The sequence below is a fragment of the Hippopotamus amphibius genome, chromosome 16, assembly GCF_030028045.1.
Source record: "Hippopotamus amphibius kiboko isolate mHipAmp2 chromosome 16, mHipAmp2.hap2, whole genome shotgun sequence".
Lineage (NCBI taxonomy): Eukaryota > Metazoa > Chordata > Mammalia > Artiodactyla > Hippopotamidae > Hippopotamus > Hippopotamus amphibius.
Window position 1 is genome coordinate 63,392,929 of NC_080201.1, and position 127,720 is coordinate 63,520,648.

The 127,720-nt window shown below is 44.7% G+C and overlaps 6 protein-coding genes across 6 annotated transcripts; 4 read left to right on the forward strand and 2 right to left on the reverse strand.

The window, feature by feature from the left end:
• The first annotated feature begins 10,899 nt into the window (after positions 1-10,899).
• Positions 10,900-38,029, forward strand: LOC130838447 (leukocyte immunoglobulin-like receptor subfamily B member 3). Its single transcript, XM_057711526.1, has 15 exons — positions 10,900-10,937; positions 11,289-11,605; positions 11,752-12,054; positions 12,280-12,576; positions 12,796-13,098; positions 18,027-18,305; positions 19,116-19,415; positions 20,415-20,714; positions 30,438-30,722; positions 32,397-32,702; positions 34,250-34,549; positions 35,149-35,199; positions 37,180-37,284; positions 37,737-37,789; positions 37,886-38,029. The coding sequence occupies exons 1-15, from the start codon at positions 10,900-10,902 to the stop codon at positions 38,027-38,029; spliced, it is 3,381 nt and encodes a 1,126-aa protein (XP_057567509.1).
• Positions 38,030-48,500: 10,471 nt separating this feature from the next.
• Positions 48,501-59,017, forward strand: FCAR (Fc alpha receptor). The gene is made up of 5 exons (XM_057710922.1): positions 48,501-48,534; positions 49,875-49,910; positions 53,813-54,097; positions 55,953-56,240; positions 58,740-59,017. Exons 1-5 carry the CDS (start codon positions 48,501-48,503, stop codon positions 59,015-59,017), a joined length of 921 nt encoding a protein of 306 aa, XP_057566905.1.
• A 5,288-nt stretch (positions 59,018-64,305) lies between these two features.
• On the reverse strand, positions 64,306-65,901 carry LOC130838769 (nuclear receptor-binding factor 2-like). The gene is given in 2 exon segments (XM_057712274.1): positions 64,306-65,663; positions 65,666-65,901. Coding segments are annotated over 2 exon segments (870 nt in total). The 5' UTR covers positions 65,780-65,901; the 3' UTR covers positions 64,306-64,907.
• A 742-nt stretch (positions 65,902-66,643) lies between these two features.
• Positions 66,644-71,224, forward strand: NCR1 (natural cytotoxicity triggering receptor 1). The gene is given in 7 exon segments (XM_057712275.1): positions 66,644-66,677; positions 66,760-66,795; positions 66,970-67,254; positions 69,261-69,539; positions 69,808-69,866; positions 70,868-70,907; positions 71,034-71,224. Coding segments are annotated over 7 exon segments (924 nt in total).
• Positions 71,225-83,089: 11,865 nt separating this feature from the next.
• On the reverse strand, positions 83,090-99,288 carry NLRP7 (NLR family pyrin domain containing 7). The gene is made up of 7 exons (XM_057712272.1): positions 97,712-99,288; positions 96,210-96,380; positions 93,241-93,411; positions 90,511-90,681; positions 90,034-90,204; positions 88,311-88,478; positions 83,090-83,393 (listed from the first exon to the last, which is right to left on the reverse strand). Exons 1-7 carry the CDS (start codon positions 99,286-99,288, stop codon positions 83,090-83,092), a joined length of 2,733 nt encoding a protein of 910 aa, XP_057568255.1.
• Positions 99,289-117,346: 18,058 nt separating this feature from the next.
• On the forward strand, positions 117,347-123,069 carry LOC130838768 (leukocyte immunoglobulin-like receptor subfamily A member 5). Its single transcript, XM_057712273.1, has 8 exons — positions 117,347-117,432; positions 117,538-117,573; positions 117,756-118,040; positions 118,292-118,591; positions 118,874-118,918; positions 120,956-121,087; positions 121,955-122,007; positions 122,096-123,069. The coding sequence occupies exons 1-8, from the start codon at positions 117,399-117,401 to the stop codon at positions 122,234-122,236; spliced, it is 1,026 nt and encodes a 341-aa protein (XP_057568256.1). The 5' UTR covers positions 117,347-117,398; the 3' UTR covers positions 122,237-123,069.
• The last annotated feature ends 4,651 nt before the right edge of the window (positions 123,070-127,720 follow it).

The window sequence follows — 127,720 nt, forward strand, 5'->3', positions numbered from 1 at the left end:
GTAGCCCCCACTGTCCGCAACTAGAGAAAGCCTGTGCGCAGCAACGAAGACCCAACACAGCCAATTAATTGATTAATTAATTAATTTTAAAAAAAAGAAAAAGTAGGCATATGTGTAGTGGCCAATAGCTCCTCTCATGTAATATTAATACCACACCAGAAGTTAAAACCTACTTAGATAAAATTAGACAACTGGCCACTTGGCTGCAACAAGTATCTTCACAAGAACTTGGATTCCATCTCTTAGGAAATATCTTCTCACAGATCCCATTGGGAATAAGGTCTATATTTGAGAGATCGTTTAAACAGGGTATTGTTGTTTTCTGCTTGCTAAGATGTATAGTCCTTCTTGTCATAACTCTGAACTTGCCATCTGTTTTTATCCTTAAGCTCAAAACCCTAACCATACAATGATCATTCAACATAAGCCTAGACCCAAAGCCTTGGCCTCATCCTGGGAGTCATGAATATTTGCAATCGAATGCCAAGCAGGTTTATTTCTCAAAACTTATGATAGCGAGATTAATGCCAAGTGTCAGCCCACCGTTAAATTCCCATGCGAGCTGTTGGCCCTAACTATCATGATGGCTCTGGTCTCTCTCCTGCCTCCTCTCGCTGGTGTCTGTCACACTCTGGAAGACAATACTCTAATCAGATTACCTCGGAGCACGGCCAGAGGTGGAAATCTGGGCGATTGTTGGATATGTCACACGATCCCTCAGACCATCCATGGACACTGCTGTGTGGTATATCTGAAAGTTTTCAAGAGACTAAATACTATACGTTCTCATCACAGGGGAAAAGGCTATTTTTTTTTGTAGCTAATTGAGATGACAGATATTAACTAAACATGTTGTAATCATTTTATAGTATATGTAAGTCAAGTCATTGTTCTGTACACCTTGAACTTTGGGCTGTTTGTTGATTGTATCTCAATAAAACTGGATATACAGATATATAAATATCAGTGATAGATAGATGATAGGTAGGTAGGTAGGTAAATAGATAGATAGATAGATAGATAGATAGATAGATAGATAGATAGATAATAGATGATAGATAGACAGGTGGTATAGATAATAGATAGGTGATAGGTAGGTAGGTAGGAGATAGATAGATAGATGAACCTGAAGAGGTTGATGATTTTAGCAGGCTACTTCCTCTCTTGTTTTCACTTCACTACATGGAAATATACCACATGTATGAGGGTGAGTCAAAAATTATCCACACTCCAGGTCTATTAAAATTTCTGTTGGCCGCACTGTCTTATCAGCACTTTTCATTCAAGGCTACTGTCTCCCCAGTCGTTGCTGTGCAGGTGTGAATGTGTTACATGTAACTGCAGTGTGAGCAAAAATGGATGCCCCGCCTGTGATTTGCATGAAAGAAGAGCAGCGTGCAGTGATTTGTTTTTTGTGCTCTGAGGGTGAACCTGATGCCGTTATTTATTGAAGACTTTGTGGGCACTATGGAGAAAGTGTTTTATCACGAAGAAGGTCACCTATAGTCCTGATCTTGCTCCATCAGACTTTCACCTGTTTGGTCCCCTGAAAGCAGCCTTACAAAGACAAAGATTCACTTCTGATGAAGTGAAGACAGCAGTGCATGTGTGGCTGGCCTCTCAGCCTAAAACATTTTTTAATTAGGGAATAGGAAACCTTGTTGACAGGTGGACAAAATGTACTGCAGAGCAAAGAAATTATGTTGAAAAGTAATGTATTTGTCTTTTCTAAAAGTTAATTAAAATAAATTCTACACAGCAGAAAAAGATGGCGGTGAAGTAGAGAGACGTGGAGTGCATCCCTCTCCACAGATGCATTGGGAATGCACGGAAGGACGCAGTCATTCCCACAGAGGACCAGCTGAACACCAGCAGATGGCCTCGGACACCAGAAAGGGCTGCAGGGAACCTGACATAGCCGGTAGGGAGGCATCTACGAGGGCTCAAAGAGGGTGAAGCGGCGGAGCTGTGGCAGACGGGAGGGAGTGAGAAACATACGGAGGGTCCGCAGCGCAGCTCAGCGTTCCCGGACCGAGACATCGATCCGCGGCTGAACGGAGGGTCCAGGAGCGGGAGCGTGGGAACCGGAGAGCTGGTTCAGGGGGAGAAACATTGCTGCCGGTAGGGTGACGGACCGAGAGGACAGGAGGGAGGAGGTCCGCGGAGAGGAGTGCCGATCCCTGAGAGCTGCCCGGCCATGATGGCGGCTGGAGGCTGCAGGCTCCCGGGCGGGGGGGAGGAGCCGCGCGCATAGCCTCTCCCTCTCTTTCAGTGCCTCTGCAACAGGCAGCGGAGAGACACCCTGCGGGGCCACATAAGGCGCTCAGGGATAACAAGCACCCTCAGGCGCTCGGGCGGGGCTAGATTAAAACTCCTTGCAACGCCAGCAGCAGGGAGGCTGCCGAGAGAAAAAAAAAAAAAAAAAAACCCCGAGAGAGGCCCAACTCTAAGACTTTCTGTGTACGCCTGAGCCACCAGCGCCCTCTGCAACAGGCACCTCCAAGCCTGACTGAAGCAACAGTGCGCCACTGCTCACTCACTCCCAGGAGAAGGAGCCACTATTGCACCCTCTCCCTCCCCACACACCGAGGCTTACAGAAGAACAATAAAGGAACCTCTGCTGGTCACAGAATAACGCAAAAAAAAAAAAAAAAACCCAAGGCAAGGAGAAGGACACTTACAGCTGAGATGCTAAGGAAACAGAAATAGTAGTATCAATACCTATTGAACTGGTCCATTCGGGTATCAGTTCTGGATTTTTTTTTTTTTTTCCTTTCTCTTTTTTTTTTTTTTTTTTTTTTTTTTGATTTATTAAATATGATCTTAGCCCTAAGGGATCTACAAGTTTTACAACATAATTTTTTAAGGATATTTTTTACTCTTTTTTTTTTTTTTTTGCCTTTTAAAATACTTCTATATCTAGCTAAGTTTTTGGTAGTACGGACAAAATATCTTTCATACTTTCCTTTCATCCCTATCTTTTATACACTTCTATTCCTTTCTTTTTCTTTGCATATTTCCAACCACATTACGCTCTTCTGTTCCCCTTTCTTCCAGCCATTTTAAGTGTATTTTATCTTAACATACTTATAAGCAACACTATCGGTCTGCTCAGACTCCTTGCTCTATTCTCCAGATGATGCACTGCCTTGGTATTAATATTAGGCTTTTGTCTTTATCTTAGTTCTTAGTACAGTTGTCTAATTACATTCTGAGAATCTCCATTCTCTCTGGTGGTACTCCAGCTCATTTCTATATTTGATCCTAGCTTACAAAATCTCCCTGGATTGATGTTTGTATGTGTAGGGTGTTATTTGTTGTTTGTTTGCTTTTGCTTTTGTCTCTGATTTGTTCTGTTTCAGTTGTCAATTTCTGCTGGGTTTCTCTCTGAATATCTGATAGCACACTGGGGTTCTGTCAGGTCTTTCTAGAGCCTTATGTCCTAACGGATTCAATAATTGTGTGTCTTATACATGTATGTGTTTCCTAGACTGAATATTCGTCTAATCCAATACTTGGACATTAGTCTGAGGCTCGGACAGTCTTCTATAAACACCTCTATCACCAGGACAAGCAACCCCAAAAGCTTGGACAACCATGAGGAAACAAAGAAACACCATGCAGGCAAAGGAGCAGGAAAAAAACCCACAAGACCAAATAAATGAGGAGGAAATAGGAAAAATGCCTGAAAAAGAATTTAGAGTAATGATAGTAAAAATGATACAAAATCTCGATAACAAATTAGAGAAAGTACAAGAAACAGTTCATAAGAACTCAGAAAAACAAACAGCAATGGATAACAAAATAACTGAAATTAAAAATACTCTAGATGCTCTAACCAGCAGAATGACTGAGGCAGAAGAACGAATAAGTGAGTTGGAAGATAGAATGGGAGAAATAAACGCCACAGAGCAGGAAAAAGATAAAAAAAATAAAAAGACTAGAAGACAGCCTCAGAGACCTCAGTGATAACCTTAAACGTACCAACATTCGAATTATAGGCATCCCAGAAGAAGAAGAAAACAAGAAAGGGTCTGAGAAAATATTTGAAGAGGTTCTAGTGGAAAACTTCCCCAACATGGGAAAGGAAATAATGAACCAAGTCCAAGAAGCACAGAGAGTCCCATACAGAATAAACCCAAGGAGAAATACACCAAGACACATATTAATCAAACTAACGACAATTCAACACAAAGAAAAAATATTAAAAGCAGCAAGAGAAAAGCAACAAACAACATATAAGGGAAAACCCATCAGGATAACAGCTGACCTTTCTACAGAAACTCTGCAGGCCAGAAGGGAATGGCAGGATATACTGAAAGTCCTGAAAGAGAGAAACCTACAGCCAAGAATACTCTACCCAGCAAGAATCTCATTCAGATTTGAGGGAGAAATCAAAAGCTTTCCAGACAAGCAACAGTTAAGAGAATTCAGCACCACCAAACCAGCCTTACAACAAGTGCTAAAGGAACTTCTCTAAGTAGGAAACACAAGAAAAGGAAAACACCTACAAATACAAACCCAAAACAATTAAGAAAATGGTAATTGGAACACACATGTCAATAATCACTTTAAATGTAAATGGATAAAATGCTCCAACCAAAAGACACAGACTGGCTGAATGGATACAAAAACAAGACCCTTCTATATGCTGCCTACAAGAAACCCACTTCAGACCAAGGGATACATATAGACTGAAAGTGAAGGGATGGAAAAAGATATTCCATGCAAATGGAAGTCAAAAGAAAGCTGGAGTAGCAATACTCATATCAGACAAATTAGACTTGAAAGTAAAGACTATTAAAAGAGACAAGGAAGGGCACTACATAATGATCAAGGGATCCATCCAAGAAGAACATATCACAATGGTAAATATCTATGCCCCCAATATAGGAGCACCTCAATACATAAGGCAAATGCTAACAGCTATAAAAGGGGACATCGACAGTAACACAATTATAGTGGGAGACTTGAACACCCCACTTACATCAATGGACAGATCATCCAAACAGAAAATAAATAAAGACACACAAGCTTTAAATGACACATTAGACCATCTCGACTTAATTGATATTTATAGGACATTCCATCCAAAAACGACAGACTACACTTTCTTCTCAAGTGCACACGGAACATTTTCCAGGATAGATCACATCTTGGGTCACAAATCAAACCTCAGCAAATTCAAGAAAATTGAAATCATATCAAGCATCTTCTCAGACCACAACGCCATGAGACTAGATATCAATTACAGGAAAAAAACTGCAAAAAATACAAACACATGGAGGCTAAACAATTCACTATTAAACAACCAAGGAATCACTAAAGAAATCAAAGAGGAAATCAAAAAGTATCTAGAAACAAATGACAACGAAAACACAACAACCCAAAACCTATGGGACGCAGCAAAAGCAGTTCTAAGAGGGAATTTTATAGCAATACAGTCCTACCTTAAGAAACAAGAAAATGATCGAATAAACAACCTAAACTTACACCTCAAACAACTAGAGAAAGAAGAACAAAGAAACCCCAAAGTGAGCAGAAGGAAAGAAATCGTAAAGATCAGAGCAGAAATAAATGAAAAAGAAAGGAAAGAAACCATAAGAAAAATAAATAAAACTAAAAGCTGGTTCTTTGAGAAGATTAACAAAATTGATAAACCATTAGCCAGACTCATCAAGAAAAAAAGGGAGAAGATGCAAATCAACAGAATTAGAAATGAAAAAGGAGAAGTCACAACGGACACCTCAGAAATACAAAACATCATGAGAGACTACTACAAGCAACTATATGCCAATAAATTGGATAACCTGGAAGAAATGGATACATTCTTAGAAAAATACAATCTTCCAAGACTGAACCAGGAAGAAATAGAAACCATGAACAGACCAATCACAAGTACAGAAATTGAGGCAGTGATTAAAAATCTCCCAACACACAAAAGCCCAGGACCAGATGGATTCACAGGCGAATTCTATCAAACATTTCAAGAAGAGTTAACACCTATCCTTCTCAAACTCTTCCAAAATATTGCAGAAGGCGGAGCACTCCCAAACTCATTCTATGAGGCTACCATCACCCTGATACCAAAACCAGGCAAAGATGTCACAAAAAAAGAAAACTACAGACCAATATCACTGATGAATATAGATGCAAAAATCCTCAACAAAATACTAGCTAACAGACTCCAACAGCACATTAAAAAAATCATACACCACGATCAAGTGGGGTTTATCCCTGGGATGCAAGGATTCTTCAATATACGCAAATCAATCAACGTGATACATCATATCAACAAATTGAAGGATAAAAACCATATGATCATTTCAATAGATGCAGAAAAAGCTTTTGACAAAGTTCAACATCCATTTATGATAAAAGCTCTCCAGAAAATGGGCATAGAAGGAAATTACCTCAACATCATAAAAGCCATATATGACAAACCAAAAGCCAACATCATTCTCAATGGAGAAAAACTGGAAGAATTCCCTCTAAGAACAGGAACAAGACAAGGGTGTCCACTCTCACCACTGTTATTCAACATAGTTTTGGAAGTGTTAGCCACAGCAATCAGAGAAGAAAAAGAAATTAAAGGAATCCAAATTGGAAAAGAAGAAGTAAAATTATCACTCTTTGCAGATGACATGATACTATATATAGAAAACCCTAAAGACTCTACCAGAAAACTGCTAGCACTCATTGATGAGTTTAGTAAAGTAGCAGGATACAAAATTAATGCACAGAAATCTCTTGCATTCCTATACACTAACAACGGAAGAGCAGAAAGAGAAATTAAGGAAACTCTCCCATTCACCATTGCAACCAAAAGAATCAAATACCTAGGAATAAACCTGCCTAAGGAGGCAAAAGATCTGTATGCAGAAAACTTTAAGACATTGATGAAAAAAATCAAAGATGACATAAACAGATGGAGGGACATACTATGTTCCTGGATTGGAAGAATCAACATCGTGAAAATGACTGTACTACCCAAAGCAATTTACAGATTTAATGCAATCCCGATCAGATTACCAATGGCATTTTTCACAGAACTAGAGCAAGAAATCTTACGATTTGTATGGAAACGCAAAAGACTCCGAATAGCCAAAGCAATCTTGAGAAGGAAAAATGGAGTTGGTGGAATCAGGCTTCCTGACTTCAAACTATACTACAAGGCCATAGTGATCAAGACAGTATGGTACTGGCACAAAAATAGAAAGGAAGATCAATGGAACAGAATAGAGAACTCAGAAGTAAGCCCAAACACATATGGGCACCTTATCTTTGACAAAGGAGGCACGAGTATACAATGGAAAAAAGACAGCCTCTTCAATAAGTGGTGCTGGGAAAATTGGACAGCAACATGTAAAAGAATGAAATTAGAACACTTCCTAACACCATACACACAAATAAACTCCAAATGGATTAAAGACCTACATGTAAGGCCAGACACTATCAAACTCCTAGAGGAAAACATAGGCAGAACACTCTTTGACATACATCAAAGCAACATCCTTTTTGACCCACCTCCTAGAATCATGGAAATAAAATCAAGAATAAACGAATGGGACCTCATGAAACTTAAAAGCTTTTGCACAGCAAAAGAAACCATAAACAAGACTAAAAGGCAACCCTCAGAATGGGAAAAAATAATTGCCTATGAAACAACGGACAAAGGATTAACCTCCAAAATATACAAGCAGCTCATGCAGCTTCATACCAAAAAAGCAAATAACCCAATCCACAAATGGGCAGAAGACCTAAATAGACATTTCTCCAAAGAAGACATACAGATGGCCAACAAACACATGAAAAGATGCTCAACATCACTTATCATCAGAGAAATGCAAGTCAAAGCCACAATGAGGTATCACCTCACACCAATCAGAATGGCCATCATCACAAAGTCTGGAAACAACAAATGTTGGAGAGGGTGTGGAGAAAAGGGAACTCTCCTGCACTGTTGGTGGGACTGTAAGTTGGTACAGCCACTATGGAAAACAATTTGGAGGTTCCTTAAAAATCTACAAATAGAACTACCATATGATCCAGTAATCCCACTCCTGGGCATATACCCAAAGAAAACCATAATCCCAAAAGAAACTTGTACCATAATGTTTATTGCAGCACTCTTTACAATAGCCAGGACATGGAAGCAACCTAAATGCCCATCAACAAATGAATGGATACAGAAGATGTGGCATATATATACAATGGAATATTACTCAGCTATAAAAAGGGATGAGATGGAGCTATATGTAATGAGGTGGATAGAACTACAGTCTGTCATACAGAGTGAAGTAAGTCAGAAAGAGAAAGACAAATATTGTATGCTAACTCACATATACGGAATCTAAAAATGGTACTGATGAACTCAGTGACAAGAACAGGGAAGCAGATACAGAGAATGGACTGGAGAACTCGAGGTATGGGAGGGGGCGGGGGGTGAAGGGGAAACTGAGAAGAAGCGGGAGAGTAGCACAGACATATATATACTACCAAGTGTAAAATAGTCAGTGGGAAGTTGTTGTATAACAAAGGGAGTCCAACTCAAGGATGGAAGATGCCTTAGAGGACTGGGGCAGGGAGGGTGGGGGGGAATCGAGGGGGGGGGCGTCAAGGAAGGGAGGGAATATGGGGATATGTGTATAAAAACAGTTGATTGAACCTGGTGTACCCCCAAAAAAATAAAATAAAATAATAAAAAATAAAATAAAATAAATTCTACAGCCAGAGTGTGGATAATTTTTGACTCACTCTGGTATATACCACAGTCCTCAATCAGAAGCTCTGATGAGGACCATTCTTGTCTGAATCCTGAAGAGTCTCCACAGTTTGAAGAGGAAAGCAACATGCAACCTCAAAGGATGCTTTGAAGAGATAGAAATGACTCAACAGCTTCATCTCAAGGTGATAGAGACACATCCTTCTTCTTACAGACACTGGCATGTCACTGTGAGAAGTAAAACCTGCACTCCAGGGCCAAGAGGAAGAGTTGTGCTTTCTCGTGAAAGCAGAAGTGTACTTTACAAGACTCCCCAGCCCTCCTCTCTCCTCCACCCCTTGGTTCACCAGATCTCTGAGGGCCTCACTGGTGTCTCCACCCAACCAAGGCAGGTAGTGAAGGTCACAGTCTATTCTTCAACTCTTACATCTTGTAGCCAATCACCTGCTAAAAGAATTCAGCCTCCAGAATCCCTCTGACCCCTGTTGTCCTCTCCATCCACATAATCCAGCCCACAGCCTACACCTGGACACACCTGGCCTGTGTGCTCACACCCACCACCCTCCTGGGTTCTGAGCTCCAGGCCACACTTCTGTCTCCAGTTCACCCTCCACATATCATTTCTCTAACCTCCATTTCAGAATCTGGTACATGCCCAAAATCCTTCCGTGGCCCTCGCTGTCTTCAGGGTAAACTCCAAACTCTTCTATCTGAACTCCAGGCTATTCATAACCCTCCAGATGCGACCCTCCAACCTCAGCTCTCACTTCTGCTTCCCTCCAGACCAGACTGCTGCAGTTACCCCACAAACACACACACTCACACATGCTCACACACACACTCACACACATTCTCACACTCACACACGCTCACACACACTCACACACGCTCACACACACTCACACTCACACACACACTCACACACATTCTCACACTCACACACGCTCACACACACGCTCACACACACACATTCTCACACTCACTCACACACTCTCACACACTCACACAGTCACACTCACACACACACAACACACACACACACTAAGAAAATGGGCCATGTAACACTTCTGTGCTCTCCCAGATCAGCTCTCCTGAAGACACTCGGACACAACAAGCTCCTCCTCCACTCCCAGTCCAAAAGTAGACACAAAGGTAAAGTCTGTATCATTTCTATCACCTGTTAATGTGTTTTGTCTCATCAAGGGGTGTGTCAGTTTAATGTGAAACATCCACATAAATCATTTAGAGTACTGGTTGACACACCAGTACTGGAGGAATTGGAGTTTAAGTATTACTTCTTTTTAAATTAAAAAAAATTTAATTTATACTCTCCGTTTGTTCTACAGCAGCAGCTAATATGACCTTCATAAAATTCTCTTACCACACAGTCCTTTGCTTACATATTCCATTTCTCTTAAATATAAAATCCTACACCCCTGCACTGTGGACAGCACCCTGCATGATCACCACCTCCCCCTCTCTCTTCCCTTCCAGTCACCAGGCTCTATGGAAAGTTCTTTCCTCTCTAGAATGTGCTCACTCCTACCCTAAGCGTCTCCACCTCCTCAAATAGCTATTCCCTCAGTTGTAGTCTAGACGTGGACCCCAGTTATTCTCATCTTTCTCCTTTTAAATAATAATTGAATATTAGCGTTTGATGCCCACATTCTGCAAACCTGAGTTCTCAAAATACATACAGAAAATGGTTTTACCTGGATCACGGGTGTATTTCTGCTGTGTGGAACCAATGCCTCGTGCATAGTAGCTACTCCATAATAATTTGTTTATGAACTGATCAAAGATAAGACGTAAACTCCATTTGTGGAAAAATAAGTTCTGAGTCTTATTTAGAAGCAGCCTATCAGGGGCCAACTCAGGATGAGAACCTGGATCCCGCCCTCCCTGAGCAGGAGTTCAGACCAGGCAGAAAGAGAATCAGATGAGACCTCAGACCTGGACTGAGATGCCTCCTGAGGGCCTGCAGTCCTCCTGAACCCTGCCTGGAGAAATCGGAGCCAGGCCCACGAAGGGGCCGTCCCCTTGCTGCGGGTCCACAGCTGTGGGAACCCAGAGGGGCAGCTGCAGCCCCTGACGTACCACATCCTGTACATCTGTCTATCCTCAGGGGCCCCGTGGTGTCCTCATCACAAAGAGGGAGCACTCAGAGCTGAGCCATGATTTCCATCCTCTCCGCTCTTCTGTGCCTCGGTCAGTTGTGGAGAGTAGGGCAGGGGACAGCAGGAGGGGGTGGGGACGCCCACCGCCACCCCCCCTGCCCCCACTCACGGGGAATCTCAGGGCTCAGGCAGCTGGAGTGGACTGGGGTCCTGATGGGAAGAGAATCAGCTCAGACATTCAGTTGCAAATCTCTCACAGGAACTCTCTTCCAGGGCCGAGTCTGGGCCAGAGGACCCCAAACCCTGCAGGTGAGTCCCTCCCGGGCTGCCGTGTCCCCACCTCTTACTTCAGCCCTGGGAACTCAGGGGGAAGCACTGGGATTCTAGGATGATGGTGGTAAAACCTAGAGGGGCCTTGAGTTGAGCTAGGAATGAGGGGTGGGGAGGTCTTTGGTCTCAGCCTCTGATTTCCTTCTAGGGACCCTCCCCAAACCCACCATCTGGGCTGAGCCAGGCTCTGTGATCCCCTGGGGGAGGCCTGTGACCATCTGGTGTCAGGGGACCTGGGGGGCCCAGGAGTTCCGTCTGGATAAAGAGGGAAGCTCAGCCCCCTGGGGCAGACAGAGCCCACTGGAGCCCGGGGAGAAAGCGAACTTCTCCATCCCACACATGACACAGCACTATGCAGGGAGATATCACTGTTACTATAACAGCTCCACTGCCTGGTCAGAGCTCAGTGACCCCCTGGAGCTGGTGGTGACAGGTGAGAGGACACTCAGGGGTCCCAGCCTCAGGCTCTGCCCTCAGGAAGGGCGTCTGCGCTCAGGGGTGTGTGCCTCTCACAGCCCAGCCCTGGGGGAGGGGAGGGGGTGTAAACCCCATTTAACAAGCGGCCTCCTTCTCTCCTAGGAGCCTACAGCAAACCCACCCTCTCAGCCCTGCCCAGCCCGGTGGTGACCTCAGGAGGAAACGTGACCCTCCAGTGTGGCTCATGGGAGGGACTGGACACTTTCATTCTGACTAAGGAAGGAGAACACAAGTCCTCCCAGACCCTGGACGCACAGCGACGCCCCGATGGGCAGACCCAGGCCCTGTTCCCTGTGGGCCCCGTGACCCCCACACACAGGTGGACGTTCAGATGCTACGGCTTTAACAGGGACACCCCCCAGGTGTGGTCGGAACCCAGTGAGCCCCTGGAGCTCCTGGTCCCAGGTGAGGAGGTCCCATCCTGGCCCCAGACATTGTTTCAGATACCAGACAACTACTGGGGTCTTTGCTCCCAGGGGAGCCCCATATGTGTGGGGGGGTGAAGGGGGGTGTGGGACTCAAAGACAGAGACACAGAGTGTGAGAGACAGTGACACCTGGGGACCAGGAAGGGAGAAGGGGGTTCATGGGAGGAGCCAGCCCTTACAACCCAGGGCTGGTCTCTCCCCAGGTGTGTCGGGGAAGCCCTCCCTCCTGACCCCACAGGGCCCTGTCCTGGCCTCTGGACAGAACCTGACCCTCCAGTGTCGCTCTGATGTCGGCTACGACAGATTCGCTCTGTCCAAGGAGATGGGACAGGACCTGCCCCAGCGCCCTGGCCAGCAACCTCAGGCTGGGCTCTCTCAGGCCAACTTCCCCCTGGGCCAGGTCAGCGGCCTCCATGGGGGCCGGTACAGATGCTACGGTGGACACAACCTCTCCTCCGAGTGGTCAGCCCCCAGTGACCCCCTGGACATCTTGGTGGCAGGTGAGGAGCCAGCGGGTCCGTCAAGGACCCAGACTCTGCACAGGCCTTGCGGGGGGAGCCCCAGGGGGTGATGCTGGGACCAGGGGGGAGGGGTCCCCAGAGAAGGAGACAGAGAGAGACAGGGGATGTGTGGGAAGTGAGGGTCCTCAGGGAGGCCCTGCTGAGTCTCAGCTGAGAACCAGGTAGGCCGGCAGCCCCTCACCCCCTTCCTCTCTCTAGGACGGTTCCCTGACACACCCTCCCTCTTGGTGCAGCCGGGCCCCATGGTGGCCTCAGGAGAGAATGTGACCCTGCTGTGTCAGACATGGAGTCCGATGGACACTTTCCTTCTGTCCAAGGAGGGGGCAGCCGATCCCCCACTACGTTTTAGAGCAAAGTACCAAGATGGGCAGTTCCAGGCCGAATTCTCCATGAGTCCTGTGACCTCAGCCCACAGTGGGACCTACAGGTGCTACAGTTCACTCAGCAGTGACCCCCACCTGCTGTCACAGCCCAGTGACCCCCTGGAGCTCCTGGTCTCAGGTGAGGGGCCCTGACCCTGTTCCTTCTGACTCAGTCAGCTCAGGCCTCTGCCCCCAGAAATGTCTGAGGCAGTAATGAACGAGGGGACATGGGGGCTCCACAGACGAGGACATTCAGTGGCCTCAACTCCAACCTTTCATCCCTGGATCCTGGGTCCTCAGCTGTTGAATCAGTGGGAACTCAAGATGTAGGAGAATAAGATTAGAGGGCCCTGAATCTGAGACTGAACACAGAACACATAGCACTCAACTATTTCTCTATTAATAGACCAATTTTCTCATTAATCCTGAACACTGGGGGCACGGCCAACTCTGTTCCAAAGTGACTCAAAAGCAGGTTCTGAATTCAAAGAACACAAGGAGGCTGAGAGAATCCAATGAGGAGGCCAGAGGGAGCCTGGCACACTCCAGGGGGGGATCAGTGAGGACCCGTGCAAACCCTGTAACATGAGAAGTGGGGGCACGGAGGACACGGAGCCCCGGAGAAGGGCTGTGTCCCCCCAACGCCTCACTCACACCCTCACTGTGTGACTCTCAGGAGCAGCTAACACCACCCGCCCATCACAAAACACGTCACATCCCACGAGTGGTGAGTAGGAGAAATCCTCAGATATGGGGCTGGGCTCTCAGGGTCACAGCCTGTCAAAGGGAGGCAGGTGCCCTGGGGGGACAGCCTGGATTCTGGGGTGATTCAGATCTGCCTGACCTCTGTGACCCCTCTGTGCACAATTCCTAGCCTCACCGCCCCCAGACCACACGGTGGAGAACCTCGTCCGGATGGGCGTGGCTGCCACGATCCTGCTGGGCCTCGGGATTCTGCTCTTTCAGGCTCGACACGGCCATGGAGGAACCCCAGGTGCAGCCAGGAGCTGAGCACACGAGGGAGCCGCGCACCGTCCAGAGTGGTGGAGCCTTGGCCGTGACCTCCTGGGCCCAGGACCTTCTGGAAGGGCATCTCAGCGTGTGTTGTGTGAACTGTCTGCCGAGACCACGGAGGGAGAGACAGGGTGTGGGTGCAGGAGCAGGTCTGGGAGTCCCTGGGGAGGGCTCTGCCTCTAGGAACCGTGGGGCTTTCCCTCCCCACCATGGAGGCCTCTCCCTGACGGCCCCGTCTGCTCTCAGCCCTGTGACACGAGGCACATCCCACATGGCGGGTCTGTGTCCTCACATTTATACATATTCATGTTCTGTTTCACTTACATGCAGTACATGTTTCTTTATTTTTAATCCCCACCTTTCCTGCTGTGTGTCATTGACCCTGATGTGTTCATCCCAGAACACAGACTTTGTTTTAATAACCGAATAAATGGGTGAAAACAGTCTCTCGTTTGGAACAGATAAATCCAAAACTATTCCCTAAAACTTCTCCTGGACCCATCAATCCATTCTCTCCTCATCAGACGATACCCAGTACAGTTTCTCCAGAAACATGAGCAGTTTGAATGAGCACAATGGTGTTTGAAGTGACAGCCAGTGGATCTATCACGGAAAAGATCTAAGTGCCCATTCACAGAAGACGGATAGAGAAGCTGTGGTACACAGACACGATGGAATACTGCTCAGCTGTAGAAAGACGAGATCTTCCCTGCGCAGCTACACGGCAAGATCATGACAGCATACTGCTACGTGAAATAAGTCAAGGGGGAGGACAAATATCGTCTGATTTTACGATTATAAAAACAAAAGAGATGAACAAACCAAAGCAAAGAAAAACAAACATCTAGATACGGAGACAGAGTCGTGGCTACCAGCGGGGATAGGCGGGCGGAGGGCCAAATGGGTAAAGGGGGTCAGCTGTGGGGACGGATGGGAACTAAATGTCTGGTGGTGAGCATGCTGCAGGGTATATAGAAGCAGAAATATAACAGTGTATGCGTGAAGCTTATATAATGTTATAAAACAACCAGAAACAAATTTTAAAGAGGATTAGTCTGCTGTTTTCTCAAGATGTATGTAGCATTGGGATGTGTGTGTGGTGTGTGTGTCTGTGTGTGTGTACATGGGTGTGTGTGTGTGCATGGGTGTGTGTGGTGTGTGTGTGTGTGGTGTGGGTTTGTGTGTGTGTGTGTGTGGTGTGGGTGTGTGTGCGGCGCTCATGGGTGCAGGGGAGGGGATGGGGTGGGTTTGGAGACAACCTAGCAGCCCCTCGCAGGGGTCTTGGTTCTCTGTTCTTGTGGCCACGCTGTAGGGGAAAATCCTAGCCAACGCTCTTGGGAAACAAGCCAGGTAACCTGGCATTTCTCGAAGACCTTGTCAGCCCCTCCTCTGCCCCAGAACCAGGTGCCAGAACCCTGGAATGCACCCCCTAAACTGCCGGTGGAAAGTGGTGTGCACAGGAGGGAGGAGATGGGGGACCCTGGCTCCCACCTCAGCCTTGCTCTAGTGCAGGGAACACCCTGTGCCTTTAGTCCTTTAAAGGAGAGGCTGGTCCAGTGGTGGGTGGGGTGGCCCCACACAGGACTGCAGCCCCTCCCTCACACCTGCACCCAGATCCCTGGGGGCATCCAAAGTCTAAGAGTCAGGACCCTGGCACCTAGGTTGGCTTCCCAGAGGCTGCACACGGAGGACGCCCCCTATGGCCGGGGCAGAAAACATTCCGTCAGGGCAGGGGGAGCCCCCGCTCCCTCAGAGACGCCCCCCAGCCCCAGCAAGGGGCTGGGGCATCACCGCCCCTCCTCAGATCCAGTCGCGTTCGTGAACAACTGTGCTCCGCGGACGTCTGCCCTTGGCATCCTGCACGAGCTGCTTGGAGCACGTTGTGCAGGTTTGGAGGTGGCGGGCGTGGACGTGTCCCCCACTCAGCCATTCTGGAGCTTGCAAGTTTCCACTTCACACATTTTTGTGTTCATCTGAATACATAACAACGCTGCCCACCTCCTCTGGCAAAACAAATCAAAACCAAAAAAAAAAACCCACACAATAATCATCTTTACATACATTTTCTCTGTGTACACGTGTGGTCCTTGGATTGGAAAGGGAGAAAGAGAGAGACAGAGAGTGTGTGTGTGTGTGTGTGTGTGTGTGTGTGTGTGTGTGTGTGTATGCAAAGTTTCCACTCAGAGTCAAGAAATAATTTCAAATAAAGAAGAAGAGCCAGAATATGCGTGTCTGCTACTAAGAATGCAGAATCGAAGTCTCTATTCTCAGCCCTTTGATTTGCAACCAAAAACATGAGGTGGATACATGTGATTTCTCTTCTGCAAAGAGTTACGCTGGGCCTTCCCTGGTGGTCCAGTGGTTCAGAACCCATCTTGCAATGCAGGGGACTCCAGTTCGATCTCTGGTCAGGGAACTAAGATCCCACGTGCTGTGGGGCAACTAAGCCTGAGCACCCCAACTCCTGAGCCTGCACGCCTCAACTGGAGAGAAGCCCTCGCACCGCCATGGAAGATCCCGCGTGCTGCAACTAAGACCCGATGTAGCCAATAAACAAATGAATAAATAAATATTTTTTAAAAGTTGTTCTTAAAAAAAACAGTTAAGGTTAACGATATTTGTCACTGGCTTGGGAAAGAAATAGTGCATGGTATAAACTGAATCATAGTTACTACTTTCCAAAGGCAGCAAGATCCATTCGTAAGATTACAGCGTTTAAGGAAACAAAATATGACGCTCACGACATGAGGTGTGTACAGTAACGTGGCTCAGGTCAGACTCTCCATCTTTGGGGTAAGGAGAGGTTGGTCATCTTCCTGTGTGACATGAAGCTTGTTGACTGTACAAACGATACCACCTACCTACCACATCCTGTGAGCCTGTCAGCTTTGCTCAGCTCCTGCCTCCTGTCTGACAGAAGCAGCGTGATGTCCCCCAGATTCCTCAGCCTCCTGAGTCTAGGTGAGTCCTGAAAGGCAAGGGAGGAGAGGGTTATGGTGGAAATCTAGGCTTCCTCACACCACGGACCAGGTTCCACAGATGAGGATGCAAGGGCGCCTGCATTCCATCCAGACAAATCACCTCCGATGTGGTTTTCCTTCTAGGATTCTGCATGGGTCCAAGGATCTGGGCACATGTGGGTGAGTCTTCCCTGTCCCCTTATTTCTGTGCTGAGCAGAGTAACGCGGGCTAATGCAAATGTCACGGGGACCATGGTGAGACCCCTAGAAGGGCAACCTGGATCCCAGGTTCTTATATTGTCCTTGATACGCATCTACACACTCCCCAGAGGTCACCCCAGCTCTGTATTCACCTGAATGACACTGTGAAGTCCTGAAGCTGGGGTCTGGGGCAGGTGAGTGTAATTTCTGCAGTGAGAGGGGAACAAGATGCTGGAGCCCACAGAGCCCTTCCCAGACGAGGTGGCTATGGCATCTCCAGCCTGCCCTTGACAACAGGGTCCGCAGGGCATCCCACTAGACCTACCCCAGGAGAAGGAACTGGCCACCTGGACCTCGTGGCACATGCTGACATGGGAGAACTAACAAACGATCAAGGTTCATGTTTTCCCTTCCATTTTTTTTTTCATCGAGTAGCTCTTTCACTTATTTTCCATGCATAATTTTGATTTTGTGGGGTGTTTTCATTTTATGTTGCTTTTTGTTTTTGGGGGGTGTTTTTTGCCACACCATACAGCTTGTGGGATCTTAGTTGCCTAACCAGGGATGGAACCTGGGCCCTCGGCAGAGAAAGCACAGAGTCCTAGCCACTGGACTGCCAGGGAATTCCCAGTGTTTTGTGTTTTAAGAGAAAATTTTTCAACATTTTATCAGCACTCTAAGTGTGATTCTTGTTCTGAGAACATCTCTAGTGTCTGTGCTGGGCTGTTTTTGTCTCTGCCCTGCCCCCCACCAAGCGTCCTTGGGCATCAGGAGGTTCCAGTTTAGGGGAGAAGCCTTGGAAGGATGTAAGGAGGAAACACCCCCGAGGGCAGTAAGGAGAGGGGACAGCTCCTCATTTTCCCCTCAAAGGCTGTGCCTCCTTCTCTCCTAGGTGGACATGACAAGCCCTCCTTGTTAGCTTGGCCAAGCCCTGTGGTTCCCCTTGGAAAGCATGTGACTCTTCAGTGTCACTCCCATCCTCCGTTTGAGGTGTTCAAAGTGTTCAAAAGAAATGGGACCCGTTTCCGTGAACTCCAGAGACATCATGTCAACACCTTCACCCTTGGCCCTGTGACCACAGCGCACACCGGGTCCTACACGTGCTCCGGATCTTACGGCCACACCTCTGTGTGGTCAGCACACAGTGACCCCCTGCAGATTGTGGTCACAGGTAGGAGGACTCCCGCCCGGCCCATGACTGCCCTGCGTGCAGACCGTCCTACCCAAGGTCCACATCCCAGTGCCACCCAAGGTTTACTCAGGGTTCCGAGCCAAGACCTAACCACGGAAAGAGAACCCACTCTGAGGATTTACAGCCAGGGTGTTTCAGAGAGGGACGGGGTGCCCAGGTGAAGAAAGCAGGAGCCCACCGAGGGGTCAGCAGGAGCAGGAGGCTGCCGTCCCCTGCCAGGGGAGGAGGGACTGTCCCCTGATCCCAGCACCCGCAACTCAATAGGGAAGTTACAGCCCCACACTGAAGGGGCTGGATCTCAGGTAAGACAAGGTCACGCCGGGAGATGTCTCCAGAGGCACGGGGTGGGTCGCGAATTGGGAAATATTCCCTTTTTTCTCCACCTCCTTCACCAATTTCCTGCCAGTCCCCTCCCACGTTCTAGGAGATGGGTGTAAAGGGGGTCAGGAATGCATCCTGCACGCTCACCCCAGCCCCGCCACCACACATATCAGGGATGGGATGAAACTGAGAGTGGATCTAACAGCCAAAGAGCTTAGAATAAACACAAAGGAGGCTGGAGGCCTTGAGTGCAGAGAAGCAGAAAAGCAGGTCGAGGTGAGGCAGTGAGATCCAGGCTGTAAAAGTCATGAGCCAGAAGACTGAGAAGGGGGCTAGAGAACATGCAAGAAGACAGACGGGACGGGACATTGGCTTTGCTGGTAAGCGGGGAGATTTCCCTGCTGTAGATCTCAGGGGAAGAGCGGAGGCGGGGTGACTCACTGAAACTCACAACCTCTTTGCTCCCAGGTGTGTTCACAAAACCCTCCATCTCAGCCCACCCAGGCCCCCTGGTGCCTATGGGAGGGAATGTGACCCTGCGCTGTCACTCGCTGCTGCTGTTCGACAAGTTTATCCTGCACAAAAACAGCAGCACGTGGCATTCCCAGGATGATGGAGAGAAGCTTCCTGGGGGGCGTACCCAAGCTCATTTCCTCATGGGCCCCATGACTTCTGGGCATGCGGGGACCTACAGATGCTACGGCTCTCTCCACCACTCCCCCTATGAGTGGTCAGCCCCCAGTGACTCCGTGGACATCATGATCACAGGTGAGTGTGGCCAGACCAGTGCCTTCTTCTCTTTGTGTCATGGAAGTTCTGGTGTCCAGGACAACATCAGTACAGGGAGAGAAAGACAGACATACTGAGACACTGACAAACTCAGGAGAGGCAAGCAGGAGAGGGAGAGAAAGAGAGGGAAAGAGAGAGGGGAGGGGAGGCATGAACATGGAGGGGAAAAGAAGAAAGACAGTACTTGCCACAAGCTAAAGAGAAAACAGAGCCTGTGACAGAGTGAAAGAGCGAGAATGTGAAAGAGTGATGGAGAAAGATGCACCAGTACAGGGAGCCGGGCAGTTCCCCAGCTCAGGCACCGATGCCGGCTGCTTAGGGGTTGGTTTCGCACTCTAACACCATGCCCACTTCCTCTGCCACGAGAACACAGTGGTACCAGACATCCCTGCAGTCCAGAGCCTGGATGATCTGCATAGAGGTTGGGACCCTGAAGCTGCTCAGCATCGTGCTTTACCATGTCCTCCTGCACAGAGTGGTCCCTTCCCACCTTCACCACCACGTGGTCACTTCCAACACCTTGGGGTGGGCTGGGCAACGCTGCCCACTTCCTGCAGAAAGACGTTCTCAAAGATCCTGTGGAGACTCTGGCAGTTTCCACTCCACGATCGCTTTTTCTGGGTCGGGGAGCTCAAGGTCAATACCATGTTTTCTGATGGTCCCAGAAGTAGCTAGTTGGTTCCACTATTCAAGAGAACCCCATATCTCATTGATTTTAAGGGCAGTAAGCCATGGAGATTTAGCCAGAAAGCAATGGAGAATCAAGGAAGAGCAGAGTCAAAAAGAGACGGAGAGATAGACAGACAGACACACACACACACACACACACACACAAGTCCAGGTCATAGGGATAAGAGTGAGACAGAGAGAGGCACATACAGGGTGATCTCTGCAGAATGGGGAAAGAATCCTTCATTCTAGTCCAAAGACACTGTTAGTAAGCTTGTGCTCTAGGATCAAGCTCTCTTTTTCTCCTAGGAATATACAAGAAACCTTCTCTCTCAGCCGAGCTGGGTCCTGTGGTGAGGTCAGGAGAGAATGTGACCTTGCTCTGCAGCTCCAAGAGCGCCTTTGACCTGTACCATCTATCCAGGGAGGGGGCAGCCCAAGAACACTGGCTCGCTGGAGGACAGAGCCACAGCAGAGCACTCCAGGCAGACTTCCCTCTGGGTCCTGCCACCCCAGCCCACGGTGGGGTCTATAGGTGCTACGGCTCTTTCAATCACTCTCCCTACAGGTGGTCAGACCCGAGTGACCCGCTGTACCTTCCTGTCACAGGTGAGGAGCCTCCTCCTGTCCCATGCTTTACAATACACGAACTCATACATACACTACAGCACAGAGCTCTGTCTGCAGGGCTCCGTGCTGGTGATAGGGGAACCTTAGGGCTTCTGGAGAAATGGAGGCAATGAGAGACACAGAGAGGAAGACAGGATGGTAGGTGACACCTCAACCCTCCTCCACCTCCTGTACGGATGCCCATATTGGATCCTATCTATCCAGGAGAATGAAGAAAGGGGCCGGGGCAGAGCCAGGAGGAGGAGTGGCTGGACTCAGTTTGGGGAGATCAGAGGTCACATCTGTCCCTCTTATTTGTGTCCCCAAAGCCCCCCTGACATGCAGGTGATTTCCCAATTAAGGAGCACAGGTGCTCACCACCCGGGTGGAGAGAATGTCTCTTGCTCACAGCTGTCTTTCATCACCAGGCATATCCTGAGTGTCTCCTCCCACCATCACACCTCAGGGAGGGAGCGTCCACTCAACATATTCAGGTGGAGGGACCAGAAGGCCCCCATCAGTCCTTTGAGGAATGGCACAGTAAAGGGGCAGGCAGGGGGCCAACCTTCCAGAAGGAAAGGTCCTACTTCGGTGGGGTAAGGAAGGTTACTTGCTCACCCCTTCTCTGTCTTATTTTCCTAGGATCCACTACAAGTACTTGTCCTTCACCCACAGACCCAAGCACTACAGAAGGTAAGCAAAGAGGTCTCCTAACTTAGTTTGTAAATCCCTGGGGAGACAGAGGGCTCCTGTGTGAGTGTTTCCTCTGCCACCTCCCAGATCCGTGACCTTGGGTTACTCAGCTTCCCTTTCTAATACCCAAATTCCCCATCAGCATTTGAGCCCGTGGTCAGCACGAGAACCAGAGGGAGCATCGAGCCTCTCGTGCTCTGGGACTGAGAATTTCTAAATTGGATGAAGTGGGTCAGAGTGACCTGACCCCATGCTTAAGGGAGATCTGCAGGGATGGAGATGGTGGGGGAAGGGGAGGGTTTTAGGGAACACCTTAAATATGTATTGTCCATCTGTTAGTGTTTTACTAACTAAATATTCAACAGTTCAGAAATAAAAGGGTCATGTCTTCTTGAGGATTACATTCCGGGTGTATGTGGATGGAGGAGAAAAAGTATTGTGGATAAAAGAATTAAAATTCATTAAGATGAATGGATTCAAAGACATTAAGATGGAGTCACGTGATAGGGGAAGCTTAAGTGGATAATTGAGAGTAAGTGGTGGAGAAGATCCTACTGAGAGAGCGACATTTCGGGGAAAACCAGTCTTGAGAAGATGCGTAGAATGATCTTTCCAACAGATGGAACACTAAGCACAATGAATCCAAAGTGGCAAGGAACTTGGTGCATTCAAAGCACCAGTGTTGGGCACATACCCTAAGAACACCATAATTCAAACAGATACACGTGCCCCAATGTTCACTGTAGCACTGTTTACAACAGCCAGGACATGGAAGCAGCCTAAGTGTCCACCGACAGAGGAATGGATAAAGAAGATGTGGCACATATATACCATGGAATATTCCTCAGCCATAAGAAGGAACAAAACTGAGTCATTTGTAGTGGGTGGATGGACCTAGAGTCAGCCATACAGGGTGAAGTAAGTGAGAAAGGGAAAAATAAATACCGTATGCTAACGCACATACATGGACTCTAGGAAAATGGTACTGATGAACCCAGTGATGGGGCAGGAATAAAGACACAGATGTAGAGAATGGACCTGAGGACACAGGGAGGGAAGGGGAGGCTGGGACGTAGTGAGAGAGTAGCATATACTACTGCCAAATGTAAAATACGTGTAGATAGCCAGCGGGAAGCTGCTGCATACACAGGGAGATCAGCTTAGCGCTTTGTGACGACCTAGGGGGGTGGGATGTGGAGGTTGGGAGGGAGGTTCAAGAGGGAGGGGATATGGGGATATATGTATACATATAGCTGACTTACTTTATTGTACAGCAGAAACTAACACAACATTGTAAAGCAATTATACTCCAATAGAGATGTATTAAGACCAAAATAACAAACAAATAAAAAAACCAAAGCACCAGTGTGCCTGACATACAATGGGCGAGGTGAAGGTGAGAGAGGTATCTGGAGGCAAATCAGGTAAAGTTTGATAAACCATGACAAGGAGCTTGGATTTCATCCGGTCATTCCTGGGAGGGGGTATCAAGATTGTCTGAAGCAAGTTAAAACCTCAGGAACCTGGAACAGAGGCATGGCTTAATCCAGCCTCTGGCCAGTCCTTCTCAACAATCCGACCGTGCAGCTGTCATGTCCTGGTGGGAATGGGAGGCAAGGGCAGTCAGCTATGGTTGATGCAGGGGGTCCCCATTCATGCAAAAACATCATGCCTTGTCACATGGGGCGGCAGAGAAAAGCACACAGGTGCCTGGTGGACCTGAGTTCAGACCTCAGCTAGTCTTTCATTGCATCTTTTTTTATCCACTGTTAGCATCTCTCTTGGATGTTTTTGTACCTGCTGGGAAATGGAGACCGTAATCGGTCAGGTTGAGAGATCTTTTTAAGAGATGATGTTTGTTTGTTGATTTATTTATTTCGCTGCAGGGAGTCTTAGTTGGGGCACACAGGCTCTAGAGTTCGTGGGCTTAGTTGCCCCACAGCATGTGGGATCTCGGTTCCCCGACCAGGGATGGAACCCGCGTCCCCTGCACGGGAATGCGGAGTCTTACCCACTGGACTGCCAGGGGAGCCCCAGGTTGAGACATGTCGGGACAGTTTGGCACAGGACACTGTGAATCTGGCGTGTCCTGGCACAACACAGACAGCCAACACACAGGGCTTCTGTTGCTTGCTTATTGACAGAACAGCTTCCTCAGGGCCCCTCCAGCCAGCTCTACGTTCTCCTTGGAGTCTCCACAGCCTTCGTGCCTGTCGGCATTTTCCTCGCTGCTCTCGTTTGTCGCCGGTGTCCCACCAGAAATCATCGGCAGGAGGCGCGCGCAGCAGCAGCTGACCCAGGCAGAGGTGGGACTGCGGCACAGAGCTGCGCTCTCCTTTCCTGTGGGTGAAGCGGTGATCTTCGTGGTTGAGACCTTAATGGAACATCTTCCAGACGCCCATGGAACCCCGTCCTTTCCTTCAGCCTACGACCACCCTCTCCTCCCCTACATGCTCCTCAGGGCTGGGGAACCCGCTGGCCTGCAGGAGAGGAAGGTCCGTCACAGAAGATGTGGGGTGGGATCCACGGGTTTGTACAGGATCCAGAGACAGTCAGAGTATGCCTGGGCTGGCACGTGGGATGCTTCTTCAACTTAGTGGGGTAGACGGGCTGAGCCACCTCGGGCACACCACTGCCTTTTCTTAGAAGTCCCCCCATGAGCCTTAACTCCCTTCCGTCCACAGATGCTGCCATTGTGGAACCAGAGCCCAAAGAAGACCGAATGATGAATGGCGAGGTGAGTCCTCCCAGCCCAAACCCTCACCATAACCGGAGCCCCTCCCCATGTCCAATGCTCCTGCCTTCAGAGATCACGTCTCAGTCCATCATTCTCACCTTACTTTCCCCAGGATCCTGCAGCAGAAGACACACAGGATGTGATATATGCCCATGTGAACGGCTGCACCCGCTCAGAGGGAATATTCACTTCCATCCAGCTGAGTCCAACGTCCTCCTCTGCCGAGTCCACTATCTACATGGAATTCAGTGTAAACCAAGGCCATGCTGAGACCTGACCTGGCCCCAGGCTCTGAGCACGCAGAGTGTCACAAAGCAAGGACCTGGACCTCTTTTTAAAGGGGTTCCTCCATGGACACTCTTCCTCCTCCTCAAATCCAGCCAACCAGTTCTGAGGCTAACAATGGGGTCTCTAGGCTTGTAGGATCATCTTCAAAATCCCACAACCTCTTAGTAATCTCCCAGCTATTCTAGGACTCTGTTAGAACTATTCAACCATTTCGGGAGATCTTACTGTACTCACCCACACATACTGGATAGCTAATTATTTCATCCTACTTTTTCTGAAATTCCACAGAAGCAGATCAAGAAAATCTGCAGGTTGACTCTTCAAACTATTCCGTTAAAAAACAGAACAAACAAAAAAAAACTATTCAGAAAAAATTTACAAAGATGGAGTATAAAATGAACATATTTACAAAACAGAAACAAACTCACAGACTTAGAGAACAAACTATGGTTACTGGGGGGAAGGCTGGGGGGGAGGGATAGATTTGGAGTTCGGGATTGATATGTACACACTGCTATATTTAAAATGAAATGTCTTTCCGTGAATAAATAAAAATAAAATCAATGCAGGTTGGTAAAAAAAAAAAAGATGAAGTATGTCCTATGTTTGAGGTATCCAATGTGGTGGCCACTAGCCATATAAGGCTACTTAAATTAAAATTAGCTTGGCGTGGGACTTCCCTGGGGGTGCAGTGGTTAAGAATCTGCCTGCCAGTGCAGGGGACAGGGGTTCAATCCCTAGTCTGGGAAGATCCCACATGCCGTGGAGTGACTAAGCCCATGCACCACAACTACTGAGCCTGCGCTCTAGAGCCGGTAAGCCACAGCTACTGAAGCCCGCGTGCCTAGAGCCCGTGCTCCACAACAAGAAAAGCCACTGCAATAAGAAGTCCAGGGGAAAGACTGAAAGAATTCCCTCTAAGAACAGGAACAAGACAAGGGTGTCCACTCTCACCATTATTATTCAACATAGTTTTGGAAGTTTTAGCCACAGCAATCAGAGAAGAAAAAGAAATAAAAGGAATACAAATTGGAAAAGAAGAAGTAAAATTGTCACTCTTTGCAGATGACATGATATTATATATAGAAAACCCTAAAGACTCTACCAGAAAACTGCTAGCACTAATTGATGAGTTTAGTAAAGTAGCAGGATGCAAAATTAATGCACAGAAATCTCTTGCATTCCTATACACTAACAACGGAGGAGCAGAAAGAGAAATTAAGGAAACTCTCCCATTCACCATTGCAACCAAAAGAATAAAATACCTAGGAATAAACCTGCCTAAGGAGGCAAAAGATCTCTATGCAGAAAACTTTAAGACACTGATGAAAGAAATCAAAGATGACACAAACAAATGGAGGGACATACCATGTTCCTGGATTGGAAGAATCAACATCGTGAAAATGACTGTACTACCCAAAGCAATTTACACATTCAATGCAATCCCTATCAAATTACCAATGGCATTTTTCACAGAACTAGAGCAAGAAATCTTACGATTTGTATGGAAACGCAAAAGACCCCGAATAGCCAAAGCAATCTTGAGAAGGAAAAATGGAGTTGGTGGAATCAGGCTTCCTGACTTCAAACTATACTACAAGGCCATAGTGATCAAGACAGTATGGTACTGGCACAAAAATAGAAAGGAAGATCAATGGAATAGAATAGAGAACTCAGAAGTAAGCCCAAACACATATGGGCACCTTATCTTTGACAAAGGAGGCACGAATATACAATGGAAAAAAGACAGCCTCTTCAACAAGTGGTGCTGGGAAAATTGGACAGCAACATGTAAAAGAATGAAATTAGAACACTTCCTAACACCATACACACAAATAAACTCCAAATGGATTAAAGACCTACATGTAAGGCCAGACACGTTAAAACTCCTAGAGGAAAACATAGGCAGAGCACTCTATGACATCCATCAAAGCAAGATCCTTTTGGACCCACCTCCTAGAATCATGGAAATAAAATCAAGAATAAACAAATGGGACTTCATGAAACTTAAAAGCTTTTGGAACTATAAACAAGACTAGAAGGCAACCCTCAGAATGGGAAAAAATAGTTGCCTACGATTAACCTCCAAAATATACAAGCAGCTCATACAGCTTAATACCAAAAAAGCAAAGAACCCAATCCACAAATGGGCAGAAGACCTAAATAGACGTTTCTCCAAAGAAGACATACAGGTGGCCAACAAACACATGAAAAGATGCTCAACGTCACTAATCATCAGAGAAATGCAAGTCACAGACACAAAGAGGTATCACCTGACACCGATCAGAATGGCCATCATCACAAAATCTGGAAACAACAAATGTTGGAGAGGGTGTGGAGAAAAGGGAACTCTCCTGCACTGTTGGTGGGAATGTAAGTTGGCACAGCCACTATGGAAAACAATTTGGAGGTTCCTTAAAAAAGTACAAATAGAACTACCATATGATCCAGTAATCCCACTCCTGGGCATATACCCAAAGAAAACCATAATCCCAAAAGAAACTTGTACCATAATGTTTATTGCAGCACTATTTACAATAGCCAGGACATGGAAGCAACCGAAATGCCCATCAACAAATGAATGGATACAGAAGATGTGACATATATAAAATGGAATATTACTCAGCTATGAAAAGGGATGAGATGGAGCTATATGTAATGTGGTGGATCGACCTAGAGTCTGTCATACAGAGTGAAGTAAGTCAGAAAGAGAAAGACAAATATTGTGTGCTAACTCATATATACGGAATCTAAAAATGGTACTGATGAACTCAGTGACAAGAACAAGGACACAGATGCAGAGACTGGACTGGAGAACTCGAGGTTTGGGAGGGGGCGGGGGGTGAAGGGGAAGCTGAGATGAAGCGAGAGAGTAGCACAGACATGTATATACTACCAAGTGTAAAATAGATAGCCAGTGGGAAGTTGTTGTATAACAAAGGGAGTCCAACTCGAGGATGGAAGATGCCTTAGAGGATTGGGATGGGGAGGGTGGGGGGTACTCGAGGGAAGGTGGGGGGGGAGTCGAGGGAGGGAGGGAATATGGGGATATGTGTATAAAAACAGATGACTGAACTTGGTGTACCCCCAAAAAAATAATAAACAAATAAAATTAAAAAAAAAAAAGTCCATGCACTGCAACAAAGAGTAGCCCCCACTCACCACAACTAGAGAAAGCCCACACACAGCAACGAAGACCCAACGCAGCCAACAAACACATGAATAAGTTTACCTTAAACAATTAGATTAGAGTAAATAAGTAAATTTTAAAATTCAGTTCCTCGGCTATGCTAGCCAAAATCCAAGTGCTCAGCAGCCATACACATCTGCTCACTGCCACACAGAATACAGCAAATACACAACACTCTCATCACGGTGAAACACTAGCTGTTCTAGACTGATGATGCCAGTGAAGAGAAACTCCATGTTCTCACCGAGCTCAGCCCGACCGGAGAGACCTGCAGGTAGTGATGACATTTAACGCACATCACGAGATGACCGTGCCCACTGGAGGGTAAGTTACAAGCAGAATCTCCTCCTGAAAGGACTTCTCACCTCTTAACTCCATGAGAACTTCTGCCAGATATGTTTACGCCCAGACTCAAAGAATATCACCTCGTGCTTACACGTTTTCTTCGCACCCACTGCTTTCTGGAGAGAAACCACACATCTATTCTTAGTACACAATACACCCAGGAAGTTGGCTTTGGTGGAACTCTCCAATCTTACCTTTAATTCTTTTACTTTCTAATTGTATCAGTGTCTTCACAAAACAGCCCACAAACTGCTACATACAATAAACTCGATGGAGTTAATCTTTAAAAAATTGTGAATCACTGTGTTATACACCTGAAATTTATATAAGATTGTCAATGAACTATACCTCAATTTTTAAAAAAGAACAAAATCCTGCCATGAGAGAACATGGATGGACTTGGAGGATATTATGCTTAGTGAAGCATGTCAGACAGAGAAAGAGAAATACTGTATGTTTTCACTTATATGTGGAATCTAAAAATCAAAACAAATGAACAGACATAACAAAACAGAATCAGACTCACAAATACAGAGAACAACCTAGTGGTTACCAGAGGGGAGAGGGGGTGGGGGGCAGCAAAATAGGTGACAGGGATTAAGAAATACCAATGACCAGTTATAAAATACGTCACAGGGATATCATGTACAACACAGGGGATATCATCATATTTTATAATATTTTGTACGGTGTGTAATCTCTAAAAATACTGAATCACTATGTGATACACCTGTAACTAATATAACACTATAAGTCAACTATACGTCAGTTTTTAAAAATTGCTAGATGTTCAAAGAACTTGGAAATACAGACAGGGAAAAGATGATATAGTAAAAGGAAATCCATAAATTTTAAAAATCATGAAACTAGCATTTTTGATAAAGAAATTTTACTATAGGTATCATAAAGATGGGTGAGCATTAAAGATAAAATATAATGTTTGGGAAATTTTTTTTAATGTAGGAAATAAATTCTATGAAAATCATATCAAAAATGAACAAAGAAAATAATTCAGTGCATCAAAATAATAACAGATTAGATACTACAGAATAAATTTTTGGTGAACTTGAAAATGTAGTCATAGGTGGGTTGGGTCAGAGATTACGTTTCAAGTCTGGCCATTGTTAAACTATCTGAAGAGACAGCTCTAGACTGAAAATTTTCCAGGAAGCCCAATTTCTCTCTCAGCCGGGCCCCCACCCCCTGCACACACACTGCCTTTTTTTAAGGTAAGAAGAGCCTGTGTGAGTCACCTTTCCGTCCTGTGGTTGGCTTGTGAACGACATTACTTGGGCCACTATCATAACATCCTGTGAACCTCACAACCTGCTGGTTCACTGGCTCCTGTTCAGCAGAAGCAGCCCCATGCTGCCCACCCCCAGCAGCCTGGCATGTCTTGGTGAGTCCTGGAAGGGAAGGAAGGTGGGGAGCCCTCTGGTGGAAACACTGGGCTGGAAGACTGAATCCTCCACAGCACAGAGCCCTGCATCCACGGGGGCGAGGTCGACCTGATGGCTGGGTTCAACCTCAGCCGAGCACTGTCCTAGCCAACGAGGTTCCTAGGCCAGGTGGAAGCAGGAGTGGGAGGCCAGGTCATGTGTGAGAAGCATCCTCCATCACGAGCCTTTCTTTTCAGGCTTCTTCTTGATCCAGAGGATCTGGGCACAAGAGGGTGAGTCTTTCCCCAAACCCTCGGTTTCCATCCACCTCAAATAAGACTTTCCTGTAAGAGGAGGGGAGACAGCACAGAAGGTAGGGTGCTGGGTTGACAATGGGACGTCATAACCGTATGAGGGTGAGTCTCCTGGGAAGTAGAAAGTGGGAGCGCAGGAAAATCTAGCCCCGAATTCTGGTCCAGAAACCCTCCCCAGACACTCTTCCCCTCTGCTGAGCCAGGCTCTAGGGCACCTAGAGGAGACTGCGGTGCTCAGACCTGGCGTGTCTGGGAGGAACGGCTGCTATCTGTAGAGTGAGGGAAGGAAGCAGTGCCAGGAACAACAGACCTCGGAGGACAAGGCTATAACTCAAGTTCTCCAGCAGTTCCATGAGGGTAGGCGTTGCAGGGTAGCTGCTGCCATGCTTTCTGAAGACGGGGGAACCACGTGCCACGCTCCCGAGAGTCCCGGATGTTCTGTTGCAGGCTCCGTGTGTTTCTCCTGTGAGCTGACATCATGTCACTCACACAGGTTATTCTCCCATTTGTTGTCTACTTGGTCTGGTTTTATGCAACTAATTTTACATTATCAGTATCTAATATGAGTCCGTTAGTCGGCACTTGCTCAATATTCTCAGCAGACGTTTTTCTTGTAGGAGATGCCATGTCTCTGTGGTGTGGGACTCTCCATGTGGTATGGGTTCCCTGGTTGGGAAAGGAGCCTTTGAGACATGAGAGGGAGGAAGAGCCTCCAAGCACAGGGAGGGGAGGGGGCTCCCCATTTTCCTCTCTAAGCTGTGCATCCTTCTCCCCCAGGTGGTCAGGACAAGCCCTCCCTGTCTGCCTGGCCAAGCCCTGTGGTTCCTCAAGGACAGCATGTGACTCTTCGGTGTCACTCCCATCTCGAGTTTGACAGGTTCAGGCTGTACAAGGATGACAGATCCCGTGTCCCTGAGCTCCCGGACATAATATTCCAGAACAGCTTCCTCATGGGCCCTGTGACCTCAGCACATGCAGGGACCTACAGATGTCATGGCTATCACAGTCACTTCCCCTCTGCGTGGTCAGCACCCAGCGAGCCCCTGGAGATCCTGGTCACAGGTCAGAGAGCTCTTGTCCAGCGCAGCCACCCATTGTCCCAGTCTTCCTAATCCCAACTTTTTCTGGTGGGAGTGCAAGTCAGGGTCCAGTCACAACAGCAGAAAATGCTTCAAGTATTTTATATTTTATTTATTTATTTCTTTATTTATGGCTGTGTTGGGTCTTCATTGCTGCATGTGGGCTTTCTCTAGTTGCGGCGAGCAGGGGCTATTCTCCGTTGTGATGCGTGGGCTTCTCAGTGCTGTGGCTTCTCTTGTTGCAGAGCACAGGCTCTAGACACATGCACAGGCTTCAGTAGTTGCGGCGTGTGCACTCAGTAGTTGTGGTTCGTGGGCTCTAGGGTGCAGGCTCAGTAGTTGTGGCGCATGGGCTTAGTCGCTCCATGGCCTGTGGGATCTTCCCGGACCAGGGCTCAAACCCGTGTCCCCTGCACGGGCAGGCGGATTCTTAACCACTGCACCACCAGTGAAGTCCTGCTCCAAGTATTTTAGATAAATGGATATTTAACACAGGAAATTGGGTGCTGCAGTGGGCAGTATAATGGGGCCCCTTGATGTCCACATCACAGCTACGAATGTGTTATGTTACATTCCAAGGAAAACAAAATTGAATATGGAATTAAGGTTGGTCAGCAGGTGACCTTGAGATGGGGAGGTTATCCTGGATCATCCAGGTGGGCTCAGGTCACCACAAGGGCCCGTATGGGAGAAATAAGGAAGCAGGAGAGTGCACGTCAGAGTAAAGGAGCATGAGAAGGACTCCGCCAGGCTTCACTGGCTTTGAAGACAGAGGACAGGGTCATGAAACAAGGAATTCGAGCTGCCTCTCAAAGTTGGAAAAGGCACAGGAACTGATTCCCCCCTAGAGCTCCAGAAGGAACACAGCCCTGCCGACACCTTGATTTTAAGCCAGCGACGCCTGTGTCAGACCTCTGACTCCAGAACGACAACTTGATAACGTTGTGTTCTTTTCAGCCACCATGTTTGTGGCAGCAATAGGGAACCAGTACAGGTATCCAGGTGAAGGACGAGTTAGGATCCAAACAGGGGAAGTGAGGCTCCCCAGCAATGGGTGAGGGCAGGATGCTGGAGTCACCACGAGGCTGGAGTGACATAGGGAGGGCTCAGTGCTCATGGTGCCAGTCTCAGGGGTGCCCTATGGAAGCTGGGACCATGGAGAAGGCACAGGCATGGCCGGAGATGAGCCCCAGCCCACCCCCACATCCACAGGCGCAAGCTGGGTGGACACTGAGATGTGCTGTAGTCCCTGCCTTACTGCTTAATTTTTACCTCTACCAGGGATTCCAATCTGTCAAAAAGAGCATGAACCTGGCTGATAAGAAAGCCTGGAAATGCAGCCTGCGGTGGTCACTCTCCCACCCCCACCACAGGAAGCAGGAAAGGGGTCTGCGCGAGTCACATACAACAGCAAACAGTGCCGAGGACCAGCACAGTGGGAATGGAATCCGGTGCCGCTAGAGACAGAGAAAGAGAGAAAAGGGAGGGAGGAGGTGGAGGGGGACACAGACAGAGGGGACACTGGGACAGAAAAGGACCCGGAGACACAGAGAGGAAGGAGAGACACAGGCGCGGGGGAACCTCACTCATTCCAGGTCCCGTGGAATGGAGTGAGCAAGGGTGGCTCCTTCTAAACTCACAACACCTGTGTTCTCAGGGTTCCACAGAAAACCTTCCCTCTCGGCTCTGCCGGGTCCCCTGGTGCCATCAGGGGAGAACATAACCCTGCAGTGTGGCTCTGAGACCGTGTTCGACAGCTTCATTCTGGTTCTGCTCGGAGAGGGGGTAACCATGGATCCCTTGCACCTTGCTGGGCAGCTCCACGATGGGGGCTCCCAGGCCAACTTCTCCATGGGCCCTATGACTCCTGCCCGTGCAGGGACCTACAGATGCTTCTGTTCTCTCAGCGACTCCCACTATGCGTGGTCAGCCCCCAGTGACCCTCTGGACATGGTGATCACAGGTGAGGATGTCTCGACCTGGGATACAAACTGGATGTCCCAGGACTTGGAAGCCCCAGGGGGTGGTGAGGGAGATGAGTGCAGGATTCTTACGGAGAGAAACAGGCTTGCCGAGAGTCACGACAAGAGAGGCAGTGAAGAGGAGAAACAAGTCCAGACCACTTGTTATAACATAAAAGACAGACACAGGGGTAAAGACAGAGGAACTCAGAAATGGAGATAAAGAGTGAGATGAGACACAGGCAGATATGCAGGTACCACACAAGGGGTGCCTTTCCACTCTGACTTTGTTCAGAGACCAGAAGCAGTTTAGAAGCTTAGTTTCCATTTTAACTCTACACTCTCTTCTCTACTAAAAGAACCCACTGACATACTGTATATCTGACCCAAGTTTCATGACCAGGCTGGCCTGTCTTAGGCTGATTCCCTAGGGGCCCTGTGTCCTCATCCCCTGTGTCACCCACAGATGCTGTGTTTATTCTGGCTTCATTCCATGTTTTGGAGCCCCAGCATGCCCCAGGATTCCAGGGTCCCTGGTGACGGAGCCAAACACCAGCTCCTATATGTTGTGTTTCATGGGTCCTCATACTGTATTCTCAGGCCTATGTTGCAAGTTCACTCCAAATGGTATGGATTATGGAGCTCAAGGCCCACAGAGATGGAATCAGAGAGAAAACAGAGTCAATGAAAAGCAGAGACACAGAAACAGACACACACACTCACCCAGAATAAGCTGGAAGGAATGGGGGGCAGTGGGAGAGAAAAAAGAAAGAAAGGTAGAGAGAAAGAAAAAGGGATAGAGATTAAAGAGAAAGATGGGAGGGGCAGAGAAGCCCTAAAAATCAAAGACCTGGGGTGGGGGGAGGAGGCACAAAGACAAAGATGGTGACGTGGGTGTGCATGACAGAGATTCCAAAAGAGGACTAGAGAGACAGAGAAGCAGAGAAAGTCATGGAGGTGGAGATGGAGATGGAGATGGAGATAGACAGATGGATGGAATGATGAATGGATATATAGATAGATGACAGAATAGATAGATGATAGATAGATGGATGGATGGATGGATAGTAGGTAGGTAGGTAATGCCAAAAGATAGGGACAAGATAGAGAATGAGAGACAGATATATATGTATGTATGTATGTATGTATGTATATAATTTCTCGGCCACGTGGGATCTTAGTTCCCTGACCAGGGATCAAACCCGCACCCCCTGCATTGGAAGTGCAGAGTCTTAACCACTGGACCACCAGGGAAGTCCTAGAGAATGAGAGGCTCGGAATGAAAGAAAAAAGACAGATCAAACCAACCAATCCAAGGAGAGGCAGAGAGAGTTAAAAAAAAAAAAGTACAAAAAGGAAAAAAAATTAAGAGGGAGGCAATGTGAGAGACAGAGAGAGAGAAAGAGAAAGTGGGGAGGTGGTGAGAGCAAGAGAGCGAGAGCAAGAGAGAGAGTTCAGAGGAACCAAAGAGTGACTTCTCAGTTTAGAGGTGAAGGACAGTGTGAGTAGGGAAGAGCTTCTCTAACTAAACTGCCTCTCCTTCCTCCAGGTCTATACAAGAAACCCTCTCTCTCAGCCCAGGGGGGGCCCATGGTGAGGTCAGGACAGAACGTGACCTTGTTCTGCAGCTCTGAGAGTGCCTTTGATGTGTTCCATCTGCTCAAGGAGGGGCAGAACCTTGGACGCTGGCTGGCTGGGGGGCAGAGCCACAGTGGAGCGCTCCAGGCAGAATTCCCTCTGGGTGCTGGGACCCCAGCCCACGGCGGGGTCTATAGGTGCTACGGCTCTTTCAATCACTCTCCCTACAGGTGGTCAGACTCAAGTGACCCACTGTACATTTCTGTCACAGGTGAGGACACCTCATCCTGTCCCAGGTCTTGTGATTTGGACTAAATATTAAGACCGTATCTGAGGGATGGCCTTGTGATAATGAGAGGATGCTTAGGAATTCTGGAGGGAAAGAAGCATAGATAATTAAAGAGAAAGAAAACTGAGGCTGCTCTTTTGAGATACTCCTCCATGTCTGGCACGGAGGCCACATGGGGAGGTCTACACATGGAGGCAAATGGAGAACAGGGTCAGGGCAGACCCAGGAGGAGGAGAGACTGGGCTCAGTTTGGGGAGACCAGAGGTTGCATTGGCCCCTCACTGTTACCCACTTCCCAGAAGCCCCTCCTCACCTCTCCCCCACAGAATGACTTCCCAGGGGCACAGATGTTATCAATGCAAAGTAAGAGACCTCCTCTTGGGTAGGGGCAACTTTCAACATCAACCTCTCCTGTTCCCTCTCTGTATCTTGAAGTCTCAGGGAGGCAGTCAAGTCCCCAGGAATTAGGGGAAGGGGATCCTAAGACTCTCAGGAACTCAGCATTAGATGACAAAGGCGCTTCCGTGAGGTAGAAGAAAGGCAGCCTCCTTCCCTCACCTCTCTCCTGTCCCTCTTTCTAGGAAACTCTTCAAGTAGTCAGCTTCTACACACGAAGCCAAGCTCCAACACTGGTGAGTAAAGGATTCCTCTTATCTCTTGTTTGTGGAACCCTGGGAGAGAGAAGATTTGGGATAGAGTATTGACTCAGCTTCTTTCTAGCTCTGTGACCTTGGGCTTGTCACCTTCCCTCTCTGATCCCCACATTCTACAATATCAGAAGGGGTTTGGGTCAGTGTGGGGCCCGGTGAGGACTCTTATTTTTTTTTAATTGAAGTATCATTGATTTACAATGTTGTGCCAATCTCTGCTGTACAGCAAGGCAATTCAGTTATACACATATAGACATTCTTTCCCAGTGAGGACTCCTCATCTCTAATTTTCTGCAGCTAAGATCTCCTCCAAGAGTGGCAGATGAGAATAAACGTGACCCCCTTCTCAGGAATCATGTCATGCTTATTCTGTCCCCATTGTTAACTGGAGATGAGAATTGTGAAGACGTGAGGAAGGGAAAAGAAGGCAGCAGCTGGGGGGGGCGGGTGGTGATGGGTCGGTTCTTAGAGAAGTTCTGTTTGCTAAGAAGTGAACTTTTTGTCTGTCAGGATGAAACCCTGATGTACTCAGTAGGCCAACAGGCTTGCAGTAAGAGAGAACTGAATGCATCCACATTTAGGACTCCTTCATTAACTTACTCATTTAAGAACTGTTCCATGTGCTGGATCTGCACTGTGTATTCATTTCCTATTTCTGCTACAACAAACTTCCACAAGCTTAGTAGCTTAAAACACCACAGTGTTTTGGGACTTCCCTGGTGGTCCAGTGGTTAAGATTTCAAGCTTCCAATGCAGGGGGCGTGTGTTTGATCCCTGGTCAGGGAACTAAGATCCCACATGCTGTGTGGCACAGCCACAAAAACCCAAAAAAACACCACAGTGCTTTAAATTATTTACAGTTCTATAGGTGAGACGTCTGAAATGGTCACACTGATCTAAAATCAAGATGCCAGCAGGGCTGCATTCCTTCTGGAGGCTCTAGGGAAGAATCCATTCCCTTGCCTTTTCCACCTTCTAGAGGCTTCTTCCATTTCCTTGCATCTCATGGTCTCTTCCTCCATCTTCGAAAACAACAATGGTTGGTCATGTCTACCTGACATCGAATCACTCTGACCCTCTTTCCTTCATCACATCTCTTTTTCCAGTTCTCTTCTCCTTCCCTCTTTCTCCTTTAAGAACTCTGTGATCACACTGGGATCGCCCAAATAATCCAGGATAATCTCCCTATTTTAAAGTCCGCTGATTAGCGACCTTAATCCCACCTGCAACTTTAATCCCTCCTTGTCATATAATAAAGCATCATCACAGGTTACGAGGATTAGGACAGGACGTTTTTTGGGGGGAGATGCATTCTTCTCTCTACTACTAATAGTAAACAAGGTGAATCTGGCCTCTGCTCTTGGGAGTTGATATCACAGTATGGTTATGTGGGAAAGCAGAAAATGAAGGCACAAATGGAAGAATGGATAAATAACCAACTGTGAGGCAACCTCGCGTGAAATTTTACATATGTGTTGATGCAGATGGATCCCTGGCAGATGAATACCAATATTCTTTTGAGTGAGTTCAGGTCTTGGACTCAGAGCGGGGAAACAGCACCACCTCCTGCCTCAACTTTCTCCCTAATTTCCAAAAGGACTGGTTTTGTTGGGTCAAGGAATGGACAACAAAAGATGTCCAGCAATAGCTGGTAGAGGGGTTTATCTTTTCCCTCTTCCTCACCAGCAAAGCATCGACCTAAATACACCTCATGAGACTACAGAAAGTAAATATATTGCATTCTGCAACGCTAGGCTCAAATGTCTTGTCGTTTGCTGGCCGTATGACATAAGACAGCTGCACTTGCTTTCATCTTTGTCTCACTTTCTTCTTTTACTGGAGAATTTACTTTGTTTGATTCAAGGGTATTGTGAAGGTAGAGATACTGCATTCATTTATCCTGCAATCAGTAAAGGAGAGCTGCTATGATTTGTTTCTTATTGGATTCACATCTTCCTCCAGGTACCTCCAAACACCTGCACGCTCTTGTTGGGCCCTCAGTGGCTGTCGTATTCCTTGCCATCCTTATTTTCTCCCTCATCTGTCACAGGTGCCCTGATAAAAAGAGTAAGTCTCAGAAAGAAGAGTCCCATCTGGAAAAGTGGGGAGGTGAGGGGAGGGTGTAGAGGTATGTGTTCTACATTTGCAGGCTGATACTGGTTCAAAGCAGGGGCCACAGAGCTTTCAAGAGAGAACATCAGTGCCCTTGCCCCTTCTCTCAGCTTGCATACCACTGCCTAATTCTCCACCGTATCCTCTTGCCCAGTGGAGCCATTGATACCTAGGGAAGGGATCCACATAAGGGAGAAAGTAGGGGAGAGAACTGATGGGATAGGAAAGGGGAGCTGACAATGGGATGGGTGTTTAAACTTCAAAGAGGTAAGATTTCTGACTCTACTTTGGGCAGATGAGTAATCCCAGATACACACTGTATCTCTCTGTGCACTGGTATCTGTATTTATAAAATGAGAATCCAGAAGTGCCCTCCCAAGTGTTTTGATGACTTCTATCATCTACAGATGCTTCTATAATGAACAGTGAGCCTGAGGTGGACAGAATGGTGAATAGGGAGGTAGGTTCTCTTCAGTACAATCTCTTAATGCAGTCTCGTTCCCCATAGTCCCCACAAATGTTTGCACTCCCTCACTCATCATTTCCCTTTATGCAGGACCCTGAAGCAGAACCAAAGGAGGTGACATACACAGAGTTGGACGGTTGGATTTTCATGCAGAAAAATATCACTCCCACCTCCCAGAGGCCCGACGAACCCTCAGCTGATACCAGTGTGTACATGGATCTTGCAGTGTGCTAAAACCAGGTCAAGGCTGGAATACTATCCCCTGAACACACACAGAAAGACCCTGAGGAGGTCTTCCATGGATGCCATAGCTCTTTCTCAAACTCAGCTTGGTAGCTCCATTGTAACAAGAGCTGGAATCTGAATACATAAATCTTCATCTCTAGGGTCATCTTTCTTCATCATAGGGTCATCTCTAAAACCACAGGACCCCTTGGAAACTTCCCCCAGCCATTCTGGGATGTTATCATGATGATTCAGTCACTTCCAATATTACCAACAAAATCACCTAAGTGTTCTAGAAATCCAACCAGAATTAGCCCACTTTCTCTGATATTCTACTGATAAGATCCTAGAAATCATGATATATTTAACCAATGAATTAATTCCTCCAACAGGTTTCTCTAGAGGCGCAGCATATCTAAGTCTCTAAGCAAATATTAGTGAAGAAAACTCATGTTCTTTTGGCTCTTGGTCTAGTGGGAGATGCCAACAGGTGAAACTATTGAATACTATCTATAGGAGAGAAGGGAATGCAGAGACTGCTCCTTGCATGAACTTGGCCACGTTTGCTTATGCCAATCTGTCCAAGCAACTTCTGCACAACACAAATCTGAGCATGGCTCTCTCTTGCTTACAAATGTCTATGGTCTTCGTTACCTACTGGAGAGAAACCAAGGTCATCTAGGTTTTATCCTATGTTATTTTTGAGTTTTATAGTCTTGTATTTTTACATTCAGGTCGATGATCCATTTTGAGTTAATTCTTGTTTTTTTAAGATTTATTTAGCTGTGCAGGGTCTTAGTTGAGGCATGCGGGATCTTTTAGTTGCGGCATGTGGAATCTTTAGTTGCGGCATGCAGGGTCTTTGGTTGTAGCATGCAAACTCTTAGTTGTGGCATGTGGGATCTAGTTCCCTGACCAGGGGTCAAACCCAGGCCCCCTGCACTGGGAGCACAGAGTCTTAAGCACTGTGACAGTCCCTTGAGTTAATTCTTGTGATAGGTGTAAGGTCTGTGTCTAGATTCATTTTTTTCACATATGGACATCCAGTTGTTCCAGCACCATTTGTTTAAGAGACTACCTTCGCTCCATTGTATTGCCTTTGCTCCTTTGTCAAAGATCAATTGACTGTATTTATGTGGATGCATTTCTTAGGATATCTATTCAGTTCCATTGATCTATTGGCCTATTCTTTTGTCAATACCATGCTGTCTTGATTACTGCAGCTTTGTAGTAATTCATGAAGTCAGGTCGTGTTAGTCCTCCAATTTTGTTCTTCAATATTACATTGGCTATTCTGGGTCTTTTGTCTCTCCACATAAACTTTAATATGACTTTATTGAGATCTATAAAATAACTTGCTGGGATTTTGATTGGGGTTACATTGAATCTGTAGATCAAATTGAAAGAACTGGCTTCTTGACACTATTGAGCCTTCCTATCCATGAACATGGACTATCTCTCCATTTATTTAGTTCTTCTTTGATTTCATTCATCAGGGTTTTATAGTCTTCCTCATATAGATCTCGTATATATTTTGTTGGATTTATACCTAAGTGTTTCACTTTGCCATTTATGCTAATATAAATGGCAAGGCTCACTCTTAACACTGGGCCTTAAGATGTGCTGTTTCCTCTGCTCTGGATGCTCTCTTTTCAATGTTTTGTTACCTGGAACATTTCAGTATTTTCAAAAAAGATTTCAATGTAGATATTGCCTCTTCAAAAAATCATTTTCTGACCTTGTGGTTTAGGTCAGCTTCTTCTTTGTTTCCCCATGGTTTCATGTATTGCCATTTCTATGCACCTATTACCCTACCTGTTCTCCACTGGTTGGTTACTCATCCCAGGACTGTGAGCTCCTTGAAGCAGGGTCAAGGCTGACATCTCTGACACCCAAATTTCTATACAAAGATGCAGCACTTAGGAGGCTTCAGGAAATACATGTCAAATGAATGAATGAGAATTCTCTGGCGACAGATAAAAATCCTGCAAGATGGATATGCTACCTACTGCACTAACAAGGCTCCTCGTTATAAGATGGATAAGTTCTTGGGATCTGGTTACAGCATGGTGACTATAGTTCACAATACGGTACTGCATACTTGAAATCTGCTAAGAGAGTTACCTTACATGTTCTCACCACACACAAAAAGTGATAACTATGTGAAATAATAGATATGTTAATTACCTCGGTTGTGGTGATCACTTCACAGTGTATACATACATCAAATCATCCTGCTGTACACCTTAAATGTATACCTTTTTCAGTCAATGATACCTCAACAAATCTGAAAAAATATTTTCTAAATAAAGAAAAAAGGAGCCAGAGGAGACATTTGTTGTCCATGCTATTCTCATCTCCACCAGCTATTTCCTACCTTTCTCTGCCCTGCTCTGTGCTATGATTGCAGGGGTGAAGAGTAGGAGTTGACCCCTACTGACCATTGACTTGGGCTCCCTTGCCCTCTGGCTTCTGCTGGACTCAGCCTATAGAGACCTCAGTGTAATTGTGCTGAGTCAATTTCATACTTCGTGCTCTCTTTAATTGCTAACATTTAGGTAATTTCACCCTAAAGTGTTATTATCTTCACACTATCAGAATCAACCATTATAACAACAAGAATTCTCCAGGACTGCTTGCCTGGGACAGAATCAATGGGTACCTTGGCTAAGACTCTGTAAATAATTTTGTTGTACAGATGGCCTAAACAACTCCATATTCTTATAGACTAAAATGTCAAACCTACCCTGAGGGATAAGAGAGATGTTTTACTAATGTTGATCATTTTTTCTCATTACAGAAAAGGGCACTCTTTTTTTGGTATAAAATTTGGAAAATAGAGACTAAAAAAATCACCAATAAACCTATAATCACATAATTATGCTAAACTTTTGTTTCTTTCTTTAATTTTGGTTTAAAATATCTTTGTGTATAGTTAGAGAAAATTTCACATATATACTTCTACGCAACCACCACCTATACCAAAATGTAGAGTGCTCTTAACACCCGAGAAGGATCCCTCAACTCTCTCTAAATCAATACTTCCCTCAAGGGTAACCACTATTCTAACTTCTGTTGCTATGTCATTACAAACAAGCAAACAAACAAATCTATCTATCTATCTATAATCTGTCATATCCCTTGCTTGCTATTATTGAATTTCATCTACATATATATAGTTTGTACTTTCACAACAGGCTTTTCTCATTCAGCATTATATGTTTGAAATTTAATCACACCTTTGTGTGTGAGGTTTTTTTCTTTTTCCTCCTCTGTAAGAATGCACTGTAAGAATATGTCATAATTGTGCATCTAGTTCTGGTGAGTCTCTAAAATGCTGATGTATTAATGTCATGTATCTTTTTGTCCCTCTAGAATCCTCCAGATAGATCTACCCATTCATACTGGAATCTGGGAGCCTACGCCAGGGCAGGCCTGGGCGTCCTCTGATGAGAGACACCTGGAAACCCTGATTGCCAGAAAGGGCCCAGCCAGCATTGCCAATATGGGATCTGGCTCTCACCACCTTTGCAGACACCACCTCGGAGTGCATCATAGGGCTCCATGTGCCCCATGCCTCAATCAGTATAGACAATTGTCCCCAAAGCTCAAGACAAGGAGCTCCAGTATGAATGGACAGCTCTATCTGGATGATTCTGGAAGAAACAAAGAGCGCGAGAAATTACAGCATCAGAGTTTGGGAGACTCACAACATCTACAGGTCCCGTGATATTTTAGATGCAGAGTTGGCACCAAGGTTAGCATTTCTAGTGGACAGCAGGGAGAATCATCAGTTCGTGTGCAGCCATGACCTTTAAGCACCTGCTCTGTGAAGTGTGTTTTACATCTATTTCCTTGCCGAATCTTTATATATAACTTATCAGAGATGCTTGTTATCTCCACCTTGCAGAACAGGGAAATTCAAAGAGATTAAATGTCTTGTCAAAGGCCACATGCACCCCAGTGTTCATTGCAGCACTATTCACAATAGCCAAGACATGGAAGCAGCCCAAATGTCCATCAACAGATGAGTAGATAAAGAAGATGTGGTACATATATACAATGGAATATTACTCAACCATAAAAAAGAATGAAATAATGCCATTTGCAGCAACATGGATGGACATACAGATTGCCATACTGAGTGAAGTAAGTCAGACAGGGAAAGACAAATATCATATGAATCACTTATATGTGGAATCTAAAAAAAAGGGGGGTACAAACAAACTTATTTACAAAACAGAAGTAGAGTCACAAATGTAGAAAACAAACTTATGGTTACCAGGGTGTAGGGGGGGATAAATTGGAAGATTGGGATTGACATATGCACACCACTATATATAAAATAGATAACTAATAAGGACCTATTGTCCAGCACAAGGAAGTCTACTCAATACTCTGTAATGGCCTCTATGGGAAAAGAATCTAAAAAAAAGTGGATATATGTATATGTATAATGGATTCACTTTGCTGTACACCTGAAACTAACACAACATTGTAAATCAATTACACTCCAATAAAAGTTTTTTTTAAAAAAAGGCCACACAACACCACAGGGTTGCTGACCATTTTGGGGCCCCAAGGAGAAGAGTCCTGATTCCATCTTCTCTCTGCTGAACACTCCCTATAAACAAATGTCACCCTGTGGAGTTAGGGGATTGGTCCAGACATGGGCTCTGAAAGAACCCCTGGGTTTAGCTCAAAAAATTTCCAGGAACACAGGTATTTTTGTTCAGCACATGTCATGGGAAAACCAAAGCTAAGCATGGGAAAGGAAGAAGTTGTTCAACCTCCTCTGTTGTCATCAGTTTGTAGAGGGACCTGAACAGGGATGCTGGGACCTGACAGACAACAATCAGTAAACAAGTCAATTCTATAGGGCCCGTTTCTGTATAATAGAAGTGTGCAGTAGTCAAGAAAAGAAAATAATGTATTAGGTCTTAGTGAGATCCGGAAGGAAAACAAAGGGAATCGCTTGATGGAGTTACCTGGAATTGCAGGTCAGAATTCCCCAGAGATCAGGGCATGGACCCAAGGGGGTCAGCAAGGACAGATGAGATTGTCCACAATCCCAGCCTATATGTGGCCTTTTGAGCACACACATTTTGGAAGCTAGAGTTAAGACAGGGTTTTGGTGGTCCAGTGGGTAAGGCTCTGCAGTCCCAAAGCAGGGTCCTGGGTTTGATCCCTAGTCAGGGAACTAGATCCCACACGCGTGCCACAACTAAAGAGTTCGCATGCCACAACTAAGAAGCCCACATGCCGCAATGAAGATCCCATGTGCTGCAACGAAGACCTAGCACAGCCAAAGTAAGTAAATAAATAAATACTTTTAAAAAAAAAAGAAAGGAAAGAAAAGTGAACATACTGTTTTAAAAAAAAAAAAGACAAGAGTTTTGCAGAAATAGACCCACAGACATAGAAAACACCTATGGTTACCAACGGGGAAAGGGGGGGAGGGATAAATTAGGAGTTTGGGATTAACATATACACACTATTTTATATAACACAGATAACCAGCAAGGATCTACTGTAGAGCACAGGGAACTATACTCAATATTTTATAATAAGCTATAAGGGAAAAGAATCTGAAAAAGAATCTGAATCACTTTGCTGTATACTTGAAACTAACACAACATTGTAAATGAACTATATATTTCAATTTTTAAAAAATCCTTCAAACAGATTAAGCAATGCATTGGGCAATTAAAAAAAAAAGACAAGAGATTTGGAGGGAAGTTAAATTTCCATGTGGCTTCTCTTACAGGCTTATGAGTAAGTATGACAAAGTAACTTCCTTCCCCAAACCACAATATCCTCATCCTTGGCACAGCAGCAAGAGGTTCCTTCAGGGAGCCGGGAAGAGAAACAAGAGTGGTTAGGTGGGTTTGATTCTGAGAGGGACTTGGTTGCTAAGACTCCAGGTAACATCAGATTAAAGGAATGCTTTGGGGATTTCTGCCTGGAAATATCCTCTAGAGACCTTCCCACTGGGCTGATCTACGTCCTGTGGCCCTAAGTGGGGTCCGTGTCCTGTAGAACCTTAGCACCTCAAGAGAGGGATGTGGGATGCTGTGGAGTGCACAGAGGTCCGTGATGTCTCAGAACAAGATCTGGTTCTTCAGCCTGTACCTGTCAGCAGATGCTACAGGCAGTGGTTCTCGGCTGGGGCAGTGTTGCCCACTAGGAGCCATTTGTCAGTGTCTGGAGACATTTTTGGTTGTCATGACTATGGGGGAGGCTGCTCCTGGCATCTAGTGAGTAGAGGTCAGGGATGCTGTTCAACATTCTCAATGCACAGGACAGCTCCTCACAACAGAGAATCACTGTCTAGCCCCCAAGTGTCTACAGTACTAGGACTAAGAGAAACCCTCGTCTAAGATGTAATGCTTGTGACTCTCTCAGTAGAACCAGCTGGTCAGTGTGACATGAACCCCTGGAACATGTAGCATATCCCTGAGATAGGCTCATTTTTTACAATGACAAAGCCATGTTTTATTAGACAGCAATATGGATGGATGGATGGATAGATAGATAGAGAGACAGATACACATGTATGCATACATATACATACATGTATATGTATATGTATGTATATTCTTAAATATGAGAGGAATACACACATGGAAACAAATATATACACCTATATATATCATATAGATAAAATATATATCTCAAGATCTATACATCTTAAGCCATACTTCCCTTTATTCTTTGATATAAAATAGTTCCCATATCAAAATATACCAAGAAAAGCATCTTTCAACATTTCTCAAAAATCTAAGTTTCAACTTGATTTTCAGAAAGATGCACCGTGCTCACCCCCAGGTGGAATGTACTCTCCAGCATATAACCAGCTGCCAACACGTACTCTAATTTGGGATAAATTACCTTTAAAAAATGCAGGAGAGGAAAGACCCTAACTGGCCATTCTCCTGTATCTCTGAGGTCAGCGGGTAGAGGAGCAGATCCTCTTCCTCCTCCTCAAAGCAAAGGCCTCTTCCCTTCTTAGATATTTGGGGAAATCCTGCACACAGGTGCACCAAGCACTGTGGTACTTCAGTGAGGCCTGTGGCTCTCACTGCAGTGCACAAGTCGGGTTCGATATGGTTACACTATATAAGGAGAATGGAACCTGCTAATCACTAGTGAATAACCAGTTTGGCAGCTTCAAGGCAAATTTTCCATTAGCTCCGAGACCCAGGAATATGCAGGGACCAACAGATACTCTGATTCTTATGGTCAGTCTCTCTAGAGATTCTTGGCCTCCTGTGACCCCCGGGGCTCAATGGTTTGTAATTCCTTGGGCCAGAGCATGACTATTATAAGCTCTGTCCTAATGGGATTCCTGAGCAGCAGAGATGGGAACGTGAAGGCTGTATTAGTCAGGGTTCTCCAGAGAAACAGAACCAGTAGGATATATGCAGATGTATATCTGGAGAGAGGGAGATTTATTACAATTGGCTCCTGTGATTACAGTGGCTGAAAAGCCCCAAGATGTGCAGTCAGCCAGCTGGAGACACAGAAGATCCAATGCGTAGCCCCAGTCCAAGCCCAAAAGCCTGAAAACCAGGAGATGGGGTAAGTTCCAATCTGAAAGCCATCAGGAAGATGCAGAGAATGGACTGGAGGTCACAGGGTTGGGGGGGCGGGGAGCGAAGGGGAAGCTGGGATGAAGTGAGAGAGTAGCATAGACATATATACACTACCAACTGTAAAATAGATAGCTAGTGGGAAGTTGCTGTGTAACAAAGGGAGATCAACTCAATGATGGGTGATACCTTAGAGGGCCAGGACAGGGAGGGTGGGAGGGAGTTTTGGGAGGGAGCGGATATGGGAATATATGTATAAATACAGCTGATTCACTTTGGTGTACCTCAAAAGCTGGTACAAGAGTGTAAAGCAATTATATTCCAATAAAGAGCTTAAAATAAAAAAAAGAAAGAAAGCCATCATGGTCAAGACCCCTGGTGAGTTGACATTTCAGTTCAAGTCCAAGGGCCAGGAAAGACTGGTGTCCCAGCTCAAAAAGGAAGTCAGGGAGAAGGAGTTTCCTCTTACTTGTAATAGGTCAGTCTTTTTGTTCTATTTATACAGAACAGCTCAAAGGAGCCTTCATCCACCTTGGGGAGGGCATTCTGCTTCACTTAGTCTACCAATCCCAAACACCTCCAAAGACACACTCAGAATCATGTTTAACCAAATATCTGGGCTTTAGGAGATGGGGTTGGCAATCTACAGCCTACAGGCCAAGTCTGGCCCCTACCTAGTTTAGGAAATAAAGTCTTATTGGCACAGCCACGCTCATTCAAATACTGTCGCGCTACAATGGCAAGGCTGCTTAGTTGTGACAGGGATTATACGGCCGCAAAGCATAAGATACTAACTCTCTGACTCGTTACAGAATAAGTTTGCTGATTCATGGACTAGATCTTGGGGTTGAGCCCCAGAGGTCCGAGGAAGCTTTTCAACATCCCAAAGTCTGGGACTAAAAACTTAGGGTTTCATCTTTATTCATCTGGACTCAAGAGAGAACAGAATCTAATGAAACTGAAATTAATGGGCCAAGATAGGTCTGACAGAGAGAACAAAGCAATATATGGGAAAGATTCTGGGCCCCTTTAACATTCCTCTTTCAAAAAGGAAGTAACAAAGGGAAAAACTCACCCCAGGGGTTGTGGTGAGCTAACACAATGTGTTCCTGCTTGTTAATAAATGTGACTCAGGCCAGTTCCTAGAAGTCAACCAATTAATGTTTCCTTCCTCCTAGAAAATCACTTTGTTTTTCAGCAATAATGATACTATTTTTAATCAGATCATTCTCCTACAATCCACAAATTTTTTCACAACGCCTTTAACTCATTTTAAATACCCAACCAAGAACACAGACATTGTTTTTCTCTCCACCCTAATCACATTCAAATGACAACAGAGAAAGAAAGAAAGAAAGCATAAATCATAAGAAAGAAAATTGGAATGTGGGCAATTTTCTGCAATCTACATCAGCAAATTTTCAGCTGACAAATATACATGGAAATTAATGAAGCATGATGAAAAAAGACACAACTTAAATTTGCATAAAAAGGGACTTCCCTAGCGGTCCAGTGGTTGAGACTTTGTCTCCCAAAGCAGGGGATGTGGACCAGGGAGCTAAGGTTCCTCATGCCTCGAGGCCAAAAAACCAAAACATAAGACAGAAGCAATATTGTAACAAATTCAATAAAGACTTCAAACATGGTCCACATAATAAAAAAATGGTTAAAAAAAAAAGAAAAATATTTGATTTGCTTTCCAAAAGACGGGAGAGGTTCAAGACTTTAAAAAATACTTGGTGTGCTGGAAGGCAAAGTTACCAGGGGCTGGGGATGGAGAAATGGGAAGATATTGGTCAAAGGGTACAAAATTTCAATGATAAGATAAATAATTTCTAAGGCTATAATGTATAGCATGTGGAGTATGATTAACAATACTGTATCCTATACTTACAACTTGCTGAGAGAGTATATCTAAATGTTCTCACCACAAAACAAAAAGAAACAAATGGCAATTATATGAGGTTGTGGAGGCATTACCTAATGCCACAGTGGACGTCATTCTGCAGCATAGAAGGATATTAAATCAACATATTGTGCACTTTAAACTTACAGAATGTTATGTCAGTTACATCTCAATAAAGTTGAAAACAAAAAGAGTGATGTCTTGCAATTAAAATGAGACAGCCAGTAGACGGTTTGATGTGAAATATTTGACTTCTCATACTTGAAGAACTAGTGATAGCCAGGTGTCTATAACCAAATTTATCTATCTCTCTATTTGTCTGTCTATCTACCTACCTACCTACCTATCTATCCAGTCTATACTCTCTATCTATCAATCCATCATCTATCATAGATTACAAGTTTAGATATAGATACAGATTTAGATATGAGTTTCTTTCTTCAGAGATGATGAATACCTCCTGAAAAAAAAACTTCGTCTGCGTGCTGGCACTGAGAAAATTCTCAGCGTGAGCATGCTGGCTGCCTGATCAAGCCCAATTCATGGATATACTTGGTCCACAAGTTCCCGGGAGGACATATGGACCCATGGCAGCCAAGTCCATGTGGCTTTTGACTGATGGATTGATGGAGAAGCATCTCTGCCTTTGTGGCACCCATCTAATAGTCTGTCCCAAGCTCTCCCATCTGGATGTGGGATCTTGTCCAAGGAAGAATTTGAGCCCCGGTAGACATTGGTTAAGGAAAATGTTCACTTCTCATCTGAAACACAAACAGGAAGATTAATCTCCTCTTAGACTTCATCCAAGAGCTTCCCAGTTCTCTGGGAAGAAACCATTCCTCTGGGGCAACAGATGTAGAAATTCTCTGATGAGGAACTCTGATCTCATACTTCCTGTGCATCTTATAGTCTTGTGAGAATCTGTCATCTGCTGATATGCACCAAAAGGCTAACTGGGCTGAGGCCGGCTGTTGTCAGAACCATGGCGCCCAGAGACACCACCCTCTTCTTCCTTGGTGAGTCCTCAGATGCAAGTGGGTTAGAGGGAAAGATGGGGGAATCCCGAAATAGTCAAGGTCTCTCTTAACATGAGAACTCAATGATTTTCGTGGCTGCCAAGAAGATTCTGATCTCCTTAGTGGAGAGATGGTCTTTGCCCAGGTATTTGTAACTGCGTCTGCCCAAGTCCATGCTAGCTTGTAACGCTCTGTGATCAAGTGGTCAAGTTGACTTTGTGGAGCTCACTCAACCCATGCCATGTTTTCTGGAGATCCACGATGGTTCAGGGTTCCTACAGACGAGAGCCCCAAGGGGCTGGAATCTGGAGGATAAAACTAAAAGATGAGCCTGGTTTGCTATGTTTGCTGTAGGAGGAAAAATATCACCTGTGGGACTTCCCCAGCGGTCCAGTTGTTAAGAATCTGCACTCCCACTGCAGGGGAAGTGGGTTTGATCCCTGGTCAGGGAACTAAGATCCCACATGCCGCATGGTGCAGCCAAAAAATTAAAAAAAAGAAAAGAAAATCATTAAAAAATGACATCTGTTTTCCATAGGAGGTTCCTTAAAAAACTAAAAATAGAACTACCATATGACCCAGCAATCCCACTACTGGGCATATACCCAAAGAAAACCATAATCCAAAAAGAAACATGTACCATAATGTTCATTGCAGCACTATTTACAATAGCCAGGACATAGAAGCAACCTAAATGCCCATCAACAAATGAATGGATAAAGAAGAGGTGGTACATATATACAATGGAATATTACTCAGCCATAAAAAAGAATGAAACTGAGTTATTTGTAATGAGGTGGATAGACCTAGAGTCTGTCATACAGAGTGAAGTAAGCCAGAAAGAGAAAAACACATACCGTATGCTAACTCATATATATGGAATCTAAAAAAAATGGTACTGATGAACCCAGTGACAGGGCAAGAATAAAGATGCAGATGTAGAGAACGGACTTGAGGACACAGGGGAGGGGGGGAGCAATGGGGAAGCTGGGACCAAATGAGAGAGTAGCATAGACATAGATACACTACCTAATGTAAAATAGATAGCTAGTGGGAAGCTGCTGCATAACACAGGGAGATCAACTTGATGATGGGTGATGCCTTAGAGGGCTGGGATAGGGAGGGTTGGAGGGAGTTTGGGGAGGGAGGGGATATGGGGATATATGTATAAATACAGCTGATTCACTTTGATGTACAAAAAAAACTGACACAACAGTGTAAAGCAATTATATTCCAATAAAGAGCTTAAAAAAATGACTTCTATATGTCATTATGTTGGGTGATTTATAATAACGATTGGAAATTGGTGGACTGAGTTTTCCTGAATGTCTCTCTTCCAGTGTTCTGTCTTGGCCAGAAGATTCAGGCACAGGATGGTAAGTGTTCCCCGAAGTCTCCTCCAGTCCCTCTATATCCTCATGGCAGCTCCAGGAGAGAAGAGCTGGAGAGATAGTTTAAAGCCCAAATGAATTCCAGTTGTATTGGCCATTCTAGTTGCCTGCTGTGTTCCCCTGCATGACGGCTACCTCACTTTGCTATCTTCGGAGCCCTCAAACTCATCATGCTCGGACCTGGATTTAGGCTTGGCCTCCGTTAGGCTGACTGTCCATCAAAGATGTACATTTTACTCAATATTCACAACTGCAGGGATGAGGAAGTCAGGAGTCATCTTCCATTGCCCAATATCCTTCCTATATCAAATGTACCTCTTTTCACAACCTAACTTTCCCCAGTCTATCCACTTTGCTTCATTTAAAGGGACACTGCCTTAGAGAACTTTTTGCAAGTAGCTTCAACTTTCAGAACCAATTTCTTTACCTATAAAAGAGAAATAAAACTAATAATGGGATCTACGTCACTGGATCACTGCGAGGATTAAATTGAAGCATGTGAAGTAAGTTATGCATATGGTAGGTGTGTTCCCTGTGCTGATGATGGTGAAGGGGATCATGGCAGGGAAGCTATCTGGACTCTACAAAGCCCCCAGTCTCTACTTTCCTTGATTCATTACTTTTTAATGCTAATTAATGATACAACATAAGGTTCTCTGAGAAGACATACTTATTTTATTTACTCTCCTATCTTCCACAATGAGTAATCCCAAGTTCTATCTACAATGGATATTTACATTATAAATAAAAGTGTGACTTTGGGCTAAAAAATAAAAAGTAAAGGGACACAGCTTTAGTGCAACCCAGTCCAACCCTCCTGTAGAATCTGCATATTCCTCTGTACTGGTACAGTACCAAGCACTAAGTAGAACTAAATTACTACTGTATATTCTGTCACCCCAATCACCTTGTCCTCCTAACGGGTATAATCCCATGTCCATCCATGTCTTCTTTTTTTTTTAATTAATTTATTTTTTGGCAGCATTGGGTCTTCACTGCTGCACGCGGGCCTTCTCTACCTGTGGTGAGCAGGGGCTACTCTTCCTTGTGGTGCTCAGGCTTCTCATTGTGGTGGCTTCTTTTGTTGCGGAGCAGGGGCTCTAGGCACGCGGGCTTCAGTAGTTGCAGCACATGAGCTTAGTAGTTGTGCATGCAGGCTCCAGGGTGAGTGGGCTTCAGTAGTTGTGGCTCTCAGGCTCTAGAGCACAGGCTCAGTAGTTGTGGCGCACGGGCTTAGTTGCTCTGCAGCATGTGGGATCTTCCTGGACCAGGGCTTGAACCCGTGTCCCCTGCATTGGCAGGCAGATTCTTAACCATTGTGCCACCAGGGAAGTCTCCATCCATGTCTTCCTTCTTCCAGTTCCTTCTAAAGACTGTAGCCTGGATTATTTGCATCTTTAAAATATGAATATATTTACCTCCCTCTTAAAAGTCCTCAGCAGTCAATCTTCAGAAAAACCTACCAAATTCCCCAGGTCTCTCAAGCTCTGCCCACCTGGGTTGGGACTACCCATCCAGCTCATCTTCCACTCTCCCTCTGACTCTGCTCTTCACCTGTGCTGACCTTAATTTAAGTTTCTCCTTCGCTCATTGCACGTTATTAACTCAGGGATTTCTCCCACTGTCCTATCTGCAATGCTCCAGACCTTCCTGTGCACATTGCCTAGGCAACTCTTACTCATCCTCACATATCAGCAGAGGTCTGTTATCAGACCTCCCTCAGGTCTGTTATCAGACCTACAAGTTCTACACCTTCAGAACTGCAAACCATATATCGTGACCTACAGTTGCATACTTGTGTGTTTTTTAATTAATATCTGACTTTTTTCTACATCAGCATTCCCTTAAGGGTAGGGGTCTGTTTATGTCAGAGTTTCTCAATCTCAGTACTATTGACATTTGAGACTGGATAATCCTTTGTTTTAGGGGCGGTCCTGTGAATTATAGGGTGTTTAGCAGTGTCCTTGGCCTCCACCCACTAGATGCCAATAGTATCTCCCACCACAATTGTGACAACCAAAGATGTCTCCAGACAGTGACAGATTGTCCCCTGCAAGACAATACTGTCTCCTGTTGAGAACCACTGGTTTAAGTCATGATGGTAGATAAGCACTGTGCCTGGGTTAATGGAAGCCAACTCTCCCTGTATTTCGGAATAACAAACACATGGAGGTATTGGTGAGTGAACGGTACTGAACATTGATGAAGTCCTGCAGGGTTTGTCTTGCTTCACAACAGTCCTGGAGGGGACGGCAAACTCCCTTCTTATCCCCCTTCACAGAGCTGCAGTTGAGCACACCACTCTCAGGTCTAAAATATATGATAGACCTTAACAAAGTGAACCAGCAGGTTTGGGGTGTCCCTCCCCCTGTTTGCTAGTTTCTGTGTAGGGGTTAAAGCCAAGGACAGAAGTCTCCAACATGCAAAATCACTCACTCGAAGCCACTCAGTATGAATGGATTGGTGCCAAGAAGCTAACCAGCACTTTCGTGTCCCCCAAACCTTTCCAAATCCCCTTCCAGCCTAAATCCCACATCCAAATCCCAGCCTTCTGGCCCTCTCTCACAGAACTAATCATTACATTCACCAGACACTTGTTGGCTGTCCCCTGCATTTTATTCTCCAACTTGCTTCAGGAGATAGAGCTCTCCCCAACTGCAGAGGAAAGAGCAGAGAATCTGGAGTGAGATATTCCCAATTTCCAAACCAGATTGCACCACTCTTCAATTTGTGGCCTTGAGCAACTGGCATGGCTTCTCCAAGTTTCAGCACCCTCACGTTAGAGTGAAAAGCAGAATTGCATGTTGATAAGGATTACCATGGCAACAAAACACCAAGCAAACTGCCTGGCAGATTGGCGGTTGCTAGGAGCTGCAGGGAGGGTAGGATTAACATGTATGGGGTCTCCTTTGCAGACAATGAAAATGGAACTAGATAGAGGTGATGATGGCACAACACTGTGAACATACTGAATGTCACTGTACTGTATACTTTAAAAATGGTTAATTTTATGTTATGTAAATTTCACTTCAATAAAAAATATGTATATAAAAAGTAAGGAATTCAGTTCCTCAAAAAAATCCTTCATGTACCTCAAAAGCTGGTACAAGAGTGTAAAGCAATTATATTCAAATAAAGGCTTAAAAAAAATCCTTCAGTTCCTCAAAAACTAAATATCCAATCCAGCAATTCCGCTTCTATATATATATAAAACGAAAGAAATTGAAAGCAGGGATTCTAACAAGATATTTGTACACCATTGTTCCTAGCAACATTACCCACAATAACCAAAAGGTAGAGACAACCAAAATACCCATTGACATGAATGGATAAATAAAATGTGGTCTATACATACAGTGGAATATTACTCGGCCATAAAAAGGAAGGATATTCTGACACATGCTACAATGTGGATGAATCGATGACATTACACTAAGTAAAATACACCAGACACAGAAAGACAAATATTATGCCATTCCACTGACACAAGGTACCTAGGATAGGGAAATTCACAGAGACAGAAAGTAGATTAGAAGTGACCAGGGCCTAAGGAAAGAGAGAGTGGAGAGTTATTGCTTAATGGTTATAGGGTTTTTGTTTGAAATCATGCAAAAGTCCTGAAAATAGCTGGTGGTGATGATTGCACAATATGGAGGGTGTAATTAAGGCCACTGAGCTGCACACTTAAAAATGGTTTAAATGCTAAATTTTATGTTTATATAACACGTTTTATCTTACCACAATTAGGAAACACACACAAAAAAATTTTTAAAGGAAGGAATTATAAATCTGTCACACCTTAATTTATTTGTTCCCCCTACAGCAAAAGAAAGAAGTATGGTTTCTCCTTGGCAGGCCACCTGAGTCTGGGCTCTATTTTCTTCTAGGGAATCTCTCCATTCCTACCCTATCTGCCACGCCCGGTTCTGTGATTCCCTGGAATGAGTATGTGAAGGTCCTGTGCCAGGGAACTCCTGGGTCTTATCTGTATCAACTGGAGATCCTGGGAAACTCCACATACAAAGTGGTGGAGGCTAAACTGAGAATTCAGGAGATGGCTGAGTTCGTCATTAACCGCATGGATACAAACACTGCAGGGCGTTATCGGTGCCAATACAAGAAACATTTCAGCCAGTCAGTGTATAGTGAAGCCCTGGAGCTGGTGGTGACAGGTGAGGCCAAATTCAGGGTCTCTGACCCTCAGGTCTTTTTCCTTTCTTATTTTTTCTAGAGATGCTACTTTTAGAACCGTTTCAGATTTCCAGGGAAATTGAGGAGATACAACAGAGAGTTCCCGTATAGCAGCACCCAGTTGCCAACATTTTCCTTTAGTATGATGCATCCCTTATGGTTAGTAAACTGGTATTGACACATTATAATGAGCCAAAGTTCACTGAGATATCTTTAGTGTTTACCTAACATCCTTCATCTCTTCCGGGATCCCATCCCACATTGTGTTCATTTGTCATGTCTCTTTAGGCTCCTCTTGGCTGTGGAAGTTTCTCAGACTTTCCTTGTCTTTGATGACCTTGACAGTTTTGAGGGGTGCTGCTCTGGTATTTTGCAGGATGCCCCACCATTGGAAACTGTCTGATGTTTTACTCAGGATAAGACAGGGGCTATGGGTCCCTGTGCAGAAGACCACCAAGACCCAGTGCCACTTTTAATCACAGCACATCAAGGGTACGTGCTATACCAGTGAACACGGCTGTGATGCTGAGCTGGGACACCTGGCTGAGATAGATAGTGTTTGTCAGGTTTCTCTGCTGTAACGTTAGTCCTCCTCCTGCCTTCCCGTTCCACATGGAAGGAATCACTCTGTGCAGCTCACCCCTAAGCAGTGTGGAGCTATGCTCCCGCTGCATGAGCCCAGCTCTCAGTTTTAAGCTCTGTCCCTAGGATGCCCTAACCCTGTGTTTCTAGAAGGTTATGCCCTGAATTTCCAGGTCCTTCTACCTATTCTTTTTACACAATGTCACCTCCTTCAGCCCCTGACATAGCTCCTCAGACTCTCTGGATACCATCTCCTCTTTTCCCCAACATATGGCTTGTGATATTGTGATTTATAATAAGAAATATACATATATATATATTTTGTCTTCATCCCCATTCCTAGCACAGAGCTCCTAAAACTCTTGGGGTTCCCTAAGCGCTGAGCAATAAACGTGCTTCATTTCCATAAGAAATCCCTTTTAACCACACCTGAGTTTACGTTAATGAGGTGACTTTTGGAAAGCACCTAAGGATGGGGGCTGGTTGCCAGGGGAACCAACCAAACGATTGGAGAGTTGGAACTTTCAGCCCATCCCCACCTGACCTCCAAGGAGGGCAGAAGGGCTGGAGGTTAAATCAATCACAGATGGCCAGTGATTTAACCTGTCTTGACTCTGTAATTAAGCCCTGTGCGTCTCTTCCATCTGGCTGCTCCTGATACGTGCTTTCATGATAAACCAGTGATCTAGTAAGCAAACTGGTTTCCCAAGTTCCGTCAGCCACTCTAGCAAATTAATTGAACCCAAGAACTGGGTCCTGGGAACTTCTGATTTATAGCCATTGAGTCAGAAGCACAGGTGACACCCTGGACTTTTGATTGGCGTCTAAAGTGGGGGAGTCTTGTAGGACTGAACCCTTAACCTGCAGGATCTGACGTGACTGCCAGGTAGTGAGTGTCAGACTTGAGTTGACCTGTGGGACGCCCAGCTGGTGTCTGAGAATTGCCCAGTGGTTTGGGGAGAAACCCACATGTTGGAATTGGGAACAGAATCGTGTGGTGCTTCTAGCTTTAGAGACTAGATTGTTCTCTCTCAAAGATGGCATCTCATCTGCTTGTTCGCTCAGCTCTATCTACAGCAATTTGGGACAGAATACGGGTTCTGTAGTAGTGAAATGGGATGTTACCACCTCCCATTCCTTTGCAGCAGGAAACGTCAGCTTATTCCCTTCTCTTAGCATGGACCCAACATGAATGGCAGGGACACAGGGGAAACACGCAAAATCTTGCTAACAGCTCACTCTCTTCTCTTTTAGGCTTGTATGACAAACCCTTCCTCTCCACTGATGGGGGCCTTGTGGTGATGACAGGGGCGAATGTTTCCCTCCGATGCCGTTCAGCACACATCTCATTGGATAGATTTTCACTGAGCAAGGAGGGAGGGGCCCCTCTGTCACAGCGCCAAAATGGGGGGCACTGGGGTGACTTCATTCTGGGTCCTGTGAATCTCAACTTCTCCGGGATCTACACATGCTACAGTTGGTACAGTGGCAGCCCTTATGTATGGTCAGCCCCCAGTAACGCCCTGGAGCTTGTGGTCACAGGTAAGTGCACCCCCACCCAGACTTATGTCCTCCTTCTCAGGGCTCAGGCTGGCTGTCCAGGGCCTTGGCATCAGGCAGGAATAAAAAGAGATGCACTGAGTCATTACTCAGAGGACCACGAAGAGAGAAGAAGCACTTCTCTATCCATTCCTCTGTCGATGGACAATTAGGTTGTGTCCATGTCTTAGCTATTGTAAACAGTGCTACAATGAACATTGGGGTGTGTGTATCCTTTCGGACCATGTTTTTCTCTGGACATATGTCCAGGAGCGGGATTGAAGGATCATGTGGTAGCTTATTTTTAGTTTTTTAAGGAACCTCCATACTGTTCTCCACAGTGGCTATACCAATTTACATTCCCACCAACAGTGTAGGAGGGTTCCCTTCTCTCCACTCCCTCTCCAGCAGAAGATGTGGTGTATATGTATATACACAATGGAATATTACTCAGCCATAAAAAAGAATGAAATAATGCCATTTGCAGCACATGGATGATAGGACACTCATGCTCAGTGAAGTAAGTCAGAATCTTAAAAAAAATGTTACAAATGAACCTATTTACAAAACAGAAACAGACTCACAAACTTAGCGAACAAACTTAAAGTTACTGGGGGGAGGGTGGAGAGGGAGGGATAGTTAGGGAGTTTGGGATTGACATGTACACACTAGTATATATAAAATAGATAACCAACAAGGACCTACTGTACAGCACAGGGAACTCTGCTCAATATTATGTAACCTAAATGGGAAAAGAAATTGAAAAAGAATAGATACACATGTATGTATAACTGAATCACTTTGCTGTACACCTAAAACTAACACAACATTGTTAATCAACTGTACTCTAATATAAAATAAATTTTTTTTTAAAAAGAGAGAGAAGAAGCACTTCTCACCCACATCACATTTAACTTTCACATCCTCTCCTCAAATTCTCCAGACAGTGTCCTTTGAAAACACGTGTCCTGTTAAGAAAAAAGAGGCCAATGTTCGGAATCACATTAAGAGGTGTTGTTGAGACAGTAGATACCAGACACAACCTTTGACTAATCCTCTTCCTTTTTCACATGCTTCGTTACAGCTGGGAATCCTGAAACTAACCTACAATACTAGAATCCTCTTGGAGTGGTTTACTGGTAACTTATGGCTCATGGGGAAGACTATAAAAAACTCTATCAAGGGACTACCCTGGTGTCCAGTGGTTAAGACTCTGTGCTTCCACTGCAGGGGACACGGGTTCAATCACTGGTTGGGGAACTAAGACCCCGAAAGCCACGTCACGTGGCCAAAAAAAGAAAAGTTTCATTTTTGTATTGTTTGCATACATCATGCTGTCCAGAGGGAGAAAACAAGAGTTATAGCAGAGGAAAGCAGCTGCTGATTGCTGAGCAAGGTGACCACATTTGTCTCACATTTGCCTTGTCCAGTCATTCCACAAGCTAAGCAAATATGATAGTCATGGCACTGTAAGATCAGGTAAACTGAATGGTCTTTTCAATTATTAGTGCAGGGGTAACAGGGCAACCGTGGACGAGGGGTGAATTTATTAGCCTTTTCCTTTAGAGTAGATAATCACTGTATCTTGTTTTAGAAATTATCTCCTATCCCAATGTCAAGATGATCCTCTCTTGTATTATATACCCAAACTTGAAATATTTTGCACTTTGCAATTAGGAATTTATTTGGAATTCCAAATCCACTCGGAGTTGATTTCTGTATTTTAACACGAGAGGGTTACTAGGATTTCTGAGCATTGTAATTTCACAGTATTTTATTACATCTTTGAGAGGAATAGGGGCCCATGAAGTCCATAAAACAAATGGAGAAATTTTTTTCAAAGGTTCAGTGAACAGAAATGTCTAGTGAAAGATCACACAATTGTGGAGATAAATTTCCCTAAGTTTTTTGTGTTCTGTTTTTTTGTGGTTTGTTTGGTTTGGTTTGGTTTTGGGGTTTTTTTCAGCTGCACGGCATGCAGGATCCTGGTTCCCTGAGCAGAGATCGAACCCATGTCCCTGACAGTGGGAGCACAGAGTCTTAACACTTGGACTGCCAGGGAAGTCCCAAATTTTCCCTAAGTTTATCTGAAATTTTTCTCCTAATTCCTTCCCAGATACCAACCATCCTGTACCCTTTGTCATGTGTGAGAAAGCAACACACATTCTTATGTGGGGTGAAGAAGGTGCAGAGGAGAGAATTTCAGGCTCTGGATCTATGAGGATGTTGCAGGAATATGATTAGACATTCAGTGAAACTGCCATGTGAGAAGGGAATGAAAAGTAAACACAACATCCTCATACCCACCTCCTCCCCCTTTGACAAGACCCCCTGGGAACCACAACCTTGGGCCCAGGCTTAAGATGAAGTATGGCGCTCATGAAGGAGGGGGTCCCAGTGAAACCACAAACAGGGAAATGAGCTCCCTTTCCAGGGCTCTTGGGTTGGGACAGAATAAAACACAACCAGCAATCATTTATCTCCTTCTAACCATGCCTCTAGATACCATCAACAAAGATTACACCACGGAGAATTTGATTCGAATGGGCGTGGCAGGGCTGGTCCTGGTGGTTCTCTTGGCCATTCTGGCTGAAAATTGGCTGGGCCATCAGGTTCCACACAAGGAAGACCAGCAAGATTTGCCGGAATTGAGCTGGAGTAGACAGAAAACTCAGGCAGAATGGAGCTTTGGACTAACTACTAAGGGCCACCAGGAGACACCAGGCTCTGAAGTAGAAGAGCCGGCACTTGAGTTCCGCAAAGCTACCTGGAGAACATAAGGGAGAATGAGGTACTAACAAGCATGGATCCCTTTTCAAACCAATCAAATGGTATTTTCTTACATGGATCTGATATATTTGCAGCCCACCCTGCTAGACATTGGTGATAAAATTCTCAGTATAATCTCCACTTAACTCTTTTCCTGTGATAAAAGGAATGCAAAGCATTCTCAATTCTCCTTGCTGTTTTTCACCCTTCCGCTATAGAAGTTCTGGCTCATAAATTCATTTTGTCTTGAATTTATCAGCAAAACCAAATACCATTACATCCTCCTATAGAAGACCTTAACACCTAGAAGTCCATTAATTATGAATATTAATAATTAATTATGAATACTGTCCACTCAACATAGCGTATATTCCGCGACATGTGTGCTTCTAGTTTTCCCTACAGAAACATTTGTGTGTTAATGTATGCGTTTCCGACTCTTAAGACGACTCTTCTGTTCTTATGAAACTAACCCACTTCAAAACGTCTCTGCCTCCAATGTAAAGTAAACGGACTTGTGCAAACAGCCAAAGAAACACCTCCTTTGGGTTATGTCAGCACTTTAAGCTACTTAGTCTATTGATTCATCTTTTCGTAGTATTCATCAAAAGGTCTAGAAAATATGAACTGTTTGGAAATATTTGTTGAGGTTACGAATAAATAAGTTGACCAAGGAAATGTTAGTGACTGAGACAGATAAACAACAGGGAACTGCCACAATTTCAGAGGAGGACTAATGAGAGTCTTTATATCAGATCTAAATAGACTGGAAAGATGAAATCGAGTTTTGTTCTGAGAGAAGCAAAAGATTAGCTTCACCTACACAGTTTTGTCTACAAGAGGGGTTCTGACAATGAAAGGGTCCTGCACTCCTAGGAAACTGCTTGATTTTCCTGTAGCGACGACAACGGCAAGTAGCCATAAGAATGGGTTTATAACCCATCGTCAATGACCACGCACCTTGGCCATTCAACTAATCAGACAGCTCCCTGCTTCTAAATGTCAGCCAATCAGAAACAGGTTCGCTCCATCAAACACGCTGGTGAGTGGCAGCCAATCAGAGACACTGTTACCTGGCCAGCATAACGCTCCCTTACTATAATAATAATAAATTCGGCTTTGCCTTTTTATTTCAGACACTGAATAGTGAGTGCATTAGCCTTTGAGCGATCATATACTGGGTTGATTTAGGTTAAGTATAAGGCTCTTGCTTAAGGGCAAGGTGTATGGTGGCTTATAATCGATGGCTTTCAGTTCATTTTTTTAAAAATTTTTATTGGAGTATAGTTAATTTACAATGTTGTGTTAGTTTCTGCTGTACAGCAAAGTGAATCAGTTATACATATAAGTATATCCAATCTTCTTCAGATTATTCTCCCATATATATGACTTTCAGTGCTGTGTTAGGCGTTATGCTGGTTGTTTCATTTATATGAGCGTACTGTAATGCGGTGAATTTTAATTCAATCAATCGCATGACAATCAGTCATGTTACATGAGCAAACAGAGGCTCAGAAATGATGTGATTTGTATAGTGATATAAATATATGGATACAGAGTTTCAGTTTGGGAAGATGAAACAACTCTAGAGATGGATGGTGGTGATGACTGCATGATGATGTAAATGTGCTAATGCTGCTGAACTGTACACTTAAAAATGGTTAAAATGAAACCCTGTACTCATTAAACAACAACTCCCCTTTGGGGGGTATAGCGTTTCAGTTTTTCAAGATGAGAAAGTTCTAGAAATTTGCCTCACAACAGTGTAAATGTACTTCACACTACTGAACCATACACTTAAAAATGGTAGACAGTAAGTTTCATGTATGTGGGGGTTTTTTACCATAATAAAAAGCTTTTAAAAACAATTAAAATGGTAAATTTTGTGTTATGTATGTTTTACTACAACTTTTAAAAAGTTCTTTGTGGTCTATAGAAACTGAAAGTACATTAGTGGTTGCCCAACACTGGGAAAGTGAGGAGGTATTGGACAGTGAGTGCTAGTGCTGTTAGAGGGGTTTTTTTTGGGGGGGGGGGTATTAAAAAGTTCTGAAATTAGATTGTGGTGATGGTTGAGCAACTCTGTGAATATAATAAAAACCACTGAATTCTACATTTTAAATGGTAAATTGTATAGTATGTACATTATATCTCAATTAAGTTGAGTTTTTTCAAATATCAAAAATGATTAAATTATTAATAACACCCTCAGTGGTTGAGTCATGACTTGAAATCCATCCTCTCCAACAGGGCTTATCGTGTGCATATGGGGATAGCCCTAGGAGTACAGGTGTAAGCTTAAGGTGAAAACTGAGGCCAGACTAAATAGATACAGAGGAGTACATGAGAAACCAGAGACAAACTTCGCAAGAATGGAGGGCATGACTGCCCTCAGGTGATCACCCAGCCCCCCTAATGAGCTGGATAAAACATGGCATTTATTTAACTTATGTGGGCTTCAGTTCCTTACCTGGAAACGGTGGCGTAAACGCTATCAACGTCATCGGGGTATCGTGAGAACTCAATGAATGAAGCTGCCAGCCACTCAGAACAGTGCCTACATGCAGGAACTGTGTTTCAAGTCTGGCTGGCAGATGCCTTGCCTCTGACGATGATTTTATCTTTAGATCTCCGCGCACTGCTGGAGTAAACCGTTCCACTCCGGGTGGCCCTGCTGGTGAGCTCCGCAGCAGAAATGCAGGAGGAAAGGGTCATTACTCGTGTGATGCAAGGGTAGCGCTCGCCCCCATTTCCATACCAGCTTCAAGAATTACTATAAGTAACCAAGAGTGTGTTATTGACCAAAAAATAGACCAATAGATCCATAGACTGGAATAGATAGCTCAGAAATAAACGCATATAAATACAGTCAGCTGATGTTTCATAAAGGAGCAAGAGCAACACAACGGAGCAAAGGCAGTCTCTTCAACAGACGGTGCTGCGCCCGCTGGGCATCCACACGCAAAAAAAAAGGAATCTAGACACAGACCTCGCACCCTTTACAAAAGTGAACTCAAAACGGGTCACAGATCTAAATGTAAAACGAAAACTATAAAACTCTTAGAAAAAAACCATAAATGATCGTGGGTATTGTGATGCCTTTTTAGACACCAAAGATACAGGGAAGAAGACACACAGATGGCCCACAGGCACGTTAAAAGATGCTCAACATCTTAATTATCAGAGAAATGCAAATCAAAACAACACTGAGATATCCCCTCACACCTTAAAAAAAAGAACAATGGACACATTTTGCATTTAAAATATATTACAGTAAGTGGTGCTGGGAAAATTGGACAGCTACATTTAAAAGAATAAAATTAGAACGCTTCCTAACACCATACACAAAAATAAACTCCAAATGGATTAAAGACCTACATGTAAGGCCAGACACGTTAAAACTCCTAGAGGAAAACATAGGCAGAACACTCTATGATGTACATCAAAGCAAGATCCTTTTTCACCCACCTCCTAGAATCATAGAAATAAAATCAAGAATAAACAAATGGGACCTCATAAAACTTAAAAGCTTTTGCACAGCGAAAGAAACCATAAACAAGACAAGAAGACAACCCTCAGAATGGGAGAAAATATTTGCCAATGAAGCAAAGGACAAAGGATTAATCTCCAAAATATACAAGCAGCTCATGCAGCTTAATACCAAAAAAGCAAATAACCCCATCCAAAAATGGGCAGAAGACATAAACAGACCTTTCTCCAAAGAAGACATACAGATGGCCAACAAACACATGAAAAGATGCTCAACATCACTAATCATTAGAGAAATGCAACTCAAAGCCACAATGAGGTATCACCTCACACCTGTCAGAATGGCCATCATCAAAAAATCTAGAAACAATAAATGCTGGAGAGGGTGTGTAGAAAAGGGAATCCTCCTGCACTGTTGGTGGGAATGTAAGCTGGTACAGCCACTATGGAAAACAGTTTGGAGTTTCCTTAAAAAACTAAAAATGAAACTACCATATGACCCAGCAATCCCACTCCTGGGCATATACCCTGAGAAAACCATAATCCAAAAAGAAACATGTACCACAATGTTCACTGCAGCACTATTTACAATAGCCAGGACATGGAAGCAACCTAAATGCCCATCAACAGATGAATGGAATGGGGATATATGTATAAATACAGCTGATTCACTTTGGTGTACCTCAAAAGCTGGTACAAGAGTGTAAAGCAATTATATTCCAATAAAGAGCTTAAAAGAAAATCATTATGTTGTACACCTGAAACTAATAGATAGAAGATAGAAAAGCACAGAAAGTAAAGGTGCATTTCAAATAAAAATAAGTAGGGCTCCATGCTACTATATGTGTAGGAGGATGAGTGTGCTGGGTGACAATGCAAATCATATTTTTTTCCTGTGGATTTCTTGTTCAAAAAAGTATAAAACCTTTGATCTAGAGTCTCTGAAAATCTTGTGCAAAGTTACACATGAGACTGGTTTGGTAACACAGGACCATGTACTTCATAACGTGTTCAATAAACAGTTCATTTAGTGGGAAAAAAAACAGATGAATGGATAAAGAAGATGTGTTACATATATACAATGCAATATTACTCAGCCATAAAAAGGAACAAAATTGAGTTATTTGTAGTGAGGTGAATGAACCTAGAGCCTGTCATACAGAGCGAAGTAAGTCAGAAAGAGAAAAACACATACCATATGCTAACTCATTTATATGAAATCTAAGAAAAATGGTACTGATGAACCCAGTGACAGGGCAAGAATAAAAATGCAGATGTAGAGAACGGACTGGAGGACATGGGGCGGGGGGAGTGGGGGGCAAAGGGGAAGCTGGGACGAAGTGAGAGAGTAGCATTGACATATATACACTGTCAAATGTAAAATAGATAGCTAGTGGGAAGCTGCTACATAACACAGGGAGATCAACTCAATGACGGGTGATGACTTAGAGGGCCGGGATAGGGAGGGTGGGAGGGAGTCGTGGGAGGGAGGGGATATGGAGACACATGTGCAAATACAGATGATTCACTTTGTTGTACAGCAAAAACTGATACAACAGTGTAAAGCAATTATATTCCAATAAAGAGTTTTTTTTAAATACAATTACTTTATTGATTTCTTACAATCAAATACTGCCAACTAGCATTACTTCCACTCATGCATCATTAAAAACAAAAGGATATTTCCTTGGTATTTTCAAATGATGCATTATACAATAAACAAAAAAAGTTAGAACTTAAAATGCACCCTGATCAATTATGTAAACTGGTAATTTTTTTAAAAAAAAAAGCATAACTAATAATTTGGTTCCTTTCTTCATAAAATGGAAATTTAAATATTTCTCCTGATAGTCTTGAGGTTATCATTATGTTACGAGTAGTGCAAAGTGTGGCACACAGTTTCTTCTAGAACGGTGTGTCTTACACACCTTATTAACAAACAGAGGAAATGTGCATAACGAGATGCGTACGGTCAATGCATGATAGGAGCATGCTTCAAACACAAGGCGGCCCCTCAGGCAACCATATTATTTAGGTTTTGCATTATCATTTATGGCATTACAGATTAATTACACATAACATACTTTACACATTTTAACCCTGAATAAGAAAAATAATTGTTGCTTGAAAAAAATTATTCCAGGTAGCCATTTGGTTTGTATCAGGAGAAAGTGAACCTCCAAGAGTTTAGTGTCTGCCAAGTCTGGAATCATTAGCTCGAGTCCGTAAATCTGATGCGTGACAAATTTCACAGTGACTGCTTCCGAGTCCGTCAATGCCTCTTCTCTGCAGTGTGCCAGATGCAGCATCTCCGGGATTACCCTTGCATGTGGTTTTCCCTTTTTGATTTTTGCTGGATTAACTGAATTACCATATTATTTCCTTTTTTCACCTCTTCTATGGCCTTCCATTTTAATTATTCATAAGTCCTTTCAGGATATCCTCAGAGAGCTCCATGAGGGGAAGTTCTGGAGATGGAAAATCCAAGGGAGGAAGATTGGGTATTGGAATATCCTTGGCTTTCCCAGTATTTGATGCAAACTTCTGCCAGGTTGAAGAGGCTGTAGCAGTTTCTGAATGTGGTGGCAAGCTCCATAACTCTGACTTTTCTACAAAATCAGCATCTACATCAAGCTCCTTTTCTACTGGGCCTTTTAGAAGTCTGGCCTTTTCAGCCTTTAACTGTTTATTTTCTCTCCTTAATCTTTCATTCTCAGCCACAAGGAATTCCACATGCCTCTTCAAATCTGCAATTTTGGTTGCCTGCTCCTCTATAATTGTTTTATCATCTTTTGGGGCTTTGCTTCCAATGCACAGCTCTGTTGGCTCGCTCTTCTGCTGAAGTAAAAACAGTAGTGTGTCTGGATCCCTGTCAAAGACCCCCTGAATTTCCGGCAAGTGCTTCTCTACGGAAGGGCTGTACTTCTGAGAGAGTAGGGGGCTCTGGCTGTCTGCATCCTCAGCAGAGGTTCTGTGAGATGCCTGAAGCTGGGCAGCGGCATCCTTGTCTGTGCTCCACTGGACTTTCAATCTTTCCTCCCGCTTTGCCCTCTTCCACCTCTCCTGGGTGAGGAGGAGCTGTTTCATGTGGCTATCCCTTTGCAGTTCCAGTGACAAATGAGCCTGCTCAGACTGTGTCAGCTTCATAGCTTCAGAAAGATAGGCTGCAATGCAGCCTTTTTGTGACAAGAAATAGCCTCTTCGTACTTTCCTGCAGCTAATAAACGATCTGCTCGTCTGCTCTGTTGATGAGCCAGGTTGAGGGGTCCTTCCATTACTTCCATAGACCCCGGGGTAAGCGGCGGCCTGAGGAAGGGGAACGACGGAGCCCGGGCACATGGATGGGAAAAGCTGGAGAGCGCGACGCAGCGGCAGCGACTGCGGCCCTACTCCGCGCCCCGGGAGCCAGCGGCGGGCACAGAGGGGGCGACAACCGTACCACTTCCTCCTCCGGCGCCGCGCCGCGGGCCCGCCCCCGGTGCCGCGGACACGCACCCCAATAAAGAGATTTTTAAAAATAAATAAAATATATTAAAGCACTGAATATTTTCTAGTAATGAACTATAGAAATGATCCCTGAAAATATAATCGTAAAGTACTTAATATTTTAATTTCTGCTTTATAACAGACTAATGGAATGTCATTATGTAACATATAAAATATATTTTTGCTTAAAAATTGTATTTTATTGAAATATTATAACAAGTATCATTCCATTCTGATGAAACCAATTAACATCCAAGCATATGAATGCTGTACACAGAGGGGCCAAAGTTAAATACCTATTTTTTCAACGATTCTAAGGTTTTTGCTCTGTATACTGCCCCGCTGCCTGCCCTGGGCATAATGTCCGTATTTCAAAATTTAGAAGTTGACCCAGAAATGAGTTTCATGTGGGGCAGGCAATTGTCAGAGGTTCCGGTTAGAAACTACAGATATGATCAGATGTGTCTTGGGGACCATGGCCTTTCCGTACACCCGATGGCCAGAGGTGGAGGGAGACCTTTGAATCTTCTCATAAAAAAAGTCAGTGTGAAAGTCCCGTGGCGACTGGTGCTGGGCTCCACTCACCACATCCTGTGCCTCTCCCTGGCCTGCTGGGCTCAGTCTCCCCCAGCTCTCCACAGCAGCCGGGCAGAACCTGAGCTATGCCTTCCACACTTGCTACCCTTCTCTTCCTTGGTGAGTTCTCGCATGGAAGAGAGATGGAATTCGGGGATCCAGTGTGGGCAGGGCAGCCTATCTCATGATTCCTGTTTTCCAGGGCTGTCTCTGAGCCAGAGGACCAGTACCCAGAAGCGTGAGTCTTTCCTTCAAAGCCCAGAGTCTGGGTTCAGACTAGGCATCTGCCTGAGAACAACTGGAAGAGAGAGCAGGGCTCTGGCTTGCTAGGAGGGCTTGAGGCCAGCAGCTGGGTGGAAAGCAGGGTGGGCAGGGGCTTCATCTGGAACTCCAGCCTATGATTCCTTTCCAGAGACCCTCTCGAAACCTGTCATCTGGGCCAAACCCAGTCTCATGATTCCAAAGGGAAAACCGGTGATCATCTGGTGTCAGGGAGCACGCGAGGCTGTTGAGTACCAACTGCACTTTGAGGGAGGCCTTTCTGCCTTCAAGAAACCGAAGTCACCTGGAAGGGTGAACAGAGTCAAGTTCCCCATCCCATCCATGACTTCACAGACTGCAGGGCAATACAGGTGCTTCTATCGAAGCAGGGAGCTCTGGTCAGAGCCTAGTGACCCTCTGGATCTGGTGGTAACAGGTAACTGTCCCCTTGAATGACTGTAGAGTCAGCTCCTCAGCCTGAATTTTGAGTAGGGTCATCACTTATTCATCTCCTTTAGTCTCTTCCAAGCCTCACTCAGATACGTATTTGTCTTGAGGGTAACAGAGAATGTTGATTAATTCCTACAGGAATTATCTTTAGACAATTGTCTCTATGTCCTAGAAGCAAATTTGTCTTAGGTTCTTCAGAAAAGAGATTCTGAGACGGATATCTGAGATGGTTATTTGTGCACAGAGGGGATTACTGTGGGGTGTCCTCAGAAACCACACCTGTGATGGGTGAGGGGAACAGGCTGGGCAGAAGGGGAAGTTGGACTGTGGTGCAGCTTCAACAGAGACCTCGCCCAAGCCAACGTGGAACTCTGGACCTGGTGGCTTTTCAGGGTAGTCTTGAAATGAGGCTAGAAGCTCTGTACCCCTCAACATCAAACAGTGATTGGATGATAACCACTCTTGGAGAGATTCCAGAAAAATACTCTTGCTTTTGTGGCACTTGTATTCTAGCAGACGACAGACCATGAGTCAAAGTCAGGAAATTCAAATCAGTTATATAGCACGTGAGGGTCAGATGGTTCCCTTCAGTTGAGGGATGTGGTTCTCAAACTTAAGTAAATATCAGAACCACCTGTAGGGCTTGTGGAAGCACAGGTGACATTAGAAAACCCGTATTCATGGAAGCATTATTCATAATAGCCAAAAGATAGAAACAGTCTCTATCAGTGAGTGAATGCATGAGGAAGATGTGGTCCATCCATACAACTGAATAGTATTCAGCCTTAATAAGGAAGGAAATTCTGACGCACGATACAACATGGACGAACTTGAGAGCATTATATTGAGTGAAATAAACCAGTCATCAAAGGACCAATAACAATTCCACTTATATGGGGTACTTAAAATAGTCAAATTCAGAGGCAGAAAGTAGAACGGTGGTTGCCAGGGGCTGGGGAGAGGCGGAATGAAGAATTAGTGTTTAATGGGTACAGAGTTTCAGTTTTGCAAGATGAAAAGCGTTCTGGAGATTAATGGTGATGACAGTTGTACAATGATGTGGATGTACTTAATACCACAGGACTGTACCATGAAAAATAGTTAAGAAGGTAGATTTATGTATATTTTACTACAACTAAAAATGATAATGTTTTAAAACACAGATGGTTGCTCTTCCCCTAAGTTTCTGATGCAGTAGGTCTGGGGTAGAGCCTGGCAATTTGCATTTCTAACAAAGTTTCCGACACCACTGATGCAGCAGGTCCCAAGGACCAGATGCTAAGGACCAATGCTGTCGGGCAGTTCCCAGAAAGAGATCCACCTTTCTTAAATTAATTTTTATTGGAGTATAGCTGCTTTACAATGTTGTGTTAGTTTCTGCTGTATAACAAAGTGAATCAGCTATACATGTACATATATCCCCTCTTTTTTGGATTTCCTTCCCATTTAGGTCAACACAGAGCACTGAGTAGAGTTCCCTGTGCTGTACAGTAGGTTCTCATTAGTTATCTATTTTATACATAGTAGCATATATATGTCAATCCCAATCTCCTAATTAGTCCGTCTCCTCCTTGGTATCCATACGTTTGTTCTCTATGTCTGTGTGTCTATTTCTGTTTGCAAAGTTCATCTGTATCATTAGAAAGAGATTCATCTTAACACTCCTGGAAGCTAGGGAGTGACTGTCCCCATTGTGAAGGGAGAGATCAGGAAGGGTGTGTTCATGACTGAGACAAATCTAGGAAACAGAAGAAGAGACCGGGATTCTGGAGGATGATATCCTGGTCCTAAGGACAAGAGGAATGGGGGATACAGGAGGCAGGATAAAGATGCTCTTCACCGGGACTTCTCTGGTGGTCTAATGGTTAGGACTCCATGTCCAATGCAGGGGGCACAGGTTTGATCCGTGGTCAGGGAATTAAGACCCCACATGCCACATGGCCAAAAAAAAAAAAAAGATGCTCTTTACCTACCAGCCACCTTCTCTCTCAGGACTGTATGACACACCCACCCTCTCGGTTCGACCCAGACCTGAGGTGACCTCAGGAGAGAACGTGACCTTCTATTGCCAACTAGAGACAGCAACAAGCACCTTCTTTCTGCTTAAGGAGGGAAGATCCAGCCGCCCACAGCTCAGATATGGGAATATCCAGGCGGAGTTCTACATAGGCCCTGTGACCACAGCTCACAGAGGCACATACAGATGTTTTGGCTCCTATAACAACCATGCATGGTCTTTCCCCAGTAAGCCTGTGAAGCTCATGGTCAAAGGTGAGGACATCCCCCAATTCTCCCCCATGTCCCTTCTGGGTCCCTAAGTGACCTCAAACAGTGAGAAGGAAGGCAGCAAAGGGGCAGGTGGGAAAAGGCCCAGAGGGTACTTTTCACCAATGCCCTCATCCACGTGGATTTCCCAGAGGTGCAGTTGATAGCCCATGAGGAATATTGCCAGAGAGATGGTGGGTGGGGGTGGGAGATGGTGTAGAGAATGGGTAGGAAGACCAGGTCCCTTGATTTTTCTCCTTGTCTCCATTGCCAGGAGATGTCGGGGACACCCCCTTTGAGCCCACGGAGCACACCTCTTCTGGTGAGTAACAGGTACTTACAAACTTGGGGAAGGACTCAAAGCCTCCCAATGACACTGAAAACCTGGCATTCATTCAAAATACCCTTGAGTGCATAGCATGTGCCATGCACTACAGTTCTGTCCATCAACCAGACAAAGGTCTTTGCTTGTGCGGCGCTCATATTCTAGCAGGAGAAGGCGCACCATGAATCAAAGTCAGGGTACATAAATCAATGATACAGCACACAAGGAGGCAATGACGGTGTGGAAACAGACAACGTAGAACAGATGGCATTCAGGTGATGGGGGGAGGGCAGGTGGCAGTATTTAATAGAGTCATCCATACTGGCCTCACAGAGAAGGAGGCTTCAAGGAAAGAATTGAGGGACTTCCCTGGTGGTCCAGTGGTCAGGGAGTTAAGATCCCACATGCCTCATGGCCAAAAAATGAAAACATAAAACAGAAGCAATATTGTAACAAATTCAATAGACACTTAAAAAAAAAAAGTGCCGAAAGAGTTGAGGGTGTTAGCCCTGAGGCTATCTGTAGAAAGAAGTTTCCAGAGAGAGAGAATGGCCGCTGCCTACGCCCTAAGGCAGAAAGATGATAAAAGAACATCAAGGAGGCCAGTGGGGCTGGAAACGATGTCAGAGAGGGGATGGTGTGGGTGTGGTGGGGCTGGAGCAGCTCACTTAGGACCATGAAGAAGTTTGATTAGACTCTGAATGGTATGACTAGTGTGAGGAAGAAGAAAGGATAGCAATTGAATTATGGAGGCTCAGACAGAAGATATGCCTGGAGACACACACTCACTAGTCCTAGAACTGCGTCCTTCCGCTGGCTTGTCTGTCTTCTGACTCTTCCACTCTACCTGCCAGACAAAGTCACTAGGACCTGGAGTGCGATGGGTGGACCTAGAAAAGCTATAGAACATCACAGAGTATATCCAAGGGTAGGAGAGCCTGGGATGGAAGAGGCCACACCATCTCTTTTCCTGACTTCTTCACTTTCTTTACCCGCTGCAGACTACCAGGACCCCTACATGTTAACCACAGAGACCCAGTTCCAGGAAGGTAAGCCAGCAGCAGGGGCTGTAGGCACTAAAGCAAGTAAGATGGGGAAAGGAGAGAGGAAGAGAGATGGGGTGAGGTGGTCTTGGTAGGTTCCTGTGAGCGATCACTCTGTTCTTCTGACTCCAGATCCTGTCCTCTGGGATCACAATACCCAGAATCTCCTTCGGATTGGCCTAGCTTTCCTGGTCCTGGTGGCCCTCGTGTGGCTCCTGGTTGAAGACTGGCTTCATAGGGAGGAGCCTCAAGAGAGAGCCAGCAGGGCTTCAAGTCGGGAATGCAGGAGAAGGTTGAGAGCACAGAGATCCCTGGAGAAATGACCAAGAGATGCAGTGGCCGTAGGCAGAGCTGAAAGCTGACCCTGACCTTGGGCTGTGGGAGCTCTGTGTTGAACCGATGGAGGAGCAAGCCATTGCAGAAAACTAAGGGGGAACTGCATGGAGTGTGGAAGGCGGGGGGATAAAGGCGCTAAATTTCTTCTGCAGACAAACCCCATTGTCTCTTCTAGGTTCTAAGTACTGTTGGGTTTGCTTCCTGCGAACCAAATTAACCACTCTGGTCTTTCCTGAAAACATCTTTAACGGTATGACCATGGGAATATTGCCTTCCTACTTTTGTCTTTATCCCTATTTCTTCTTTGCTGTCTCTTGCAGATGTCATTCAAAATATTTAACCACCAGTACAGAATAGGTGCATTTATCGAATGGACCAAAAGCCAGAGAGGCAACAACCAGTCAATGGAGGTGCAGGCTGTAAACACACATCACAGCCGTACAGATGTGTCCTGGTGGTACGGCAACCAGGCCCCAGTTCCCTCCACCCTATGTCCTGGAAGGACTGCATCCTCTTCACTTCTTTATCCGTACCTTGACTTGTTATTTGGGTCTCTTAGTAGATATCATCTCCTCCAACGTCATTTCCCAAATCCTCCAGTTTGACTTGATACTACTTTCATACTCCCAAAGCACCTGTAACTCTCCACAACAGCACTTGAACCCTAATACTGCATACATACCCATTTTCCTGTATCGACTGTGAAGTCACATGAATTACAGTTACGTCAGATGTAATGGCTGTGTTCGTAGTTCCCACTACTAAGAGAGTTCTCAGGAAATATATGTTGAATAAATGGATATATGAATGGGGTCAGAGTGCCCCTTGGGACTTGAGACTCCTGAGTATGGTCCTTGAAACGTTGTCTGTGCACCACAAACCCTCTTCTTTTTTTATTTATTTATTTATTTATTTATTTATTTATTTATTTATTTATTTATTTACTGGCTGTGTTGGGTCTTCATTGCTGCACATATGCTTTCTCTAGTTGTGGCAAGTGGGGACTACTCGTCATTGTGGTGTGTGGACTTTTCATTGTGGTGGCTTCTCTTGTTGTGGAACATGGGCCCTAGGTGCACAGGCTTCAGTAGTTGTGGCACGTGGGCTCAACAGTTGTGGCTCTCAGGCTCTAGAGTGCAGGCTCAGTAGTTGTGGCACACAGGCTTAGTTGCTCCGAGGCATGTGGGATCTTCCCGGAGCAGGGATCAAACCCATGTGCCCTGCATTGGCAGGCGGATTCTTAACCACCGTGCCACCAGGGAAGTCCCCACAAACCCTCTCCTATTTGAGAGTTTCTACTTGATCAACCCATTAATATACCCATTATGTGGGTCCCCACCTCCACTCAATATTCTGACACCTTACACAGGTCAAATTCATTCTCTAAGTCTGAGTTTTCTGTTAAATATCAGAGAATATTAGTTCCAACCTCAAAGGGATAACATGAAGACTTAATGAAATCAAGAATACCCAGAAACCAGCATAAGCTCTGACATATATGAAGGTACTCAATGAGTGGTAACCATTATTATTCCTGGTACTACAGGCAATTAAAAATCATGCCAATTATTTTCCAAAATTGATTCTTTTTTTTAACTGTCTTATTACCTGGCTAATGAATTAATGAATAAGAGTGGTGATAGTATCCTTTTCTTAGTACCAATATTATGGGGAATATTTTTAATATCTTAACATTGAGTAAGCTAATTGCTATAATTTTTGTAGATACTCATTGTCCCAGTTAGAAAATTCCTTTGTAGTCTTCTTTTGCTAAGTTTGTTTCCATTCAAAAATAAGAAGGAACATATCCAGTGAGACCAGTTAGGAGGCACCTACATTATTCTAGATGAAAGTTGATAACCACTCAGAGAAGGTGAACACCTTTGACACATTTTAGGCACAGAAGCCGTACATCATTTTGTTGTTTAGAAATGATGGGTGGGCAGGTGGCAGGGCCAACAAGAATGCTGAGTTTGTTATGGTTACCATAGAGGGTAAACTGGGAGGGATGAATTGGGAGATTGGGATTGACATATACACACTATTGATACTATGTATAAAATAGATAACTAATGAGAACCTACTGTATAGCGCAGGGAACTCAACTCAATACTCTCTAATGACTTATATGGGAAAGGAATCTAAAAAAGAATGGATATATGTATATGTATAACTGATTCACTTTGCTGTATGCCTGAAACTAACACAACATTGTAAATCAACTATAATCTGATTTCTAAAAAGAAAAGAATTCTGAAGTTTGTAAATTGGACACCTGGGTGGATGAAGGGGAGCTTTCCCCCCTCATTCCCACCCATTGGCGTTGATACTGTAGATGAGCCATGATAGGTGTGATAAGAAAGGGATACATTTAGGACAACATCAAGAGAGCCTCTGTCATCCCAAACTGAAAACTGGTTTTTTTTTAATTGAAATACAATGGACATAGAACATTGTGTACAATGTGTTGATGTAGGATTGTCATTGTAGTGTTAGCTAACACCTCTATCACATCACATAATTACCATTTCCTTTTTGTGGTTGAAATCATCAAGACCTGGTCTCTTAGCAAGTTTGATGATTATCATACGATATTGTTATCTGTAATCACTATACTGTGCGTTAGGTCTCCAGGATTTGTCAACTAGTTGCAAGTCTGTACCGTTAAACATCATCTCCCCATTTCCTCCACCCCCCAGCCTTTACAACCACCATTCTGCTCTGTTTCTACAAGTTTGACTTTTTTAGATTCCACATTTAAGTGATACCATACAGTACTGTCATTCTCTGACTTATTTCACTTAGCATAATGCCCTCAAGGTCTATCCTTGTTGTCATAAATGGCAAGATTTCCTTCTTTCTCATGGCTGAATTGTGCGTGTGTATATCTGTATATAGATATAGATACATATAATTTTTTAAGCAGGCACATTCATCACTCCATCACAGCACTGGCCTAGCTCATCTCTCTTTCTCAAGGTGCCCACACGCTTGGTGATCTGTTTCTGCAGGTTAATGCTACAGTATCCTGGTCTCATGTGTGTTAGGAAAGGTGAGGTCTGAAGGCTGAGGTGGCATCTCCTTTCCCTACCTCAGCCAAGCCTCTCTTCCTTCCATTTTCCCCAATTACTACAATAAAACTAGATCTCCAGTCTGCCTTCCCCGTTTTCTTCATCCCGCTTCATACAACAGGTGCGCTGCAGAATTGGGAAGTAGGGGGAAAGGGCCAAATTCGATCTCCATTAACCCCTGTGTTCCTGAGGCCATATATGTCCTTTCCATTTTCACCTTCCATTTGCCAAAAGGAGGGAACAATAGCTCCTTCTTAGTAATATATGAGTTCATGACAACATCCTAGGGATTTTTTTTTTTTTTTAGATTTTTTTGGATGTGGACCATTTTTAAAGTCTTTATTGAATTTGTTACAATATTGCTTCTGTTTTATGTTTTGGTTTTTTGGCTATGAGGCAGGTGGGATCTTAGCTCCCTGACCAGAGAATGAACCCACACCCCTGCATGGGAAGGCAAAGTCTTAACCACTCGACCGCCAGGGACGTCCCCATCCTAGGGATTTATCAGTGCTCCACAGTTATTACACCACCGCCACCATCACCATCACCACCGGTATCAAAGTTTTCCAACTCTGAGATAGGAACAGGAACTAAGGCTTCAGCACATGGATATGATTATTCGGACAATGACCATCCCCTTCTGCTCTTCCTGGTCGATGGATGAGGGGACCAACTGCCCTCAGATACCACCCACATGGGCAGTCTTTGCTTTGCCCTTCATGCTGACTCCTCAACCACCAGAAACTGGTTTCTCACCCCACACTTCCTCTGAAGCTGTTTTTGTAACAAACACTAATGAGTTTCCTGGAACTTTCAGTGGACACTTCTCAGCCCTTATCTTTATCTTTCTGTTACTTGTATATGACCGCTTCCTCCTTGAAATAGTCACTTCACTGGCTTTTTCTGACACCTCTCCCTACTCACTTCTGACTGTGCCTACACCACCGGGTTTTCAGGCTCTCCAATGCCAGAGCTTTAAGATTCTACAGTGGACCCACATTTCTCTGAACAGAAGCCTGGGTTGACTTCAATTAGTGCCATGGTTTCAATTTCTCTAAGATAGATGGCCCAGATCTGTTTCTCTTCTAAATACAGTCACATTGGGGGGTTAGGGCTTCAACATGTGCATTTGAGGGGACACAATTCACTCCATAGCAGGGACCATCCTGAGCATTGCTTGGTGTTGAGCAGCATCCCTGGCCTCTGTACACTAGGTGCCAGGACCACCCACCCAACGTGTAACAACCAAAAGTCTCTCTAGATATTGCCAAATGTCCTCTTGAGGACAAAACTAAGAACCACCCAGTCAAGAACCCCTGGCTTGGAAGGACATAAATAGGGTGATAGGAAAAGGTGGGTGTGATGGGGGAGGGACCTGCATGAGCTCTGGTGGTCAGCTGGGTGAGGACGTGTTGACTGTGCAGAGAAGGGCGGCCACGTGCAATGCTGTAATGCCTCAAAAACGCTCACTCACTGGGCAGAAAGAACAGCAGGTGCAGGGCCCAAAGCAGAGAAGGTGCAAGACACCCAGCACAACTGGAACAGAGTGAGCAAGGGGAAACCCGACTGAAAGGTGAGCAAAGAGGTCAGCAGGGCCAAACAGAGGGCTTTCTGGTTAAATTTTTTCTTTATAAATATCTCAGTCTGTGTATCTTCTCCAGCTCGGCTTCCTCTCTTCTCATTGATGTGGAACCTATTTCCAGTTCTCTAAAAATAGGGATGGCTTACCCTAAGCTGAGTTTGGAGAACTGCCCCAGACTTGGAACCCTGCCTTTTTCCCCAAATTGAGTAATCAAAGGTGGTTATTTTCGGGGCAAGAATCATCTAAGCCAGGCTTTCTCAACCTCCACACGGTTGACATTTGGGGCTGGATGATTCTTCATTGTACAGGGCTGGGGAGTGCTGTACTGCACATTGCAGAGCGTTTAGCAGCATCTCTGGACTCCCAGCAGCACTCCCTCCCCAAGTTGTAACAACCACAAATGTCTCTTGACATGGGGGTGAGGAGAGAGAAGAATCACTACTGGGTTGAGAACCACTGGGCTAGAGAGCGATCCAGTAGTCTAGCCTGGGTCCCAGAACAGGAGCTGGGCAAGCTCTGAGTGAGTCTGAGTATGACGCGGATGGACTGAGATTTAGGATGGTATGTGGGGCAGTGGATTTGCTGGAGACAACAGAACCCAGCCCAGCCCTGACCTAAATGTCTCTGTGAGTTTCACTCACCCATCACAGCGTGTTCTATGGGGTCACTGAGCTCTGATCAGGGTCCTCTGCCTCCACAGAAAGAATGGCATTTCCCTGCTCTGTCTGGATCCATCTCCTAGATGTGCATTGGACCTGCGCTCTGGACACTGATGGTTTCTCTACATTAAGTGTGAAGGTCCCCCCCACCTTGGACAATGCTGGAATGTTCCGCCTCTTTTCCCTCTTGGTCTGTGATGGAACGGTCCTCTCTGACTCCCCTCTTGGTCTCTGATGGAACGGTCCTCTCTGACTGCCCCTTGGTCTTTGATTGAACGTTCCACTTCGGGAGGACCCAGACACTTGGTGATCACAGGCCTCTTGTTTGGAATCATGGAATCGGAACTGCTGAAAGAGAAGGGCTGGCAAGCAATCCTGGGAAAAAGTATGAAGCCCTGAGTCTCCCTGGATTCAGCTCTCCGTGCCATCCTTTTATAGAAATGACTTTATAACCCCAAATCTGTCATTTCACGACCGCCTTGTGCAAAAAAAAGAGGGTTACTTGTATTTACATATCTGACCTAAACTCCAGCAGAAGCTGAGGTTCCCATTAGCCTTTAGTTGGTTCATTGTTTTGGACTGTAGCAGACGGTAGGACTCCAATTCTTTTTGTGAGCTTTGCTCATTACAGAAGGGCCTTCGTTCCACGAGCAGAGTTACTCACCAGAGTGAGCTGAAGTGGCGTACCTGGACAGGTCTGTTTGGCAGTCAGTCATCAGGCAGCTATGGCTGCCTCTGGTTTTTTTTTTTCTGACTTAACCTTGGTCGCCTCTCCCTTAACACTGATGCTGCACCAAGGGCACGCAAGCCAAGGGAACCCAGCCCCTAGAAGGTTCATCAACTCTCCCAGCGAAGCAGTTTTTACCTCTACTTTAGCAGCGAATCCTGAGTGGACCCTGCATATCCATGAGGTGCCTCAAAACACTGTTCTACATCACAGGTAATGATAACAGCCCGAAGTCCATCAGCAGGAGGATAAGCTGTGTTCGTCTCTACAGCAGAATACAAAAGAATAGAGTGTGGGGCTTCCCTGGCGGTCGGGCGGTTAAGACTTCGCCTTCCAATGCAGGGGGTGCAGGTTCAATCCCTGGTTGGGGAGCTAAGATCCCACATGCCTAGTGGCCAAATAACCAAACATAAAACAGAAGCGATGTTTAACAAATTCAATAAGGTCTCTAAAAATGGCCCACATCAAAAAAAAATCTTTAAAAAAAAAAGATAAACAGATTGAACTCAGCAATAAAAAAAGGAATGAACTAATGAAATACAGGCATCCCTTGTATTATTGTGCTTTGCAGATATTATGTTTTTCACAAATTAAAGGTTTGTGGCAACTCTGTGTCAAGCAAGTCTACCAGCACCATTTTTACAACAGTGTTTGATCACTTTCTCTCTGTGTCACATTTTGGTAATTCTTGCCTTATTTCAAACTTATTATTATTCTTTTTATTATTTGTGACCAGTGATCCTTGATGCTACTATTGTAATGGTTTTGGGGTACCAAAATTACACCTACGTAAGAGATAAAACAACCAATAAATGTTGTGTGTGTTCTGACTTTAAAAAAAAAAGACAAAAACACACAAGAGGTTAACTAACTATAACCTTGGGGGAAGGACTCGCCTTCCCACACCTGGACCTTCTGGCTCCTATGCACAGCCCTGGAAGAAAGCCCTGGCGAGCTCAACCCCCAAGTCAAGAGTTTGCCTCCACTTCTAGCCGTGGGTGGCCCCCCACCTTCTCTCTGGGACTCACCTAGGCTCAGCAGCATGGTGAGAGTAGGAGATGTGATTCTGCAGCCACTCAAGCCCTCTGGCCGCAGCAGAGCTGAGCTATGGGGGGTCCAGTAGAGGAACAGGATGTGGAGAGGGGAGGCCCCACTGGGACCACAGGGCTGAGGGTTTTAACACCTGCTCTCTTGAAGGAAGCGATATTACCCCTCCTAGGTCTCGTCTTTACCCACCTGGGGACATGTGGGAGGGTGCGATATCCTGAAGACGGCACATGCTGCCCATCTGCAGTGGAGTTTTCAGCCTCGAGGTGATGATCACTGTGGGGCTCTTGGGTCACTGTAGGGTGTTTCGCAGCACCCTTGGTCTCTGCCCACTAGAAGCTAGTAGCACCGCCAGTTGTGACCCTCCAAAACTCCAGAATACTCAAATCCAGAGAGACAATGGAGATTAACGGGTCTGGGGTTTCCTTTTGGGGTGAAAGTTCTGGAACTAGATGGCAGTGATGGTCACACAATGTTGTGAATACAATGAATGCCGCTGAACTGTATACTGTAAGATGATGAAAATGGTAAAATTGATGAGGTGCGTATCATGCCGTAATTTTTAAAAGTCTCCAGACATTGCCAGATCGGGGGCAATGTCATGCTCAGTTGAAGACCACTGTCTTACTCTGCAGCAGTGAATGCCTAGACTGTAGACTTCCTCAATTTCAGCACTACTGAAATTTTGGGTGGGGTCATTTTTTCTTGCGGCGGGGGCTGTCCTGTTCATTGTAGGATGTTTAGCAACATCCCTGGTCTCTACCCATTGACTGCCAGGAGCGCCCCCTAGTTGTAACAACAAAGATATCTGCAAGCATTGCCCAGTGTCCCTTGGGTGGCAAAAAGTCCCCGCACTGAGAACCACTGATCTACAGCATCCTAAACTCTATGCTGCTTTACCGTAAACTCCATAGGCTTTTTAAAAATTTCTGCACAAAGTGAGCTATAAGACAACCACAGGCTTTACAGTCTGAAGAATTTTGTTTTCAAGTCATAGTCCGCTTCTTAGAAGCTAGGTCATATAGGGGAATGAGTCCCCTCACTCTGTTTCCTTATTTATAAATCAAATAACATGATCTTTGGGGGGGGGGATGAACTGCTGCAAAGTGTCTATGAGGACGTATTTAAAATACCCAGGAGAGGGGTCTGACCTAGACATTGTCGATCATAACCTCCCTCGACTATGTTTGTACCTTTTTTTTAATTTTTAATATTTATTTATTTAGGTTGCACTGGGTCTTGGTTGCAGCAGTCAGGCTCCTTCGTTGTTGCTCCCTGGCTCCTTAGTTAAGGCATGCATTTGGGATCCAGTTTCCTGACCAGAGATGGAACCTGGACCCTCTGCACTGGAAGCATGGAGTGTTAACCACTGCACCACCAGGGAAGTCCCTGTATCTTTTTTAAAAAAAATGTAAATCCTCCCCAGGAGCTCTGTACTTGGGCAGAATGTTGAATTCTGACTCACTCAGCCTCATCTCTAATAACGTGATCACACCTCCTGATCCATGCCCAGTTCCTCCACCACCTGTTCCCTTGAAATCCTTGCCTAACCATGGCCCACTAAACACCGGCATCCAAAAGCCTGATTCAAGTTAGTACCAGCTGAGTGTCACCCCCAAATGCCAACAGAAACCTCGAGCATTTGAGCAGATTTCTTTTAATAAGGGTCTGCTAAGGATGGCAATGCAAAACAGAAATTGGGTCCTTCCTGGTATCACCGAGCAACTACCTCCACACTTGAGCGAATTAGAATTCTGTGTTAACTTGTGGTCTTTACCTTCTAGTTGAGTTAAAAGAGAACTAATGTGATGTTTAACCCACAAAATTTAGCTCAGAAGGAATAATAGGAAAGAGATATGAAAAATAAAATGAGACATAGAAAATGGGAGACAATATCTAAAGAGATAAAAGGCTAAGTTTTTCCCCAAATTCTGAATCCCCAGCAGTAAAAAAAAAAGAAAATAAAAAATAGGAAATAGAATATCCATACTTAAACACATCAGTACTCAAATACAAATCGAAGAGAACATCTCAACAGCCAGAATAAAGGGGTGATTGACTATAAAGAAACTCCAATTAAACCAAGAGCAGATATTCCAACAGCAACAACGAAGGCTAAAACCTGTGTAGAAATATCTTTGAGAGACTTCCCTGGTGGCACAGCGGTTGGGAATCCGCCTGCCAATGAAGGGGACACAGCTTTGATCTCTGGTCCAGGAAGATCCCACATGCCACAGAGCAGCTAAGCCCATGTGCCACAACTACTGAGCCTGTGCTCTACAGCCTGTGAGGCACAACTACTGAAGCCCACGCGCCCGGAGCCTGTGCTCCGCAACAAGAGAAGCCATCACAATGAGACCCAACACAGCCGAAAATAAAGAAATTTTAAGAATTAAAAATAAAAATATCTTTGAAATATTGAGATAATACCTGTCAGCTTTCAACTGCATACCAGCTAGATTATTCAAGAATAAGGTTTTAAAAATACATTTTATCTTATCTAAAAATGTGAAATTTGAGGTTTTTATAGTTATTAGGTGAAAACTATCAGAGTGAAAAGTTCACTGAGGAAAAAAAAATATTATCCTGAATCCAAAACAAATTGTGTCATTTAAGCTTTCAACCTAAATCACTAAATATAGGACATTGTTTTTGTAACCAGGACTTAAATAATGTCCCATATGGATACAGACTCCCATATCAGTATAGGACTACTTTAAAGTAGTCTTATCACTTACCTCTTAAGTTTGGTGGAAAATTAAGTATATAGATCACTCACTTTTGTCAGTGCCTAGAAATTAGTGCCAAGTAGTGATTTCTTTTTAAAATTTATTTGGCCATGTCGGGTCTTAGTTGCAGCACGTGGGACCTTCGTTGAGGCATGCAGAATCTTTCATTGTGGAGTGCAGGCTCTTCCTTGTGGCATGTGGGCTGCTTCTCTCTAGTTGTGACGCACGGGTTCCAGAGCGTGTGGGGTCTGTAGTTTGCAGCACGTAGGCTCTCTAGTTGAGGCTCGTGGGCTTAGTTGCACCACGGCATGTGGGATCTTTGTTCCCCAACCAGGGATTGAACCCATGTCCCCTGCATTAGCGATTTTTTTAATAAATTTATTTATTCTATTTATTTTTGGCTGCATTGGGTCTTCATTGCTGCGCACAGGCTTTCTCTAGTTGTGGTGAGCAGGGGCTACTCCTTGTCGCGGTGCATGGGCTTCTAATTGCAGTGGCTTCTCTTCTAGAGCACGGGCTCTAGGTATGCAGGCTTCAGTAGTTGTGGCTCATGGGTTCTAGAGCTCAGGCTCAGTAGTTGTGGCACATGGGCTTAGTTGCTCCGTGGCATGTGGGATCTTCCTGGACCAGGGCTTGAACCCTTGCCCCCTGCATTGGCAGGCAGATTCTTAACCAGGGAAGCCCCAGTCCTGGTGATTTTTTTTAATAAAGTTCTGAACGGGCTTTCCTGCCTTTTCTATGAATTACCAGCAGTGGGTTGTAGATAACAGAAAGGCTCTTTTCTCCAATGCTTTGTATCATATACACACATACACACAGAATCATTGGACATTTAGAGGAGTGATGTGGTCAGATCTGTATCTCTCAATAACAGGATAGTTCAGAACAGGAATTGGCAAACCATAACACAAGCACCAAGTCTGGCCTGTTGCCTGTTTCTGTGCAGTTTCACTGGAACGCAGCCCTGCCCACCCATTTATGTGTTGATGGCAGAGTTGACAGTTGTGACAGACCATATAGCCTGCAAAACCTAAAGTATTAGCTAGCTGGCCCCTTACACAAAAAGCTTCCCAACTCCTGGATTAGAATATCATTAAAACTGATTAAGAAAACCACAGGCCACACTGATTACATAGGCCCACTGGGCAACTATATTAGGCCAAGAAATACCTGCAGGAGTGAGACGGGCGGGGACCTGGGACCCTGTGCTGCAGGGCTGCAATGCCTGCACCTAGGCACCCCTCTCCCCAAGCAACAAAATACAAAGAAACTACATGGGACTAAAAGTCACTGCGTGCAAGCACAGCTGGGGCGAATTCTGGACTAAAGATAGAGAGAGCAAAAAACCCAGCTGCCACTTTTGAAGAGCCAGGAGCAAAAACGGGGTGTTGGGAGCAAAAGCAGGGTACTGCACATGCCCCCTGCACTCACCACCACCGGAGGGGTGGGCAGCCCACCTAAGCCATCCCTCCGGCTGGACTCCTGGACACACCCCTACCCTCACCCCATATAAGGAACCAACTTCCCTCCCCTTCCCCCCAGGGAACGAAGGAACCTGCAGTTTGTTCTTGCTCCCCTCTGCGGCAGCAGGGGCCCCAGTAAAGCCTGGCCTGAATTTCTTGTCTGGCCTCTCCTCAATTTCTATTGATTGGGAAAGGCCAAGAACCTTGGCCGGTATCAGTAGGGCAGAAAGATAGAAGAAACCCACATAATCATCTATGAGCTCTGCAATACTTTCTCCTAGACTAAGGACGCCAAGCATAAAGTTTACCCTGAGTTAGTTGTGGGGCATAGTAAGAAGTACAGCATCAAACAAAGTGCTTTGCTGTTTATTATTCTTGTGAGGGAGAACATTTTAAATCAAGTGGGTACACGACTTGTGCAGAATTTACCAGAAACTAGAGAGTGCAAAGCCAGTGCTTGACTCTACATTTTGATCCAGTAATTAAACTTGACGTTCTGGTCTTCATTAATGAGATGTCTTAGAGGTATCAGATGTCCCCTTTGGGGACATGCAAGAGAGCTATCCCGGAGTGTTCAGGAAAGGAAGTCACAACATGAGGACCTGTTTGTTCTGGCAGTATTACATTCAATCGTCAGTTTTGGATTGCTTTCTCTCACATCCTTCAACAGCTTCTGGACTTCCATGGTAGATTTGTCTATCTTCAACCTGAGTGTCTTTAAGGGGCTATTATTCTGTTTTAAAGCCTCAAGGAGCACCATTATCCCACTCTGCCCCAAGATGTTCTGGCCCAGGTCCAGAGTTTCCAGGCTCTGGTTGCTAACAAGAGCAGAGGCAAGATCCTGACAACTCAAAGGGCAGATGGAACAGCCCCAGAGCCTGTTGAGAAAGTACAGAAACCCACTCATTTAAGTGAGCTCTTATGGAGAACCTACCATGTTGCCAGGCATACTTTTACTTGCTGAGGACCTAGTAGCAAAAAAATGAAAATTATTTTCTTCATGGAGCTTATTTTAGCAACATCAGGACATATATTGAAGACACGATAATATAATAGTATTGGAACAAAATAAACAGGATTAGGACCAATAGGACAGATAAGGATTAGGTAGATTTTGATGGTCACCGAATTCCACATTGCAAAGATGATCTAAGAAAAAAAAAAAAAGAGTAAGATACAGGGTGACCCATTACAATAACTGGAGGAAGGAAGCCAGTGTAGCTGAAATGCCAAGCTAGCGGGAAAGTAGAAAGAGTGGCTCATAACTAATTATAGGATCCCGTAGAATCCTGTAGGCTCTTATAAAACCTTCAGATGTGATCCACAGTGATATGAGGAGCTTCTGAGTCTTTTGAAAGTCAAGTGCTGTGGCCTGGCTTCCAAGTTGAAAGACACCTCGGGGTGATGGGTTGAGAAGCAACGTCAGGAAATCAAGAACCAAAACCTGCAGACTGCGTGCAGAGATCATGCAGTAACCCACGTGATACACTGAGAGGTAAGCCGGACAGAGAAGAACAAGTGTCACAATACCACTTTTACGTGGAGTCTAAAGATGGTACCAATGAACCTGTCTACAAAACAGAAGTTGAGTCACAGGTGCAGAAAACAAACCATGGTTACCAGGAAATAAAGGGGGAGGGGTGAAGTGGGAGACTGGGATTGCCACATACACACGAGTATATATAAAACAGATAACTAATAAGGACCTGCTGTACAGCACAGGAAACTCAATATTCTGTAATACCTACATGGGAAAAGAATCTAAAAAAGAGTGGATATATGTGCATGTATAACTGATTCACTTTGCTATATACCTGAAAACTAACGCAACATTGTAAATCAACTACACTCCAACAAAAAAAATTTTTTAAAAAGATCAGAAGCCTGAGAGTCAGTGAACAGAATAGTATTGTTTTCTTCGACTTTATAGCAATTTGAGTTAATTAAGCTAGTAATGCATTATGTCACCATTGTCTCCATTCCTTACCTCCTTTTCCCAGAGCCCCTTCTAGACTAAAAGATGTCTTTGCCAGTGGAGGACAGAGGGAGACACTATTTGGGGTAGATACAGCTCATGCCAGCTTACATATAGCTTATATATAGTCTGCCAACTCAAGCCAGACTGACCCCTTGGCCACTGCACCATCTGCACATCTGTCTATATGTGGGGTCTCTAACCATCCTTCTGCTGCCCCAGGCACCACGGTAGCCACTAGAGACACAGAAAATAGATTCACTTTCTCTCTAAATAAAATTAACAAGTAAATGGATGAACAAAACATGGTATATCCATACAATGGGATATTATTTAGCCATATAAGGAATGACGTACATGCTACAATGTGGATAAACCTTGAAAATATGCTAGCTGTAAGAAGCCTGACACAGAAGCCTGACACAGACTCACAGACTCACAAAACAAATTTATGGTTACCAAAGAGGAAAGGTTGGGGGAGAGATAAATCACAAGTTGGGGATTAAAATACCCACAACTATGTATAAAATAGATAATCAACAAGGACATACTACATAGCACAGGGAACTACACTCAGTATCTTATAATAACCTATAATGGAAAAGAAAAGTATATATAAAATTGAATCACTTTGCTCTACGCCTGAAACTAACATAAGATTGAAAATAAACTATATTTCAATGAAAATTTTTAAAACCACTAAGGACAAAGCCCTTGAAGTCAAAAAAAAATTGGGTGGGTTCTGGGAACTGAGAGCCTAGTCGAGTGATGTGCACCCAGGTGGGGAGAAAAGCAGGAGATGAAGTTAGAGAGACAGGAAGCAGCTCCAGCAGAGGCAACGGTCTGGAACTTGGCAGATATGCTCACTGTATAAAAATGTGTACAATGAGGCTGACAAGTTTACAAAGTAATTCACCAAATGCATTAATTGTGCCTTTGTGAGGATGGGTCGTAGAAAAGAACTGTTCATTCTGTGAGGGAAGAGTTAGATGTTGTAAGTCACGGCTAATTAGCATTAGATGGGATCTGAACCATCTTCTGATGCCACTACCCCTACTCAATGCCTTCGCTGTGGCGCTGGGCTGTGTCAGTGACCAGAAAGATGAACTCCCACCTGTGATACCATGGCTTTTCCTCTCTGACTTCTACTTCAGGGGAGCTCAAGCTTCACCGAGTATCAGCATCACCTGGAATAGGCTTAACAATTCTGATGCCTGGCTCCCCTTCCTCCAAGATTCAGTTCATCTGGGGGACGCTTGACCACCAAGAACTTTAAGTTCCCCAAGTACAGCCAAGATGCCAAGATCGTCAACAAGAGCTCTGTATATCCCAGTGTTCTCTCTATGCAAGGCTGAGGAAGTGTTGACATTTGTATAACCCGGATTCTCTTTCCATTAGGATTCTGGTTGCAATGTAGGTTGCATCAATGACATGCATTTGACAGACTTGGAAGAGAGAAGTGATTCATAGCTCACCATTCTGTTGGTGCCACTGTATATCCTGGGGGTAGCTGCCATCTATGGTTCCCTGGGTATCTGGCTGGGGTAGGCCCTCTGTGTCCTGATCACTGGATCCCAGCAGAAGCAGTGTGATCCTGAAGTCTACTTCACTGGAGGCTATTCCCACTTAAAACCACTCCCTCTTGATGAGTTTAGTAAAGTATCAGGATACAAAATTAATGCACAGAAATCTCTTGCATTCCTATACACTAACAACGGTAGAGCAGAAAGAGAAATTAAGGAAACTCTCCCATTCACCATGGCAACAAAAAGAATAAAATACCTAGGAATAAACTGCCTAAGGAGGCAAAAGATCTCTATGCAGAAAACTTTAAGACACTGATGAAAGAAATCAAAGACGACACAAACAGACGGAGGGACATACCATGTTCCTGGATTGGAAGAATCAACATCGTGAAAATGTCTGTACTACCCAAAGCAATTTACAGATTCAACGCAATCCCGATCAAATTACCAATGGCATTTTTCACAGAACTAGAGCAAGAAATCTTACGATTTGTATGGAAACGCAAAAGACCCCGAATAGCCAAAGCAATCTTGAGAAGGAAAAATGGAGTTGGTGGAATCAGGCTTCCTGACTTCAAACTATACTACAAGGCCATAGTGATCAAGACAGTATGGTACTGGCACAAAAATAGAAAGGAAGATCAATGGAATAGAATAGAGAACATAGAAGTAAGCCCAAACACATATGGGCACCTTATCTTTGACAAAGGAGGCACGAATATACAATGGAAAAAAGACAGCCTCTTCAATAAGGGGTGCTGGGAAAATTGGACAGCAACATGTAAAAGAATGAAATTAGAACACTTCCTAACACCATACACACAAATAAACTCCAAATGGATTAAAGACCTACATGTAAGGCCAGACACGTTAAAACTCCTAGAGGAAAACATAGGCAGAGCACTCTATGACATACATCAAAGCAAGATCCTTTTGGACCCACCTCCTAGAATCATGGAAATAAAATCAAGAATAAACAAATGGGACCTCATGAAACTTAAAAGCTTTTGGAACCATAAACAAGACTAGAAGGCAACCCTCAGAATGGGAAAAAATAGTTGCCAACGAAACAATGGACAAAGGATTAACCTCCAAAATATACAAGCAGCTCATGCAGCTTCATACCAAAAAAGCAAAGAACCCAATCCACAAATGGGCGGAAGACCTAAATAGACATTTCTCCAAAGAATACATACAGATGGCCAACAAACACATGAAAAGATGCTCAACATCACTAATCATCAGAGAAATGCAAGTCAAAGCCACAATGAGGTATCACCTCACACCGATCAGAATGGCCATCATCACAAAATCTGGAAACAACAAATGTTGGAGAGGGTGTGGAGAAAAGGGAACTCTCCTGCACTGTTGGTGGGAATGTAAGCTGGTACAGCCACTATGGAAAACAGTTTGGAGGTTCCTTAAAAAACTAAAAATAGAACTACCATATGATCCAGTAATCCCACTCCTGGGCATATACCCAACAAAAACCATAATCCCAAAAGAAATATGTACCATAATGTTCATTGCAGCACTATTTACAATAGCCAGGACATGGAAGCAACCTAAATGCCCATCAACAAATGAATGGATAAAGATGTGGCATATATATACAATGGAATATTACTCAGCTATAAAAAGGAATGAGATGGAGCTATATGTAATGAGGTGGATAGACCCAGAGTCTGTCATACAGAGTGAAGTAAGCCAGAAAGAGAAAGACAAATATTGTATGCTAACTCATATATACGGAATCTAAAAATGGTACTGATGAACTCAGTGACAAGACAAGAACAAGGACACAGATGCAGAGAATGGACTGGAGAACTCGAGGTTTGGGGGGCGGCAGGGGGTGAAGGGGAAGCTGAGACAAAGTGAGAGAGTAGCATAGACATATATATACTACCAACTGTAAAACAGATAGCCAGTGGGAAGTTGCTGTATAACAAAGGGAGTTCAACTCGAGGATGGAAGATGCCTTAGAGGACTGGGATGGGGAGGGTGGGGGGGAGTCAAGGGAGGGAGGGAATATGGGGATATGTGTATAAAAACAGATGATTGAACTTGGTGTACCCCCCAAAAAATAATAAATAAATAAATAAAATGGAAAAAAGAAAAACACTCCCTCTTGGCCCTCTGATCAACTTTGCAAGCACCCAGTTACCTGTATTCAATTTCTGCAGGGGTTTGCTCCTAAAATTGGACCAAGAGTGATACTATTGCAGTTTGTATTCCAAAATCTCTGAAAGATTAAATATTTCCAAATCATCTTTAAAATGAAGAAAGCTACTTACCCTAGACATTTCAGGTTACAATTTGGTTTCTTCAAAGCTTCAGAGAGAAAACACAACCCAGTGGCTATGGGGTTGAAACCCAGGTCCAAGTTTGTTAGGCTGGAGTCTCCTTGGAGAAGCTTTGAGATATATTTGCAGCCATGTCTGTTTATGTTGCAATGACACAACCTACAAGGACAGTCACATGAAGAGAGGTCTATTATCCCTCTGTGACATGCATCCTGGGAAGTAGCTGTTATTGCCAGCACCACTTATGTGCTACCTCAAGCCATAAGCTTTCAGGTAGGCTACATAAAAACACAAAACACATGGAATGATGATTACACTATTTCTACCTCACCTAGATGGTAGAGCGGTAAACTGGCCTTTGTCTGCCACCTTTTATTATGGAAAAGAGACAGATCCACATCTCTTAAGACACAGCTTTTCCTAGCATGACAGCACATTACACAGGCAAAGGGCTCTGGGTTCAGACAGACCTGAGACGGACTCACTTATTTTCTGCACAGTTAGGTCACTGGGATTATATTCTCCTTGTCTTATGTTTTATTTCAAGTCCTATATTTAATTGTCCCAGCATAACTGTGGCACACATAAAGCTCCACATTTCTGATGTCTGAGTGGTGGCTGTGTTTCTAATTTAAACACTGCAGACTCCTATAAGCTTAGACTCCTACAAATCCTCCAGACTGCAGAGAAGGATGTTCCCATGGCAGAGTTAGGCAGGTGGACCTGCAATCATCCCTGAAAGCCGTGTGCCCCAAGCATGGCATAGTAGCGACAGAGGCTACAGAGCCGGAAGTGAAATGACAAAGAGCAGGGGGATGCCAACTGGACCAAGAGACATCATGCTTTGTAAGATGTGAGACCCTGAAGGCATACTTGAACCTAGGGAGCTTAGGGAGAGGAGCTAAGACAAAATCTAAAATTAAGTTTTGATTGCCTACAAAAATGGAGGTTTGGTCAAACATTGCCTTCATTGTGTTTAAGATAATGATTGTTGGTAACTTGGTTTATAGAGGGGGCTTCACACCTATTACACAAATGTGACCACAGACAAACTAAGTGGCTAACCTCTGCATTTCTAATTAGCTAACTGGCAAAATTGAAATAAAGGTAACTATTGCATGTGGTTGTAAGGATTAAAAGGTCTTGTAAAATTGAGTAGAGGACCTGACACACAGTAAGGGCTTATAAGCACCACAGATTTGTTGTCTAGATGCCTAAATTAGCTCCAAAGCAGGGCAGTCTGTGTAGTGACATCATATAGGAAATTTCATATGCTCCTAATGAATACAGTTGAAGCAGAAATATGACCTTTTCCTTTTCTCTCTCTGCCACTATAAACTGGATACCTGGCTTTCCTTTCCGGTCTTGGACCCCACTGTCTAACTCAATCCACTCCCAATTGCCGGAAGATGTCATGTGAATTCTCAGAATATACACAGAACATCAGACCTGAGAACCAATTCCTTATCTCAAATCCTCAGAAGAGGAAGAGGCTGGAAGGTCAACCTGACTCTTAAGGATATGCAAACACTGACATCTCTTTCTACCTCTTCTTTCCCTAATTTCCATCAAGATCTTGCTGGTTTCATTCAAGTGGGATTATTAAGTGCTCTTGTTTTTTCCCTTCTTGAATCCAGGTGTGTATATGTACATACAACACGCACACACACACACACACACACACACACACACACACAAGCCAGCGGGGACTTACACCAAGGTCTGCAGTTGACATTCGGGGTAACTCAAGCCCTCACACAGGATTTTCACCCCGCCAACCCCAAGGTTGTTTTTGGCCAGGCACAAGTTGGTCAGCCTCTGGTTGACAATCAAAGCAGAAGACAGCTCCTTGCAACAGGCTTCTGTAAGGTGACAGTTTTCCAACCTGCGAAAGCACCACATAAGTGGTAAGACATTGCCAAAGTCCAGACTTCTCAGGTGACAGCCCTTATTGCCAGTCCCCACCCTCTCTATCCTGTGCTAGTGATCAAAGCCTGAAGGACCAGGAATGAGAGAAGTGCAAGCCAAAATGCACGCATCATCCACCTGGGACCAAAAAGGGAACCAGGTGTCTCCATCAGGAAGAGCTCCCACCGGGTTAGCCCTGTAAGTCTGGTCTTACCATTGCTCTCCTCTATGTGGCCCCAGATCTAAAATGAAGATGCTCCACAGGAAGAGAGGAGAGACTTACGACAGTTTCTGCAGGAAGCACGTTGGGTGTCTCAGAGTTGAACAAAGCAACTTGACACCCTCATCCAGAAACTCACTGGCTGTGAGACCCAGGCATTTCAGGGACTGCTTGACTTTGAGGGCCGAGGAGAAATCAGCCCGCCGCTGAGAGGTGTCAGGACGAGATCCCAACCTGCGCGATAAATGGGGGCAAGTCATTCTTCCAGGAGGACAAAGAGACCCTGTCAGCTAATTATGCTTCCCTGAACGCTGTATCCTTGATTCTCATGTCATTTTACTTCAATACACATCAAACCCTAGCCTGAACCATTAGAGAACGGATCTCCTTTGCTTCTTCAAATATCTCCATGGCCATTTGATCAGCATCCAGCCTCACCTCTAAGAGGAAAAACAATCAGTAATATAATTCTGTGTGAAGTTTCACCAACATGGCCTGCTATTTCTCAAACCTTTCTATATCATAACTTGCCCTGACCTGAGCCTGTCCTAATTCCACTTAAATTTAAATGTGATTCTATAAAAAAAGTTTATGCCTTAAACTCAAGAAGTTCAACTTCATACGTTTTCAGGGAATATGCTAATTAAAACAAGGAGATCCGACTTGACATTTAGGCAGCCAGGTCCAAAGTTTGAGTCTGTGATGCAAGAATAAGAATAACTGGAAACCCCTTCCATTGGGGAAATATGAATGTGGTGCAGCTATTTAAGAGGACATTGAGGCAATCCATTATATTGGGTCTGAAACTCAGCTGCTCTTGTAGAAACAGATCAGAGCACGGGACTCAAGGACAAGCTTGTTTGAATAATGGCTCTGCCCCTTATGTTCAAAACATTCACAGGTATGTTACTCAGCCATAACAAGGAACGAAACTGAGTTATTTGTGGTGAGGTGGATAGACCTAGAGTCTGTCCTACAGAGTGAAGTAAGTCAGAAATAGAAAAACAAATACTGTACGCTAACACATGTATATGGAATCTAGAAAAATGATACTGATGAACCTAGTGGCAGGGCAGGAATAAAGACACAGATGTAGAGAATGAACTTGAGGACACGGGGGGAAGGGGAGGCTGGGACGAAGTGAGAGAGTAGCATTGACATATATACACTACCAAATGTAAAATATGCATAGATAGCCAGTGGGAAACTGCTGCATAGCACAGGGAGATCAGCTCGATGCTTGGTGATGACCTAGAGGGATGGGATGGGGAGGGTGGCAGGGAGGCTCAAGAGGGAGGGCATATGGGGATATATGTATACATATAGCTGATTCACTTTGTTGTATAGCAGAAACTAACACAACATTGTAAAGCAATTACATACTCCAAAAAAAGATGTATAAATATATATATATAAAACAAAATATTCACAAGTTGGTTAAGCTTTTTAACATTCTTTTTTCCCTTCATCTGCACTTTGGGGAGAGATGGTATCTTTATGTCAAGCAAATAAAGGATATCATCAGTCCATATACTCTATTAGAATGTATGTCATAAGTAAAACTGGAGTTCTTAAAATCAGTACCTTTCTTCCCTCAGAGCTTAACCTATAACAAGAACATTATAAGTTTACTTAATTTGAATACAAGGTGGAATGTAAAGTGTCTCAAATCAATGAGCAAAAACAGGAGATTTCGCACCAGCCATTTGTCATTCTGGTGTCTCAGTGTACCAATTTTGAAACATCATTTATCAAAACTTCAGAGTAAACATTTACTTTTACATTATGTGAACTAGTAAACATCTTTGCCATAAATTATGAAGTATGATTTTCTCAGGAATTTCAAAATGAATTTGTGTTTTATAAAATCTTAAAAATGTTTAGAAAACAAACATTAAATCTAAGTCTGTAATCTGACTTTAATGTCATGCTTAAAACATGTACTTTCAATTGTTATTTCACTACCCACATTTCTCAAGACTGTTGTGTGTCAACTCTGCTTGTTTGAATAAAAATCTAAAGAAACAAAAAGAAAACATCAGAGCAATGGATGTTTTTCCTAATGTAATGAAAGACAGCACCATCAGAAATCATCCATAATGGTGAGAGCCGCCATTTGTGCCTGGTGCCCATGCAAAGCAGTTCACGTCCCATGTTCCATTCAATTCTCAAAACACCATCTCATGGATGAGGAAACAGCTCAAAAATTATACAGGTCATAAATGTCATAGCAAGGCTTCCTAATCAAAAACCTGTGTCGCTAGCCAGGACCTCAGGTTGCTACTCAACGAAGAGAAGGGTGGAGTGGTACCCTAAAGATGGGGGTGGAGTGGTACCCTAAAGATGGGGGTGGAGTGGTACTCTAAAGATGCGTGATGATAATCAGGGCACTTGTTACGAGATCTCACTGACGATAGGGGAATCTGTCAAACCAGTAAGCTACCAGGAACCAGAACACTCAATGTTTCTACAGTGTCACTGAGTGGCCGATTAAGGCTGATGGCTACTCTGAATAACAACAGGTAGGTAACGTGCTACCTGAGATGCTATGGCCCTAAGCTAGAAGATGACACAAAATTCTGAGTGTTTGTTTGCATTCAGGCCTCATTATTCAATACAGAAGGCTAGCTGGCTGGGTAAAGACTATAGGCTGACATGCTATCCATACTCTACTTGAGAACATATTCCCCTGTTTAGCATGGTACCCAATCAGAATGACCACCCCCTTCTTTCTTGTTCACAGAGCTCACAGCATCCTTTCCATGCTGAGAACAGCAATGACATGAGACCTACCTCAGGTACTGAAGATTACACCTTGGATGTTTCAGGATCTCACACAACAGGAGCAGCAGCATCTTATCACTGTGGACACTGCCTTCCAGAACCAGGTGTGTCAGAGTCTTCTTACCAATGAAAGCCAGACAGAAGTCCCGATAAGCATCGGCAGGGGAGACGTTTTGAATCCTAGGGGAAATAAGAAGGGATTCCACCTCGAAGATTGTAGATGATTGGCGCTGAGATTACTATGAGCGATTATATGCCAACAAATTTGATAATCTAGAAGAAATGGACAAGTTTCTACAGCCCACAAAAACTGAACCAAAAAGAAATACTTCCCTGGTGGCACAGTGGTTAAGAATCCGCCTGCCAATGCAGGGGACATGGGTTTGATCCCTGCTCCAGGAAGATCCCATATGCCGCAGAGCAACAAGCCCATGCGCCACAACTACTGAGCCTGTGCTCTAGAGCCCGCAAGCCACAACTACTGAAGCCCACGTGCCTAGAGCCCATGGTCAGCAACAAGAGAAGCCACCGCAGTGAATAACCCTTCACTTTTAGATAATGAACATTCCCTGTGGCTCATTCAGGAGAATCTTCGAAATTAAATTTCAGTGCAAAGAGAAACAGAATAAGGCGGATGCTCCCGTTCAAAGTGCCTGCCTAAAGGGTCCTAAACTCTTAGTGGAGCAAGTTACCAGCACCTCCTGTTTTTGTTCTCTCATGTACACCTTATAAAACCTAAAAATGTAAACTTTTCAAAGTCATACAGAAGAAATTGCCACCTTTGCTGGCACCAGCCTATGTTAGATTTTTGTTGCCTTGTACACACAAGTCCTGTGCTTTCTGAGATGAGTGAGCTACATGCCACCTGACACCAGCAGGTACAGTCAGCTGATGTTTGGCATAGCTATTTGTTCAAGTAAATAACACAGCCTTTTCAGTGGCTTAATTAAGCCTTCTAAGGTATGTTGTTTGAGGGAAATTTCAGTGTATCTGTGTAATTTTAAACTTAACTTGTGGGGCTTCCTAGGTGGCACGGTGGTTAAAAATCCACCGGCCAATGCAGGGGACACGGGTTTGATCCCTGCTCCAGGAAGATCTCACATGCCGTAGAGCAACTAAGCCCGTGCGCCACAACTATTGAGCCTGTGCTTTAGAGCCTGTGAGCCACAACTATTGAGCCCATGTGCTGCAACTACTGAAGCCCATGCGCCTAGAGTCTGTGCTCCGCAACAAGAGAAGCCATGGCAATGAGGAGCCCATGCACCACATCGAAGAGTAGCCCCCCCCACCACTCACCACAACCAAAGCAAGCCTGCGCACAGCAAAAAAAGACCCAACACAGCCAATAAAATAAATAAATAAATTTATAAACTTAACTTGCAAAGTTTATCCCCTGAATATGTGTTATGTTCTCTTTTTGTTTTTTTGTTTCTTCATTTAGGAAGGGGAGGACTGGACAGCTACATGCAGAAGAGTGAAACTGGACCACTTCCTCACACCGTATACAAAGATAAACTCAAAATGGACTGAAGACCTAAACGTAAGGCCTGAAGCATTAAACTCCAAGAATAAAACGGGCAGCGCCCTCTGGCATCGCACACAGAGATATGCTTTTGGGTCTGTGTATTCAGAGAAGGGAACAAAAACAGAAACAAACGGGGCTACATCAGACTGAGATGCATCTGCACAGTGAAGGAAACCAACAAGACAAAAAGGCAGCCCACTGAATAGGAGAAGACACTTGCAAAATAATGTCCCATGAGGGGTTAGTGTCCCAAATAGAGAACTCACACAGATTCGTATCAAAAAATAAACAATCCAATTAAAAATGGGTGGCCGGGGCTTCCTAGGTGGCGCAGTGATTAAGAATCCGCCTGCCAATGCAGAGGACATGGGTTCGATCCCTGCTCCAGGAAGATCCCATATGCCACGGAGCAACTAAGCCCGTGTGCCAAAAAAAATAAATTAAAAAAAAAAAAATGGGTGGCGGATCCAAATAGGCATTGTTCCCAAGAAAACACAAAGACAGGCAACAGATAATCACGTGAGAACTGTGCTCAACATCGCTAACTGGGGAAACGCACATCAAAACTACACTGAGATATCACCTCACCCGACAGAATGGTGATCATCAAAAAGAACACGTGTTGGGTCAAAATAATGTGCTAGCAATCACCTGCCCAGGTGACCCACGTCTTTATTTGCTCCTGACACAACCTACCCTACTCAGACTAACGTCTCAATCCCATGCCACACATGAGTCATAAGTGCACCACTGCCTCATCAAAACACATTCTTATTCACATATTTGAAACTTTCCTCCTTGGACTATTTCCCCAATTCCCACCCAGTTCTCCTCCTAACATGCATGTGGCTGTATTTCCTAGAGGCTGAGGTTTGAATATGCCCTGTAGCAGATGCATGGGAACATCCAAACTCCTGGCCAAATTTCACAGAAGTGACTCAATACAACACATGATTCTCCGACTAGACATGTTTAAGGGGAGCAACCATCTCATTTCTTTGTATTCTGAGCAGCTGGCTGATCAGAGCCTGGTTGGGCATTCCAATACTGCTCCCACATTTAAAACACCTGAGGGGACTTCCCTGATGGCTCAGTGGTTAAGAATCTGCCTGCCAATGCAGGGGACACAGGTTCGATTCCTGGTCCAGGAAGATTCCACATGCCACAGAGCAACTAAGCCTGTTCGCCACAACTACTAAGCTCACGTGCTGCGACTACTGAAGCCTTTGGACCTAGAGCCCGTGCTCTGCAACAAGAGACGCCACCACACCGAGAAGCTCACACACCACAACGAAGAGAAACCCCAGCTCTCCACAACTAGAGAAAAGCCCTCATGCAGCAACAAAGAGCCAAAGCAGAGAAAACACACACACGCACACACGCGCGCGCGCACACACACACACACACACACAAATACCTGAGGATCACCATCACGGGATCAGCTACTACTTACACAACTTTCTGGAGATGACAGGTGACATGGGTTATCTGCTCACAAAGAATCCTCACTGAGGAGTGACTCAGGAAGCTTTCCCTCACATCCAGAAAGGTCAGGTTCTTGTTTGAACTGAACACAGTGCAGAGATCTGTCCAGACATGAAGAGAATGATGGTCATGCTGTGACCTAGGAGGAAAGCATAGACAAGAACACCTATGAAAAGCACATACAGGAGAAGCAGCAAGAATTGGCAGGCTGCACAGCAAAGGAAACCATCAACAAAATGAACAGGCAACCTACCAAATGGGAGAAAATGTTTGCATATCATATGTCTGACAAGGGGTTAATATCTAAAATATATAAATAACTCCTAAAACTCAACTCAATAGAAAAGAAAAACTATCTTAAAACGTGGGCCGAGGACCTGAATAGACATTTTTCCAAAGATGACATACAAATGGACAACAGGCACATGAAAAATATTCTATATCACTAATCAGGGAAATACACATCAAAGCCATAGTGAGATACCACCTCACACCTGTAAGAATGACTATTGTCAAAAAGACAAGTAACAAGTGATCACCAGGATATGAAGAAAAGGGAACCCTGCACTGTTCGTGGGAATGTAAATTGGTGAAGCCACTATGGAAAACCGTGTGGAGGTTCTTCAAACAATTAAAAATAGAACCACCATATGATCCAGCAATCCCACTTCTGGGTCTTTATCTGAAGAAAACAAAATCACTATCTTAAAAAGAAGACATATGCACCTTCATGTTCTTTGAAGCATGATTTACAATAACCAAGATATGGAAACAACCTAAGTGTCCATTGATGGATGAATGGTTGAAGAAAATGTGGTATATATACAATGGCATAATATCCAGCCATAAAAAAGGAAATCCTGCCATTTGCAACAACGTGGATGGAACTTGAGGGCATTATGCTAAGTGAAACAAGCTAGACACAAAGACAAATACTATATAATCTGGTACACACACACACACACACACACACACACACACACACACACACACACACAGGACCTCATGGATACAGAAAACAGATTGAAGCAGATTAGTGGTTGCCAGAGACTGGGTCAAGGTCCGGGTGGTGGTAAAAGTGCAGAGCTGATCAAAAGGTACAAACACCCAGTTATAACTAAATCCTGGGATATAATATACAACATAGTGACTATATATTAAAACAAATTTTTTGAAAGAATTGGCAAGGAAGGAAATTATATGAAATGTCTAGAGTGTCCTGAGCCCATTTCCCACATATAAACTATAATACTAACACAAAGTAAGGTTCAAAAGCCCCCATTCCTAGTCTGAACATCACGTTTCCCAACTTTAATGGCGAGTTGGCAGGAAGAAAGTTCAGTGAGAATTCTGACCCTAAGCCATAGGGAGTAGTAGGAGACCCTGTCCTCTTCCTAAAAGAATGTGGGCTGAGGCTGAAGATGGGAGAACTAGTAAAGTAAAGTAAAAAAAAAAAAAAAAAGTTCTTACCTCTCAACCTGAGCATCTGATTTCAACGTGGTATCATTCTCCAGGAATATTCTCTTTCCTACCTGCAGTGAAAGTTTCTGCAAGTTTCGACAGTGTTTAAGGCAGAAAGATGATTGCATCATTTCAAATATATTTGTCAAGTGAATAGAAATTTCCTTGACAGGGGCCATTGCACCCTCCACAAGCTCCTCCTCCTGAGATTCGTAAAGACAGTACAAAATCTCCTTCATGTCCGTCATAGAGAAGGGTTTCTTCCCATTGGGCATTGATCTGCATTTCAGTAACTCCTGCTTGACCTCCATCGATACTAGACAGCCAAAAGTTGTCTCCAGCTCCAGGGCCCTTTCTTCCTTGGAGAGGCCAAATAAGAAGTACCCCACCTGGGTCAGGTTGGGGTTCTTTAGTCTTTCTTCCTTGGACAGCAGCTTCTGCACATCCCCAATGTGCCACCTGTGGCCACCCACGTCTTCCTCCTCCTCCTCCTCCTTAGTCTCCAAGACATAGAACATGGCGGCAAGAAACTGCTGGACACTGAGGTGGATGAAAGAGTAGCAGCCCTCACAGTCTGTGCTCTTCTGGAGAATATTCTTGTCCAGGAAAGGACAGAGGGCAGACTCCTTTACCCCAAGTCTCTCGAGGTCTTCTCCATCAAACACAGATGTCTGCGTCCATATGCCCTCAGCAGCCAAGAGACACACAGACTTCACAGGAGCTTGGAGGCAAACACCGGGGCAGCTGCTGTGAGCTGGCGTGAACTGGCTGCAGAGGAAACGCAGGAACAGGGACGTGGTGGTCTGGCAGGTCGAGGCGGGGTCCTCCCCTTTCTCCATCTGCCGTTTCAGGCATGTGCAGATGATCCAGCACACTGCGGGTGCTGAGCCCATGTGGAACAGAGCTGCATTGTTCTTCATCAAGTCAAAAGCGCGCAGGGCTTGACTCTCCTCTTCAAAGTGTTTCAGGAAATATGCCCTCCTGTCCAGCTCCAGGAACCCCTCGATTTCTATGAAGAGTGGCTGCTCCACCAAGAGCCGGAGCTCCCTCAGGGCCCCCGGTCGAGTGGTGATCACTAAAGAGGACTTGGGTAACATTTTTCTCTTCAGCAAACTCCCCAGGAGGACGGGCACCGGCTTCTGCTTCTGCCAGTCGCCACATGTGTCATGGATGAGTGCCCCCAAGGGAACTCTCAGCTCATCAAAACCATCGATGATGAACAGGATTTTCTGTGCCTGGGCGAGGATCCTGGGAATGACATCCTGCAAATCTGGCCCGTTCTCAGATATCAGCTCTGCAAATGTGCATGTGTCCTTGTGGTTGAGGTCCTTGCAGCTGAGATAGAAGGCGGAGTTGGGTGTCTTTGCCAGGTTGTCCTGTGTCCAGTCCAGCATCAGCTGTTTTGCCAGTGTGGTTTTTCCGACACCGGCAGGACCATGCAGCACCATTGTAAGTGGCACTGACTGTATGGGCATTTGGGGTTTCAAGTATGATATCAACTTTGGGCTTCTCTGGGTGATATTGTATTGGGAACCACCATCATCTCCTGGCCAAAGTGTATCCTTCCAGATAGAAAATTTCTCCATGGTGTTTCTCTCTCTCCTCTTTACCTATGTTGATATACAATGGGAGAGAATTGGGGCGCCAGTTGATTATACTCAGCTGGAAAATTCATGTTGTAAAGGACCAGTGTCAGAGAGGAAGAAATGTTTCTCAACCCTTCTTGGTTCTTCTGGCTGGTCTAAGAATTAAATTGACATGAGCTAGGTAGATGGACCTAGAGTCTGCCATACAGAGCAAAGTAAGCCAGAAAGAGAAAAACAAATACCATATGCTAATGCATATATATGTGAGGCAACTTAATAACAAAAACAGGGAAAGACAAAACAAACGTAGGAAAATGCAAGCCCCAGGGAATAAATAACTTCTGGCCTCTTTCACAAGATCCTGCCAGGGGCAGTGCAAATATCTGGCTCAACAAGATAAGGAAAAACTAACATATGCACTCTGGCTTCTGTACATTGCTTCTGCATAGATAAACATAGCTAGAGGCTCCCAAAAGCACGGGAACTGGTCTACCAAAGGAGAAGCTCTCCTTTGGTTCAGGGCTCAGTCTTTGGATGTGAATCCACTGGGCCTGTACTGGTACAACAAACATTGCTTCCTGCATTATAAGCCTCAGTGTCCTGCCTACCTCTACCAATTCCTCAAACATTTCTAGGGGCTCATCCGGGATCAGGAGATGGTATACAGAGATGATGCTTTCACCTCCCTTGTCTCTGGGGTATGATCCCTGGGATGCCAGGGGTGGTGACATCACCTGGCACCAGTGGACCAGTTGATCCATAGGAGACTAGCCCTCTCGGCATGTTGGGGTGAGACTTCTGAGAGCACAACAGAACCTGGAGAGGTGCAGGAATCAGTGCAGAAAGCACCGCCTGACAGACTGGTAAGAACCTGCGTTCATTCTGGTTTAATAGGCCCGTCCTTAAGTGATGGAAGGGGAGCCTGATCACCTCTCAAGAGTCACCCGAGTAACCTCCAAGACCTTCTCAGGGGGAGAGGAGGTGGCAAAACTGCGACTCTAAGGTTAAAGGATTGGGCGGAGGGCTGGAGCTTGTTGAATGAATGTGAGTAAATGAGATGATTAATTAAGGCCGAAGCAAGTGTTGAGTCCTGATCTGGTTCTGTGGCAATCCACATATGGCTTAGGGTGGTTCTCATCAGAGAAGTCCTGACATGGGGTTTATTCCATCCCACCAATGCTAAGAGGTGCCTGAAAATTTCCATGAGGGAAGTGGCCAGAGGCGGATGAAGCGCATTTCCAAAACCCAATTTTCCTACTCCTACCCTCCCTTGTGTGTGTGTGTGTGTCGTCTGATAGGACGGGAGGAAATGGGTGGCAAGCAAAGTAAACCCACCCCTTTAGAATGCATGATTAAGAACTTTAAAAAGGGATACTCAGGAGATTATGGAGTTCAACTGACCCCTAGGAAACTCCGTACCTTGTGCAAAATAGAGTGGTCATCATTCAGAGTAGGATGGCCCTCGGAAGGCTCCTTGGACAAGGGACTAATCAATAAGATATATAAAGTAGTGACAAGGGACCTGGGATACCCAGACCAATTCCCATATATAGACTCATGGCAAGATGTAGTCCTGATAAAGCCATACTGGCTTTAATTATACCTAGAGGAAATTGTAAGATCCTGATGGCACAGGCAATAGCCTCCTCTAGGTGCAAGCCTAAACCAAAAAAGCCAGTCCTAGCAGGAGAGCCAGAGGAAGTGCCCCCACCATATGTACTCTTATACCCTCCCCTACCCACTACTGACTCAGCAAGGAATAGTGAGGTCTGTAGCTCATTTGAAGCCTCCTCGCCCATTATGCCCCAGACATCAGACTCCAAACCACCTCCTAGAGGGTAGCCTCTGAACCCTGGAGAACAGAAGGGAAATGAGAGCAGCCCACCCCTCACTCGGGGCGGCCCTAGAAATGCCATTGAGGGTAACACAGGGACCTCTCTACTATGATCAGGATGGACAGATACAGGGGGGACAGCATACATTCATATATCAGCCCTTCACCACAACAGACCTCCTAAATTGGAAAAATCATACCCCCTCACATACCAAAAAGCCCCAAGCTATGATTGATTTGATGCAGTCCATAATTCAAACTCATAAGCCCACTTGGGCAGACTGTGGTCAGCTTTTATTGACATTTAACACCAAAGAGTGCCATAGAGTCACACAAGCTGCCCTGCGGTGGCTAGAGGAACATTCACCAGAAGGCACCCTTAACACCCAGGCATACACCCAACGCTATTTTCCTGAGGAAGACCCCAGCGGGACCCAAATGAAATCCAAGGCCTTTGAATGCGAGAACGATACCAGGAGGCCCTGCTACATGGAATGAAAGAAGGAGGGAAAAAGGCTATGAACATGAGTAAGACCACTGAGGTGCTCCAGGAGCCTGGGGAAAGCCTGAGACAATACTATGGGAGACTGTGTAAGGCGTTCTGCCTTTACACCCCATTTGATCCTGAAGCCACAGAGAACTAGAGGATGCTTAATGCAGCCTTTGTGAGTCAAGCCCAAGGGGATATCCGTTGAAAACTGCAGAAGCTTGAGGGTTCTGCTGGGATGAATATCAGTCAATTGCTGGAGGTAGCCAGCAAGGTCTATATTAATCGAGACCAAGAAGCTAAGCGGGAGGCTGAAAGAAAATTAAAGAGAGAGGCAGATTTACTTGTGGCCGCACTTATGGAAAGGAAATGGTGCCCCCAAGGAAGGGACACATGAGGTCAAGGCCACCGCAGGGGCCTGGAAATGAGTCTAGAGGGGAAACCAACCTATCCAAGATCCAGGCTGGGACCAAACCAATGTGCCCATTGCCGTAGGGAAGGACACTGGAAAAATGAATGTCCTCACCGATCAGAGGACCATCATTCAGGCCATAATGGAGAGGAAAGGGGGCGAGTAATCCAGGGACGACATCAGCCTGGGCAACAGAGACATGAGACCTCCTCCAATGACTTTGTGGGTTTGGCCATCACGGAAGGATAGGAGGAAGACTAGGATAGACCAGGCTCCATTTTACTAGGCCCCCAGGAGCCCATGGTCCAAATGACTGTAGGGGGCCAACCCATGGACTTTAGGGTAGACACGGGGGCAGAACACGCTGTAGTAACAAAATTGGTGGGACCTATTTCACAAAAACAAACTACCATTGTGGGGGCCATGGGTTTCCCTTTTTGTTACCTAGGTGATGCAGGCTAGGAGACCATGAGGTGGTTCACGAGTTCCTATATCTTCCTGATTGTCCCATAGCCCTAATGGGGCGTGACTTGTTAGGAAAATTACAAGCCCAGATAACCTTTAACTCATAAGGACAAGTGGCTTTGACTTTGGGAAAGCCCAAGACCAGGATTTTGGCTCTTACTTTCCCCCAAGAAGAGGAATGGTGCCTCTATAGTGCCATGAAGGACCCACAAGAAGGACCTGAGCTCCCTTTCCAAATACCTGGGGTATGGGCAGAAGATAACCCCCCTTGGACTGGCTAGAAACATTCCCCCGGTGATGACAGAACTAAAACCCAGGGCCAGGCCAATCCGCCAAAGACAGTACTTCATTCCCCGAAAGGCTCAGGTTGGGATCCAAAAACATTTGGAGAGACTCCTAAAGTATGGGATTCTATGGCCTTGTCAGTCAGCATGGAATACGCCTCTCCTGCCTGTACAGAAACCAGGCACAGAGGAATATAGGCCAGTTCAAGATCTCCGAGCCATAAACCAGGCTACTGTCACCCTGTACCCAGTTGTCCCGAACCCCTACATGCTAATAGGACTTATTCCTGCTGAAACAGCATACTTTAATTGTCTAGACCTAAAGGATGCATTCTTTTGCATCCGTCTGGCTCCACCATGTCAGGACATTTTTGCATTCCAATGGAAAAACCCTGTAAATGGAGACAAGGGACAGCTGACTTGGACTAGGTTGCCACAGGGTTTTAAAAACTCCCCAGCCATCTTTGGGATGGCCCTAGCAACAGATTTAAGGGCTTATCCGGCCGACCAGCTGGATTGTACCTTGCTCCAATATGTGGATGACCTTTTATTAGCCAGAAAAACCAAAGAAGGATGTATGGAGGGAACCCGGCGCCTCCTTACCCCTCTATGGGAAGCAGGCTATAAAGTTTCTAAAAGAAAAGCCCAGATCGGCCAGGAAAGTGTAAAATACCTCGGGTTCCACCTTTCACAGGGACAACGACGGCTAAGCCCAGAAAGAAAACAAGCCGTTTGCTCAATCCCGGTCCCTACAACCCGACACCAGGTCCGAGAATTCCTTGGGGCAGCAGGCTTTTGTAGAATTTGGATACCTAACTTTTCTATAATGGCAAAACCCCTATATGAAGCAACAAAAGGGGGGAAGGGACCCATTAATATGGGAACAGGCACAACAGGAGGCATTCGAGAAGATCCCCAGTTTAGGGCTCCCGGATGTCTCAAAACCTTTCTTTTTGTATGTACATGAACATACTGGGATAACGGTAGGCATGTTAACTCGAATTCTGGGCTCCTGGCACCGTCCTGTAGCATACCTGTCCAAACAATTGGATACAGTTGTTAGAGGATGGCCCCCTTGTTTGCGAGCATTGGCAGCTACTGCTCTCCTGGTCGCTGAGGCTGACAAGCTCACTATGGGACAAGAATTGACTGTTAGGTTGCCGCATGCGGTGCTAACTCTGATGGACTATAAGGGACAATGTTGGCTGACCAATGCTCGGATGGTTAGATATCAGGGAATGTTATGTGAAAACCCCCATGTCCACCTAGAAGTGGTAAAAAGCTCTCAATCCAGCTATGCTGTTGCCGGTGGGACCAGGTCCACCAGACCATGACTGCATTGAAGTCATGGATGAAGTATTCTCTAGGAGACCAGATTTCACAGATCAGCCCCTCAAAGACCCTGATGTAGAATATTTTACTGATGGTAGCAGCTTTGTGAAGGAGGGAGAGCGGTTGGCCAGATATGCGGTGGTGACATTAAATTCCACCATAGAAGCTAGGCCCTTGCCAAAGGGAACTTCTGCCCAAAAGGCAGAGTTGATTGCGTTGATCAGGGCTCTTCAACTGGCAGCAGGTGTACAAGTAAATATCTATACTGACTCTAAATATGCCTTCACCACTCTCCAGGTACACGGAGTCCTATACAAAGAAAAAGGGTTAATTAATTCAGGAGGAAAAGATATAAAATATGAAAGAGAAATTCTTGAACTTCTAGATGCAGTATGGGCCCCCAAGAAAGCAGCAGTTATGCATTGCCGGGGACATCAGAAGGGAAACAATAACCGCTAGGGGAAATCGTCGAGCTGATCAAGAGGCAAGACTAGCGGACTCTAGAGAACTACAGGAAACTGCAGCCTTAACTACTGCTTTACTCCCCTGTCCCCTAACAGAATGGAACCCTCGGTACTCTAAAAATGAGGACACTTGGCTTAAAACTGAGAAGGGAAAATATGTCCCAAGTGGATGGTGGCAGTTTGAGGATGGCCGCATAGCCATCCCAGGAGCCCTTGCTCCGGACTTTGTCAAATCATATCATCAAGGAACACATGGGGGCTGGACAGCCTCAGAGGTTACCCTGAGCTGACACGTCTATATTCCTCGGCTCTCTAGTATCGCTTGGGCAATAAGCCAACAATGTGAACTGTTTGCCAAAAACAACCCACTCCAGGGGCCAGTAATGGCTCCCGGGTCACAAAGTGTTTGAGGGACTCCATTTGAGAATATTGTTGTAGATTTCACTGAACTTCCCCGCGTCCGGGGCTATAAGTACCTGTTGGTATTTGCATGCACATTCTCAGGGTGGGTAGAGGCCTTTCCCACCCGTACGGAAAAGGCGCGAGAAGTATCCCAGCTCTTCTAAGGGAGATCATTCCCCGAGTTGGAATCCCAATTACCATAGGGTCAGACAATGGGGCTGCATTTGTGGCAGAAATAGTACAGTTAATTGCCAAAGGATTAAAAATTACTTGGAAATTGCATACAGCCTATCGCCCACAGAGTTCAGGGAAAGTAGAGCAAATGAATAGAACTTTAAAGCTACAGCTAAGCAAGTTATGTCAGGAGACTCATTTACATTGGGATCAACTGCTACCTATTGCCCTGTTGAGAATTTGGCTCGACCCTAACCTATATACATCACTGGGTTGGGGAACGACTGCCTGTAAGTCCAACTACTGATGTCCATTCCTTCAAACCCAAAGATACTGTATGGGTAAAGGAATGGAATGTCCAGCCTTTGAAGCCCCTCTGGAGGGGACCATTCACTGTTATTCTATCCACTCCTGCTGCAACAAAGGCGGCTGAGGTGACACCTTGGAGTCACCACAGCAGAGTGAAGCCGGCCTCTCCAGACTGGGAGTGCATCCCTGATCCAACAGCCCCGTGTAAACTGACTGTTCGAAAGAAACGAGTTGCGGCACTTAGAACCCTGGAAGACAACAGCCCTGCTTCAGTCACTCCGGAGGCTGACTGATCTATGCACGGCGGAAGCCTGAAAAAGTACGCCACAGCAAAAGGACAGATAAGACTATTATTACCTCCCCATGGACTGTAATCCCTTTTTCTTAATTCTAGCTGCACTTTTAGCATTAAATCTAACTGTGGGATTAGCGTCTACTGCTCCTGAAGATTGGACGTGGGGGGAAAGGACTTTACTCGCGCTGTTTTTCCTCGTGCTTATAAGTTGCTTGCTTGCTATTGGATGCTTGGGATAATTGTTGCAATAGGGAAATAGGAGTTTGGGGTACTTCCTATCAAGCTGACCATTAATGTGACTAGATCAGCTACTACCTTTTCTGTAAAGTTTGATGCTTGCCAAGTCATACCCTGTGGAAATCTAAATGCACAAAAACAACTTTCCCTGGTAGATAAACACCTCTGTCCTGAAACAGATAATAGCATGCGGCCACCCTGTGATTTGGAATGACATGTGGTGGACCACTCAGTATCAAGGGTGGACAGCCAGCACAAGTCCACTCAGGTGGCAACTTAGGCAGGGATGGGACCGCCTGAAGCCAAAATTACATATTTACAAAGGAACTACACCCCCTAACTGCCAGCCGTTACAATGTAATCCAATAATCCTTTCTATTTAATAATCCTGCTGAAATAAACACCTTCCCTGTAGTAGCCCTTCGGACTTATGGACTGGGAGTTGATGTGTCTGGAAGGGACCCCCGGGGAAAATTCAAAATAGCTTTAGTCAGCAGTCCAGTAGTTAAATCTACTACCATAGCACCTAACCCAAAAAAAGAGACATCAAAACGCCAGCCTGTAAATAATCCAAAACAAGTAAAGGCGATTGAAGTAAAGGATCTGAGACAGACCCTAGAAATTGAAACAGGATATGGGGGGCCAAAATGCCTGGATAGAATGGGTAAAATTCTCAGTGTTAGCCCTAAACAAAAGCGACTGTTACGCATGTGCTGCAGGGCAACCACAAGCACAGGCAGTCCTGTTCCCTCTCGGGTGGGACAATGATCCTTCCGGATTTGGCTGCACGATGGCACTCTATCAAGACAAAAAGGCCTGGGGAAATGAGACACGTAGGAGTTTGGCCCTGCTCTACCTGGCGATCCGCGAATTAGACCTGAGGGTAACACCCTTCTTCTCGGTGGGAAAGGTGAACTACCCTTCGTGTCTCTCTAGATGGGGAGAAAAGTTCACTACTCCTGTGGGAGACCTGTCAGACTGCGTAAAGCCAAGAGACATGTTGCACGAACCGGGACCAATTACTCTAACTTAAATATTCCTCGTGCTGATGTCTGGTGGTACTGCGGAAACCAGACTCTCTTAGACAGATTGCCCACCAGATGGACAGGAACATGTGCCTTGGTTCAACTGGCTATACCATTCAGCCTGGCATTCCATCCCCCTACAAGGGCCAAGAGATCCATACCGGGATCTTTTGACCCAGATGTATATCTAGACTCAATAGGAGTGCCCCGGGGAGTCCCCAATGAGTTCAAGGCCAGAGATCAGATAGCAGCAGGATTTGAGTCATTCCTTTTCTGGTGGGTAGGTAACAATTAACAAAAATGTAGATTGGATAAACTGTATTTACTACAACCAGCAAAGATTTATTAATTATACTAGAGACGCCCTGGAAGGGGTGGCTAGCCAGTTAGATGCCACTAGCCACGTGACCTGGGAAAATAGAATTGCCTTAGATACGCTGTTAGCAGAAAAGGGGGGAGTATGTGTCAGCCTGGGAGGAAACTGCCGTACTTTTACCCCCAATAACTCCGCCCCAGATGGCACCATAACTAAGGCCCTCAAGGGATTATCATCATTGGCAGACAAACTGGCTAGAAATTCAGGAATTAAAAATCCTGTTACTGGCTGGCTGAAAGAATGGTTCTCAACTTTAGGTGGTTACAAGACTCTAATAATAAGTGTGCTCACAATATTGGGAATTCTCCTATTACTTCCCTGTTTTGTCCCCTTAATTATGCAGATAATTTCAAACTTCATTGAAAATTTAGTCGAGAGAAAAATGGCCACCCATGCAATGATGCTATGGAAATATCAACCAGTAAGTCAAAATGAAAATGATGCTATTGGACCTTAAGTCAGATCCAAGCATCAAAGTGGGGAATGAGGCAGGTTAATAAAAAAACAGGGAAGGACAAAGCAAACATAGGAAAATGCAAGCCCCAGGGAATAAATAACTTATGGCCTCTTTCACAGGACCCTGCCAGGGGCAGCACAAACATCTAGGTCAACAAGATAAGGAAAAACTAATGTATGCACTCTGTACATTGCTTCTGCATAGATAAACATAGCTATAGGCTCCCAAAAGTGCGGGAACTGGTCTATAAAAGGAGAAGCTCTCCTTTGGTTCGGGGCTCAGTCTTTGGATGTGAATCCGCTGGGCCTGTACTGGTACAATAAACATTGCCTCCTGCATTATAAGCCTCAGTGTCCTGCCTATGTCTACCGATTCCTCCAACAGTCCCTTTTTTCAATGCTGTCTTTGATCAACATGCATTTGGTTTTGTGAAGAAAGAATATAAAAGGGAAATGAGTCACCCAGGTCATAGAAAGAGTCAAGGGGTAAACATGCTGTGTCTGTCATGTTTTTCACTTAAGATGCGAAGGATGAAATTTCAGGAAGGTGGTGGGTGATGAGGATAGAAGCCAGATTCAGTGGACCAGGACACACAGGAGTGATGGGGACTTGGAGACATACAGCTCTTCTTAGAAACCTGATTAGGAGAGTGAGAACCTACATTTCAGGTTTAAGAGCCCACAGGTGGAGGGAGGGGTGAAGGTCCTTGACAAGCATACCAGCCTGAGGGGAAAATGAAGCCTGATGGAAGACAGCAAGGACGAAAAAGACTTACATCTGAATACAGAACACACAGAGCAGCACGATATGAAGCAGGCCATTAAAATAGGCAGAGAGTCACCATCTGGTTCTAGCCAGAGTGCTGCTTACAGATCAATAATTTGGTTCTCACTTAACTGAAAGACGACCGGGTAGGATTGCAGTTAACACCACAAACTGCTCACTCAAGAGGTAGCCCAGTAGAGCAAAACCACATTAGAGCCACGTGGGAAAACAAGAAGGTAAATACCGAAGACTAAATGGTGCACAGAGGTAGTTAGCTCTCTGGACCACCCAGGAGATGGAGCATAACTTCTTGAAGGAGATATTGGGTGAAAACCCAAATGAAGTCACAGAAGTAAACAAAAGAGGAATTTCCGGTTTCGTACAAGTGGGTAAGAATGGCGCACACTTTTGAGAACCCCCAGAGTGGAGAGTGTCGTAAACCTCTGGCTTCCAAAACTCAAGTAACTGGATAAGTCACTTAATTCTAGTTCCCACTGCTAAGCCTGTTCAGCCAAGAGCCACACTTGAAACCACGTACTGCCTGGAATAGAGGCTCCTCCCTGAGTGATTACAGCAGCAGAGGCGCTCCGCTTAGGTGAACCTCTCTGCTCTTACCATTGTGAAAGCAAGTTGGTCCCACCCAAGATGAATGGGTGACGGGAAAAGGGGGTAGTCTTTGACTTGCGTATATTCATAGGCAGATAAAAGCGGGACTTTGAGGTAGCTTTGAAAAATGAATAACAGAGACTTCCCTGGTAGTCCAGTGGCTAAAACTCCGCACTCCCAATGCAGGGGGCCCAGGTTCAATCCCTGGTCAGGCAACTAGATCCTGCATGCCACGACGAAGATCCTGCACGCTGCAATTAAGACCCGGCGCAGCCAAATAAATATTTTTTAAAAAGAAAAATGAATAACAAAATGAGTTGATGGTGCCCAGTGGACTACAGGTGAATGGCTTTCCCCTCGGAGGAAAGCAATTCTTCATCTGAAATAGGTATGAGCGACATAAGGATGAAGACCAGGGCTGATGAACTTACAGCTGAACTGGAACAAACCTGAGAGGCTCTGCTGATAGCAGGACAGAAGCAGAAGCACTTGCTGAAAGGAAGCGACGTGCTGCCGCCTGGGAATTCAGAATTACTCAAGACTCCGCACCTAATTAGCAGCAGCAGTTCCCCTTGGTGCTCCATCACCGTAAGCACTTGGGGGAAAATACACACTTAACAAATCCATGACCACGTCGCTGTCCCTCACCCTTCATGACAGTGACACTTGCGTCCATCTTTTGAGATCAGGGAGTGATACCATCCCAAATTAGAGATAAAAGACTAAGGCTCAGACACAAAGTAGTTTCTCAAAACTACAGTGGGAATGCAAGGAGACTGCAGGTGGGCCTGAGGGATCTCTTCGGGGTGGTGGAAACGTTCTGAAACTGGGTTATAGCGATGGGTGCACAACTCTATAAGTCTGCTAAAAGTCCCTGCACACTTAAAACGGGTGGATTTTGCAGGATGGAAATCATACCTTACTGAAACACTTAAAAATAACATTAGGAGAAAAAAAGTTACAAATGAAATCATTGGCAGCTGTCCCACCTCCAAAGCTCTTGTCTCCTCCTTATAAAGAGAATTCAGCTTGAGGACTGCAAAATCCTTCTCAAAGTCTCACGCCAGCCATTCAAGCTTGCAACGTTCTGTGGTGGAGACTCTGCCAATAATTGCCATGGACTTAAAAGATGAGACAGAGAAACGGGTACAAGAGCCACTACTCACCTCCCTTCGGCTAGGACTCAGTTGCAGCCTGTGGGTATTTCACGCAAATGAAATCTCCAATAAGAGAAATTCTTCTGCCAGCCCATGCTCTGCGATTGGCCCATGGAACCTGGGGTGAGGGCAGGACTTCCGGCCCAGGGTGCAATGGCCCTCCTTAGAATTATCAACCGGTGGTTCTCAGTCTTTAAAATGAGACTCACATTGAAATTACCCAGTCCTATTGGAGGTAATTCTAATTGAATTGGTCTGGGGTGGGCTTTAGGGAGCCAGGAGACTTCAAATGTTCTCCAGGTGATTCTGATACAGATCAGGGTTCTTGGCCTTCACCAATCAATAGAAATTGATCAGAGGCCAGACAAGAAATTCACACAAGGCTTTATTAGGGCCCCTGCTGCAGAAGGGGGTGCAAGAACAAACAACAGCTTCCCTCGCTTGCTTGCTCCCTGAGGGGGGTCGAGCTTGTTCCTTCTATGGGGTGAGGGTAGCGTGTGTCCAGGGATAGGGCCAGAGGGGTGGCATAGGTGGTTTGCCCACCCCTTAGGTGGTGTTGTGTGCAGGGGGCATGCTCAGTACCCTGCTTTTGCTCCCAACACCCTCATTTTGCTCCCAGCTCTTCAAAATTGTCAGTTGGGTTTTTTGGTCTCTTTGAACCTTTGGCAAGAATTTGCCCCAACTGCATATGCAGGCAGTTATTTTTAGTCCCATAGTTTTCTTGTAATTTGTTGCTCAGAGGAGAGGTGTGTCCCTCTGAAAGCATTGCAGCCCTGCAGCCAAGGGTCCCAGGTCCCAGCCTGTCTCAATTCTTGCATTCCATTTTTTTTTAATTTTTTAAAATTGTTGTTACTTTATTTGTTTATTTATTTATTTATTTATGGTTTGTTTGTGTTTTAATTTTTGGCCACACCACGCAGCATGTGGGATCTTAGTTCCCCGACCAGGGATTGAACCCACGCCGCCTGCATTGGAAGGCGGGCTCTTAACCACTGGACTGCTGAGGAAGTCCCCAGCCTGTCTCAATTCTAATGTGCAATCTCTCTCCCAGACCAACTAGTTCAGGTTTTACAACCTTGGCACTTGGTGGTATTTTGAGATGGATGATTCTTTGTCATGGAGGGCTGTCCTGTGCACTGTAGGATGTTTAGCAACATCCCTGGCCTCTACCCACTAGATGCCAGTAGCGCCATCCAGTTCTGACAACCAAAAATGTCTTCAAACTTTGTCAAATGTCCCCTAGGGAACAAAAATCACCCCTGGTTGAGAACCACTGACATAGGAGCAATTAGCTGACTCCCTCCATCATACCAAGGATGTTGAAATGCATCCATGTTCTATGTTATATACACAACCATCAAGCTCATTTGTTCTACAGTTGATGGTATTAGTTTATGTTGACATTTAAGTGTGCATTCAACTTATTTGGTGTTAATTCTTATAGGTATTAATTTTAACTCATTTTGCCTATTTGAGAGCCAATGTTTTTCAAGGAAAAAAATCAAAAACTTGAAGACTCTGTAGACTCTATGACTGGAAAATAGCCTATGGCTAGATAACAATATTCAATATCTTGTAATAACCTATAATGGAATATAATCAGAAAAAAGATAACTGAATCACTATGCTGTACACCTGAAACTAACACAATATTGTGAATCAACTATGCTTCAGTTTTTTAAAACCATAAAATTTAGTGGCGATTACATGTCATGTACAAGGGTGAGTCAAAAATTATCCACACTCTGGCTCTGAATTTACAGAAGTTTTAATATAATTGGAGTGCGGATAATTTTTGACTCACCCTTGTACTTTCTACACCCATTGCCTATATTATCTCATTCAATCCTTAAACAATAGTATTGATATGAGGCAGGTATTACTATTATCATAACTGTTTTGCAGATGGTAAACCTTAGGCAGACAGCATGAAAGGCAGTCAAAAATCTAGAGGACATACACTTAACCATGGGTAGCAAAGTTTTTCTCCAAAAAGCCAGATAGCAAATACTTTTAATTTTGCAGGAAATACATTATCTGTAGCAACTACTCAATTCTGCCATTGCAGAAGCAAGCAGCCATAGACAATACATAGTGAATGGGCTGTGTTCCAATAAAACTTTATTGACAAAAACAAGTGGTGGGCCAGGTTTGGCCACTGACCACAGGTTGCTGGTCCTTGCTCTTGTCCGTTATTCTCAACTTTCTATTTTAAATTGGAGAAATAGAGGAAACGGGTGAGGGAGAGAGATGGGGAGGGGAGAGGAGTTAAAGGAATAAAGGAGAAAGAAATGAGAATTAAATAATGTCAAGGGCATTCTCCAGGTCACAGTAGGTTCTCTACATAATTAAACATGTAAAATCTCCACCAGACATCTGTGAAAAAGACAATATTTCAAATATACGATTGAGAATTGAAGTTCAAAGACACTGCAGAACTTGACAAAAGTCTCAGCACTACCAGGGCAGATAAACCCAGATCAGAGAGATATTAAAACCTCTTTCCAATGAAATTCTTCTATAAAGGTAAAAAGAGGTGATATCTTCCCAACGCTGAACACCAGGATTCATCAGACATTAGGGGGATCTCGTAGCCTTGGCTGGTATGTAAGTGACAGACGGCTGTATAATTTTAATCCAACATTCATTGTTATTAACAGTGAGACATTTAGTCTGATTCAATTGTGACAGCTAGAAGTGGGAGTTACTGAGGGAAATTTTAAACTTCTGATTTTATTTCTTTGGTGTCCCTAGAAATATTTACATTTTGCCTTATTCATAAATCAGTTTTTTCCAGGTTTACGGAGATATAATTGACAAATAGAAATTTTATATATTTAAGGGGTACAATGTAATATTTTGATTATGTTTGTATTGTGAAATGATCACCACCATCAAGCTAACACATCCATCGCCTCACATAGTGTGTGTGTGTGTGTGTGTGTGTAAGAAGTGTTTTCTATTTTGCCCTGATTTGCTGAAATTGAATGATCTTTGGCCAGAGATGTTTTGGATAATTTTACTCAAAACATGGGAGAAAAACTTTGATTACTGTTGTCAACTTTTCTGTCTCCCTCCAAAATAAATTAAACTGTATAATAATGTTTGCTATTATCAAACAATAAGCCTAAGCAAATAGGAACTGAAATCACATCTTGCCATATGTCAACTTATTTATAAAAAGTACCTGACACTTTGATGCTCCTATACACAACACATACAACACAAACCCTGAAAATATATTTCTCTTTCACTCTGTAAAAAGTCGTATCTCCCATCCTCTCTTCAAAACTCACACTTACAATTCGTAAATATTGAAATGCAAATTCAGTCAATGTACTGATGATTAGCCTCACCAATAAATAGTAAGTACAAATTATACCAAAAGTGGTACTTATTGGAAGCCTATCTCACAAAAAATGGAGACATGTTCATATATTCCTTGGAGAGATGATACTTCTGCAAATCAAACAAATTCCCAAGAATAATAATAATTGCCCAAATAGGTTATATTAGCCATGGAATCCAGTGCCATTCATCATTTTAACAGGATGGTTTAACAACCTGTGTCATTAAAAGCAAGTACCAATGATTGGTTGTTAAGTGAAAGATTAATAATAATGTTAATTTTTATTAATAATAAAAATTGTTATTTTGTTAATAGTAAAATTATGGAACAAACTATTGCTTAGAACCATTTTAACAGCTTTGCATGTATTACGCACTTTAAACCTCGTAAAACTTATGAAGCAGGTACTATTACTGTTTCAATTTTCTGAATGTTAGAAAACAATGCTCAGTTAGCTATAGGATTATATGGATAATTGCTCAATCCAGGATTCAAATCAAGACAGTAAGGCGTGCCAGTCAGTGCCTTGAACTAATAGCCAAGCACAATAGCTAACCAGCCAACTAAATAACCAAATGCACAAGTTAAAGTGCACAGTTGTTTACTCACATGCACAGACATATTTTAGAGTTCAGAAAATCAAATGGAAAAAATATAATCTTCATATTTCTCCCTGGAATCATACATGTTACAAGCTCTTAACATTCTTATTTACGAGTGAAGAAATTAAGGTTGAAATGTTAGGTAACATGCCCAAGTTCATAAAACTCAAGGGTGGCAGGGGAGAGGGATAGATTTAAACAGACTTCTGTTGGAATAAGTGAGTTTTGGTGGGGTAGACAGAGCTTGCAAAGGTGGTCGGATATGTAAAAGAGGAACTCCGTGGCCAGAACAGAGCACTGGATAAGTCGATAAGAAGCCACAATTCAAAAATACTTCAACAACAATGCTCGTTGCCATTAAAACTGATCTAAGCCAGGCCACAGGTCTCTGCAAATGGGCAGGTGAACGTCATGGGCAAGGCAGGACTGTCACCCTGAGAAGGAGAAATAAAACCCACCACCTAAATCGCCTGCTTCTAGCTAGGGTCTCCAAATGCTGCCACTTGTGACAATGTAGATGAACCTGGACAGCGTTATGCTAAGTGAAATTAAGTCAGACAGAGAAAGACAGAGAGTGAATGGTAGCATCTACATGCGGAATCTAAAAAAGTTGAACTCATAGAAACAGAGAGTAGAACAGTGGTTACCAGGGGCTAGGGGTTGGGAAAAGGGGAGATATTAGTCGAAGGGCACAAACATCAGTGATTTTGATACCTGACAGGTTATCAAACTAAGAGCATGATTCAACTAGGAAAGAATGGACCCTTATCCCATGGTGGATAAGAGGCCTTTGTACCCTCTATTGGGAGGTGATTGGCATGCGTCTAGTTGTATGAAGAGTATTTGCAACATGTCAAGTGAAACCATGGCTTTTCCTTTTCTAGAGCTGGATGTGAAGTATGGTTAAAGGATGTGTGTTTGGGAGCCAGGTTGATGAGAAACCACTATGGTGGCTTTGCACTCTGTCAATTTAGCTAAGCTTGAGCTACATTTCCTAGAATTTTCTTCCCTCTACGGTCTGGGTTAGGGATGACCACAACAGAAACTGACACGAGACACAGAAGGTGGAAGTGAAGTTGCAGGCATGCTGACCCCCAGGTGGTGAGTGTGATAAGGGTAGGGCGACCTGTGTGGCAGCCCATACACGTTATATGGGACTTGCTGGCTCACCGACTGGTATGAGCCCACAGGCAAGCCCAGTTCCTCCTGCTCCCTCAGCTCCTTCAACAAGGCTGGCACCTGCCTTTTTGAAGATCTGTGGTGAAGAGCACACGCATCACTGAGGTTGGAGAGAGTGAAGGACAGAATAAGCCTGGTTCTCTTGAGGGCTCCAGTTGTGCCCTTAATATGCCCCCACATTGTACCCAGTTCGCCTCTCAACACCCAGTCTGGCTGACTTTTAATGACATCAGGATGACTGCAGATGCAACCACAGTGGACTTCCACAAACTTCTTCATCCACAATCATAATCCTGTAAAGTCTAATCCCTGTAATAAAGCTTATATCCCATGTCACTCGCAGTAGTCCTAAAGTTCTCACGGAATCCTAACTGGAAAAGTTTTAGACCCACAATATGATTACACAGATGACTAAATAATTTGGCTTCTTGGTTTGTTGCTGTTGCTGTTGTTGTTGTTTTCAGCTGAGCTGCACGGCATGCGGGATCTTAGTTCCCCCACCAGGGATTGATCCTGTGCCCCCTGCAATGGAAACACAGAGCCTTAACCACTGGACCACCAGGCAAGTCCAAATAATGTGGGACAATAATCCAAACTACCATGGTTTTCATAAAAATTAACTGTAAACCCCCTCCCTTTGTAATCTACCTGTCTAGAATAAAATGAAAACTCATAAAATGTTGGCTTAAGTTATTTTAGGTTTTTGCAAAGATAGCATCATGAAGGTATAATAGGGGAAGACTTTAAATCAATGGTACATGTATCAACAGGAGAATAGATGACATAGCTCTTCAGTAAGATTCAGCCAGAGTGAAAGTTTAAGAACAAAGTTGTGATGTAACCTTATGTACGTATCTCATTTAGGTTCAGAATCGACACTGATGGGTAGTCAATGCTGACATAATGTTGGGGATATTGCAGAAGTGGGCAGGGATGGTGGAATAATTGTTACCAAGTTCAGGTTCGGCTGCTTGCCACTCGAAAACCAGTACTGGAGAGGCATATGTTGGTAGAAAGGAAAGTTGCTTTCATCAGAAGGCCAGCAATCTGGGGAAAAGGCGGATCATGTCCCAGAACCAACCTCGAAGATTCTGCTTGGCCGTGACAGTTTTTAAAGGGAAAAGGGGGAAAGAATCTCAGTGGATCATCGAGACAAGAGGTTAGATGCTGCCTCAGTCTCCACTGCGTGCAGACTGGCTGGCTCCTCGTGGTCTCTGTTCAGACGTTACCTTGCCCGCGTGATCAGCCTGCAGGATTGCTCAGGGGGCTGCTGAGGGTAGAGAGCTAGTCACCTTTTAACTACTTAATTCTTCATTCTTACTTCTTTTAATCTAGGAAAAGAATCAACTGGTTAGGCAACACATGGTGTGCAGACAAATACGAAAGGGGGAAAAACAGCTGCTTTCATAATAACTATGCAACTGTCTCTCTAGCAAGGTCTCTTTTGGACAATTTACATACCATGTGATTATAGCTTTTCCAGAACTCATTCACACTCCCCCCATTTTGCATATAAAGGATGGAATGAAGCATTGAGAAATGAGGGCCCTGAATTCACACGCAATTTCAGTGAAGCCCCCAGAGTGGAAATGATTTCCCTCCTGCTTTTATCCTGAGATTCTCTTACCCCTTGCATTGCGTACTGATAGGTTAAAATGCTGAGCGGGATTGGGGACAAAAAATAGGAATCAAATTAGACCGATTATAGCTTGAAGTACAGATGATTAATGTCTTCATGACAGCAGCTACTTCTCCAAGCCCCAACCAGAGGAAGTGGGGAAAGAGGATGTGGATGGCTTTTGTCTCAGAGTGAGAGCAGGGCACACCCACATGTTGTGGAGGGCTGTGTCACTGCCAGAGAAGTCTGTTCAGCATCACTGTTGGCTTGGACACAGGATCATGTCTGTGGTTCTTCCCACCCTGTTCTATCTTGGTGAGTCTGGGGAGGGAAGGGTTGGGGTACAAACAGACAGCTACAGGAGGGCAGGTCTGGTGGTTCTTTAAGGCTGGGCTGTTCTCACCTGATGTTTCCTTCTAGGGTTGTATCTAGGCCAGAGCACTCAGGCACAGAAGGGTGAGTAGTCCTTGTAATACTCCCAAGGACCCAGTAGGGTTTAAGCCAGGTATCAGCTCTCTTGGCAGCTGGGAAGAGGGGACTCGGCATTTAGCCTGGGGGCTGTAAGAGGGGATGAAGTGGAAGGATGGCATGAAAAACAGATACACCTGTGAGTCCCTTACTTGTTCCCTTTCTTCTAGGAAATCGCCCCCCACCTCTTATCTCAGCTCTGCCTGGATCCATTGTTCCACGTAAGAATCCTGTGACCATCCTGTGTGAAGGACCTGAACAAGCTGAGGGGTACAGGATCTCTAAAGTGGGAAGCCCTGAGCCCACGGACAGAAAGGAAGAAATCATTTCTAGGAAAACCAACACTTTGAATATCACCGAGATGACAACAGACCTTGCAGGGCTGTACCACTGTTCCTATCAGAAAAGAGCCCACTGGTCCCAGTTCAGCGACCCCCTGCAGCTGGTGATGACCGGTGAGTGAGACACAGAGGCAGCAGAGCCAGGACTGACCCCTCTGCGGAGGGAAGACCCAGGCTGTGCAGATAGGAAGCACGGAGGACAGGCCTCTATCCCTAGGAAGGACTCAGGGATGCTGCCGAAACAGATTTCCTCAGGGCAGGACAAGGAGAGGAGAGAAACCAGAGGCACATCTGCTCCCGGGGAACAAAAAGGGACAGTGCATGTATGGCCCTTCCATTTATCACCAAACTTCCTTCCTTCTCAGGAGCTTATGACAAACCCTCCCTCTCCAGCATAGCTGGCACTGTGGTAGCTCCAGGGGAGAATGTGACGTTGCAGTGTTTCTCCAAACTGAAGTTTAATGTATTTATGCTCACCGAAGAAGACGGAGTTCACATCCCCCAGAACCAAAGCACCAACCCCCAGGACAAAGGATACCAGGCCATCTTTCTTTTGAATCAAGTCTCCTCCACACAGACAGAGACCTACAGATGCTATGGTGTCTTCAGCCAAAACCCCTATCTGTGGTCTCTCCCCAGCGACCAACTGCAGCTTCAGGTCAAAGGTGAGGAAGCCCAGCCCATCCATCCCCATGTCCCCTCCTGGGAGCTGACACTGTCCAGTTAAAGTAGTGGTTGGGGAAGGAGGACAGCAGGTGGAAAGGTGGTATGAGCACCAGCTGCTTAGACACAAATCTGTAAGGAACTCGCCCCCTCACCCACCGTGCAGCCCTCCCATCACATGCCAAGGCCGGGGAAAGGCCGTATAGGTCATTGGGAACCTGGGAGGTGAGAGCCTGACTGAGCAGAGATAAAGAAAACCTCCCCCATTTCATACCTATTTTCAGAAGTTCCTGACCACCTCAGTACCACAGAACCCAGACGTTCAACTGGTGAGTAACTGAGTTTAGGTGGAAAACTGAAGAGATTCCGTGTTCCCTTCTCTCTGACTTGGAGTGGAAAAGGATTATTTACCAGCAACAGAGCCAGCTTTTTAAGAGGGCTTCTGATGGCTGGAGGCAGGGAGCAAACAAATATAGTAAGTAGGGCTTTCCTCCCTAAGGGAGCGCAGAAGATCAGAGGGTCTACGGATTGCAAATGAAACGAGTAGGATCCATAGATACCATTCATCAATGTTCCATATTGCCAATATTCTAGAATTCATAGCTTCATCACTGAGCTCTGCTCCCAGAAGGGCTAATACTCCTAACATCAGCTCAGAATAATTGAGATAATCAGGTAACCTTGTTCTCTGGAGGCTTCATCCCTAGACTGCTCTAGGACGCGCAAATTATGAGAGCTATTTCTACAAGGAATTCACTGTGTCCCTCTGCTAATGTCTTTTCCCTCCTCTGAGCCTCATTTCTTTCACATATGTAGAAGCAAACTCTGTACAGGGTTAAGGACTGTTGGGACAAGACCTTCCGTGGTTGTGACCACTGTCACTTCTTTCTGACATCTTGAGAAGAATTTAGTATGAACTCGCTTCCAGTCTCAAGTGATGTCTCTATCAGCGTCTGTGCTGTGTGTGTATTGGGGGACGATTCACAGAGAAATAGACACATATGAGGAGTTTCCAAAGGTGGGGTGTGTGCAAGAGGAGGAGTTTCCTGTTGGACTTGTTGCTCTTGAGCTGACCCTGCCCTCCTAGAGAAAATGTGCAATGGGAAGTTAGCTTCATAAGTTTGAGTGAGAAGAGTGCACAACAGGATGATACAGGTGTGGAACTGATGAAAGAAAGTAGAGAAGATTATCCAGACACTGCGGGTAGAGTGGGAGGGGAGTCCTAAGGGAAAACACAAATATGCAAGCAAACAGAATCTGCTGGGGTCAAAAATATCTAAAAGATGCATAAAACCGCAGTTGGAAAACTATGGTCGGGGCGGTGAGGGGCTATATCCAGCTCACAGCCTATTTGGTTTAAAAAAAAAATTTGTAATTGGAATCTAGCATGCTATAGCCGTGCCAACACATAAAGAATTCTTTGTGTTGTCTGTGGCTACTTTTGTGTAATGCAAATGCATACTTTTCCTACAAGTTTCCAGTTAATGGCTCGTCAGTTCTCAGAATGAGCTCTCCCACCAGCTTTGCTAAAACCACACTCTCAATTCACCTCTGCTGGCTCTTTTCTGAGCTCTTCTTCCTCTACCCTAGGGGTCAGCAAATATTTCCTGCGTTGGGCCAGAAGATCAACGTATGGATATCTGGTCTCTTTCGCAACCACTGATCTCTGACCCTCAACACAAAAGCAGCCACAGGCAATAAGCGGAAGCGAGTGGGCGGGGTCATGTTCACTGGAAGCCATATACACTGGCGCTGAAATGTCAGTTTCAGATCATTTGCACCTGTCGCAAAATTTTATTCTTTTCTTGATTCATGTCAAGATGCAAGTTATTCGTTTCATTTAAAGTACATTTCATTTAAAAATGTAAGTCTAGGGACTTCCCTGGCAATCCAGCGGTTAAGATTTCAGCTTCCAATGCAAGGTGGTTTGGGTTAGATCCTGGTCAAGGAGCTAAGATCCCACATGCCTCACGGCCAAAAAACCAAAACCTAAAACAGAAGCAGTATGGTAACAAATTCAAATAAATATGTTAAAAATGGTCCACATAAAAAAAATCTTTAAAAAAAGAAAAAAGGAAGTCTACTGTGACCTTGGGGGCCACAAGAAAACAGCAGTGGGCTGGGGTTTGGTTGGTGGGTCATCGTGTGCTCCCCTCTATATTGGTACAAATTTCCAAGTGCTTTCTCATCTGTGACTTCATGCAGCGAGCAAAGAAGGTGGTCAAAGCTCATCCCCCTTTTCTAAGAAATGGGGTGAACAATTCTGAGCTTGTGGTGGGATCTGAGGAAACACCCAGAAACTGTGCCGTGTGTGTGAAGGTTCTTTATAAAGGGCGGCTGCTCCAGCACTGTTTCCTCTTTTGCAGCCCTGCCTCACAACCCGACCTCCCAAGAGAGACCCCTAGGCATTCTGATCGGTGTCCCAGTGGCCACGGGTCTCCTGCTGCTCATCTTCCTCCTCCTCTTCATCCTCCGCTGTTGTCACAAAGCCAAAAACAGTATGTCCTTGAGAGAGGGAAGGGAAGCCTGCACAGAGACACCTGTGGTGCAAATCCTACTGGGGAAATGGGGAAAGGCATTCGCTGGGGGCGGGGAAGGGGGCTGAGAGGGTCCAGAAGCAATGAGGTGTGATTGTGTGCTCCTATCTGTAAAATCAGAAGACAGGGCTGGGGGGAATCTACAACAGCCCTCTCAAAAACATGAGCCTCTCTTTTGTTATATTCACTAGTTTACTGTATTTTTTTAGATTACAGATATAGAGAACAAACTAGTGGTTACCAGTGGGGAGAGGGAAGGGGGGAGGGGCAAGATGGGGTAGGCGATTAAGAGGTACAAACTATTATAAAATAAGCTACAAGGATATATTGTACAACATTGGAAATATGGCAAATATTTTATAGTAACTATAAATGGAGTATAACCTTTAAAAATTGTGAATCAATATATTGTAACATATAATATTGTACATCAACTATACTTCAATAAAAAAAGAAATGACCCTCTCTTTCTAAGTCCATTCAGGCTGCTGTAACAGAATACCATAGACTGGGTGGTTCAAAGAGCCAACATTCATTTCTCACAATTGTGGAAGCTGGGAGGTCCAAGCTGTAGGTGCTGGGGATTCAGTTCCTGGTGAGGGTTCTCTTGCAGATGGGCACCTCCTTGCTATATCCTCACATAGCAGAGAGAACGAACTAGAGCTCTGGCTTGTCATGACAATTCCACCCTCGTGACCTCATCTAAACCTAAGTACCTCCCAAGGGCACCACCTCCAAACACCGTCACTTTGGGAGTTCCAATTTCAGCAGATGAATTGGTGGGGGGACACAGGTACACAGTCCATAACAACCTTCTCTTCCCTCTAGATGCTGCCAGGAAAGAGAGACAGCCAGAGGTAGCTGGACCAGTGAATGGACAGGTAAGAGTTTCCTCCTCTACTCTGCCCCCAAATATCCCTTGGGCCACTATGTCACACCACCATTTCATATTCTCCCTTCCTCCCTCAGGTCTATGAGACTATAGACCCACAGGAAGTCACCTATTCCCAGCTGACCTGCAGTGTCCCCCACCAGAGGACAGCTGGGACACCCTCCTTGGTGCCTACACAGACCCAGACCAGCGAGTACGCAACAATTGCCCTAAAATAAGCCAGACACCAGTGCCGCCATTTCATCTGGGCAGCAAAACTTACACCTGCCTGTTGGTAGCTCCCTCCTCTGGAGCTGAGATTCCAAATCTGAGACCATCAGCCTGCTTGAGGGGACCCACATTACTCAGAAGGTCCCACTGAGGCAGGAAATAGATGGTCCCCAAGCAAGGCATTTACAACTGGCCTCATGTTCACATTTCATGAGGCAGAGAAGAAGATGAGCTCCAAGCTGGACGTTCATTACCAGCCCCCAGTTTACATTTCCTGAGGCAAGAAACAAAATGGGCTCCAGGACTCCTGTCTATATTTCAATATCTGCACTTTGATATAAGAAACAGCAACAGGAACAGGGTAGATAACCGGACATTGGACACTTTTATGGCAGGGAGAGGGGCTAAACCCTGTTAAGAGATCAAGAGGTCATACACTCCCCATCCTTGGGACAAGGGAGACATTGCACATGCACAGAAAGCTCCTTGGAGGTCAAAAAGGAGGAGGCACCACCCCATAATATATCGGGCTAAGGCCTTCTCATAGGCCTCTCATATGATATACATCTTGGAAAAAATTGGGGACGCATGATGGGGAGGGTCCTAGGGCAGGTCAGGTGTGGAAAAAGAAACCAGATAGTTGGCCAAAGGTAAACAAAGACCTGGAAGAACTGTCCTGTGTAGATGATCTAACCGCCTCTTTACTTCCTCCTCCTCATTGAGGGGGATGCCCACACCCTTTCTCTCTAGGTGTGCACCTCTGCCTTGCTTCTATCTTAGCTAAACAGTTTGTGTGTGCCCTCCCACTTGTTGTGCTGTGTCTCTAAAAATAAACTTTGTACCTGCTTTTACAGTTTTGCCTCCGTGAGAAATGCATTTTCACTGGGGGCAAGAGCCAAGGAAAAACAGCTTCTAGCCTCTCACCCTTGCTGGTCTGGAGGCTAGGACTCCTGGTTTTCATCCAGGCTACCCAGGTTCAATTCCTGGGCAGGGAACGAAGATCTCACTTCATGCCACTGCTCACTGCTGCCTCTCCAAAATCACCACTGCCCCCCGAAATCTAGGGGCCTCAATTCCAGAATCTCTACTATAATTGTCCAGGAATTCCTGAGACCCTCCAAAGTTAGAAGAGTAATAGGGTGTTTTGTAAGTTTATATCATTCATCAATGAAACAAATATACTTAAATCTTCTTGGGTGCCAGGTTTTATGTTACAACCTAGGGGTACAGGAAAAATCCTAAAACCATCCCTCTTGTCAAAGAGTTTGTTGTCTAGGGCAGGGTCATCAAATTAGGGTCCATGGGCCAAATCTGGCAAGCCACCTGTATTATACCATACATTTTTACACTTTTTAACAGTTTTTTGCTTTTTTTAGTGGTAAAATATACATGACATAAAATTTACCATTTTAATCATTTTTAGAGACTGGCAGTCCAGTGGTTAAGACTCTGTGCTTCCAATGCAGGGGGCATGGGTTCAATCCCTGGTTGTGGAACTAAGATCTTGCATGCCACACAACTCAGCCAAAAAAACAAAAAGAAAAAACATTTTTAAGTGTAAAGTTCAGTGGCATTAAATACATTCACACTGTTGTATAACCATCACCACCACTGCATTTTATATGGTTGAAAAAAATTAGAAAAATAATATTTTAATAGCTTTGTTGAGATATAACTGATATAGAAAGAACTGCACTTAATGGGTACAATTTGATGAGTTTGGATAAATGCAAACAACGTGATACCATCACCACAATCAAGGCACTAGACGTATCCATATTCATGAAGCCCAAAGGACCCCAAATAGGATGAAAAAAATATTTTATGATGTGAAAATTATATAAAATTCAGACATCAACCTCCATAAGTAAAGTTTTTTTGGAACACAGCCATGCATGTAGATTTATGTATTACCTGTGGCTGCTTTCACACTATAATGGTAGAGTTAAAGAATTGCAAGAGACCATATGGCTCTCAAAACCTAAGATATTTATGCTTTGGCCCTTGACAGAAAATATCTGCCAACTGCTGGTCTACTGCAATGGTTCCAAAACTTTGGTTTCAATAAGAATTATGGGGGTGGGAGGAGGGGATAGAGGAAGAAAGTTAAAGATTGGTTCTATGAACTACAATCTGTCATACAGAGTGAAGTAAGTCAGAAAGAGAAGGACAAATATTGTATGCTAACTCACATATACGGAATCTAAAAATGGTACTGATGAACTCAGTGACAAGAACAAGGATGCAGATACAGAGAATGGACTGGAGAACTCGAGGTATGGGAGGGGGCGGGGGGTGAAGGGGAAACTGAGACGAAGCGAGAGAGTAGCACAGACATATATATACTACCAACTGTAAAATAGTCAGTGGGAAGTTGTTGTATAACAAAGGGAGTCCAACTCGAGGATGGAAGATGCCTTAGAGGACTGGGGCGGGGAGGGTGGGGGGGACTCGAGGTGGGGGAGTCAAGGAAGGGAGGGAATACGGGGATATGTGTATAAAAACAGATGATTGAACCTGGTGTACCCCAAAAAAAATTTAAAAATAAATAAATAAATAAATAAATAAAAGGGATAATCCTCAGCAAAAAAAAAAAATAAATAAAAAATAAATAAAAGCATCAATAAAAAACTAGAAGAGCCAAAAAAAAAAAAAAAAACAGATGATTGAACTTGGTGTACCCCCAAAAAAATAATACTAAAAAAAAAAAAAAAAGATTGGTTCTATGGCTTCTTCACCCACCCAAGGACAGTACTCAGGAAACAGTATCATTTATAAAATTCCCAGTTATTTCTAATAGCGACAATTAAGAGACACCAACTTAAGAGATAGGCTCTGGTACTGTGACTGTCAAACCTGTTTGCATATTCGAATCAACTAAAGAATTGTTTTAAATCCTGGGAACCAGATTCCACCCACACCCCCTCCCCTCACATTTTGATTAGATTAAAATCTCCTGGAATGGGACCCCAGCAGTAATATTCCTTAAGGCTTCCAGGTTATTCCGATGTGCAGCCAAGGTTGAGAACCAGTGATGCAGTGCAGAGGTCAGCAAACTGTTGATATGCAAATGAATGGCATGACTATGTCCCCAAAGAACTTTATTTACAAAACCAGGAGACTGCAGAACATACTAGGACTACGACAGACTACTCCATCGTCTGCACTACTCATTTCAATGTCACTGACGTCATAGTAAATGTTGAGCAAGATAGATCATCTCTAGGCAAAGAATTTTAAAAATCTGACTACAAAGAGTCAGATTGCATCTGGAGGTTTAAGGGGTGAGGTGGCGTGTTCTACATTTGTGCTGCAAGTCACTGATAGTTGAGAAACATTAATCATGTTTTCAATGGGAAGTAATAAAGAATGGAAGTGTGTTACGTGTGCATAGAGATTATGACACAGAATTCATTAAAGAAAGGATATCTTTTGAAAGAAGAATTACTGTAAATGACAGGGATCATGAAAAGGGATCATAAAATAAAAGATTTTGCTTTTTATTTAACTTTAAAAAAAAGAACAAAAAACAGGAGACTGACCCTCAGGCTGTAGTTTTACTGACACTTACACCAGACCAGGGACTGGCAAACTATGGTTCACGGGCCAAATCTGGCCCATTGCTTATTTTTTGTAAATAACGCTTTATTAGAACATGTGTCTGCTCATTTACATACTGCCTGCTTTTTCACTTCAGTAGTAAAGTTGAGTCTTTGAGACGGAGAACTGTGGTACATGAAGACTGAAGTATTTACTATATTGCCGTTTACCGAGCACGTCCTGGTCTAGTAGGTGAAGAAAGTTAGGTAGACAGAATATTCTGTAATAATACACTTTGTCCGGTTATCTGGAAGTTATAATAAACGGGGCCGTGAAAATTAGCAGGATGAATAAAAGCCAGTCACAGAGGCCACAGCAAAGGATCCATGGGCATAAGATGCAGAGAGAAGATGCAATCCCAGTATTCAGGGCAGGATTATTAACTGCAGTCACCATCACATAAACCTTAGATATTACATATACAACTTCCATTTAAGAAATAAAATTTAAAACCTGCCATTCCTTTTTGATAAAAAAAGACATTGTAAATACATGGTGCTCGACGTGTTAGGAACCATGAAATTTTGCTTGGATTGAGTACCAAGTGGACAGAAATGTGAAAAGAGAAAAGAATTAGCTGCAGCCAGATTCAAACAAGTCTTGAAAATCATGCTCAGTCTAGATTTTACAGAAAGGGGGCTTGGGAATCAAGGAGCAGTTTTGAGTAGAGAAGTGACAGGATCAGAACTGCATCTGAGAAAGAGCCCCCTGGAGGTCACCGTGGAGATTGGACAGGAAGGGAGGAGCTGAGAAAAGGCAAGTTCATTGAAGACCAACCAGAGAATCCATGTCAGAGGTCAGGTCTGAGCCCACATGACAAGGAAGGAACAGGTTTCAGAGCTACCCAGAAGGTAGCAAAGCAGAGGCTGCACTACCTGACTAGCTGCTGTGGTTGAGTCAGAGGAAGAAGTTGGTGGAAGCAGCAGCTGGTACAGAATTTCTGGAGGGCAGTTTGCAACATGTCTCAAAACTGAAAATGTGGGTCACATTTGACTCAACAAACCCATTTTAGGAACTTGATATCAAGAGGTCATTACACAACATGGAATTGTTTTCTCAGGAAATTCTCAGTTCAATGTCCTTTAAATAACTTCACAAAAACATACATGCTGACCTAAACAAATAGACTGCCAGTTATTTTTCAAGAATAAAAAAAGGGTTTATTCAAAATCAGAGTATTGCAATCAGGGTGTGCAACCATGGTAAGCCTCGTGCAAGTTCCCAGAGGGCAAGGGAAGGAGACCACTTTTATAGAGAGGACAAGGAAGTTGGAGGGCTCTAGTAAACAGTCCATGGCTTTTCATTGGTTGAGCTGTTGCCAAGAAAGAAGAGGGATCTTTTTTCTTCCTGTTATGCTCAGCTATCACCTCAGGGCATGCGAGCGCCCCCTTCTGGTCTCCCAACTCTATTTAACTGATGTTTCTGTATATCTTTTACACAAACATACAAATACAGGCATACATTATGCACACATGAACATGCACACAAACACAGAAATTATATAAAAATAGATCATGGGAATGATAAAGACAATTGTATACATGACCAAATGGAAAACTCTTCAGTCAATCATATCATGCATATAGTTATATATTTACATATTTAATATATATTCTATATGTTATATATACTAACATATATAATTATGCACGCATATAGTATATAGAATATGGATACTTATGCATTTATATCATACATTATACATGCAACATGTATAATTGAAGATGTGGGTCACATTTGACTCACTAAACCCATTTAAGACTAAGTGAAGTCAGAAAGAGAAAGACAAACACCATATGATGTCACTTATATGTGGAATCTAAAATATGACACAAATGAACCTAATTATGAAACAGAAACAGAATCAGGGACATAGAGAACAGACTGGTGGT

Bases quoted from the DNA above. Each gene is read 5' to 3' on its own strand.
- FCAR (XM_057710922.1), top strand. From the start codon at position 48,501: ATGGCGCCCAGAGACACCACCCTCTTCTTCCTTG. The intron at 48,535-49,874 runs GTGAGTCCTCAG...TCTCTCTTCCAG, and splicing joins CACCACCCTCTTCTTCCTTG to TGTTCTGTCTTGGCCAGAAG. The intron at 54,098-55,952 runs GTGAGGCCAAAT...CTTCTCTTTTAG, and splicing joins CCTGGAGCTGGTGGTGACAG to GCTTGTATGACAAACCCTTC.
- LOC130838447 (XM_057711526.1), top strand. From the start codon at position 10,900: ATGATTTCCATCCTCTCCGCTCTTCTGTGCCTCGGTCA. The intron at 37,285-37,736 runs GTAAGTCTCAGA...TATCATCTACAG, and splicing joins CAGGTGCCCTGATAAAAAGA to ATGCTTCTATAATGAACAGT. The intron at 37,790-37,885 runs GTAGGTTCTCTT...CCCTTTATGCAG, and splicing joins ACAGAATGGTGAATAGGGAG to GACCCTGAAGCAGAACCAAA.
- NLRP7 (XM_057712272.1), bottom strand. From the start codon at position 99,288: ATGGAGAAATTTTCTATCTGGAAGGATACACTTTGGCCAGGAGATGAT. The intron at 90,205-90,510 runs GTAAGTCTCTCC...GTGCTTTCGCAG, and splicing joins TGCTTCCTGCAGAAACTGTC to GTTGGAAAACTGTCACCTTA. The intron at 83,394-88,310 runs GTAAGTAGCTTT...CTTTCTCAACAG, and splicing joins TGTAACCTGAAATGTCTAGG to GCTCTGGGGCTGTTCCATCT.
- LOC130838768 (XM_057712273.1), top strand. From the start codon at position 117,399: ATGTCTGTGGTTCTTCCCACCCTGTTCTATCTTG. The intron at 117,433-117,537 runs GTGAGTCTGGGG...GTTTCCTTCTAG, and splicing joins TCCCACCCTGTTCTATCTTG to GGTTGTATCTAGGCCAGAGC. The intron at 118,041-118,291 runs GTGAGTGAGACA...CTTCCTTCTCAG, and splicing joins CCTGCAGCTGGTGATGACCG to GAGCTTATGACAAACCCTCC.